The 144,179-nt window shown below is 40.8% G+C and overlaps 2 protein-coding genes across 2 annotated transcripts in view; both read right to left on the bottom strand.

Annotated features, from left to right (window-relative positions):
- Positions 1-32,588, bottom strand: part of LOC122560705 (3-phosphoinositide-dependent protein kinase 1-like) — an 80,816-nt gene extending 48,228 nt beyond the window's left edge. Inside the window, exon 1 of the mRNA XM_043711644.2 lies at positions 32,447-32,588. Coding sequence (XP_043567579.1) covers positions 32,447-32,476 — 30 coding nt within the window. The 5' untranslated portion in view covers positions 32,477-32,588. The remainder of the gene's footprint in view (positions 1-32,446) is intronic.
- A 40,608-nt stretch (positions 32,589-73,196) lies between these two features.
- Positions 73,197-120,489, bottom strand: il21r.2 (interleukin 21 receptor, tandem duplicate 2). Its single transcript, XM_087997796.1, has 9 exons — positions 120,347-120,489; positions 102,001-102,083; positions 96,662-96,755; positions 93,421-93,638; positions 92,754-92,899; positions 89,235-89,409; positions 83,715-83,820; positions 81,996-82,080; positions 73,197-74,319 (listed from the first exon to the last, which is right to left on the bottom strand). Exons 2-9 carry the CDS (start codon positions 102,068-102,070, stop codon positions 73,699-73,701), a joined length of 1,515 nt encoding a protein of 504 aa, XP_087853922.1. The 5' UTR covers positions 102,071-102,083; positions 120,347-120,489; the 3' UTR covers positions 73,197-73,698.
- Between the last annotated feature and the right edge of the window lie 23,690 nt (positions 120,490-144,179).

Below are 144,179 nucleotides of genomic sequence, written 5' to 3'. Positions count from 1 at the left end.
AATGAACAAAAGGTTTTGCTAAAATATAGGTAGGCCTTTGCTGTAATTCATCCATTCGTGGTTTCATCTTCTCAGAAGGTTGATTTCCATGGATCTCTCCCTCTGTCAATCCTGAACTGCCCTTACACATTTAACACAAGTCTATCGCATCCAGTCCATTATGTCTGTCAACTACTTTTTCTTCTGCTTCTTTTAATATATAAATGTCTATAATAAGCTGATGTCTACCATCTGCTCTCATGATATAGCTGAAATGTTTACCTTTCTCTCTTTGATACTGTTTCTTTTTTCTAGCATTTTGTTTATTTTTATGTAATAAACATCGTATGTTTCCACATGTATGCGTACATCTCATTAATTGCTTGTTTGTTGTCTATGGCACTTAGGGAAAAACACACAATCAAATGTAGAACCTCAGCATCCTTTTCTCAAGATGCAATTTCTTTAATGTTAACACATCCTTCATTTCAGCAAAACGGATGTTGGCTATCTCAATTTTTGATTTGATCCCATATTCTCACAATCTGTTACATTTACCCATGAAATGGGAACATTTTTGCTTATTCCAGAAGTTTTTCACTTGCTTTAATTTTCCCTTTGAGGGTGAAGTCTCTTTTGGTCTTCTTCACATTCATTCTAAAGTATTGTCCACAATCCTTGATTCTATTTTATTTACCAGATCTCCTAGTGGCCCTTTTAACTCTGGAATTATTGCCCTGTCATCTCAAATTTCTGACGTTCAAGTCATCAATATTGTAATCTTGCAGATCTGTCTCTGAAGACAGCTATAGTGTCCGGGTTGGGACAGAGTTCTCACTCAACGCACTCCTTTTTTGAGTGAAAAGCTGACTGATAAGCCCTACCAAGTCTCATCACTCATGATTTATTAATATAGGTTCTGAACTACTCTTATTATTTGTCAATTTCTAGGCATTTTAGGCATTCCATTTTCTGGTAGTAGATGCCATCAAATACCTTTATGTTGTCTAAAAGGCATACAGGATTTTGCACTTCCAGATATCTTTAAATGACTTTCAAGTGAAAGATGCCCTCGCTTTCCCTTCTTTGGTCTACATCCTGACTACTGTCCACTTCTACTTGTGTGGACCGGCCATTTCTTTCCAAAACAGTTGCCAAGATTATTTTCATCACATGCCTCATTATTCTTTACCCTCAACACTTTAGGCTTTTTGTTTTCTTTGGAAATTCAACAGACACTGACTACATAAAGTCCTCAAGTAAGAATCCTGATCTGTAAAATTTTTAGTAGAGGAATAGCATATTCAACATTAACATTCACAACTCTTAGATATTCTGCTGGCCATTCAATTTACAGGTGTTTTTCTTGCTTTAACTTTTTTTCCCTCTGAATGGACTTCTGCCTCTATTACATCTGGACCTTCACTTCCCTCACAGGATATCAATTCAATTCAGTTTATCACCATACAGCTCGCTGATGTATTCCATCCATTGTTTCTCTACACTTTTTTTGGGCAGGGTAAAGGACAGCTGTGCATTTCCAGAAATTTACCTGTACTTCCACAATGGCATATACTGTATCCGTTGCACCCAATATGGTCTCCTCTACATCGGGGAGACAGGACACCAACCAACTTGCAGATCATTTCAGAGAATATCTCTGGTTTACCCACACCAACAAACCCCACTGCCCTGTCGCTGAACCCTAACTCCCCCTCCCACTCCACCATGGACATGCAGGTGCTGGACCTCCTCCATCGCCAAATCCCAACGCCTCAAGGAAGAATGCCTCATCTTCCACCTTCGGATACTACAACCACACGGAATTAATGCGGATTTCACCAGTTTCCCTATTTCCCGTCCCTCATACCTTATGCCAGTCCCAACCTTCCAACTCAGCACGGACTGGTTGAACTGAAGGATCTGTTTCCGTGCTGTATGACTCAAGTGTTTCTTCTATATACATCAATGTTAAAGTCAGAGTAAGGTTCCAGAGAACAATTTTTGCCAGAGAAACCAACGTAAAATTTGAAATACTCTATTATGCTTGTACAGCAGTGCATATTCCTAGTTGAAGTAACTTGTAAAGCAAAAAAAATGAAGACAACAGGTTTTTGCTAAAAGTCTTTATAGAGATTTTTAAAATTCGTTGACAGGATGTGGATGTCACTGGCCAGGACAGTATTCATTGCCCACTCCTAATTTGCCAGAGGGCATTGAAAGTCAACCACATTGACAGAACTAAATTTACAGTAAAGGTACAGAACAGGTTCCCTAACTAATGTACTTGTATAGGCACAGTGCAGTACAGCAGAGAATTATTTTAAAAGACACAGCGGTTCTACTAGTATGGGTACAGACAGAAATTTTAAGAAAAATGTAAAATGAAGTTTATTTCAGTACCTGAGCAGAGAACTGTTTTATTCCTTCAAAGAACTCAAATTGGATAATAGGATTTCTTTTTCATGAACCATATTAACTTTTCCTAATTTTTTTTTAAAAACAGCCCAGCTACGTTTAAGGATTAATTGAACTACTTCCCATGACAGATTTAAAGCTAACTGGCTTATAGTTTCACGCTTTCTATTTTTCTTCACCCCAAATGTAAATAGAGGGGTTATTTACATTTGTTACTTTCCATCTGATGAACTTCTTAAATCTAGGGAATTTTAGAAAATGATTATTAGTGCATCTATTAATTCATTAATCCTCGCATTCAAGATCCGAAGATGGAGACTTGACACTCTGTAGTTCCATCAGTTTGCTTTGAACTGCTTTCCAGTGATTTGTAATTTCACTACACTCTATCCCTTTCACCTCCTGACGTAGAGATACTTCACTGTTACATTTTGGGTCACTAGCAAAAGAATTGTATTTTACCATAATCTGCACCTTCTTGACCTAGCATATTCAGCATATATCCCTCAAACTAGTGAGCCAGATTTGGTTCATTAAGAGTGGAGAAGAGCATAACAAACCTACTTAAAAATGAGGCACTGACCTAGTGAGAAAATAGAGAATGAACACATGGCCAAACAGTGGAAACAAAGTGCTTTGGACAGCTAAATGATCTACAATCAAACAGCTCAAAGTTCGGCAAGCCTGCCACATCCAGTTATGAAAGGTGTTATACTATGTAAAAAATTAAACCAAGATTAATGACTTCTTTAGAGACATGTTAGTTTCACTGTTTAGCAAGTGTTCACTCTTCATATAGTGAAGCAATCCACATATACGTCAGGGAAGACATGTATAATGTTAAGGCTTGTGCTAATAAAGGGTGAGTAATGTACCAGCCACAAACCTGTCAAGCAATAATCAACTCCAACAACACTCCAATGACTGATATTCAGGGACAATAAAATGGTCAAACACCTCACTATTAACAATGACGAGTCACCACTGATTAGAAAATTAACTGAATCAGCCACACAGACAGACATCGGGGAGACAGGAATGGCAAATGTGAATGAGAGGGACACACGCCAAACAGTAACAGTTGATCTGAAATTGAGAGAAATTTTGAAATTAAACATTTGAAAGCAATTCTAATTAATTTCAAAACGCTCTTGTCTTGCCTAGTGACATTGAGACTATATACAGCACGTCTAGACAGCCTGAAGTTCATTCACAAACAGATCCCACCAACTTGCTGGTTAGACTTTTTTTCCCTAATCAACTTTTACAGAGCTGTTGTTACATACTACTGGTGTAGGTGGGATTTGAACCCAGGACTCCTGGTCCAGAGATAATGACGCTACTATTGCTCCACAAGACAGCACATCTTTCTCAAGTTTCACCACCCATCATGGTGGGATTTGAACACTTTCAAACATTTCTCTGGAGTTTGGGATTACTAGCCTAGTGGAGTTATCATGATGCCAATGCCTTTTTATCAACATGGCTGAGCTCCTTGCTCCCATAACTCTACAGATCTATTGTTGATCCCATTACATTCAGCAATGCACAAAGGCATTTTTAAAGATGTGTAACTAGAATTGTGACTTTTCATATTTGCTGCTTTGTTATTGAGCAATTAAACATTCCAAAAACAAACCCATCCAGTTGAAACCTGTTGTATGTTTTGTAATCAATGAAACAACTTGATTGACTTGACTGAGCAATTTAAATGAATATGGGACAGGCAATGAGGTATGATCAGAATGAAGGGAAATTGAGGAACACCTTCATGTTTCTTATGTTGATTAGTATTTCAAATTCTCCTGTGTCCTCTAAAAACTGAAAAAAGCTTTCTTGACAAATAACTGGTAGCTTTGCTCCGAATCTTTGGAATTTTCACAAGTTGCTTTGTATAATTATTAAATAAATTGTAATAATCTACAACAGCTTAGTTCTCCATCGCTAGACAGGAAATTATAAGTAGACAGCTTTATGTACGTACTTTTTGGATGCCTCTAGAATCCTGTATGGGGCGTCCTTGTTTTAAGGCTCCCTTTCTATAATGGATTTTTCACTTAAAATGGTTTACGTACTCCTTACTTGTCTAAAGTACTATTTCCTTTTTTAACATCCCTTATGTCCTGGTCATGTTTTGCATCATTGCATCTTTCAAGTCATTGTGCCTCTTGCATCATGAGGAAACTGCCATTAAGTCAGCGAGACCCTACTATTTAAGTTAGTATCCTTGTGTCTGTGTGCTGCAGTCAAATATAAACTCACTTGTACAGATTAAAATATTGGTTATAACTAACCACTGACAATCACCTTAAAAAAGAAAATAGTAGACCACAGCTACTCAAGGTCACCGACATTCAATAACACCTCAGCTGATCTTCTCAATTGCAATGTGAAAAATGCAATTCCAAAGACTTGACCTTGAACAACTTTTTCACGGTTCACAGCCCTAAAATGTAGAATTCCTAAATTTCAGGCTGTAAAATATCAATTTTGTTCAAATTGTACAATGCTAGTTTTATAATGAAATCCTGAGAATAACCTAAACAATATTTCACCATATTTACTGTAATACTGGAAATCTTCTTACAGGATTAGATTAGATTACTTAGTGTGGAAACAGGCCCTTTGGCCCAATAAGTTCACACAGACCCTCCAAAGAACAACCCACCCAGATCCAATCCCCAACATTTAGCCCTTCATCTAACACTACAGGCAATTTAGCATGGCCAATTCACCTAACCTGCACATTTTTGGACTGTGGGAGGAAACCGGAGCACCCGGAGGAAACCCACGCAGACACGGGGAGAATGTGAAAACTCCACACAGACAGTTACCTGAAACGGGAATTGAATCCAGGTCTCTGGCTGTGAGGCAGCAGTGCTAACCACTGTGCCGCCCAGGATTGAACAGACTCAAACTTCAAAAATGACCACTCGTACGAGAAGAGTCAGAACTTAAAAGAAACTCTTTACATAAAAGATTGCAAGTGCACAGAATGATTCATCACTGAGAGTAGATACAGTAAGGGTAAACGTATATTTTAAGAGGAATTTAAAGCTTTGGAATGAGGGACGACCCTTGAAGAAAGACAACAGGGTAGGCCTGTAGTCTCTGGATTTTAGAAGAGTCAGAGGTGATTTAATTGAAATGTAAAACGATCCTGTGGGGCTTAACTGATGGATATTGAAAGTGTGTTCCCTCTTGTAGGAGAATCTAGGACTAGGAGTAATAGTTTCAAAACAAGAGTGCCCATTTAAAACAGATAAGCATTTTTTCTCCTAGATGGTCAAGTGCCTTTGGAATTCCCTTCCTCAAAATGCAGAACATTTAAATATTTTTAAGGCTGAAGTATATAGATTCTTGATTATCAATGAGATGTAAAGTTATCAGGGATATGCAGTATTGTACAGTTGAGGTTAATATAAATCAGCTACTGAATGACAAATTATGCTCAAAGGACTGAGAGGCCATTCTTGTTCCTTGTTTGTACGTAAGTTCAGAGGCAAAGAGTTAATGGAGCAAACAGTAAAATTAGTTTTCAATACTGTTACCATAGTGATCAGACATGATTAGCCAAATGACCTTCTGAACTTCGAACCTCAATGGATCAATGTGAACTATTTTTAATCTGAATATTGGAGGAGGACTGAGTGGTGCAGTGGTATGGATATGGCAATGTTTATGTAGGTGTCTTCAAGCAAATCAGGATAATGAAGAATATTCCTAGATGTTGGTCTAGTGAGACCAGCAGGTTTACAATGAAGTAACCAAACTTTCAGACCTGACCCTTCCCAAGCTAGCAGTTGAGGGCAGAAAAAGGTCCTGGCTGTTATTTTTCAACTTACAATTGAATGACTAATCAACACATTTTATATACAAAGAACAATATAGCACAGGAACAGGCCCTTCAACCTTCCAAGCCTATGTTGACACATTTTGCCCTTCCATACAAAACAGTCTTCACTTACAGGATCCATATACCTCTATTCCCTTCTTGTTCATGTATTTGTCCAGGTACTTCTTGAATGCTGCTATTGTATCCGATGCCAGAGGAGATGTTGGAAGCATATTCCAGGTACTGACAGTGTATGAAAAACGTACTTAGGACATCTTTTAAAAATGCCACCCTCACCCCCCGCACATTTTGAATCTGTGTCCAATAGTAATTGACCTCTCCATTCTGGGTAAAAGCGTTATACTTTCCACTCTATCCATACCATTCACAATCTTATAAACTTTTATCAGGTCACCTCTCAATTCCTCATAACAGGTAACATCCTGGTAAACCTTTTCTGTATCTTATCCGAAGCATCCACACACTGCTGGTAGTATGGTGACCAGAACTATATGCAAAATTCCAGTGTGGCCTGGCTAAAGTTCTATAAAGTTGCAGCATAACCTGTATAATCCTTATACTCAATGCCCCTTTCAATGAAGGCAAGCATGCCATAGGCCTTTTTTCACTACCTTATCTACCTGCGCTGCCACCTTCAGTAATCTGTGGACCTGCACACTCAAGTCGCTCTCCATATCAATACTCCTAAGGGTTCTGCTATTCACTGTATAATTTCCACCTGCACTTGACCTTCCAAAAATGCATCACCTCACATTTGTCCAGATTAAACTCCAACTGTCATTTTTCTGTCCATGCCTCCAACTGATCTAGACCCTGCTGTACCCTCTGACAATCCGCCTAACTATCCATGACTCCACCAAATGTCATATCGTTTGCAAGCTTACTAATTAGACCAGCCACACTTTCCTCCAAATCATTTCTGTAGAACACGAACAGAAGTCCCAGCACTGATCCCTGTGGAATACCACTAGTCACAAACCTCCAATCTGAAAAGCATCCTTCCACCGCTACCCTCCGTCTCCTATGATTAAACCAGTTCTGTATCCAAGTTGCCAGCTCACCCCATTACCATGTAACTTCACATTTTGTACCAGTCTGCCACGAAGGACAACATCAACCACTTTTCCATCAATCATCTTCATCACCTCCTCAAAAAACTTGAGCGAATTAGTGAAGCGTGACCACCCCACACTAAAACATACTGTCTATTGCTAATAGGATCATTTGCTTCTAAATGCACATAGATCTTGTCCCTGAGAATCTTTTCCAATAATTTCCCTACTACTGACTTCAGGCTCACAGGCTTGTAAATTTCCTGGATTGTCCCTGTTATCCTTCTTAAACAAAGGGACAACACTGGTTATTCTCCAGTCCTCGGGGACCTTACCTGAGGATATAAAGATGTCTGTCAATGCTCCAGCAATTTGTTCTCTTGCCTCCCTCAATATTCTGGGATGGATCCCATCAGGACCCACGGATTTATCTACCTTAATATTTTTTAAGATGCGCAATATCTTTTCCTTTTCAATATTAACTTGGCTTAGAAATTCAACATTCCCTTCCCTGAGATCAACCTCCACCAATTCCTTCTCTTTGATGAATACTTACGCAAAATATTCATTCTGTACGTTGGATAGGGTGGCATGGTGGCTGAGTGGTTAGCACTGCTGCCTCACAGCACCAGGGACCCAGGTTCGATTCCAACCTCGGGCGACTGTCTATGTGAAGTTTGCACATTCTCCACATGTCTGCATGGATTTCCTATGGGTGCTCTCATTTCCTCCCACAGTCCAATAATGTGCAGGTTAGGTGATTTGACCATGCTAAATTGTCCATAGTGTTCAGGGATGTGTAGGTTAAGTGCATTAGTCGTGGGAAATGTAGAGTAAAAGGGTAGGGGAATGGGTCTGGGTGGGATATTCTTCAGAGGGTCGGTGTGGACTTGGGCCGAATGGCCTGTTTCCACATATTAGGGATTCTATGATCTTTGAAGTGGGGAGAAGAAAAGAGGGATGTACAGGTAGATGGAGATATTTCCAAAGCTTAGAGCTAAATCAGCTAAAGGCAGGGTCACCAATGAAAGAGGGATTGAAATCAGAGAACTTCAACAAATCAAAGGAACACAGATGTCTCAGAATTGCAAGACTGGAAGAAATTAAAAAGATAGACAGGCAAATATATGGAAGAATTTGAAAACCAGAACAATAATTTATTTTGAAAAGACATTGTGCAAATGGGAACAAATGTAGAACAGCAGGCACATTGGTGATAAGTGCACATGTATTGGTGCAAGTTAGGACACGAGGAGCTGAGTTTTGGATGGTCTTAAGTTACAAATGGTAGCATGTGGGAGGCTGGTCATTAAATTCTAGACCTATAATGCACATGCTTGATTAGAGCTAAATGTTTTTCTCTAACAGTGCCACTTAACAGCAAATTGGAAGTAAACAAGCTTCAACAGCTTTGAACTCGATAGACAATACTTAGTGTGGAAATAAGTACAGTATTTATTTCATACCCAAGGAAGTCACGAGCTCTCAATCTTCCTGATGAGTCACAGTCTGAGTTCCAGTTCCTCAAGTGTTTTATTTATACACCAAAAGCGAAACAAAAAACATATTTGAAAGGAGTAATTTTTAAAAATATAGAAGACAATTCAAAACTCCTTTGTAGATCATAATACAAGGCCCCCTCAGCAGAAACAAATGTTTGTCATTGCAAAAATCTCAGAGCAGCAAAAAGTAGAAATATTCTGACCAAAACTTTTAAATATATTGAAGGTTAATTTCACGTGCCCTTTGATCACTTCCTTAACCATATAACTACTACAAATTAAGAAAAAATTCAATCTTTGATCTGAAGTGATCTGACTGAACTAGAATTGGCTTTGATACCTCCAAGCTCCTGCTCATTACCTTAACTATTCAAACCCAAAACTTTTTAACAATGTGCCAACTCAATGCTGAAGAACCACCACTTGAGGGCAAGCACCATCTGTGCAACCACAGCCAGAGGGAATGAACATCTTCAAAACTGCTTGTTTTCCAACATTGATTCTGCTTTACTTTAAGTTGCTTAATTTGGTAGATTTTTATATCACTTACATGGTTTGATTTTATTTTTGATTTTTGCTTAAGAAAAATTCTGTACTGCCATTCAACAATTAAAACAGTCCCATATGTCAAGTTTCTTTAAACAATTAGATTTTCACAAATTTTCCAAATTGGAGTTGTACAAAACCTAGGCCCTATAATGTTATTATAAAACTCTCTGTAAACAGACATTCAAAAACCCCATATAATTGGAGAATAAACTCCTGTCAGGAACCTTGCATAAGAAAGTTCCCGATTAGAAATGCCCTTCCTGCAACACTAATAATGCCAGGTTCATAAATATATTGCACAAGTAAAACTCAGTTGCCACAGTAGTGTTGGCACTAGTTTATTCACATAACAGCTCCCATGCAAGTGTTCAAATGATACACCATCTTAAGCATGTGAATGTTATCTACACCTGTGAATTATGTGGTATGTAGTCCTTTAAAGCCGCAAATCTGATCACCAAACAGAACTTCATAACACCACTAATTAATTCAAGTAATGCACCAAGTAGAAAATGCTTTGAAATTTTAGGATTTAGATTAGAAGCACCTGGGAAATCACCAACCGACTCTCCTTTTAAAGATTGCATATATCACTGTTATAAATCCAAAGCAATATGGACTTGATAGCATACATCACTATATAAAAGTAATACATTGTTAATTTCAGACCAAAACATACACACTTGTCGTCAAATTCAGTTGATTCAACAGCTGCATGTGCTCCCACCATTCAAAATGGATCTGCAAGTGTCTTGGTATACAGGACAAACTGCTCTCCAAGGACAAAGCACTGACGGAATTGCATTGTTGAGATCAACAGTACAAAAAAAATATATTGTTGCAATTTACTGAAAGAGTGGAAAAGGTTACATTTAATTCTGAATGGTCTTGACAATATGAATGTGGAAGGGATGTTTGCTCTTCTGGTTGAATTCAAAATGGTAAAACATACCTAGAAATTAGCAATACATTTTTAGGATAAACAAAAAAGTCACCATTCCTGGCACCATCTCAGGTACCCAGGTCCAAAATCATGGGTACAAAAATGTCTGGGTTAGGTGAATTGGCCATGCTAAATTGCCTGTAGTGTTAGGTGAAGGGGTAAATGTTGGGGAATGGGTCTGGGTGGGTTGCGCTTTGGCGGGTCAGTGTGGAATTGTTGGCCGAAGGGCCTGTTTCCACACTATAAGTAATCTAATCTAAAATTGAAAAAATCAAGAAATAAGTTAGAAGTTCAACATTACAGTCCTTTTTTAGCCATGGGCATGCAGATGCTCCACGCTTGGCTTTACTTATGAGGGCTTGCACGCCCTGGGCATGCACTCATCTATGTTGCCAACACCTCACTGACTGCTAGAATCCCATCTGGGCTCACCAGCCACCTCACTGCCAACTGAGAGAGTTCATTATTTAAGGCAGAGATAGATAGATACCTTTGCCTAACAAGAATTTAAGGTTATCGAGCATAGATGGGAATGTAGAATTCAAAACACAAACAGATCAGTCATGATCTTATTGACTAGCGGAACAGGGTTTTTGCTTCAATGGCCTTTTTTGTTTCTAATTTGTACACTTGTGAAAATCTCAAATTCACTCAACCAGTCTGTTCATGGGGTCTCATTTACCAGAATAGACAAGCCATTATTTGGCCATCTTGCCCATGTCAACAAATGCATCAAATTCCACAGTTTCAAGTTTCTATATCCCAACTCAGTATAAAAATCCCATTTTCCAACCACAGGAATGCCAAAGGACTAACATCATTCCCCGAGATGAAATGATAGATGAAGATACAGTAGATGGAGAATGCAGTGAATCTGATCAGAAAGTGTGTCAATGTATCATGTAGAAAACTACTGGACAAAATGAAGAGACAGAATTAGGAGAGAAGCAAACTGAATTAAACATTGGTTGGAAAAGAGATAATTATCAAGGGAAATGTGTCAAAGATTGGAGTAGGTAGTGGGATCCCATAGGATTTCTGCTCAATGAAACACCTACTGGCTGAGAAAAGCAAAACAAAAAGCCATTTTCTTAGCTGCCAATGTAGAAAGCAACCAAAACATCCCATTCATAGCTAAAACTAAAAGAAACTTTAAACAGTTACTGCTAGAGAAAAAAAAAGTGTTAAGTAAACTAATGGGATTAAACGTTGGCAAGTGGCTACAGAAAAATAATAGATGCACTGGCTGTAATGTTCTTAAAAATTTCCAGATTCTGGAAAGGATCCAAGGGATTGAAATACCACAAATTTCATGCTTCGTCACAAATGGAGAAAAAGCAGGAAAGCTAACAACTGCCACTGGAAAATTAGCAATAGGACATTTAGACAATCAAAGTATGACAGATTTAACATTATTTCACAAAAGAAAAGTTTGAAAAATTTTAGATTTCAAGTACAGGATGTTGGTTAGGCCACATTTGGAATATTGCGTGCAATTCTGGTCTCCTTTCTTAATGAAGGACGTTGTAAAACTTGGAAGGGTTCAGAAATGATTTACAAGAATGTTGCCAAGGTTGGAGGATTTGATCTATAGGGAGAGGTTGAATAGGCAGGGCTGTTTTCCCCTAGAGCGTTGGAGGCTGAGGGGTGACCTTAGAGGTTTACAAAATCATAAGAGGCATGGATAGGATAAATTGACAAAGTCTTTTCCCTGGGGTGGGGAGTCCAGAACTAGAGAGCATAGGTTTAGGGTGAGAGGGGAAAGATATAAAAGAGACCGAAGGGGCAACTTTTTCACGCAGAGGGTGGAGCTTGTATGGAGTTTAGAATGAGAAGTGATCATATTGAAGTACGAGATTCTGACAGGACTTGGCACACTAGATCTGAGAGAATATTTTCTTTTTGGGGCAACCTATAACTGGAGGGCATAAATGGTCTCTCAATTTAAGATAGAAAGGAGGAGGAATTGGAGAGTCATAAATATTCAGAATGCTCTACCACAGACAGCTGTGAAATTAATGAATATAGGCATGAATTATAGATTTTTGAACTACAGCGGAGTTGAAGGTTATGGAGATCAGGCCGAAAAAGTGGAGTTGAAGCCAAGATAAGCTTAGCCACCACGTTGCTGAATGGCAGAACAGTTTGCAGATGCGTTACTACCTACTCCCACTCTTGTTTCTCACCTTTCTACACAGGCCAGATATACCACAGCCAAATAGAATGCAATTCCTCCAGTTCTGCATCAGCACAGACAACAGAACCACCAACATCTTGTCAAACAACTCCCTGCTACCTATTGCAACAGTGACACTTTATCCTATTTCCCACACCAGCAACCTTAGCATCATCTGCACTACACTTCAATTTACACTGCAAGTGCACACCACTATAACAGGCTTGTCTATAGAACCTTTTAACCAATGGATAGAGAAGATTGTCAACCCATCAACATGGTCTGGATTTGAATTTCCTTTAGTTTGTGATCAGAGTCTTCAATGGTAATATCAAAGAACTGATAACACACATACAAAAATATCATATCAAGTATGAACACTGAACTTTCACCTTTAGAGCCAGGGATGAATTGGAAGCTTGTCAAATAATGAAAGTTCCTTGCTATAGGAAGTTTACACATACAAAACACTAGCAACACACAACATAACTAAAACATTGGCCAAGTTTAGCTACTGGCAGTTTCAAAGTCTTTAACGATGGGTCACAAATGTCAGAGCACAGCCTCAGCAACAGTTAGGCAGATCAAGTTAAGAAAAGGATAAGCGACCTTGAATCCAAGAAATTTTAACCCACAAGTTGCAATCTCCCTCTCAAAATTGTATTAGTGTGGCCAGTTGCCAATGTTGTTCATCAGGCAACCTCAGCTGGGGACTGAAGAAAGGCATGAGGATAGTTTTGGAGTCAGGTCTCAGTGCAAATATTGACACAATTCCAGGACAGGGAAGGCCTTAACTTTGTACATGGGGAGCATAGCAATACAAACATGCAAAAAAAAACCCTTTATGTCTTCAGGACATTCGGCCTACACTGACCTTCTCATTTAAAGAACCGCCTATCCAAACCCAAATCCAAACGGGGAATCCTTACTTAAAGTTAAAATCAGAATTTATGTGGGTTCTGACAGCAGGATTTTAATCCATTATCAGGATAGCAGGTTATGGATGGAGGTGGATTAGAATTTCAAAGCAAACGAATGTAATTGAATATTAGGAAGTCTGCAAGGCCATAAATATAATGGTATAAATTCATTTATAGGCATTAAAAACTATTTCTCAGCTTCAATCTGATAGACAGGGCCATAATGGTTGCATATTAAAGAGATGGAAATATGCATAACCTCTAAAGCAGACTGATCGCAAATTTACTAGTTATGTAAAGTGGTTTTCGCAAGACATGAAAATGCCAAAAAAAAACCCACCACCCAGCTTTACCCTTATAGAAATACCAAAAATCAATTCCACTTCTCAGATCAAGGGCAGTTGCATGTGCACAATGAATGCTGGCCCAGCCAGTGATGCTTACATCCCAATAAAAAAACAACTCTGGCCCACCCAGTTTACAGCAAATTTAACACCACTTCCCTATTGTTAAATTAGAGCTAAAAGAATCAAAAGGGTATGGAGTAGGATGATTGGCCAGGTTTGGAGGGCCAAATGGTCTACGCCTGTTCCTTTTTCTATGTTAGCACGTGTTATCTAACAAAAAAAATGGAATAACTTAAGCAACTGAAGTGTGAAATTAATTGGCATAATTTACAACTCACCAGGCGCACAGAAAATTATAACCAGGTTGCCACTGCTGTGTACAAACCTGCATGTCTTAAAGATGTAGCTCTCTTTACTGATAAGAATTCATAAAAGAAGTGCTACGGAGTACTATCAGTGGAGAAAATTTGCTCAAATCAAGGTAAACATTTTATTTTCAGTTTAGAAATTCAACTTAAAACCTAGAAAGTGAAAACTTATTAATGTAACTTATTTCAAGTATGGTTATGTTTTATTAAAATGAACAATCCATACAAATTCTGAATTATTAGCAAGTAATTGAGCTAGTAAAGACAGTCAGAGTGGACAAAAAGGGGCAGTCTCCATTCCTTGGCTGTGCAAGATTAGCTAACTCATACAATATGAAAATTAGGTTGTGATAAATGTGCAGGAATGCCAAAGACTAAGAAACATTGGCAGGTCTTACCCCTTTCTACTCTGTAATGTCTCAATGAATAGCAAATGCGGTTGTCCTGTCAAATAGATCAACATGATGGATGACTTTGCAAGGCACTCATGAAATTGTATGTTGCATAAATATAATGAATAGATGGTTGGGGGAGGGTACATGGTAAACAATATGACATTTATGTGACTAATATGTAAAATAGAAGCAGACAGATTGCAAGCATAAGACAGACAAACACTTTAAATGAAGCTTAAGCTAGTTAATACCAAGCTCAAAACAACAAAGCCCAGCTCCAATAAACAGCAGCAGCTAAGGTTCTAGCATACTTACGTTACCAAGCAGATTAGGCAGAGTGTGGTTTCCTGTAGTAGTAACTAATACCTCTTAGAACTTTAAGAATGGAGAAGTGGGTTCATTCACATATTTCATCTTTACTGCAGCTATTTTAACCACAGGGACCTCCAGCTTCGGTCACATGTAAAACACTAGCTATACATTACTTCTTTCTGGAACTTTTAAAAATTAATTTTAAAAATGGCTTTGTAATAATTAGATTGCACTTGCATTAGTAGATACACTGCAATCTTACTTGATACTCACACTGAGTGCTTAAGCCAAATTAACTTGTCTGACCAAAAAGCTTCCTGTTGTCTGTGTTTCCTCCTCTGACTTTATTCACTTTCCTCTGCTTATACCATTGTTTAATTATTAAACGATTTTCAGCAAGTTGCTTTTAAAATTCTGACAAGTGAATGAGGAATAATCACTATCTTACAAACTAGTACCTTTGCTCATCTCTAAATCGATTCCAGTACAGCCAGAAGTTCAAAACAACTTCTTTGATCTTTCCAAGTTACACAAAATATTCTCCAACCCATTCTTTCTCCTCCTTGTACCCTCAGTCTTGTCATTCAGACTTCAAAACAATGCTGCCCAATACACTCACTACATGTGGTGAATTGGCCACAAGTATATAATGAAGCAATAGTCTTCACCAGGTGAGAGATTTCAACCAGATGGACATTAGCCCATTTCACCGAGGATGTGATTTCAGACTGTGACACAGTCTGTTGCCATGTAAGAAAAAAAACAAGAAAATCTTGCAGGAAAAATACTGAACATTTAAAAACTGGGCCCTAGCTCTGTTTTAGGTTTGCAACAAAGAGCCCTCAATGAAGGAAGTGAAAGCGTGTGGAAATATTTTAGTTACTGCACAACATGAAGCTATATAATAAGTGGCTACTGTGACAAAATTGTTGCTGCCACAGTACAATACACACTGACCAGCTTTAATGGTATTCCACAATCCCAGTGCATCTCTAGGAGATTGTTTGCAAGATTTACCCCATCCTTTGCATACGTTACGTATCACATGGCAAACATAGTGACCAGATTAACAAGATGCTAACATAAAATACTGCTCTAAACCACTCTTGTCCTGTGAAGCCACAGCAGTTTTACATTTCTCTTAAAATGTTCAGAACTTTAAAAATCTAAATTTAACAAACCTAAATACCCTATCCACACAAGCACATCACCATACATATGAGTGCTTGAAGGTAGCACAGGATGCAAAAAGCAGGAAAACCAAAGATATGAGGAATTCTGGCCTCCACACACATCTCGGGGCATTTTGATAATGACATAAAAATAAAGTGCCAAATGCTTCAAGATGCCAATATTACTCGCAAAAGCAAGAAAGTTGGGAACATACACAACATGGCCGAAGAAAATTTATTAATGGGTGACAAAGAAAAAGAGACCTTTCTGAAGTTTAAAACTCTATTACTGAAAACAAACTGAATTTCAATCAATTGTTTTGAAATAACTGCAAGCACAAAGGAGAAAAGATGAATATATTGTATCAAATGGCTCATTGACAGTGCTAAAGGTGTGGAACAGATGTGCATTTGAAATTGGTTGGCAAATTAGAGGATTGAACATGAAAGATTTTCAGTGAAAGCAGTAAATCAAGACACAAGTGGTTATAGGTCAGCAATGTATATAGTCTGCATGGATTATAATATTCAAAGTCAGAAACTGCTGGAAAATTTTGTTTCTGATTTCCACAGTTCTTTGGTTTTTCATTTGTAACATTCAACTTTTTCATCTGATTTGGTGTGTTTGACAAGATGAAGAGGTGAACATTGAGAGGGCCTTAAAAGATAGGAGCTAATCAGTGAAAACAATTTTTAAAAAATTTTTATTTTAACATACAGCTGTTACAGTTAACTAAGCTTTAATTTAAGTGTATCAAGATGAAGGGGCCTATTCCAAAGATTTTTTTCCGAGTATTACCTACTGCCCTGAATGAGGGAGAGGATGTCTAGTACAAAAAGGAAGAGAAAAGCAAATGCAATTTTAAAGTCCTCAAGCTGCAAAAGTAAATCGTGAGTCACTAGCTGTTTTCTTGCTTCCTTATTAGTAGGAAATTTGTACAATCCAAAGTTCTTGGCAAATATTGGCTTTCCCAGTTGCTTAACCATGAGAAAAATCTTTTGACAAATAAGACACAGGAAGAGAGATGGGAAAGAGAACAAACCTTCCCAGATCTATTATGAAGAATTTATATTCTTCACTTTGCTAAGTAGGGTCCATTTGTGTAGTCCAGAGTCTGTCATCATTGCCTGTAAAGTATTCAGCTTGGAAGAGAAATGTTGCATCTCCCAATATTCAAATTTATGAAAAGTATAAATTAAACAGGATTCAGATTTCATGTCTTCTGGATTTCACAGTTTTTGAATGAAATTGTAATTTCAATGCAGCCAGTTTAATGCACTCTCTGGATTTATTCAATCTTGGTTCAGGTCTTCATAGCTGCCATTTTAGATCAATATCATTTTAAAACACTTTAGTTCATCATGGTGGTGTCTGGCATTAAAATCAGATTAAAAGGTTGAATGTTACAATTGAAAAACCAAAGAACTGCGGAAATCAGAAACAAAATTTCCCAGAAACTCCTGACCTTGAATTTTATAATCTATGTTGAACTCTATCATGACAACTTCCCACCTCTAACCTGGGATACAAACAATATTGGTCCTGTCTGTTTACAGTCAGTCTAAGTCAATACTAGATCAATATGAAAGAACACAAAAATTGAAGTGACAACACACATATTCTGCACTGTCTTCATCCTAACATGGGTGACCAGCTCACTGAACTGTGCCATTTTACCCAACACTTAATGTTGAAGTGTGTGTGTTTAGATATCAACTGAACACCAAGTTATGATTTGCCCATCTCCAAGCTAAGCTGTTCAGTTTTGAAGATAGTTCATATGGTACCAAGAGGGTGCTGCAGCATATGAAGTCAAGCCCACAGGTTTTTAGCAGTGCAAGTGATAAAGCAGCAGAAAAACCTGATTTGTTCTGAAAAACAAATAAATGCAATTTTACGCCAAAGCACAATTCTATCTGCTCAGAACTGTCAAAAAGAGCCTGAAGGAATTTTAAAAAGGGGTAAAAAAAATTGAATGCTTATCCCAGCCAACTCTGCTTACCCAAGCTTAGGAAGTTGGTGCAGTGAAGACAAACAAGGCTTCCGCTCTTGATGGGCACATGCATACCTAGGTAAACGGCAAATGGAAAAGGATCCATGCTCACCATTCATTATACAATAGCTTATTGTGGCCACAGATACATGAGCAGGGAAATTTTATTGACTGTACCTCAAGAAACAGGTTCAGAATCCAGAGTGATGGGAATATAACAACACCTTAAGCAAAGCCAACTGTAAAACATTTTAAAAATAACATGAGGACACAGCTCATCACAACAATTTCACAACAGGACATCCTGCTTTCTCAAGTTTCAGATGAACTGATCTTTCATAGCATGACAATAACATTTTCAGTAGAAAACCTTTACTGATCGTTAAAATGTGACCAAACATAAATGTCTACTATTTCATAATTCTCTCGAATATGCATGATTTGGGAAAGTAGCAAAGATTGTTATTTTATCATTAATAATTTAAAAGTCTTCTGCAAGAGTTTCAGAAATTGAAGTCACCCCAGCCGCAGACCTTGCAGTTTAATATTTAAAAAGGTGCTGGATGTTATAAAGGCACTTGCACATAAGATTCATAAAAGCACTCAGGTAGTGAACAAAACCAGCATACCTGATGCTAACATAACATGCAGTTGTGAACTTTTCTATAGACACTACACAAACTGAATAACTTTAGGTGCCCATTCAGTCTTTTGCAAATATGCACATTTTTCCATGGCAATTTGCTACCCTGCGTATAATTATCTTAAACGCAATTTCCATATGATCCTGCAATAGTAAATACAATTGGTTCTGATATAATGTGATAGCTTGGTCCTTGTGCAGTCTTGCGTTATAAGAAAATTCTGCAGTAGCTGCACCATTTAAACTAACAGGGCCGGAATCATGCTATCTTCGAGGAGAAAGTGAGGTCTGCAGATGCTGGAGATCAAAGTTGAAACTTTATTGCTGGAACAGCACAGCAGGTCAGGCAGCATCCAGGGAACAGGAGATTCGACGTTTCGGGCACAGGCCCTTCTTCAGGAATCAGGAATCCTGAAGAAGGGCCTGTGCCCGAAACGTCGAATCTCCTGTTCCCTGGATGCTGCCTGACCTGCTGTGCTGTTCCAGCAATAAAGTTTCAACAACGGAATCATGCTATAGCCAGTGCAGGTAAGGAAAGTTCACATTCTGCAAATAATGGTCTAAATTTTTCAATCACATTAAAGCACATTCGCGTTAAAGAAACACTTTATAGCAGAATCAATCGTAGGCTCATATTCTCTGGGTCTAAAGGCAATGCCAGCTGCAGATCAAAAGCCCATTGTCATGATCTCAGCTGATGTTACTAATTGATAAGTCAGATCCAAAAACAAAATCTAATCAGATTTCATCATAGGTCATTAAAATCTTGCTCATTCTAGACTCCCAAGTTACTGGTTTCATGTTTTCTCTGTGGTTGTGAACCCCCAGAGTATAAACAAGCTTCTTTAATATTCAAGAAGCCATACACTGGTTTACAGTCATGGCTTTGGAAACAGTGACATAGTTTATTATTAAATCTCTTCAATGGAATAATGTGCACAATTCTGGTCTCCCTCCTATAGGAAGGATGTTGTGAAACTTGAAAGGGTTCAGAAAAGATTTACAAGGATAATGCCAGGGTTGGAGGGTTTGAGCCATTGGGAGAGGCTGAATAGGCTGGGGCTGTTTTCCCTGGAGTATCGGAGGCTGAGGGGTGATCTTATAGGCGTTTATAAAATCATGAGGGACATGACTATGGTAAATAGGGTAAATTTCCTTGGGTGGTGGAGTCCAGAACTAGAGGTCACAGGTTTAGGTAAAAAATGTGAAAGTGCCAGAAGGGGCAACATTTTTCACACAGAGGGCGGTGTGTGCACAGAATAAACTGCCAGAGGAAGTGGAGGAGGCTGTTACAATTACAACATTTAAAAGGCATCTGGATGGGTATATGAATAGGAAAGATTTAGATGAATATGGGGCAACTGTTGGCAAACAGGACTAGATTAGTTTAGGATATCTGGTCGGCATGGACGAGTTGGACCAAAGGGTCTGTTTCCATGCTGTATGACTCTATGACAAAGAGAGACCAACACCTATATGATTCCAAATTAAAATCCCAACTCAAAAAAAACACATACGCACCTAAAATCTCATTCTCATGTTAGTTTGCTCAAATGATTTCACGCAAGTCAAATGGTCAAGTTCACACCTCACCCCCAGAATTTGAGCACAAAACACACTAAGTGTAGTGTTGAGAGGGTGCCGAGCTGGCTTAAAAATGGTACCAAGATGTTAGTAGAGTATTGGTTGAGCAATTACGATGAAGTATGAGGTGTATCATGCTACAAATATAAAATGCCTTTAATATAATGAAATATCCCAAGGAATTTAAGAGGAGTTATTAGCAAAGCAAACTATGACATCAACCATCTGAGGAAAATCAGCCTGTGTACCCAGTCCTGATTGCTTTTGATTCTAGAAGGTGCACATTTCTGGAATAATTTATCATTTAAGATAGTGACTCCAAATCTCATCACTTTCAAAAAGAGGGCACAGGATACCGATCGAGTGTTTTCACAATATCAGAACCATGAAAACAGACTAATCAGCTATTATCTTCTAAGTACACTGGCAGCCAGTTTTCAGACAGGAAGACTGTACCTACATTATATACATGATCTAGTAATCCATTTTGGAGATGTAAACTGATAGATGGAGTGTTGGCAAGGAACTGAGAGGACTCCCTGATGGAGTACCTTCAGATCTTTTACGTATATCTGAACAGACAAATTGAGGCTCTCTCCATCAACTTGTGAAAGAAAGCACTCCTGACAGCTCTGCACCCTCTCAATGCTGCACTTAGTTTGTTTTGTGCTCAAGTTCTGGGGGTGAGGTGTGAACTTGGCCATTTGACTCTAGTGAAATCATTTGAGCAAACTAATATGAGAATGAGATTTTGATTTATTTTTTCCTCTCCCCAATTTGGGATGTTCTGCTGTGCCAACTTAACTTACTTTGGGCACCTCAGGTGCAAAATCATTTGCAAGACCATGAGAAATAGAAACAGGAATAGGCTGTCTGGCCACTTGAGTGTGCTCCACGATTCAACATTCTCACATCCACTTTCATATCTTCTGCTCATAATTCTCTTTTCCCTGTCTGATCAAGAATCTATCTCAGCCTTAAACACATACATAGACTCTGTCTCCACAGCTCCCTGTACCAAGGAGCTCCAAAGATACTCTACCCTCTGTGGGAAGATATTACTCCTTGTCAGTCTTAAATTGGCATTCCTTTATTCTGAGACTATACCATCAGATCCTAGTCTCCCACGAGTGGTACCACCCTCTCAGCATTTACCCTGTTGAGCCCCTTAAGAATCCTATAAAGTAAACAGTTGCGGTCCCAGCATTGATTCTTGTGGAACTCAGCAGGTTAGGTTACCAGCCTGAGGAAGAATCCTTACCTCATTTGCAGTTTCTTGCCCATTAGCTAATTCTCTATGTAAATATACTCCCTGCAAGACCATGGGCTCTTATCTAATGACTTAACCTTTTGGGAGTCACTTTATCCAACACCTACTGCAAGTCCAATGCAACACATTTACTGGTCCCTTGCTATTCAATTTGGTTGAAGTTTCCTTGTAAAACTCTAATTACATGATTTCCCTTTCATGAAGCCATGCTGACTCTGCTTGATTTGAGCTTTTGAAAAGATTTGTAGCTTAGGTTGTGGGCGAGGTGATGAAATGTCTGCAAAAAAAAAAACACACCAACTCGGTGAATGAATCTATGACAGAGATTATGATTTTCCAAAAATTCAGTCATTACTTCCTTAATAACTTATTCCAACAATAGATATAGGGGTGTCATGCTGGAAATTTTCCAATCCTCCATTACTTTTCCAGAATCCAAGAAATTTTGGAAAATTACATTAATTAATCCATAGGCTTTGTGGCTATTTCTTTTGGGATCCTCAATGCATGCCATCAGGGCCAGGGATATTATCTGACCTCAGCCCTACTAATTTGTCTCAAGCTTCTTCTAGAGAATTAATTGTGATCTGTATAAATCTTCACTTTAGGCATCGAGAGAGAAGTGGGGCAAAGAGGTGACAAGAAACACATGAGGAGGAGATATGGTGGCTCAGTGGTTAGCACTGCTACCCTACAGCACCAGGGACCCGGGTTCGATTCCACCTTGGGTGACTGTCTGTGTGGAGTTTGCATATTTCCCCACGTCTGTATGGGTTTCTGCTGGGTGCTCCAGCTTGCAGGTTTTGCAGGTTAGGTGGACTGGCCATGCTAAATTGCCCATAGTGTTCAGGGATGTGCAGGCTAGATGGGTTAGCCAGGGGAAATATAGGGTAGGGGGATAGGCCTAGGTGGGATGCTGTTCAGAGGGTCACTGTGGACCAGTTGGGCTGAATGTCCTGTTTCCACACTGTTTGGATTCTATGATTCTATTCTAGGACATACAGAAGTATGTATAAAGGTCAGGGCTGGGAGATTTTAATGCTCCTGACCAAATTGTTGTGTGATTGAATTGTCCATTAACACCCTCAGGATCCAACTACATTGGCTTCTGAAAAATATGAATATCAGTGACAGCATTGAACGACTGGCTGCTTAGACAATTTTATTTGAGAGTACACTTGATTGAAGTGATTCTGTACATGTGAATCAGCTGTTTGGGAGAAAATTAATTGTCAAACATTGAAGATTGTTTTTACTGGGACCAGGGAGAAACCTTAGCTAAAGGGATTTGCTCTATGCTTCTTGGCAGTTGCTTAGGGAGTGTTATTGACACAAAAAAAATTGAAAAACAAAAAACATCTCTGACTCAACCAACCGTATATGGGCATTAGCTTGGAATAGATTGCACTCTGTATTTAGTCCACTGAGCACATTATTGTTTAAAATATTTGATTCTAAAGCCAACAGAAATTGGAATTATGACAAACTTCAGTTGAACTAGTAGACGGCAGATTGGTTGTCACCTGATGACAACCACCCGATGAAGGAGCAGCACTCCAAAATCCAGTGCTTCCAAATAAACCTATTGGACTATAACCTGGTGTGTGATTTTTAACTTTGTTTACCCCAGTCCAACACCAGTTTCTTTTTGATTTGGAAATGCTGAGTATCAATTTATGAGATTAAACGTAAAATAAAGTGTCAATCAACATGCTCGGTTTTGTGCTGATGACTGCAATATAAGCAAAGTATACATGGCCTTCAACTCACCAGAGCCCTGAAGTACATCAGAATTAGGTGGTTACAAATGTGTATTCCATTTGAAAAAAAGTTTAACAGATTACGAGTTTACAGAACTATGAAATGAAAACTAAATGACATTGAAATGCAAAACCATGCTTCTTCCAACTGCTTTGTTCTTAAATAATTTCCATTTCATCTGGTGTTTTCTGTAGTCTAGGAATGACCATAATTCTGTTTAAGCACTGTTATACTTTAAAATGGTCATAAAGAAAAAATTAAAATGATTATATGAAAATGGTTGAATGTTCTCCTTTTATTATAGCCTCAGGATAAAAATATTCTAGATGTGATCATTGCTTTGCAATAATCTCCAACCTATATCTTCACGGCTGTGAAATCTGTGCAAGTTGGTTCAAAAGACAGTGCTCTCACAGCTGGTCACAAATGGACAGAAAACCTGTCAAATTCACTAGGACAGCCAACAGGAAGAGCAGGTGGAAAATTACATTAAAAAAAAACCTTGAACAACACAGCATTTCTCTTTTGGTAGCTGTTTTATTTGCAGTTTCTGTCCAGCTCCCCTGTGCCTCGTGCATTCTCAAAATTAAACACAGAAGAGGAAAGGGCCATATCCGGATGTCCTGTATCATTAGAAAAATACTTTGCCAATATCATCACAATAAGCTTGCATCATACAACTCAAACTCTTCTGCTTCCCCAAGCATGCGTACTGGTGGGTAATTGTAGCTTTCACTGACAACCTGCATTATTAAAGTACTTACAAGAGAGTAAAGTGTTTCACAGGAGAGTTTTCAAACAAACATTTCACAAACTATGAGGAAAAACGTCCAAAAACATGGTGACAGAAATAGGTTTTAAGTAGCATCACGAAAAAGGGCGAGTCGTTTAGTTCAGGAACTCCAGCTTTAACAGCCTAGACAACCGAAGAAACAACTAGGAAAAGTAGACTCACATTAGGGATGTGCAAAATTGCACTGTCAGGCTGAGAGTCAATGACCGAACGGAGTGAGAGGTAAATACAACTTTGCGAATATTAGGATACAGAGTTTGGCTGAGTGGCTACCAATTCCTGAATACATGCAGGAATGAGTCCTCACCTGCCACATTGCACACATCCTCCATTTTACTGTCACAGTTTTTGTTCTTTCTCTGTTAGCTTCCCTTAAAAATCTCAACCATGCTCCTAACTGACACATCTCCACTACAAGTAATTTGCACTTACATTCTATATTCAACAAGGCTTTCTATTTCTGTAGCTTTGTCATCCCTCCTCTAAGCTCAGCTGTTACTTCTATTACAAATACAAAGTCTGGCGAAAAATGACGTGCTTCTCTGACAAAGGAATAATAGCACAGCAGTAAATGATTAAAGCACTCTTAAATTTAGTCCTCTTTAAATCAATATAGAATCTCTGAGGACAACATCCTCTGATAATTAGTGGCCTTTGAGCAAGTTATCAGACTACAAAGTGTGACCAGTGGGAGGATAGGGAGGTTTCCACTAAAGCCGCACAATTGCCACCAAATATCAACACAAACATCTTCACAGAACGTTGTTCAACAGTCAGGTTTGGAAACTTGATCCACTTTGCTCCTTGTGCTCCACTTTCAACACAGATACTGAGGAAACCAGGAACATTCAAATCAACCCCAGTCTGCTTTCCTTCCTTTCTCATCACCCACCCTGAACAGGTTGATTAGAAAAATAGGTTAAATAAAAGCCAAAGTTCCAGTTTCCTTAATTACTTGCTCCACCTGCATGTCAATTCATTGCACATAGAACAGAAGAACATAGTAAGGTTTGATCACATGAGATCTCGGGAGAGATAGCCAATTAGATACATAATTGGCTTGACAGTAGGAGATTGTGATGGTAGAGTTTTGTCTTCCGGGCTTGTGCCGCAAGGATCAGTACTGGGTCCACTGCCGTTTATTATTAACATAAACAATTTGGATCAGAAAATAGGAGGCATGTTAGTAAGTTTGGGGATGACACCAAAATTGGTGGCATAGTGGACAGTTAAGGTTATCTAAGAGTACAATGGGATCTTGATCAACTAGGCCAGTGGACTTCGGAATGGCAAATGAAGTTTAATTCAGATAAATGTGAGATGTTGCATTTTGGTCAGAGAAACCAAAACAGGACGTACACAGTTAATGGTAGGGCCCAAAGAAGTGTTGAGAGAGAACTGGGAGTGCAGGTACATAGCTCCTTGAAAGTGGTGGCAAAGGTAGACAGGTTGGTGAAGAAAGCTTTTGGCCTTCATTGATCACGACACTGAGTACAGGGGTTGAGACATCATATTATGGCTGTACAAGGCATTGGTAAGGCCACATTTGGAATACGGTGTACAATTCTGGTCACCTTGCTACAGGACAAAAAAGATTTACAAGGAATTTAGCATGATTAGACGGTTTGAGTTATTAGGACACACTAGATAAGCTGGGACTTTTTCCCCTGGAGCACAAGAGGTGAGGGCTGACCTTACAGAGAATTATAAAATTATGAGGAGAATAAAGAAGGTGAAGGGCAAATATCTTTTCCCCAGGATAAGGGAATCTAAAACTAGAGGGCATAAGTTTAAGGTGAGGGGGAAAGAGTTCAAAGGCACCTGAGGGACAATGTTTGTCCACACAGAGGATGGTGCATATATGGAACAAGCTGTCAAAGGAAGTGGTAGAGGTAAATACAATTACAATATTGAAAAGACATTTGGACGGGAACATGGATAAGAAAGGTTTAGAGGGGTATGGGCCAAACAACGGCAAATGGGACTAGTTCAACTTAGGTAACTTGGTCGGCATGGAGGAGTTGAGCTGAAGGGCCTGTTTCTGTGCTGTATTATTCTTGAAACATAAGGTCCAGAGTATAAAAGCTGGCGTTTCAGCTATTCACTGAGACTGTAAAAAGCTCTGGTTGTAACCAGAACCAGAACATTGTATTCAGTCTGGGCCATCATATTCTAGAAGGATGAAAGAATCCTTAACAGAATTATCATAATGATTCCAGGGATGAGAGATTTTAGCTATAAGACTATGTTGAAGAAACAGGATTTGTTCTCTTTGGAGCAAAGGTGAATGAAAATATATTTGATAGAAGTGTACAAGCTTATGACAGATTCAGATAAGGTAGAAAAAGAAAAGCTGTTCTTATTGCTGATGGCACAAGAACTAGCAGCATAGATTCAAGGTTTTGGTCAAGAAGTGCAGTGGGACTAAGAAGAAAAACTTTCATGCAACCAGTGATAATGGCAGCACGCAGAACACGCAGCCTATAGAGATGGTGGAAGCAGAAATGATTTTAAAACATCTGTGTGCTAACAGGGGGAGGGACAGCGGGTAAATTTGTCAACATTACAAAATGCTTATAAACAGGCAGTAAATGTTAGGCTATTTATCCGCACAGGCTATCACAGCTAACTGTGAGCTTAATTTCTTTCCATATGCCCTTCCCATAAATTATTCAATACTGATCTCAAGTGGATATTCTTTGCCTTTCCACTTCCACTCCTTCCCCCATCATCCCCTTAATCTTATTGGGACTGAAGCAAATTGTGGTGCTATAGGTGTACATGAACTACATAGCGTTATGTCTGTCTGTATGCGTGCTATTTTAGTGATATAGATTATTGCCAAGCCTGCATTTGGTTCTTAGTTGGTTGCAGTAATAATGTTGATTAGTTTGTAGTGCAGCGGTGTGGAAAAATGTTGACTAATTTGTAAGCCTGATTTTAATAAACACAGTAGTCTTTAATATTCACCTTGTGATCAAACAAACCCTTTTGGAAGGAAATTTGCTGTCTAATGACAGCTTGCTGTCCTGCCCGTTTATCTTTTTCTTTCAGCTTGTAACTTGTATCATCGAAATTGGACTTAATTTGGGAATTAAAGCATAGGGACCTGCTGTTTATTTGTGTGTTCCTGAGTAGCATGTCAGTAACTTGTTAAAATGTTTTATTGGCTCATTTGTGGATCAGTGGAGTATATAAACAGCTTTTTAAATAACTTCTTCTAAAGGAAAGGGTTTTTAAAAAGAAATCACCAGTTTGGTAGCTCTTCTGTGTTTCTGCAGCTGTCACAGATTTGAGTCCTGACAAAAAGCACCTGTCGTAATTGTTGGCTGACATGAATAAACACTTTACACAAGAGGAACTAAAAATAATTCAATTGGAACCTGAAGTAACAAAATTTTAGAAAACACCAGGCCATTCAACTCCTAAAAAAATGGGTCAATCACTGCTTTAGACTCGGTAACACCTATTTCAGACCTCCCTTTTCTTTTAGATGTTGATAGAATGTCTGTTCTAAGATCATCAAATGTGCTTTTTTATTTAATAGTGTACTTTGCTGGAATTACATTCTGACAGTCAAAATCAACAACTTCTCGTCAATCCTGCAGAACTACAACTAAGTGATACCTCCCTAGATACTTGATTCAATCATTCGATGCCCGTGACTTGTATTTAATCGAGTATCCCTTGACCTAAAATGAGATATCGTACTGGTTATGACATTGGGCAGCAATCCAGAGGTTAAGAGTTCAAATCTTAGCTGTGAAATTGAATACAATAAATCTGCAATTTGTGAACTGTTAGCTGTAAAATGACCTTGAGAGCTGTTAAACTGTGGGAAATCAAGAAATCATAGATTAACACAATTTAGGAGAAGTCCATTCAGTCCATCCTAATTGTATCAGCCCTATGTAACAGCTACAATTACTTTCACTTCCTGATATAACTCAAACTGGCTCATTGATATCATTACGAAAAGAATATCCCCATTCTGGCTTCCATGGGACATCCAATATATGGTTAACTCAAAACGTCACACATTCAGGGCTACTAGGGAGAGAGATTACATATCTTGTTCCAAAATGATTTAAATTTAGAAATACATATTCAAATATATATTACAGCTTAGTCAACATTCAAATATTAAATGAGAACATACAAATTCACAAAGAACCAAACCTTACTGGTACATTGGCGGAATAAACAAACAAAACAGAGCTATCCTTGAACACAAGTGAGAGAGTAGAGCTTTACAAAAGTAAACCTGCTATGTTTTTGCACCCTAAGGGGAATTTTGTTTTTCTCTTTCCCCTGTTAGTTCTCCAGTATGCAACCGTTCAAGTGTTCTCTGGCTTAAACTCAAACCACAATACTAGTGGCAATTCCCTGTCATCCCCATGCTGTGGAACTTGGGTTGTTTTGACAATTTTAAACAGCCTTTTCACTACTGATTTGGGTAGCTCTCTTTCCTGTCAGCACCAAGGGGTAATTACAGCAGTACCACAACAGAGACAAACAACTGTGAGGAAAAAGCAAGTCATGTGACCAGCTTCAGCCCATTTTCTTCTATCTCTTACTTCAAAATACTCAATCACATTGTTTAGGAACTATGCCAGGAAAAAAAAATTGTAATCAGCTAAAATATTTGGGTATATCTACCGTGCGCACATTAATTAACCCCAATCTCCAACAGGATTTGTAAAAATAAAAGCCTAATAACAGATTTTCCAGTGAAATTTATGCAATAAACCTTTGGACATTTCAAAAAAAAGGACTGGGTTTTGATCAATGATCCCCATGAGTCCCATTTCTACCATGAGCCAGGACATGGATACAATCATAGCGAGAGGATTCAAGTACAGGAAGGAGGATGTTTTGCTGCAATTATACAAAGTATTGATGAAGAAACACCTGGAATATTGTGTACAGTTTTAGTTTCATCTAAGGATGGATATTCTTTCTGTACAGCAAACACAGTGAAAGTTTATCAAATTGATTTCTGGCAAATTGACGTATGAGACGAGATTAAGTTGGTTTAGGATTGTATTCTCTGGAGTTTAGAAGAATGGAGAGGATCTCATAGTAACCTAGAAAATTCTAACAGGATTACACAGGTTAGGTGAAGGATGAATGTTCCCAATGATGGGTGGAGTCCAGAACCATGGATCATAGTTTGAGGATAAGGGGTAAACTCTTTAGAACTGAGACGAGGAGAAATTTCTTCACTCAGAGAATGGTCAGCCTATGGAATTTACTGAGGAAGTGGTTGAGGCCAAAACCTGTGTTTTCAAGAAGGAGAACCTATAGATCACATGGTAAATGGATATGGTGGGAGGACAGGATTAAGGTATTGAGCTCAATATTCAGCCTTGATCATACTGAATGGCAGAGTAGGTTCGAGGGGTTGAATGGTTTACTCTTGTTCCAATCTTCTATGTTTCGATCTACAAATAGTGGCATCTATGGAATGTCCAATGCACCAATAGATTCCATGTGTGAAAGGAACAAAATTGTTGTTTGTGTTTAAACTAAAACGTCAAGTACTAATATGCCATCATTTAGCTGATCAGAAGATTGAAGTCTTGTGAGCTGAAAACTACAAGATACCTGATGTCTCTTTATAGATGTTGCCAGATCTGCTCGACTTTTCCAGCAACTTCTGCTTTTATACCTGATCTGTAGCTCAGGTCTGAAATTCTTCTCCAGATACTTTATGCCATCTGCTATTTTCTCTACTTAATACACCACCACAACATGTAGGGTAATCAGCACTGGCATCATTTTGTACCTCAACAAACAGTCAGTCATTCTTTTTTCTGTGCATGACTAAATTCACTTGGTCACACACATTTTCCCACAGAAAAGATGGATTCGGGAACTAAAGGAAGAACTAAGTTTGACATTGTCTCATTAGCCTCAAGTTTTCAGAACAATCGCAATACACTATATAACACTTCTGCAAATTTATAAAGGTTGAAAATTGAATTAGGGATATTAGTTGGCATGTATGATTTTGTGCCACACCATGCAGTTGGCTGACTACCTTGAGAGCTTGATATTGTTTATCACTGGCTTAAGAAAAAAAAATCACCAGTTTATCTACAGGCAACACAATCTCTAGAGTACAATCCTTTCTGCAAGTGCATAGACAGTCCACTTTTACATCATACAATACAAAATAGACCTTTTGGATTGCTGTTGACTGTTCGTTATAACTAAACAGAAAAGAAGCTGATCAGTAGAATATAACTGGAAACAAATATATGGCAAACAGGACTTGAAAAACAAAAGGGGCGTATTTTATCACTTATAAAGACCATTTCAGCTTAATTACTGAAAAATGAAGGTCACTATAAAAGATTCAAGTCAGTTTACGATTCACTGATTTCAGACATCTATTTTCTAAGACAAATGGCAAATTCTAGGACAGGCATTATTAAATGCAAAAATCCCACTTTCATTCAAACAGAGAGCCATGAAAGAGTGAACAGGTAGTAACCAATCCAAAGATGCATTTCCTCAGCCACAGTGAACGATAAATCAGTGATAACAGTGCAAGACAGAACCATATCCATCAACCATCACTGTACACTAGCACCAGAACTTTTAATCAACATCTTGAACACTGATAAAAGTAAAGACCTGTAATATATTTGATTAGTGCTTTCAAAATTTAGTAGAGGACATTGGAATAAAATCTACACAAAACTATGTTTCACAGGGACATTGCCTGTAATGACACAGAAGTCAATCATAACCACAGAAAGCAAGCCTTGTTGTTTAGTCGGTTTAAGTTTTTTTCATTACGCATGATATAAAAGAACAGCAAATTATTTACACTACTTCAAAAGCAATGGCCTACTTCAATTAAGTCCTTCTGTAGTTGAATCCTGTATCGTTTAATAAATAATTTATTCTGAGAAGTCAAACTGATCCTACTTCCATCCCATTCCAGAAGAATATTCTACAAAGTCTGGTAGCCACAGAATGAATAGACATATTGCACATAAGAACTAAAGACAACATTCAGAAACCAATCCAACTTATTATCTTGCATGCTTGTGTATAAACTTTAAGCACACAACTCTGTGCTGGTGCGCAGATATCCCATGTCTGCAAACACAAACACACGTGCATCATAGCCCCTGGCATGCATTAACGTCTGCACCCCGCAATTATGCACACATCCTCCCTCACGTTAAATGCTGTATATCATTCGCAAGAAGGTTGGAGATAGCGAGGACTGCAGATGCTGGAAAGTTGGAGTTGATAAAGTGTGGAGCTAGAGAAAACGCAACAGTCAAACAGCAGAGAAGCAGAGGGGTCGATACCTTAAGCCCTGATGAAAGGTTCTGAGCTGAAACGTCAGCTCCCCTACTCCTGCTTGACCTGCTGTGCTTTTTCTAACTCCACATTTTAGCAACCTCCCATTTGTAAGCACACATGCATGGCTTCATTAGCAATACATGTTGACATCGTCACTCCCAAGCACCCACTCAGTCCCAACCTGCAAATATCCAATGCTCTCATCTCGATCTTCCCAACATAGGCACATACCATGTACCCATGTGTACATGCTTTTCCCCTCTCCCCCACTTCCACATGACATGCACTCTCTCCCCACCCCTCCACATGGACATCCATTCTCTATCTCCCAAAAATGGACCTGCACTCCAAACCACTTCCTCTCCTTTCCACAACTTACAACGTTCACCTAATTTGCCTTCCTAAATCAGATGAACACACACACTTCTCCCCCTCCACACCACATACACTGACAAGCATGCAAATCGCTGTCCCAATACAAATCACCTTGGAGATGCATATACATCCATTTCAATCCTTCACAGATGTATGCATCTCGATCCCCAGACATACACACACAAATTCCCACTCACCCTCCAAAAGACAGGTGGGCCTGTGCACCCATACTCCCCCGCTCTCAACCATCCCATTCCCTCCACATCCTCGCTCTCAACCACCCCATTCCAGTCGCTGCCAATTGTCGCCCATACCAGACCTTTCCCATCCTCATTCTTCCCCCACAACGCTCACTCTTTTTCTCTTCACCTTCCTCTTCCAGCAACTCCGCATCCACACAGCCTGACAAGGTTATGGAATGGGATTAACGAACAAACCAAGGCCTTCCGTGCCCCTCCCAGCCAGCGGCAATGCCTGCGCCCGACCTGCAACAGTGCCATTCCGTCTTGTGTTATGTGAGAGGCGCCCTCCCCTGATATGGTGACAAGCGACAGTCTCTCCTCGCCCCCTTAGCTTGGCCCCTGTAGACGGGCCTGCTTCAAGGCCTGCCGTCTCGTAGATGTTCTCTGAAGGGAAGGGAGTATGTGTCAATTTCACGACTTCCCCAAACCGACCCATTAGGACCTGCGTTTTCACCAGGCCAATACCTACCATTTGGCTGGTGGTTCTCGCCATGGACATGGACACGGTCCCCACCCAGCCTTTCTCCGGCCTATGGCCTGTCCCTGGTACCGGGCCCCGGCGCTGATCACTGCCCCCGCTTGGCGGCTGCTACCTCCGCCATTTTCCCTCTCCTTACGTCATAGCACAACAATGCGCCTCGGCCCAATAGGAAGTCCCACCTCCTCGTTCTGGTTTGACAGCACGGCGGAGCCCGGCTTCCCGCGGTGTAGAACCGCACCTCGATTGGCTAGTGCAGTGACAATCAAGGTGTAAAATGACCTATCGTATTGACGAATCGCCCCAGGCCGTGAATTAAAATTGCGCATGTGCATGACAGGACACCTGATAAAGTGTTAACTGTTACTGTGGCAGGTAGCAAAGGCTTTGTAATTGTTGAGTGGCTTTTGCTACCACTGAACATCTTAACAAAGCTATTTCCCTCCGTTGAACTAAAAGCAAAACACTATAGCTGTTGGAAGTCTGAAACAAACAAAGAAAGAATGGTTGAGAAATTCAGCAGACCTGGCAGCATCCGTGTAAAGTGTTTATTATATTTGATTTGTTATAGTCACGTATACTGAGGTACAGTGAAAAGTGTTGTCTTACGTGCTTTGCAGGTGGATTGTACTATATAAGTGCATCAGGCTCACTGAACAGAGTTCAGGATACAATGTTACTGAAGGTGCAGAGAGAAATCAACATTTTAAAGAAGTCAATTCAAAAATCTGATAACAGTGGGGAAGAAACTGTTCTTGAATCTGAATGTATGTGTATACAAACTCTTATATTTTATGCAGGGAAGCATAACTGGGGTTGGAGGGTTCTTTGATTATGTTGGTTGCTTTCCTGATGCAGTAGGAACCACGGATGAAGTCTGGATGGGATGTTGATGGACAGGGCTGTGTTCACAACACTCTGTAATTTCTTTTGGATATGGAAGGAGCAGTTGCCATACTACACTGTGATGCATCCAGATAGGATGCTCTCTATGGTGCATCTGTAAAAAAATGGCAAGAATCTTTAAGGACATGCTGAATTTCCTTAATCTCAATGCTGTGTTTTCTTGAACATACTGTCAACAGGGTGGACCAGGGCAGATTGGTGATTGTCATTCTTAGGATCTTGACTCTGTCCACCATTTGATGCAGACCGGGGTATGTCCTCCACTCTGCTTCCTGAAGTCAATGATCAGCTCCTTCATTTTGCTGATGTGAATGGAAAGATTGTTGTCTTTACACCATGCCATTAAGCACTCTGTCTCCATTTCATTGTCTGAAATCCAAACTAAGATGGTGTTGTCAGCAAACCTTTCTGTGGAGTTGGTGCAGAATTTGGTCACACAGTTGTGTGTGCATGTATAAGGACTATATTGGGGGCTGAGTATGCAGCCTTGCAGGGCATTGGTGTTGAGAGTTATTATGATGGAGATGTTGTCACCTATCCTTATTGCGGTGTCTTGGTCAGGAAATTGAGAATCCAATTATAGAGGGGGGGAGCAGAGACTCCAGTCCCAAAGTTTGGAGACTAGATTGTTTGGAATTATGGTGTTGAAGGTTGAGCTGTAGTTAATAAGTAGAAGCCTGATGTAGGTAGCCTTGTTATCCAGAGTTTCCAAGGATGATTATAGGGCCAGGGAGATGGCATCAGCTATGGATCTGTTGTACTGGTAGGTGAGATACAAGGGATCAAGACAATCTGGAAGGCTGGAGTTGATGTGATCCATGACCAACCTCTAAAAGTGCTTCATAATTCTGGATGTCATAATTACTTGGTGGTAGTCATTGAGGCATGCTGCATGATTTTTCTTTGGCACTGGGATGATGGTGGTTTTCTTGAAGCAGGTGGGGCTTTAAATTGTAATAAGGAGAGGTTGAAGATGTCTGGGAATACTCTCCCCTGCTGGCCTGCACAGGATCTGAGTGCATGGCTGGGGATTCCATCCAGGCCAGTCACTTTCTGTGGGTTCACCCTTAAGGCTGATCTAAAGTCTGTGGTGGTGACAGAGGGTACAGGTGCATTCGAGGCTGCTGGAACAGGTAATATCGGTTCACTGCCCTTCTGTTCAAAACAAGCTTAGAGTGCATTTGAGTTCATCAGTTAGGAATGTACTGTTGCCTATGATTCTGTTCAACTTTGCTTTGTAGACCATGGAAAGAACGTCTATGGAGAGAAAATAACTTTTGAGAACTTCAGTATTCGAGTTGTATCAGACGCTGAATGTTGACTATTTCTCCCTCCACAGCTGCTGCTAGACCTGCTGAGTTTCTTCACCACTGTCTACATTTGTCTTTTGTTTTTGAAAATATATTCTCTGTTTATCTTGTAGGAAATAGAGCAGATAATTTATTTTAATGGATGAGTGATAAATATTGACCAGGAGACTCTCAAATCTTTGCTGTCCTTCAAAATAGTGCCATTATTTTCCATCTACGTGAATGAACCAACAAGACTTTGATTTAATATTACATTGAAAAGACAGCATTATTGAGAGTGCAACATTTCCTAAGTACTTAATTGCCTCCATGTTTATGCTCAGATCTTCAAAATGGGCTACAGCTCACAACTCTGACTCAGAAGTGAGCGACATGCATTTGGAGCAAGAGTAGGCCATTCAGTTCCTTCAGCCATTTTCCCCCCATTCACTAGGTAATGTTTGATCTAATTCTAACAACAAATTCCCACTTACCCCAGATAATCTTGCATCCCCTTGCTTCACAATAATCTACTTCTGTCTTGAAAATATTCATGCACTTTTGACCTGAAAATGTGGTGGCAGCAGATTCCCAAAGATTTAGGACCCTCTGAAAAGGCTTTTATCTCATCTTTGTTTAAAAACTAGGCGTCATCCATTTAAAACAATGATACCTAGTTCTGGATTCTTCCATATGAGGAAATATCCTCTCTATATCTAACCTGTCAAGACTTTTCAAGATCTTACATATTTCAATCAAGTCACCTCTTACTCTTCTAAGCTCCATTGTATGTATGACTACCCTACCCAACCTTTCCTTGTATGATAATCTTCCTTTCCAGGCATCAGTATATTAAACTTTGTGAACAACCTCCAACGCACTTACATCCTTTATTAAGTAAAATGGCAAAAACTATGCACAATACACCAGATGTAGTCTCAGCAGTGACTTGTATAACTGAAACATGACCTCCAGCTATGTTATTTGTTATGAAAACAACAAATGCTAGAGATCACAGTAGGTCAGACAGCATCCATGAAAAGAGGGCTAGCTTACATTTCGAGTCTAGATGACTCCTCATCAGACCTAATTCTATTTGTTATATTAGCTTTGTAAATTACTTGCTGTACCTGCATGCTAACCTTTTTAAGATTCATACACCAGGAGACCCAGATCCCTCTGCAATTTCTCACTAGTTCTTTTATTCAATGTGTTCTTTTATTCCTCCTGCCAAAATGAATAATTTTACATTTCACATTATACTCTTTTTCCTCTATCTTTGTCCACTCATTTAACCTATCAATATCCTTTTAAGGCTATTCACAACTTACTTTCCCACCTGTCTTTATCGTTAGCAAGTTTGGCAACCATACCAGCTGTCCCTTCATATAAGTCATTTATATAAATTGTCAATAGTTGAGGTCCCATCACCAATCCCTGTTGCACACCACACTTTGGAGGTCAGCCAGGTAGACCTCATAGAATATGAATTCCCTGATTGGACCAGGTTAACTGTCACAATCAGGGAGGCCTGGCTGACAGATATAAACAAGAGTATCTGAGGTTTTGCTCAATCTGAGAGCTGGTTCTAAGGAAGCTGAAACAGTGTCAAATACTATGCATGTGTAAATAATGGGTGATGTGGTGATGGGATACCGGTCTCTGGAGTTATTTTGCTCACTAGTCTTGCCAATCTGAAAAAGACTCATTTAAGAGTGGCACGGTGATTCAGTGGTTAGCACTGCTGCCTCAGTGCCAGAGACCCAGGCTCAATTCCACCCTCTGCCGACTGACTATGGAGTTTGTACCTTCTCCCAGTGTCTGCATTGGTTACCTCCAGGTGCTCTGGCTTCCTCCCACAGTCCAGAGATGTGCAGGTTGGGTGGATTGTCCAGGCTAAATTGTCCAGAGTATTTAGGGATGTGCAGGATAGATTGATTAGCCTTGGGAAATGTGGGACTATGAGAATTAGGTGGGATGCTCTTTGAAGGGGCAGTGCAGACTTCTTGGGCCAAATGACCTCTTTCCGCAATGCAGGCATTCTCTATGATTCTGTATGTTTACTCTCCTTCCTGTGAGCCAGCTGATCTTCTATCCATACCAACATACTATACCCGACACCATAAGATTTTATTTTCTGCAATAACCTTTGTAAAGTAAGAGTATTTACAAGTGCCAATAAGTTTTTGTGGTCACTTTAACAAAATAGTTACATTACATTCAGTTCTTGTTTATGTCAAATATTTAAGCCTTTCATTATCTTATTACCTAAAAATTGTTTAACCAAAAAATGTAATTTCCTTCACAACATTATTGGAACAGACATTTTGTAATTCATGCACCATAACACTCAGCTTGCTCTGTACCACATAATTTCTCTCTATTTAAATAATATGCATCATTTCTATTCCTCAGCCAAAGTGAACAAGTTCTTCTACATTATACTGCATCTGCCATATTTCATCTGATCATTTAACTTGTCCCTTATCACTCTGTAATCTTATGTCCTCTTTGCAACTTACTTCCCGACTCATCCTTGTGTAATCAATACATAACATGTTTAGCAACCATACATTCAGATCCTTCATTCAATTTATTGATATAGATTCTAAACTGCTGAGTCCTCAGCAGGTTCCTATAACATTCATTTATAAGATCTTGCCAAACAAAAATGATCCATTTTTGCCAACTGTCTGTTAGCCTATTAGCCAACTCATCCTCTATCTATATTAATGTTGTCCTGTAATGTAATCCTCTTTTGTGTAAGCTTTGGGGCACAATATCAAATGCTTTCTGGAAATCCAATTCATAGAACACATCTACAGAATCCCCTTTATCATGTTGCATTTTACTTCCTTAAATAACTGCAACAATTTCCGTTTCACAAAGCCATGTTGACTCTGCCTGATTGCATTGAAATCTTTGAAATATTTTGCTATAATCTACGTAGAAATAAATTCTACCATTTTCCCCTTTACAGAAATGAATCTCACTGGCCAGTTGTTTCTGTATAGAAAAGTTGTATTCACTTTTTTTCCCAATCTGATGGGGCCTTTCCAGAGTCTAGCTAACATTGTAAAATTAATATAAAACATGCACTATCTCACTTCTTTCAAGACACTTCTTTCTAGAATGAAGTCCAGGAGGACTTAGGGACTTACCAACTTTAAGTTCTAATAACTTTCTTATTACCCATTCTGTGGTGATTTCAATTGTATTAAGTTACAGGTGTTACTGAGATGATATTTGTATACCCTTTAGTAAAGATAAATGAAAAATATCTGTTCAATTCTTCTGCTATTTTCTTATTTTCTGTTAGATGCTCTCCAAAAGACCAATGCCCATTCTTTCCCTTTTGAAATACCTGGAGAAACTCTTACCAATTTTGTTTTTATAGTTCTAGCTGGTTTTCTCTCATATTCTAATTTCTCCCTAGTTATTTTGTAAATTTACTGTTTTTATATTCTGTACAATCTTCTGAGTGGGTCACCAAATACCATTAAAACTTAAAAAATGATTATGGTTCTTTACTTTCAAAAGACCTGGATTTGAAAACTCCCTTTAAAAGCCATTTAACCACCGACTGCCTTAATGACTGCCGTGCTACCATTACCCACAAGCTTGCAACTTTGAAGCTGTGCATTTTTAAAAAAAATAGTGGGAGTGGGCTTTGCCAGCATTTATTGATCATCCCTAAATATATTTGAATTGAGAGGCTTGCTAGAACATTCAGAGGGCAATTACGGATCAGTGTTATCAGATCATTGTGGATCTGGAGTCACTTTGTGGTGAGATTAAGTAAGGGTACAGAATTCCTTTCTTAAAGGGCACTAGTCAACAATAGAGGATGAACGATTGGTTATGGATACTGAGGCTAACTTTATATCCCAGATTTATTAATTGACTCTAAATTTAGCTGCCATTTGAAACTTGTCTTCAGAACATTAGCCTGGGCCTCTGGATTACTAGTCCAATGGCATTACCATTATACTGCCATCTTCCCCTTTCAACAAATATGAAAATAAGGGCAAAAGCCCAACAAAAAACAGGGAAATGAATGCCAAGGTTCTCTACAAGAAGGGAAATAATTAAAAATAGTCTAATAACAATGGGAGTGATTAGGGCTCTTTGAGATCACAAGGACCCTGTCTCTGTACAGTGCTGCTTGTTGTCTTGGCTAAATTCATATTTGTAAGTATATAATGGGCATTTGATCTGTCCATTACACAATAACACCAGATAGTTAACCGGAATAGCCTGCTATAATAAAATTGTAAATAAGTTTCAATATAATTACTGAGTCACACGCACCAGGAAAGTTGCAAGTTTGATTCAGTCATGCAGAATCCCCAGGTTATTAGGCGGAAAAATCTATTGGCATTCTGGTGCCTAACTGTTCAGTGAAAACCCTCAACCTTTTCTGAAAACTAAGTGTCAGTAAGCTGGGGAAGAATACAATCATGATTTCTAATCCAGTGACCTTTGATGCCTATTATTGGCACAGGCTAATAAAGGAGACTTCTTTCTTTTTTTGGGAGAGGAGGGATAGGTAAAATGGCTGCAATGTTGACATACTACCAAGAGGTGTCACTGATACACTGAACACTGACTAAATAAGTGTATTTCTGTCAAAAATTTGGGATACCCACAGCTCTGAAAACAAATAGTGGATTTTCACAAGTACAGATACATGAAGGTGCCGTTTATCAATGCCCTAACCTCCTGTTTCTGCATTTCTCTCCTGAATACTCACTGTTAATCTGGCTCTGGAGATCAGTGGCAAATGGCAGAAAAAGCAACTGCTACTTGTAGGAGGTAAGTTCTCTTCGTGGTTTGTGATCAGCTTCACTTCTTTTTTATAGGGGGTTGTTTAGGGTTAAAGAGGACCCAAAGAGCACTCATTGTTAACTCTATTTCTCTCTCCACAGATGCTGCTAGACTCAGAGTTACTGCAGCACTTTGTTTTTATTTCAGATTGTCAGAATCTAAAGTTGTTAGCTTTTGTTTTAAGGCTATCAGGATTAATGCTAAGATTAGGGTATTGTGATTATAGTTAGTGATTAAGGTTATGATGTTGGTATTGACCTTAGATTTAGGTTAGCTTATTAACATTGATGTTAAGCTTACAGTTAGGTTTGCGTTTTGGACTGTGTTTCATTTAAATTTTAAAGTAATTAGGTTATGGTTAGGTTCCTAGGGTTTTGGTGTTTGTTAGACTCTGAGTTGGGGCAAGAACAATGTTTAGGGTTAGGTTTAAACGTGAGGTTAAGAAAGGGAAGCAGCAGGTGAACTATATCCCTTAATTGCATTGTTCTTCTAGGTACCTTTTACAAAAAGCTATTGGAGTTGTTTGAAAAACAATGGAAATTAAAAATCAAAATATAAAAAGAAAACGTTAAAAGATTGTTATCACGGGTGTCAGAAATTAGACTGACAGCGGGTGGTTTCCTGAGGGTTTTCTGTAAGAAAAGTAGAAGTATTTTGAGGGTCCCAAGGGAGTGAGGGTTTTTTCAGTTTGCAAATGAGGACAGAGGGGATTTTGGGGAAGATTGCCAGGGTGGGGCAATCTATAACAAAGTCAGGGATGATGGGGATAATATGGTTTAATCTGGACGGGGATCAGAGTTGGGATTTTTCTTCTTCCCTTTGCGTTTGGATACATTTAAGTCGGTCTCTTGTTATGTGACTTGCAGGGAAATCAGTCAGGTTAACTGAAATGCCTGTTAATAGTTTTATGTTCCTTGATTGTTCTAATTCCTCAGTCTCTCCAATGCCCTGTATAGTCGTAGCAAGGCATTTATACTCCATCCACCTTGCAATTAAGGGCAATTCCATTTGCCTTCCTAATTAATTGTTATGCCTGCTGACGTTCTCTGGTTTCTGTTTATGTCAGGCTGCCCTGACTAAGTTCTGTCTCTGTATGATGAATTGTATAATATCAGTTTACCGTCCTGGAGCTACTGATTCAGTCATCTTATTTTCTCTCTGTCAATTTTCTCTCACATCTCACCCACAGTCAGTATCTAATCTGCAATGGTTAGTGGTGCTGGAAAAGCACAGCAGGTCAGGCAGCATGCGAGGAGCAGGAAAATTGACATTTCGGGCAGGATCCCGAAACATTGATTTTCCTGCTCCTCGGATGCTGCCTGACCTGCTGTGCTTTTCCAGACCACTCTAATTTGACTCTGATCTCCAGCATCTGCAGTCCTCACTTTTGCCTACATAATCTACAATAGCATTTCTTCCTTGTCCACAAAGATCTATTGTCTGTTCCCTCCTACTCTTCAGGTACATATTGCTCCTCTGCCATATGGAATGAACAAAATGTTTGGAGAAATGTAGTTGTACTAAGTGTATTGACTGACTTGCTATTGTCAATTGATCTCTATCTCTGTGCAGCCCAATACACATCACATGAAACATGCTGTCAGATTGGTGCTGAAAATGTGTTGCTGGAAAAGCACAGCAGGTCAGGCAGCATCCAAGGAACAGGAGAATCGACATTTCGGGCATAAGCCCTTCTTCAGGAATGAGGAAAGTGTGTCCAGCAGGCTAAGATAAAAGGTAGGGAGGAGGGACTTGGGGGAGGGGCTTTGGAAATGCGATAGGTGGAGGGAGGTCAAGGTGAGGGTGATAGGCCGGAGTGGGGTGGGGGCGGAGAGGTCAGGAAGATGATTGCAGGTTAGGAAGGCGGTGCTGAGTTCGAGGGATTTGACTGAGACAAGGTGGGGGGAGGGGAAATGAGGAAACTGGAGAAACTGGAGCCACAGGCAAGTATAATCATGGTTTAAAAGTACAAGACAAGGGACAGGATTGGCAAAATGAAATAAAGATGTGGAACACTAGAAAATGCAGCATGAGTTCTGAAAAAGTGGACCTGGAAGTGCCTCCATTTTCTAGTCGCAAGTGCATAAGCAGTGCCAATTAAACTGAAGAATATCTCTAACAGTTTTCCGCCTACTTGCGGAACGTTTCAGAGAACACCTCTGGGACACCCGGACCAACCAACCCAACCACCTCGTAGCCCAACACTTTAACTCCCCCTCCCACTCCACCAAGGACATGCAGGTCCTTGGACTCCTCCATCGCCAGACCATGGCAACACGACGGTTGGAGGAAGAGCGCCTCATCTTCTGCCTGGGAACCCTTCAACCACAAGGGATGAACTCAGAATTCTCCAGTTTCCTCATTTCCCCTCCCCCCACCTTGTCTCAGTCAAATCCCTCGAACTCAGCACCGCCTTCCTAACCTGCTATCATCTTCCTGACCTCTCCGCCCCCACCCTACTCCGGCCTATCACCCTCACCTTGACCTCCCTCCACCTATCGCATTTCCAAAGCCCCTCCCCCAAGTCCCTCCTCCCTACCTTTTATCTTAGCCTGCTGGACACACTTTCCTCATTCCTGAAGAAGGGCTTATGCCCGAAACATCGATTCTCCTGTTCCTTGGATGCTGCCTGACCTGCTGCGCTTTTCCAGCAACATATTTTCAGTTCTGATCTCCAGCATCTGCAGCCCTCACTTTCTCTGTCAGATTGGTGCAGCTGAAAACGTGGATTTTCAGAGGTATAAAACATACAGTTTCTTAAAGAAATAGCAAGGAAGAACAAAAATAAAGTCTGCAGCTTTGAATTCTGAATTAGTCAAAATGGCTGTGTATTTTCTACTTCCTGCAGTTGTGGAAATGAAATGTGATAAGATTCAGAATTGGAATTTCCACTGGCAGGGGCAGAACTATGAAATAGCTACAGAATAGTTGTAGAATTAATTTAAAAAACTAAAACATTAACAGTTTCAACCCAGTTATCCATGCTAGCTGCTAAAAGCTGTTTTACTGTCTGGATCATACTTTGAGGAATGAAGAAACCAGACAGGAGAGATTTTGCAGGCTTTGAAAGTATAGGTTGAACCCCATATTATTGTTACTTTATGATCGTATTTATTCAACAGAGCTCAATGAGAGAGGCTATTGACCACACTGATGCTGATAGCTGAAACCCCTGTTTGGACAGCCTAAAAATGATGCAAGAGATAGGATCATCTTAGACATGAGGTCCTTCACCCACAATACATCTGCCATGAGAGGAAGAACTTAGTCTCAAGAAAGCTATTGATATATGCAGAATCTCTGAAATTATCAATCATCTGCTATAATATGTTACTGGGAGAACAGAAGAGCCTTTGCATTATGCTGAGAGACATTCCACACTGAACATGAACAACATATGGAGCGGGGTGGGGAAACAAAGAAATATTTGAAGAACAGCACAGCAGAAAGACCAAGAATAGAGACATCGTACAAAAAAAAGGAAAGCATGTCCAGTGTATATGGTGGTGGGAGTGGGGGATGTATTGCTCTAACTGGGAGAAACTGAATCATTTTGCATCCAAATGCTCAGCTGGAAAGAAGCAAAACTATGAAGATGGCTGCTTGATTGATGTCAGGCGATGATTCTGGCAAATCACTTGAAGCCATTCAAAAGATTAGATGCACAAGATATTAAAGGTAATAAATGGTTTGTGCTGGTCAGAACAATAAGTACAGAAGGAGAGCACCAAGTCAATGTGATGTGTCAGATAGATTACTGCAATTCATGCAACATAGTGGTTTGCAGGTCTGTCCAACATCATTCAAGGTAGTAACTGAAAAATGAAACCCTCAAAAGGTAAGTGTGAGGTTATATAATAGATTGATATTCGTGCCAAGATGAGAAACCATGCTAAGGACCCAATGCAATGGGAAAAATGAAAAACTGGAATTCCAGATGGTAGATATTAAGCAAAATTAATTCATCTCAGCTGAAGCCAATCTAAAGCTTGGACCAATAGCCCTAAATATGTCAGAAACAATTTGCAGTGTTTTGCAGGCGATTAAGCCTTTGACTGCCAAACAGATCCTAAAAGATTAAAAGAGATGTTTTTACAAGTCTTTGATGTCTTCCCAAAGAATGTCTTGATTATGGGTGAGTGTGAGAGACCCAACTTAGCCAAAGAGAATTCCAGCTGCCCTTAAGACCAGCCTGAAAGATAACATAGAAGATCTAGTAAAGGATCTGATAATTTAGCAAGTTAAAGCTCCGATAGACTGGCTTAGCAATGAGATAACTGTGAAATAAAAGGCTCTGAAACTGACAGTATATATAAATCTGTAGGATCTGATAAAACTTTGAAGAGAGCTCTTTACTCCATGTTAACTATTGAAGAAGCCTTGCCACAACTTGTTGAAATAAAGCTCTTTACTCCCCTTGCTACAAAGGGTGATTACTGACACAAGATATTGTATTATGATTTGATTTACCAACTCACAAGTGCACTATGTTTACTATACCATGTTTCCATTTATTCATAAAACTGTGTCTTTGTAGCACTTTTTTAATATTTCAAGATAAACTAAAACATCTCTTAGAACCCATTACTACTTCGCACCTTTCAATTCTTACTGACCCCATGCTGCAAGCAGTGTTTAGACCTGTCTCTGTATCAAAGGCTACACCTGAAGAAGTGTTAATACTGTAGCCAACTAGGAACAATGCCAACCCACCATTGTGTCTCCATAACTCATTCAACACTATGGAAACATTATAATATATTAATCATCCCTTAATAATCATCTCTTGGGACCTGAATAGATTGGAGAACATCAAACCTTTGCTCTACTAGGATGTACCTTTTAAATACCTATTAAATAGGGCTGCTATCCCCTTTAAGAAACTTATTGTCAAAACTGCAATTCCATGAAAATGCACGAATGAAAGTAAGAATTGTTAAAACTGGCAATTATAAATGAAATCTCACAACCCAGCTGCAGAAGATTAGTTTAATATCCAAATACTTTTATTTAGTATATGTAATTTCTCATCTATTTTGATCACATAGGTGTAATATTTCTACTAACAATACTAACTTTAAAGACAAAAGAAGTAACACCTCTTAATTATGCAAGCTCAGACTGGACATTATAATTCCATGAGCATTCAACAAGTGCTTGAACCACCTCCTGTTTCCCCAGGACAGATGTCACATATATGTCAACTTTTGTGTATTGTAAGTACAACTATGTAACACAGTGCTAAAATTTATATGTATGTAAGAACTGTGTATAAAAAGGCTCCTGTGAAAACTGTACTTTGGATTCCATTGCCACCTTGAACTGTGCTACTGTAGATGCTCAATAAAGAGACTATTTTACCACGCACCGATCTCAGTCATTATTGAACACGATCCTACACTGACAAAAGAAACTGGATGAAAGCAGCAGTTTTCTAACAACATTTTTGGGTGCCATTTAGAAGTTACAGTTAGAGACTCATACCATTTAAAAATTTCACTGCTCTGAAATAATGTCAATGAGACAAGGACAAAAAAATTGTTTTTCTAGGCATAGCAACTAGATATAGTGAATCTAAAATAACATATCGCAAAGAGAAAAAAATTATGGTGGAGACGGTAATGGAGAAATGGATAGGGACTTGACTGAGGATGCTGGCTGCCGTTGTCCCTGACAATGGGGAAGATTTTGGGGAAGAATGTGTGTAAAAATAAATGTTAACATTGTGGACATGAGCACAACGGCAAAGTGCTGCTTTGGTTCCGTAGAATGTGAAAGAAATTACATGGTAATTGCTGAGATACTTCAAAAAACTCTAGTGACAAACCATCTGTCTTGGTTTGGGCAATCCAAGTAAAGAAATCATTACAAATGGTAGGGGTGTACAGACCATATAAATTGGTTTTTGGGAGAAATCTAAAAAGAAACTGCTAATAAATGGTAATATCCTGGCTTAGGAAGGGACTACAGTTAACCCCACTTTTGTTTTGAGCATTCAAGCAGGGAGAAGGACATTTATTAAGGATAACATTTCAGAGAAAAATAGCAAGCCTTACAGCATCATGCAGTAATCTGAAATATACTTTAATCCAGGGAACATGGTATATTGGAAAAGAGTGGAAAGCTGTTGGGAAGGTAGTGAAGGAAACAGTATGTTTATACAGTGTGGTAAACAAAACTGTTAGAGATATTCTTCAAGTTTAATTGGCACTGCTTATGCACTTGCGATTAGAAAATGGAGGCACCATGAACTTTTTTTATATATATATATATATACATATGTACACGTTGGACAGTTATAAGGACGAGATTATAGCACGTGAATATAGACAAAACAAAGCTATTTGACCCAGAGATCAACAACTGATAGTTGGTTTTAAATAACATATATGCCACAGTGAATGGGATAATCTTCCCCCTTACAGGGAGAGCAGAGAAAGCCACACGCAAGTATAATCGTGGTTTAAAAGTACAAGACAAGGAACAGGATTGGCAAAATGAAATAAAGATGTGGAACACTAGAAAATGCAGCATGAGTTCTGAAAAAGTGGACCTGGAAGTAAACCTAGCCCCAAGAAAACATGCAAACTTGCGCAAGGATTTTGCTCATAGGAAATCTTGTAGTCGTTCAGCGTGAGATAGGAGAGTAAGTAGAGGACGTGTTTTGTCCAGGATATTGACAATAGGACAGGCTAGGAATACCACGAGAAGTAAAATTTTCAATGATTGAATGTTCAGTTGCTGCAAACAAGAACATAAATTGATGAAGTATGCCAAACAAAAGGAAAGAATTTGGTATGTACACCAGATAGTGGATACCCGGTCTTATTTACAGAAGGAATACTGTCTGATAGCAAATGTGAGGAATAACGTCAGACCAGTGACTCAGGATTTTGAAAGAATCTTTGTGATCAGGATGTTTAGTGCAGATTTCCCTCTGGAGGGAAGTAGTGGCCGGGAAGATCTTTGCTCTTTTAGCAACATTCTTCTGGGAACATGAGTTACTCAATTTTAAAAAAAGGTGCATTTCTTGCAGAGTGAAAAATTTCAAAGGGAATTTTTTTACTAAATATTTTAATTGAAAAAATTTTAGGTTTTTTACAAAATTACAAAACCAGTACAAAATAATATGACAACTTTATAATATAATAGCAATAATAGAGAATAAACTACTACTCTACTCCACAGGCTACAAAAAAAATACAAAAAAGCCCTATAAAAACTACAGTTCAATAAATAACCAAGGAGAAAGAAGAAAAATAAATAAAGATGAAATAAAATTAAACCAAGTTATAACAAGGTAATTTAAATGATACTCAATTAAATTACTGCGCACAGCGCAATTTCATCATAGCTTCCTACCACTGGGACCAATAGTAAGTAGACCTTGTTCGGGATTCTTCCTCCCAGGGGCCCCCAAACCAATGGACACAGTCCTCATGGCTAAACAAAGGCCCTGAATAACATAGCTGATACATCTACGTCAATATAATTCAAAAAGGGCCGCCATGTGCTGTAAAACAATTAAATTTTCTGGTGCACTATACTCATAAGGAAGTCGAGGGGTATGTGTTCCATGATTATCCTGCGTCAATTCTCCGACACCCAGCTCATTAGAATGTTCTTCCTCGCGCAAAAGGAAAGAATATTAAACAATTTCTTTCCATGCACATCCAGGGAGGGAAGATTTAGGATACCCAAAAGGAGGGATACAGGACCCAAGCTAACCTCAGTTCCCAAAACCTTTACCAAAGCACTCGCTATTTCATTCCAATGCCTGTGGATCTTGTGGCATGACCACAAGCAGTGAGTAAGAGTACCAACCTCCATTTTGCACTTGGGACACATTGAGGACACTCCTGCCTTGAATTTCACAAGCTGTTCTGGTGCCAGGTGAACCCTATGAAGTACCTTCAGTTGAATAGCCTGGGTCCTCTTACAATTCGAGATCTTCCTAACATTTTCCCAGATATCCTCCCACATCTCTAAGGAGATTTCCACCCCTAATTCTTGAGTCCAGGTTTTATATAGCCATTCAATGTCCTTCGAAACATTACTACCTAACAAGTATGGAGGCTGCTAACCGAGAGGGCGCCCGTAGACCAGAGCACTCTCCATGTCTGACTTGTAGGGATTAACCATCAATGTAGTCATTTTTTGTATCAAGTCTCTAACCTGGAAGTAATGAAAGAAATCCTTCAAAGGGAATTTTTGAAACCACCTAAGGAAATAGATGATTTGGATGGGTAGCAAGTTAAGCAAGTGTATATTTATGGGTTGGATGATACAGCAAGGGTATGGTATTTCTCTTTTAGTCCATTTTGCTGAAAGACTGTAGGACTTTTAGACAATTTCGGATCAACAGACTTACTTGGAAAGTACTACTTGCATCCTGATGAATAAAGTCAGGTCCTCACAGATGATGATTTTGCATCCTGGGAAGAAACTGAGCAGTTAAGAAGTTTCATCAGGCAATTAAACTGATTGTGCACTCAACCTAAACCTGATGTCAGTTACAATATATTGGAATCTAGAGCTTTGGTGGAACATACTACTATTGAGGAAGGCTTCAGAGCAGATAATCATTAAAGAAATTCAATTCAGAAGAATGTACATTCAATTTTCCAGCCTTGGGTGATCCAAAAGAAATGAAGCTAGTCCTTTATAGTGATGTCTTGTATGCCATTTTCTGGATGGCTCTTTGAATGCAGCAGAGCTTTTCATTTCTTTTCATGAGAGAGAAAATAAATGTCCGTTGACCTGGGAAGCCAAAAAATGAAAGAAGTAGAAAGTAGTAGCTTAGCTACTGAAACATTGTCACTACTATAAGCCAGGTATAAGGATGTATGGAGTCTGAGATATGTTTGCCCATAGAGTGTTGTGGATAATGGCTCACTTTGGAACATAGAGGGTGTTAACTGAGAAAATATTGCGGATTGACCTTGCGATCAAAGGAAATATTAGAAAGAAGGCATTTCCAAAAGAGAGCGACATCTGGTGGTTAGACGAACTTTAAAAGAAATAAAATCACTTTTTGATTTAATGTTACAAATTATCTTGTGCAGCAAATGAAAAAAGAATGTGGAAAGTTGGTTGATTGTATAGACAATGAAAAAATATAGGTAAAAATAATGACTGCAGATGCTGGAAACCAGATTCTGGTAGTTTTGTCACTGAAAAAAGGTAAGATGACTAATGTGGAAAAAACAAATTTTTGGTTACTTTTTAAAAATGTTATTCCTTGATTGTACATAGAGTCATAGAGATGTACAGCATGGAAACAGACCCTTCGGTCCAACCTGTCCATGCCGACCAGATAACCCAACCCAATCTAGTCCCACCTGCCAGCACCTGGACCATATCCCTCCAAACCCTTCCTATTCATATACCCATCCAAATGCCTCTTAAATGTTGCAATTGTACCAGCCTCCACCACTTCCTCTGGCGGTTCAATCCATACACGTACCACCCTCTGTGTGAAAAAGTTGCCCCTTAGGTCCCCTTTATATCTTTCCCCTCTCACCCTAAACCTATGCCCTCTTGTTCTGGACTCCCTGACCCCAGGGAAAAGACTTTGCCTATTTATCCTATCCATGCCCCTCATAATTTTGTACACCTCTATAAGGTCACCCCTCAGCCTCCAATGCTTTAGGGAAAACAGCCCCAGCCTGTTCAGCCTCTCCTTATAGCTCATATCCTTCAACCTTGGCAACATCCTTGTAAATCTTTTCTGAACACTTTCAAGTTTCACAACATCTTTCCGATAGGAAGAAGACCAGAATTGCATGCAATATTCCAACAGTGGCCTAACCAATGTCCTGTACAGCTGCAACATGACCTCCCAACTCCTGGACTCAATACTCTGACCAATAAAGGAAAGCATACCAAACGCCTTCTTCATTATCCTATCTACCTAGCTCCCTATCCTATGGGCGGCACGGTGGCACAGTGGTTAGCACTGCTGCCTCACAGCGCCAGAGATCCGGGTTCAATTCCTGCCTCAGGCAACTCTCTGTGTGGAGTTCGCACATTCTCCCCGTGTCTGCGTGGGATTCCTCCGGGTGCTCCGGTTTTCTCCCACTGTCCAAAAATGTGCAGGTTAGGTGAATTGGCCATGTTAAATTGCCCGTAGTGTTAGGTGCAGGGGTAAGTGTAGGGGAATGGGTCTGGGTGGGTTGCGCTTTGGTGGGTCGGTGTGAACTTGTTGGGCCGAAGGGCCTGTTTCCACACTGTGGAATCTAAATCTACCTGTGACTCCACTTTCAAGGAGCTATGAACCTGCACTCCAAGGTCTCTTTGTTCAGCAACACTCCCTAGGACCTTACCATTAAGTGTATAACTCCTGTTAAGATTTGCTTTCCCAAAATGCAGCACCTTGCATTTATCTGAATTAAACTCCATCTGCTACTACTCAGCCCATTGGCCCATCTGGTTCAGATCCTGTTGTAATCTGAGGTAACCCTCTTCGATGTCCACTCCACCTCCAATTTTGGTGTTATCTGCAAACTTACTAACTGTACCTCTTATGCTCACATCCAAATCATTTATGTAAATGACAAAACGTAGAGGACCCAGCACTGATCCTTGTGGCACTCCACTGGTCATAGGCCTCCAGTCTGAAAAACAACCCTCCACCACCACCCTGTCTTCTACCTTTGAGCCAGTTCTGTATCCAAATGGCTAGTTCTCCCTGTATTCCATGAGATCTAACCTTGCTAATCAGTTACCCATGGGGAACCTTATCGAACGCCTTACTGAAGTCCATATAGATCACATCTACTCCTCTGCCCTCATCAATCCTCTTTGTTACCTCTTCAAAAAACTCAATCAAGTTTGTGAGACATGATTTCCCACACACAAAGCCATGTTGACTATCCCTAATCAGTCCTTGCCTTTCCAAATACATGTACATCCTGTCCCTCAGGATTCCCTCCAACAACTTGCCCACCACCGAGGTCAGGCTCACCGTCTATAGTTCCCTGGCTTGTCTTTACCGCCCTTCTTAAACAGTGGCACCATGTTTGCCAACCTCCAGTTTTCCGGCACCTCATCTGTGACTATCGATGATACAAATATCTCAGCAAGAGGCCCAGCAGTCACTTCTCTAGCTTCCCTCAGAGTTCTCGGGTACACCTGATCAGGTCCTGGGGATTTATCCACCTTTACTCGTTTCAAGACATCCATCATTTCCTCTTCTGTAATCTGGACAAATCTGAATATCTTCAAAAGTTTTTATTAAAAGTACTGAGGGAAAGTTGGTTACTATCACATGTTGTTATTCAGGTGACCGGGTTAATTGACTAATGAATTGACTGGGTAGCTGTAAAGGGGGGAGCATTGTCCTTTCTGGCTTTGCATGTACATTGATTAATTAGAAACATGGATGATTTAGTGATGATGGGTAATAGATAAAATGTACCATGGATGGTGGGGAGTAAGAAACCATATTCTGGATTAGTGGTGCTGGAAGAGCACAGCAGTTCAGGCAGCATCCAAGGACCTTCGAAATCGATGTTTCGGGCAAAAGCCCTTCATCGGGAATAAAGGCAGTGAGCCTGAAGCGTGGAGAGATAAGCTAGAGGAGGGTGGGGGTGGGGAGAAAGTAGCATAGAGTACAATGGGTGAGTGGGGAAGGGGATGAAGGTGATAGGTCAAGGAGGAGAGCGTGGAGTGGGTAGGTGGAAAAGGAGGTAGGCAGGTAGGACAAGTCCGGACAAGTCATGGGGACAGTGCTGAGCTGGAAGTTTGGAACTAGGGTGAGGTGGGGGAAGGAGAAATGAGGAAACTGTTGAAGTCCACATTGATGCCCTGGGGTTGAAGTGTTCCGAGGCGGAAGATGAGGCGTTCTTCCTCCTGGCATCTGGTGGTGAGGGAGCGGCGGTGAAGAAGGCACAGGACCTCCATGTCCTCGGCAGAGTGGGAGGGGGAGTTGAAATGTTGGGCCATGGGGCGGTGTGGTTGATTGGAACCGTTGTTGGGTGCAGTAATATTTTTGGATATAAAAAGAAAAAAAAGATAAAAGGGGAAACAGATGGGACATATATGGAGGGAGCTATATGACTGAATAGTGCATTGCTTTATTTCCTCCTCTAAATCCATTTTAATTTAGTTCCCTCCTTCTCTCTCACGCAAATCTTCCTTATTTTGATGTTCCAGTATCCCTGATGGTCAATGTTTGTAAATGTTTTGTTTAATTAGAGACTGTGGGTGATTTGGTGATTGGGGGGAAAAAAGAAGTTCAGAAGGTATATTAAAGCTTTTCTGGATGAGGAGAAACAAAGTGATTGCATCGTTAATGAACCTGATCTAGAAAGAAAGGTGCTTTGATTTCTGTCTTACCGACTGACTTGGATCCAAAATGGCGTGCAGTGCTTGTGCAGAGGCTAAGATTAGAACTGACTGGAGTTAATACAGTTTCGTTAATGAATAATAATTTTCTTTATTGACCATTTATATTTGTTAATGTATTGATTGCAATGAGGTCAGCCAGTTGGACCTCATAGAGTATGAGTTCCCTGTTAATCTGGACCAATCAGAGAGCCCTGACTGACATATAAAAATGAATGTCAGAAATACTGAAACCCTGGTGCCTGACTCTGCAAGAGGCAGTACTATAGTCAAGAACTGTTCATGTGTAAATAAAGGATGACTTGGTTACGGGATACCAGCCATAGTGGAGTTATTTCAGTTAACTTGAGTAATTTGTAAGTGGAAATAGTTTGTGCATTTTTTTATATTTTTATGAAAAGAGGAATGTTCCGAAAAATGCAGTTGTACTGATGTACTCTCTGGTCTGCTGTAGTTATTTGACTTCTTTTTCTGCAATATGTCCTTTGTGTCCAGTCAGTGTAACCCATAAACACACATCACTTGTAATAACGACAGGTACCCAGCTTTACTTCTCCATTATTAAACCTTAATTCAGAATTGTTGCAGTGCTGCTGGTTGCTTCCATAATACTAAATCGCAGATGAAATAAAACTTTGATTCTAAACCAACAAGTTCAAAATAATTGTGTTCACCTATTGTACCTGATTTGATCTCCTGGCCTTGATTCCCTAACTCATTGCTATCTCAAGCTAAAATCGAAAAGCATTCAACCTCAAATTCCTGTTTCACCTCCCAGAGTGGAGCTTTAAAGCCCCTATTTTGGTTCATTGACAGATCTCATTCCCTCTCCAGGCTATTGGCTATCACATTCATATTTTTGCCACTTCAAGATTCACTTTTTTTCAATTATAAAAGCAGAAAATTTCTTGAGAATCCTCAACAGGTTTGGCAGCATCTGTAAAGAGAGCAGAGTTAGTGTTACAAAGCCTATAAGAGTGTAATTTGGAGCCAAAGTATTTTTCAATGCCTTTCCTACCAAGTTGTCAACCTCCAAATCATTTAGTTCTTTACCAGCCACATGCTATGCTCCAAGAAGATCCTTTCTCCCCACTGTGATTGAATTCTGTTCTATGATGCTGTAGCTTCCTCAATGTCTTTTGGCTCCTTGTTGCCTTTCTTGACCTTTACACTCTTTTCCGGAACTGAATAAAGTACATTACATGGAGCAAAGAATAAGGAGGAGATCTCATGCTAAATTAACTTCGGCCTTCACTACCTGATCTTACAGTGCTTACAGCGTTTCCTATACTTGTTTCTGAATAAAATGAAATAGATACTTAATTCCTTTTACCACAGAAACAGTAACAAAGAAGAGGATTTTTAAAAAAAAGTTAGAGATTTCCTGGTGCAGCCCTTTTAACCAGGCCTGTTCTTTGTCTGTTAGTTTGAGATGGCAGTAAATTGTTTTACAATGCCTCATAAAGGATTTGAGTTTGCAAATATTTGTAGCCATAAAGACGTTCAGATAAGATCTTGAAGATATGGTGTAAACAGAAGAAGACTTGACACAGCAAAGAACTAGGTGAAGGGCCAAGGCCTATGCTGCCACATCAGCAGAGTTGGAAAAGATAGGCAGTGTTACAAATAAAAAAGAAATCATGATGCAACGTGAAGCTTGCTTTTGGAAAATAGAACTTACAGGGAAAAAGTAAACTTAACTCTGAAACCCTTATAGAATAAATTTATGAAGTAAATTTGGGGATTAAATTAATTTTTATTTTCCTTTTTGGATATTCATACTGCAAATTGATACAATGACTTGAGTCAAAACTGAATGCTGTGGGATAAGTATTATTCTTACAGTCATAGAAGCAGAGAGATGTACAGGATGGAAACAGACCCTTCAGTCTAACTCGTCCAGGCCGAACCAGATATCCCAACCTAATCTAGTCCCACCTGCCAGCACCTGGCCCATATCCCTCCAAACTCTTCCTATTCATATATCCATGCAAATGCCTTTTAAATATTGCGATTGTACCCACCTCCACCACTTCCTCTGGCAGCTCATTCCATACACGTACCACCCTCTGCATGAAAACGTTCCTCCTTAGGTCTCTTTTATATCTTTCCCCTCTCACCCTAAGCCTGTGCCCTCTAGTTCTGGACTCCCCCACCCCAGGGAAGAGACTTTGTCTATATGTCCTATCCATGCCCCCCATGATTTTATAAACCTCAAAAAGATCACTCCTCAGCCTCCGATGCTCCAGGTAAAACAGCCCCAGCCTATTCAACCTCTCCCTACAGCTCAAATCCTCTAACCTTGGCAATATCCTTGTAAATCTTTTCTGAACACTTTCAAGTTTCACAACATCCTTCTGATAGGAAGGAGACCAGAATCGCACACAACATTCCAAAAGTGGCCTAACCAATGTCCTGCACAACTGCAACATGACCTCCCAACTCCTGTATTCAATACTCTGACCAATAAAGGAAAGCGTAGCAAAAATGTCTTCTTCACTATCCTATCTACCTGTGACTCCACTTTCAAGGAGCTATGAACCTGCACTTCAAGGTCTCTTTGTTCAGCAACACTCTCCAGGACCTTACCATTAAGTGAATAAGTCCTGCTAAGATTTTCTTCTCAAACCACAATTTGAGTGACAACTTTGAGTGACAATTGTCTGTCAGTGTAATGTTCTAGATGGGTCTCTTGAACACCCTGTGTCTGACTGAGGAAATATGTTGAGAAAAGTTTTGCACCATAGTGCATTAACCATTATTCAGCTTCAGTCTAGCTATCAATGATATTAGTGGCTCCGCAACATAGTCTAGCAGATTACTCCAAGCGCCTATGCTCTTTGACAGAGAACAATAAATGTGGTGCTGGAAAAGCACAGCCAATCAGGCAGCATCCGAGGAGCAGGAGAATCAATGTTTCAAGCATAAACTCTTAATCAGGAGTGTGACACATTCCTAATGAAGAGCCTATACTCTCCTGCTCCTCAGATGCTGCCTGACTGGCTGTGCTTTTCCAGCACCACATTTTTTGACTCTGATCTCTAGCATCTGCAGTCCTCACTTCCTCCTCTTTGACAGAGAACAACAGAATTGCATTTCTTTGATTTTCATGACTCTTGGGTGTCCCCAGGACTTTACAGTCAATTAACTACTTCTAAATATAGGGCTGAATGTTGTTTTTTTCTAGCTGAGTGTTAGTTTTGTAGATTTCACAGAGCTTTACTCTATGACATCTATCAAGATTTCTCACTGCATCCTAGCAAACCCATCTCATTAACTACCTACCTGGAGTCTATAGTACCTTTCTTGTTCAAATCTAGCCTCATTCTACCACTCACTGCACTCAAAAGAAAATGTCACTGCTATGATATCCCAGAATAGACTGGTATTCCTGGGTCTGGCACCATTTTTAAAAGTCTTGGTTTAGTTAGTCTGAAGCTGTCTTGTACATTTCTTGAAATTTTTCCCAGACACAATAAACAAAGAAAGATTGGTGCCCTGCTTTATGGGAAAAGGGCTTAGAGGTGTTCATGGATGGAATGCTGCAGAGACAGGGTGTTGTCTTCCCTCTGTGCCAGCAGGGCAGACCAGTAACCAAAGGGATTGCTGAGGGCAGACTGATAGACGTTGTTTACTTGGACTTTAGTAAAGCCCTTGACAGGGTTCCCACATGGAAAACTAATTAGTAAAGTTAGATCACATAAGATTCAGGGTGAGCTTGCCAATTGGATATAAAATTGTCTTCGTGGTAGGAGATAGAGGGTGGTGATGGCGGGTTGTTTTTCAGACTGGAGGCCTGTGACCAGCGGTGTTCATCAGGGATTGGTACTGAGTCCACTTTTGTTTATCATTTATATAAATGGTGAGAATATAGGAGGCATGGTTAGTAAGTTTCCAGATGACACCAAAATTGATGGTACAGTGGATAGTGTAGAAGGTTATCTAAGATTACAAAGAGTTCTTGATCAAATGGGTCAATGGGCTGAGGAGTGGCAGATGGAGTTTAATTTGGATAAATGTGAGGTGTTGCATTTGGGTAATACAAACAAGACAGGACTTATACCATTAATGGTAAGGGCCTTGGGTAGTGATGTAGAAGAGAAACCTAGGGGCTCAGTACAAAATTCTTTGAAATTTGCATCATTGGTAGGCAGGATAGATAAAAAGGCATTTAGCATGCTTGCCTTCATCACTCAGACCTTTGAGTATAAAAGTTGGGACGTCAATTTTGAGGTTGTACAGGACATTGGTTAGGTGTCTTCTGGAGTACTGGTCGTTGTGTTATCAGAAGGATATTATTAAATTGGAGAAGGTTTAGAAAAGATTTACCAGGATGTTGACGGGAGTGGAGGGTTTGAGATATTAAAATAGACTGAAAAGACATGGACTTTTCCCTTGAGTGGGGGGTGCTCAAAATTAGGGGCATATATTTAAGGTGAGAAGAGAAAGATTTAAAAAGGTCATGAGTGGCAACTATTTTACACAGCATGGTTTGTGTGTAGAATGAATTGCTCAGGGTACAATTGCAATGTTTAAAAAACGTTTGGCTAAGTTCATGAATAGGAAAGAATATGGTGAAGTACAGGCAGGTGGGACTAGTTTAGTTTGGGAACAAGGTCAGCATGGACTGATTGGACAGAAGGAGCTGTTTCTGTCTATGACTCTATGTCAGCCTGGTCTGAGATTGCTATCTAAGTCTGGGCAGTCTCAGCTGTCTGGAGGAATACATAGCAATGTGTGATGAAGATCAAATGAACCTCTCCACTTCACCAGCGTGAGTGCCACCATCTTCTGTCAAAGACCTCTCATTCACACCATCTATGCTACTATGTACAAACTCCCTTGAAGGCTCATATCCTATCACTTTCACTATTGCCTGAAACATCATCACTCACTTGCTGTCACCCATAAAAACCCTGACACGACTACCCTTGCATGCCCTCTGGGCTGCCTACTCATTCACGTGGGACGCCTTCTAACAGCAAATGTAACAAGAATGTCATCTACTTTCATCTCTCCCTTCTGTCACATTTCAGGAGGAAATGATAGAAATAATCAAGACATATGATATGCTGCCTGACATTTGGCTCCTAAATCTTCATGAGGAGAGGATCCTGACTGACAGCCCTGAGTGTCTGACTGACCTTGTCCAAGCTTCTGGACTGGTAGTAGAGACTGCCCTTGTTTTTCTGTGCTGGGGCGCTGACTGAAAGCTGTCTCCCTTGAATTGACTGAGGACTACTGATAATCATGACAGGGTTTAGGCATCACAACCAGTTCTCAACCTGTCCTTGCCCAAGAAGAGATAGACATGTCCAGGTTCTGGAAGGAGGATACTGTTTCTTATTTCTTAAACTAAACAAAAGTACAGTAAAAGAACTGACATTATGTGTTGTATATTTAATGTTAACTTAGGGCAGATAAGGTTTTAAATCTTGAGACTGATGCTGTTTTCAAATGATATTTCTCAGGATAGAATGTACTGTACCTGAGCAATACTAGAGGGGTAAAGATAAATAGAGGACATAAGGGGTCACAGTTCAGCACATCAAGTTCTCATATGCAACATTTACGAACATATGATAAGGAACAAGAGGTGTGCCATTCAGCCCTTTAAGCATGCTCCCCCCTTCAATAAGATCATGGCTGATCTGATTTTAACCTTAATTCTACTTTCCTACATATCCCCTGATAATCAAGAAGCTATCTACCTCTGACTTAAACATATTTTAAAGGCTCTGCATCCACTGCCCTTTGAAAATGGAATTCTGAAGACTGTCAAAGAGAATTTTGTTGTCTTCATCTGTCTTAAATGGGGACCCGCTTATTTTTAAATTATAGCCCCTAGTTCTTAATTATTCCACATTCACCTGGTCAACTCCCCTCAGGATGTTATATGGTTCAATTAAGTAATTTCTGTCTTTTCTGAACTCCAGGGTGTACTGGCCTAAGCTGGCGAGCCTTTCTGCATGAGGTAAACCACTTATTCCAGATCTAGTGAACCTTCTCTGAAATGTTTCCAAAGCATTAATGCCTTTCCGTAAGTATGGTGACCAATAGTAATTCAGAGGTTCCAGGCGCACACAGTACTCCAGATGCAGTCTCACCAATGCCCTGTATAACAGAAGCACAACCACCCTACTCTTGCACTCCGTTCCCCTCACACTAAAACGTAACACAAAATAAAAAATAACAGCTTTTCTGATTACTTGTTATATCAGTAATTCATGCACTAGCACACCCTGACCTATCTGCATCTCAGAACTCTGCAACCTCTCACCATTTAGATAACACACCTCTTTATTCTTTCTGCCTAAATGGACAATTTCACACTTTTCCACATTAAACTCTATTTACTAGATCTTTGCTCGATCACTTAACCATCAATAACGCTTTTTAGCTCAAGTCCTCTTCACAACTTGCTTCCATATTTATCTTTGTCTCATCACCAACACCAGGAGCTTTTATTTTCTGTAATAATCTTTGATGTGAAACTTTATCAAATGCCTTCTGGAAATCTGCGTACATCCATTGGTACACAAAGTTGTGATTGCAATGAGAAAGACTGAGAAAGACAACAGCAGCACAGTACTTGAGAATAATGTTCATTTCTAATGACAACAGTTTCCCTCAGTGACAGTCCACCCTGGTAGCCCATGAATTAGCCAGCCTGGATGTCCTGAGCAAAGTCAGCCTGATAAGCCACAACATTGACTATACATTGACATCTATTGGTCAGGTTGACCTCAAGTTGAAACTGAAAATGTGTTGCTGGAAAAGTGCAGCAGGTCAGGCAGCATCCAGGGAACAGGAGAATCGACGTTTCGGGCATAAGCCCTTCTTCAGGAATGAGGAAAGTTTGTCCAGCAGGCTAAGATAAAAGGTAGGGAGGAGGGACTTGGGGGAGGGGCGTCGGAAATGTGATAGGTGGAAAGAGGTCAAGGTGAGGGTGATAGGTCAGACTGGGGTGGGGGCGGAGAGGTCGGGAAGAAGATTGCAGGTTAGGAAGGCGGTGCTGAATTCGATGGATTTGACTGAGACAAGGTGGGGGGAGGGGAAATGAGGAAACTGGTGAAATCCGAGTTCATCCCTTGTGGTTGGAGGGTTCCTAGGCGGAAGATGAGGCGCTCTTCCTCCAACCGTCGTTTTGTTGTGGTCTGGCGATGGAGGAGTCCAAAGACCTGCATATCCTTGGTGGAGTGGGAGGGGGAATTGAAATGTCGAGCCACAGGGTGGTTGGGTTGGTTTTTCAAGTTGGCTCAAGTTGAAACTGCCTCCCTAAGAACACCTGGGGCTTCCTACATCAAGTGACCTGCAGCAGTTGAAGATTTGGATACAGAACTGGCTCAAAGATAGAAGACAGAGTGCGGTGTGGAGGATTGTTTTTCAGACTAGAGGCCTATGACCAGTGCAGTGCCATAAGAATCAGTGCTGGATCCTCTACTTTTTGTCATTTACATAAATGATTTGGATGCAAGCATAAGAGGTACAGTTAGTAAGTTTGCAGATGACACCAAAATTGGAGGTGCAGTGGACAGCGAAGAAGGTTACCTTAAATTAGAACAGGATCTTGATCAGATGGACCAATGGGCCAAGAAGTGGCAGATAGAGTTTAATTCAGAAAAATACGAGGTGCTTAATTTTGGGAAAGCAAATCTTAGCAGGACTTATACACTTAATGGTAAGGTCCTAGAGAGTGTTGCTGAACAAAAAGACCTTGGAGTGCAGGTTCATAGCTCCTTGAAAGTGGAGTCACAGGTAGATAAGGTAGTGAAGAAGGAGTTTGGTATGCTTTCTTTTATAGGTCAGAGTATTGAATGCAGGATTTGGGAGGTCATGTTGTGGCTGTACAGGACATTGGTTAGGCCATTGTTGGAATATTACATGCAATTCTGGTCTGCTTCCTATTGGAAACATGTTGTGAAACTTGAAAGGATTCAGAAAAAGATTTACAAGGATGTTGCCAGGGTTGGAGGATTTGAGCTATGGGGACAGGCTGAACAGGCTGGAGCTGTTTTCCCTGGAGTGTTGGAGGTTGAGGGATGACCTTATAGGTTTACAAAATTATGAGGACAGCTTCCTGCCAGCTGTTATGAGACTACTGAATGGACTCTCTTGCCTCAAATAATGCTAACTTTGATTGATCTCTCTTGTATGCCCTGTGCAATGTTACCTGTATGTGTCCGTCTAAATCTTTTGGTCTGTACATCATTGCTTACTACGATCTGCCTGTTCTGCTCGTAAACCAAGCTTTTCACTGTACTTCAGTACCACGTGACAATGAATGAATGAATCAATCAATATTGTTGCAGTAAGCAGGTTGCAGCTTATTAAGCTGTGTGCTTAATTGAATTGGATATTTTCCTCCCCAGTTTTCAAAGGTTCTCCCAACTTCCTGTTTGTAGAAATTGTGCACAGCGAGAGTATGGGAAGAAGAGTCTGAACATGTAGACTCGCTAATGTAGAGACACTGTCTTTTGATCTTATAGTCACCAGTTCAGATACTGAAACTGCAAATTTTGTGGAATATTAAAAATAAGAGCTTTATGCACTGCTCAGTCTTTTGATTCTGCTTTGCTGAATGTAAAGCAACTAAGTCTTTGTTGTGCTGCTACCATGGCAAATAGTGTAACTGAACCAACGTGTTACACATTACTCCTATTGTGGTCTACTCAAGATTCTACATAATTCCAGTAAAGTTTGTTTGTTCTTACATTTTGAATCATTTATATGGAGGCAAATTTACTACTTTTTTTCCTAATTGTTTTCAATACTTGCATATTAACTTTTGGTGATTTACGTACAAGTACACTCACCCAAGTTTCTGGGACTACCAGCATTCCACAATCGCTTACCATTTCAATATATGTTCCATTTCGATTTATGGCTGCCAACAACAACTTAAGGTTTACACAGCACATATAAAATAATAAAACTCCCCAATGTACTTCACAGGAGCAATATGGAACAAAATTTAACATCTTAAAACTAACAATTGGAAAAAGAAATAGATGTTGAAGAGTGTATTAAATGGGGAATAGTAATGAAATATGGTACAGAGGTATTAGGAGGGAATAGAGTCTTTGAGATGTACAGCACGGAAAGAGACCCTGCGGTTCAATTTGTCCATGCTGATCAGATATCTTATATAAATCTAATCCCATTTGCCAATATTTGGCCCAATTCCCTCCATTCAAATACTCATCCAGATGCATTTTAAATGTTGTAGTTGTAACAGCCTCCACCACTTCCTCTGGCAGCTCGTTCCATGCACGCAGCACTCTCTGCCTGAAAAGGTTGCCCCTTAGGTCCCTTTTAAATCTTTCCCCTCACACCTTAAACCTATGCACTATAGTTTGAACTCCCCTACCATTGGGAAAAGACCAAACCTATTTACTCGAAGGGCCAGTTGGTGTACTCCTGTTCCTATTTCTGATGTTCTTATGTTTTAATGTATCCTATCTATGCCCCTCAAGATTTTATAAACCTCTATAAAGGTCACTCCTCAGCCTCCAATGCTCCAGAGAAAATAGCCCCAGCCTATTCAGCCTCTCCCTGTAGCTCCAACCCTCCAACCCTGTCAACATCCTTATAAATCTTTTCTGAATCTTTTCAAGTTTTATAACATCTTTCCTATAGCAGGGAGACTAGAATTGCATACAGTACTCCAAAAGTGGCCTAACCAATGTCCTGTACACCTGCAACATGATCTCCCAACTCCTCAACTCAATGCACTGACCAATAAAGGAAAGCATACTAAATTCCTTCTTCACTGTCCTATCTACCTGCGACTCCATGTTCAAGGAACTATGAAACTGCACTCCAAAGTCTTTTTGTTCAGCAACACTCCTCAGGACCTTACTATTAAGTGTCTAAGTCCTGGCCTGATTTGCCTTTCCAAAATGCAGCACCTCACATTTATCTAAATTAAACGCCATCGACTACTCCTCAGCTCATTGGCCCATCTGATCAAGATTCTGTTGTACTCTGGGGTAACCTTTTTTTGCTGTCCACTACACCTCCAATTTTGGTGTCATCTGCAAACTTACCAATCATATCTCCTATCTTCACATCCAAATTATTTATATTAATGATGAAAAGCAGTGGACCCAGCACCAATCTTGTGGCACACCAGTAGTCACAGGCCTCTAGTCTGAACAGCAACCCTCCATTACCACCCTCTGTCTTGTACCTTTGAATCAGTTCTGAGTTCACTTGGCTAGTTCTCCCTGTGTTCCATGTGATCTAACCTTGTTAATCAGTTTACCATGAGGCAGCTTGACAAATGTCTTACTGAAGTCCCTATAGATCATGTCCACTGCTTTGCCCTCATCAATCCTCTTCATTACTTCTACCTAGGCACTGGACTGTGCTGAATTCTCCTAAGTCAGTCCAGCAAGTGGGCTATGATTATAGAATCCCTACAGTGTGGAAACTGACTATTTGGCCCATGTAGTCTGTTTCCCCCTAAAGAACATCACACTCAGATCTTACCCTACCCTATAACCCTGCATTTCCCACGGTTACTCTACCTAACCTAGACATCGCTGGATACAATGGGCAATTTAGCATGGCCAATCTACCTCACCTGCACATGTTTGGATATAAATACTAGGTTGTTCACCGGGGGATGGACTGTGCATTGTTCAGGAAGAAGGGTTGGTCAAGTCTGAGGTTGGTGGTCATAGTGACTAAAAAAACGAGGGAATGAAAGCTGTAGAGGTGTGTGGGGATTAGACAATTTATTGTCATCTTACCCTCAAGAGGAGGAAAGTTTCCAACAAGAGCATGGAATTAATCTTAACAGCTATACAACAAGGCTGAACAGAAATGGGGAGGCTGAAAGAGCTTCAGGAATGGAGGAATGATAGCATAAAAGTGAGTTTTTTGTTGAGATAACTGAAAGGAATATGAAGCGTGAGTGGAATTGTTGTTAGTGTTAGTTGGAGACTGCAACTTACTTGTGAGAACATAATGCTAAAACCTTGCAATTTCTTTTCCCCAAACTCAACTGGCAATTAGGAGGCAAAATACAGTGCATGTCTGTAATACATGAAGTCAATTAAATGCAGTGTCAGGTGAGTAAGTTACTGCTTTTCTCTTCAGGAATATGTCATTTGCATATGAGACCCTTCTAGGGTCATATATTACTCATGCATGTACTGATACTGTAATGGTACCCATCTGTCATCAAGTTGTCGACCTTTTATTGAAAAGCCATTACAAGGTTTCGATGCCTGGACTACTCCATCGGTACCTTGCAATATAACCAGAAAGAACCTGCTGATCATTAAGGCCTGCATGCCCTTCATAATTTGATCCAACAAAGTGGGCGATGTCCTGGATGTAGATAAAATTGCAGATTGAGAGCTGCCCTCTGCAGTTGGGGATGAGGACCTTGACCTGGAGGGACATTCAAGAGGCCATGAAAGAGTTATGTACCATTGAGCTTGAGAAACCAAACAGAACCACACTGAAACCAGCTTCCAGGAAGGATGCACTGTGTTAGGATTTCCTGTCGGTGGGTTACTTCCTGTTGTTTACAAAGCAATCAACCCCTGGTCAGTTTATGTCGACCTGTTAATTTCTGCATGTCTTGAACTTTTTGATTGATGAATACTGTAAATGTTTCTTTTTTGATATGGTTGTATATATGGGATCTTCAGCTGATTCCACATGAAGAATCTGCATTTGTAGGGTCTTCCTTTCCTGCTAGGGAGACTGCGGCAGCTAATGAGACAGAGCAGTAACATGGCACAGTGCTGAGATTCAGTGGCTTTTGATGCTTTACTTGTTATGTGGAATCTGAATGTTGCACTCCCTTATGATAGGCAGCAAATTGGAAGCAATCATGAGGCACCTCCTTTATACACTTCTATTATTGGTTGGCCTTCAACATTTGAGAGTATGCATAGGGTAGAAAATTGTGCTGAAATACTTGAGCAACCTATCGGGCAGTTTTTCACCTGAGAAAGAAGAGCTTTTTGGACCTTCTGTCAACAGAGGGAGCTATGAGGGAAAATGTAGATAGGTTCCACCTCCCTGTCTTGAATAGTGTAATGCACTGTCATACACTAGAAATAACCGTTTTTAAACTGAATTCAAGTCCACAATCATCTCCTTTATGTGAGAGCTTTATTTCAGTTAGTCACACTCAATAAAATTCACACTCTGTATTGATTACTAGCTGTATTAATACAAACAATTATCTCTTAACATATCCATCACAGTTTCATCATTCCATTAAAAGATAACACACACTCTTTGAAAGCTCTTAGGTAGAATGCAATGTTGCCTGCAGAGATGTGTGGAATCATCACTGATCAGGTGGTGTAAGTATGGATGACCTCTGCAGGTCCTGCGACAATTCCAGCACGTTGCTTCAGTGTTGTATACATAAAAATTCAATGCCAAGCTACAGTTAGCAATATGATGGTTCAATGATCCCTGGTGTCTTATGTTTTCGATAGTTAAGGAGTCAGTTGATTGTGAGAGATGAGCAATGCTTATCCATTACAACTTCTTTTATCCTTTGAATGTCTGAAGAGGATCCTCATATGTCAAATAATTATGATTTCACTAGGTCCGATAGCTACAAAGGGCATTAGCAGATATTTCAAAAGTGTCACTGAATATATATTTGCCTAAGTGCAGGCTTGTTTGCAATGAAATGTGCTTTCAGCACAGTTTTTCATCCTTTCTTTCCCACTATATTTATTTGCCGTTCTGATATCATAACTGGACTGAGGGAGCCCACTTCGTAATTGTCCCAGTTTGTTTGGAAGACTTGGTTGTTCATCTCTACAAAATGATTCAACTCCAACATCAGCAGTCACAAAGTGTCTAGACACTGAGCAGAGAGGAATGGAAAAACTGTACAAGAGAGTTGTAATCAATATCATATATTATTAGAATGTAGAGAAGGAGTTTATTGAACTCCTGGAAGTCAGACAGGCATTCTGGGATAAGGTAAAGAGAGGGATGGAGCAGACTCAAAGTAAGGACTGATAGATGTGGCAAAACCCTCATAACTATCATTATGCTATAATTTTAGATACAGCTTTGCTGGCATGATATCTGTTGTATTTTTCCTCCACTCGAACTATCTGAGACATCTTGATAAATTACTTGCTACCAACCCTTTCTCTTGGCATTTGTCTAAATTAGTGTACCAACTGGGGAAGAATGCCACACAATGTCTCAGGCAGAAGGAGGGCTTAACATTGATAAACAGGTTTGTTACATGTTGATAATGTTTGGCACTGGAAGAAGCACAGCGATTTAGGCAGCATCTGAGGAGCAAGAGAATTGATGTTTTGGCTTAACCCTTCATCAGGATTGGAGAGGGGGAAGGAGGTTGAGAAATAAATAGGGGGAGGGGTGAGGCTGGGGAAAGGTAGTTGGGATGGCAATAGGTGGGTGAAGGTAGGAGATGATTGTGATAAGTCAGTGGGAAGTGTGAAGTGGGAAGGTAAATGGACAGGTTATTCAGGTAGGTCAGGTCAAGAGGGTGGAGTCAAGTCAGGGGTTGGATCTGGGATAGAGTGGGGGGGGGGGGTGTGGAGATTTGGAAACTGGTGAATTCAATGTTGAGGCAGTGTGGTTGTAGGCTCCTGAGGTGGAAGATGAGATGTTCCTCCATCGGTTTGAGGGTGGCTTTGTTTAGGCAGTGAAGGAGGCCCAGAATGGACATGTCATTGGGAGAATGGGAAGGGTAGTTAAAATGGATGGCCACAGGAAGGTGGGGTTGGTTGTTTGGTGGTTATGGACCAGAGGTGTTCCCTGAACCATTCCGCAAAATTTGAGCTCTGTCTCTCCAATGTAGAGGAGACCACATCGAGAGCAACGGATGCAATAAATGAGGTTCAAGGATATGCAAGTACATAATAGAACATAGAACATTACAGCACAGTACAGGCCCTTCGGCCCTCGATGTTGCGCCGACCTGTCATGCCAATCTGAAGCCCATCTAACCTACACTATTCCATGTACATCCATATGCTTGTTCAATGACAACTTAAATGTACTTAAAGTTGATGAATCTACTACCGTTGTGGGCAAAGCATTCCATACCCTTCCTACTCTCTGAGTAAAAAAAATACCTCTGACATCTGTCCTATATCTATCACCCCTCAATTTAAAGCTATGCCCCCTCATGCTTGCCGTCACCATACTTGGAAAAAGGCTCTCCCTCTCCACCCTATCTAACCCTCTGATTATCTTATATGTCTCTATTAAGTTACCTCTCAACCTTCTTCTTTCTAACGGAAACAGCCTCAAGTCCCTCCGCCTTTCCTCATAAGATCTTCCCTCCATACCAGGCAACATCCTAGTAAATCTCCTCTGCACCCTTTCCAAAGCTTCCACATCCCTCTTATAATGCAGTGACCAGAACTGTACACAATACTTCAAGTGCAGCCGCACCAAAGTTTTGTACAGTTGGAGCATAACCTCATGGGGTTCTGGAACTCGATCCATAAGACCATAAGACCATAAGACATAGGAGCGGAAGTAAGGCCATTCGGCCCATCGAGTCCATTCCGCCATTCAATCATGGCTGATGGGCATTTCAACTCCACTTATCCGCATTCTCCCCGTAGCCCTTAATTCCTTGTGACATCAAGAATTTATCAATTTCTGCCTTGAAGACATTTAGCGTCCCAGCCTCCACTGCACTCTGTGGCAATGAATTCCACAGGCCCACCACTCTCTGGCTGAAGAAATGTCTCTGCATTTCTGTTCTGAATTTAACCCCTCTAATTCTAAGGCTGTGTCCCTCTATTAATAAAAGCTAAAACACTGCATGCCTTCTTAAAAACCCTGTCAACCTGGGTGGCAACTTTCAAGGATCTACGTACATGGACACTGAGATCTCTCTGCTCATCTACATTACCAAGAATCTTACCATTAGCCCAGTACTTTGCATTCCGGTTACTCCGACCAAAGTGAATCACCTCACACTTGTCCACATTAAACTCCATTTGTCACCTCTCAGCCCAGCTCTGCAGCTTATCGAAATAATCTTCTGGGGTCTTGCACAGAGGTGAAGGGGGAGGTGTGAGCACAGGCTTTGCACCTCTTATGGCATTAGGTGTGGAGAGCGATTGGTGGGGTGTGTGGACCTAATGAGGGGGTCACGGAGGGAATGGTCCCTACAGAATGCAGATAAGAGTGGGGAGGGAAATATATTTTTGATAGTGGGGTCTGACTGTGGGTGATGAAAATGGCAAAGGATGGTACACTGGATTTGGAGATTAGTGGGGTGGAATATGAGCACCAGAAGGATTCTATCCTTGTTCTGGTTGGGGGTGGGGGGTGGGGTGGGGTTCAAGGGCAGAGGTGTTGGAAAAGGAGGAGATAATAGCGTGATATCTGAGATACTGAGAGTCTTTAGTAAGACTTCAGGTAATACTGAAGAGTAAATATACATTTACTGAAACATTCTGGTACACATCTTAGAAAAGTCTAAACAACAATTGGTTAGCTCTTCCCAGGATCAGTCTTTTATAACCTGATGGGTGTAACTAATATTATGTCAGTTAACCCTCTGAGGTTCTAATTGCTTTATACATCAGGGACAGTTTAGTCAGCTAGTGCAGCCTCAACACTGCAGTTCAGCCACCCAATGCCCAGACCCCATGATAAGCGGAATACATGAGTGCACAATAACATAGGGTTGAGTCCAAGGAAGCAGCTCACTACATGGAGACAGCAGCCATAGCACAATCCCTATCATCCCCAAGTCTGTATCAGACAGTTGGCTGAGTGTTCTATTTCAGCAGGCCATTCAACATGCATTCTTCTCCTGCCACGTTTAAATCTGTTAAGTAAACCAACAATTCAGCTTTGTAAAATAAATGTCCTGAGAATACATCAAAGATCTTCACTGCATCTTCAACTAGGATCTCCTTTTGCCCTTTATTCAGCTGACTGCTGCTTTTCCTTGGCAGCTTATTCAAGAGCTAAGCATGGCACAAGCTGCTGATCATATCTGTCATTGCTGCTAGGAGATCATGATGACTTTCAGGGCATTATTCATGAGTAGTGTGGACATCCATGAAAGCTTTTACAGTGGAAACAAGCTTCAGCTTGGGTATTGTTGTGGAGTATTTGACAGATAATGATCGTTTATTTTGTGCTCGCATACAGAGAATCTTTAACACAGGTGTCAAAGCCCCCTGTGCCAATTTACAGAATTTCTTCAAGCTTTATACAGATTACAGCATGCAGATTACAATTCCTGTATTCACTATCCATGTGTTCTATAATATCTTTGCTTCCCACAGTCTTAGTAGGCATTGTCTGTTCCTCACCCTTTGACAGCTATTAGTTTGGATGCCTTGTTCATCATTTCTAGCTTTGTTTCTTACTAACTATATGGCTTAAGACTTAACCCTTGCCAGTTTAACCCCTTCACATTGCAATAACTAGAGCATGGGAGATTATTTGAATCCATCAATCTATCTTTATATTTGTTCCTCAATTCCACAGTTCCTCTCACCAGGTAGTAGAATCTAGACATTCAATGTTGTCTGCTAAGGCTTGATCCTATTGCTGGAGTGTATAGTATATCTTATCTGCTCATTATGCTTTGGATGAGGGTGAGATATTTGATTACTGGTGGGATAGCATAGAATTGTTTGGGTGTTTCATCAGGCCATTTTCATGATTCTCTTAGCTTGCCTCTATATATTTCAACTAGTTCTGCCTTTCCCACTCTTGCTGCCACCTGTAGCTGTAGGCACAAAATGGTTGGAGTTGGGGCATGAGTGACTGTTCCTATATTAAAACTGCTGCTGCCCTGTGATAATACAGTATCTCCCATCACCAGTGTATGTGACAGGTGTTGGTTTCTTGATGCCCATGCGTTTCCATTAAATACACATCTTGCCTCTTCTGATATGTATATTGGATGAGTATATACAGGACTTCTACAGGAAATCTTTGTAAACTTTTCATTATATTTCCCCTATCTATTACATATTATGGTATATTGTTGTACACATATTATGATCCTTCTTAATTATTCCAGCACTCTCTAGCCTAAAAAATGTCTTACATGGCTGTTGACTTCTGGTATAACTGAAATTGCCAGAATAATGCCAATTAACATTTTATAATGTATGACACATTCCACATTGTACACATGTAAAACAGTTGAGCTGGCAGCTGGTATAGAAGTACCTCACCCTTATGAATTTTTCTCAGATCTTCTGTCATCTGCTTGAGTATCCATGATCTAATATCATTTCTGATCCCATAATTTGAGAGATTATCCTGCATCTTGATTGATTTATTAATGGACCAGACATGAATGTCCAGGACTGCGGCTGAGCTTTCAATTACCCAGGTCAGGACTTGGTCCATACTGAGCTGTCTATCCTGGATCTTTGTCCCTTTTCCTAGATTTCTATAAGTTGAGAACTTACAGTCTAAACCTATTGGTCTGTTGTCGCCAAATCAATTGAATTTATCACTGAGACTCTTTGTTTAATGCTATAGCAATATCTTTGACAGAACTGTATTTCAGCTGGTCCTTTCCCAGGACTGGGGTTACAGAAACTTTTCACCTCCACCATTAAGTCAAGCTGCCTGTGCTTTTATTTGTTTATCCAAAGCTGTATACAGTGCTTGGGTTTGATCCAAACACCACTCAAGGAGATAAATATCAGAGATGCTTTGAATATTCGTTCTAGCTTCACTTATTACTAACTATTTGACTGAAGCGTTGATCCTAACTAATTTAACACTGTCCATTTGTATCAACCATGGTGATCTATCAGATTTCCTCTCAATGAAGCTTGCTGCTAGCTTTTGCTGTGTTATAGGAGTCAGACTTAAAAACATAGCTATGTTTTGTGACAGGGAAATCCATGGAAATATTGTAACTCTGCAAGGATCCCAAAAGCAAATAGGTTGAGAAACCCTGGTCCAGTGCATTATTGTTAAATAATAATCCATACAAGGACAACAGCGTTTATTCTGTGATGTGCAGTATAATTAGAGCTTTATATCTAACCTGTAATGTCACTGGTTTGGCAGTATTTGATGGAACAGTATAGAGTCAATTTTATTCTGGGACATTACCTGTTCTATTAATTTCGAAGCTCCTTGGATGCTGCCTGAACTGCTGTGCTCTTCCAGCGCCACTAATCCAGAACCTGGTTTCCAGCATCTGCAGTCATTGTTTTTACCTCTTTTACATCATCTGTTCTATACCCACCCTTCGACATGGGTGAAATTGTAGCAAAAAATTATGTTTGTTTCAACATTGAATCTTTGCACGAAAGGTACAAAATTTACAAATTAGCACTTCATTCTAATAGTATAATTTTGCTATGCCCCCAATATAAAATAATTGTTAATAACCCACGGAAGAAACGAATGGCTGTATATATATCAATGTCTTCATTTGTATGACAAGGCGCAAATTAGCAGCAACATATATTTTGTAAATATAATTCTTAATGTAGAAACTATACTTCAATAGGAAGCTCAGCTAAATATAGTAAAATGTAAATTAAATATCAGGAAAACCATCAATAATAATGGTCCATTTAACAGGTGCACTTACTCCTAGGTAACGCTTATAAAATTGTCCCATGGGAACCATGTACATGGACTCCCTTTCAGAATAATTAGATTGGGTGCTCCTCCTTCATTGTTCACTGGAAACAGCCATGTCAGACATTACAGCTAAGTAGTGATGACATCAGCTAAATAGGTGGGGCCGATTCACACCAGACTGAGTAAGTGGCAGAACTCTGGAGTCAGACTGTCTTTCCTGCAGTATGAGAGGAATTGGAGATTCGGTTTGGTAGGGGTTGCAAACAGTTTCTTTGGTGAAGTAGCTTAGCAGGGTTTGTTGGGGTGGGGGGCGGGGAGGTGTTGGAGGTGGGCAGGATGGCTTCTGTGTTGTGATCAGGTTTTGGAGTCAGAACCCATTGTTTACTTTCTGCTTAAGATATTGTTGGGAATCTGATTGATGAAAAACAATGCCAATTTGCATTTATAAATGTCGATCCCACTTTCAGACAGGCTTCTCAAGACCTTGAAAATCACAACAGACTGTAAATGGAACAGGAAATCCACCCACTCCCTTTTGACACATCTGTTTTTTGCCAAGTAGCAGGTGTGAAGGAGTGGGTGTGGGGTAAGTTCAAATTTCCACTCTGTTAATTCTGTTATTACCAGCACAACTAGAACGCCAACCTTATTGACATCCAGAATTTTTCAGTTCAGGAATCTCTGTGGAGAGTATAGTGGGTCACAATGTATTTGGTCTCACATCCTGATAAAACCATTTAGTCCTGAGAGATGACACCACGCTCCCCCAGCCTCCCTAGTCATTCCTACCATCAGATTGTTAAGAAAGGGAGTACAACCCACTTTACAGTCTTAAAGTAAACACCACCCAAATCCCACACCCTCACCCTGATAACAGGTGGGTATCATGTTAGTTGGCCTGATTTGATAGTATATTCGGGGGACAGCATTCAATTTGCAGTATATGGTCATCAGATGGACACTCTACACGTACAGAATTACATTGACACTGGAGTGAACTAATTTTAGAATGTAGTGAGTGCAGGCCAATGAGAGGACAAGTGGAAAAGAAGAGGCAGTAACAGAACTCAGAAATGCAAACAGAAAGTGCTGGAATTATCAGCAGGTCAGACAACACCCTGAGAGATAAAACCCTCCTGTCATTCCTACCATCAGATTGTTAAGAAATAGAGTGCAACACTCTTTATATTGGGGAGAAGGAAACAGAATTAAAGGACAGGATTTTCATATTAGCGTTAATCATGTTAATCATGGTAGAGAAAACAAGAGCTGGGAACTTTCCTGGCTCACTGTACCCTCTCTGGGAGAAGGTGCCATGAAGGATGCAATTTTTGATCCAGGGCAGGGTGGAGGTTGGGCTGTATGAATATGTCAAAAGTGTGGTGCTGGAAAAGCACAGCAGGTCAGGCAGCAGGCAGCATCTGAGGAGCAGGAGAGTCGATGTTTTGAATATAAGCCCTTCATCAGGAATGGAAGGGCTTATGCTTGAAACATCAACTCTACTACTCCTTGGATGCTGCCTGACGTATTATGCTTTTCCAGCACCACACGTTTGACTCTGATCTCCAGCATTTGCAGTCCTCACTTTCTCCTGCATGAATATTGTACTGGTTTTAGTTGTGGTGCTTCTACAAGCAGTTCAATGGCAGAGGATGCTGTGTGTCAAGACAGGCTAGTTAAAATGCCTATTTCAATTCTCTGGGACTGATCCCAATTATTTTGTTCATTACTCGCCCATTTAGGACTCACCTCATATCCCTTCATCTGCTTCCACACACTTCCTATGCCTCATGCCACCCCATGGTTCTGCCAATCTTCAATGGTAACTTATACCCTCTTTGCCAAATTATTGGTCTACCCCAATCCCCAATGGTCCCCCATACCCTCCGTTACAATTCATGGCACTCTCATGGTCATTTCTGCAATTTACTTTCTGTATAGAACTAATGAACCCCAAGTAAAAATGGCACATATGAAAAAGCTTTTAAAACCCTTCCATTCATAACTTGCTTTAAAAAAATCTGGTGTTAGTGTAATCCTATTAAGAATGCCTATCAAACAGATATTTAAAGTAACAATGGCAGAAATGATTTGATATTATATAAAAAATGTAACTTTTTCTCCATCTATTTTGTCAATGCTATCAATCGAACATTATTTTGCTTATATCCACTTTGTATCCAAATAATAAATATCTAGGATCTCAACCAAGCGTACTTAATCAGGCTTGGTCCAGAATCCAGAATTCCATTTATTTATAGAAACACGTGCAATAAAAGTGCATTCATTGCTTGATTGGTGGCTTTTTTTTTAACTAAGACCCATTTTGTCATTGGCTTAATTTTTATTTAGACAAGATAAGGAGATGTCAAATATTTAAAAGTTTCTGCTATTGACATTTGGTTGTTGCAGAGGATATGAGAGGTGTTTGAGGTTGCAAACAGGGCATGGGCATGGGCTTTTAAATTATCCAGACTTTGATTCAGTATGTTTCTGAGCCCTTGAGAAGCTAGTCTGACTCGGTGACTCAGAAGGATAGGAAATGACAAATTCTACAATGAGCCAGCCAGGTAAAGAATACGGGGTACAGATTCACTGCCAGCCCCTTCTCCTGTGCTAGTGAAAATTGAGTGTAATGGGAATGGAGGCAGGAATCTCAGAATTGGTCCTGCCTGCCATTTTCAAAAGCCTAGGAGAAAGTGAAGACTGCAGATGCTGGAAATCAGAGCTGAAAAATGTGTTGCTGGAAAAGCGCAGCAGGTCAGGCAGCTTCCTGAAGAAGGGCTTATGCCCGAATCGTCAATTCTCCTGCTCCTTGGATGCTGCCTGACCTGTTGCGCTTTTCCAGCAACACATTTTTCAGCTCATTTTCAAAAGTCTGCATAGTTTCTGTGACTCTACAAAAAATCCCAATCAACATTTTAGGTTATTGATCTTTCACCAGAACTGGGCAAGTTAGAGATGTAGTATGGTTTGAGCAAGATGTGGGTGTAGCAGGGATAAATGGAAGGTCTGTGGTTGTGAGCAAGAAAGGAAAGAATAAGTGACAGAAGTGTCAGAGCTATAATGTCAAAGTAAATGGTATGGAGCAAGAAAAGAAACAGAAATTACAGACTGATATTGTTGAACTCCATGTTGAATTATGAAGTGTATAATGTGCCCTAAGAGGTAAGATACTGTCAAGCTTGAGGAACTGCACCTCATCATTTAATTAGGCGCTTTTCAGCATTTCAGATTTAGCATTGGTTAAATCTCATTATACAGTGAGTACATTGACTTCAATACAGAGTCACAGAATAGAAGCTGCTACTGCTGTGTTGATGTTGTACAAATGGAGGGCAATTTGTCACTGTCGATTGCCTCCAAACTCATAGGCACATCTCTTTTCTCTGCCTGGCATCCATCGCAGTTGAGTTGGAGGCCAATCTTAGTGGGCACCAGGCCATGACTGGTATCAGAGTGAGAGAGGGTGCAGTAGTCATCGCTGTAGTTATATTCACCGTTTGGATCCTGAGGCATCATGGACAACAGGGTGGCATTAGCCAGGTCCTCAAACAGCAACCAGCTTTCAACCTGCTGACCTTCAGTAGGTACAATGGACTGGTTTCCACTTAAACCACAAATGCTATTACTATATTCCAGCACTGAGTTGGAATAAAATCTATTCCTTGGATCAATGAGACAGTTCTTTTTGACGTACATGGAATCTGCATCATTATTGTGTTTGAGGCTGTTTGGATCAAGTGCTGATGTGTAGTGTATTGGGATTGGTTTTATGTAGGTAATATTAGAAACAGCTTCAATTCTGGGAGTTATGATTACTGTGTCAGCTTCATCTTCCAAGGACCTCTTCATCTTCGTTATCTCATGGACTGAACTTCTGCGAGATCTTTTCTGAATAGTTGATTGGTCATTGCGAACCCATTCCTAAAAGACATAGTCATAATTACAATGAATTTCTCCACCTAAGTTGTGTTGCAATATTTTATGGGTCTTTTCTTCATTATTTACCTGTTATTGTAGCTATTAAGTAACAATAGATTGTTGATGTTAGGCTTTCCATCCGATGGGAAAATTGCTGTTTACTGTGCGATAAAGGTGTTCTTATTTCAGAAGTGGCATTTTACAAATAAAGGAAGATAAGTTTTAGTTTTAGTTCTGTGAAGATAATTCTTTTAAAAAGAAGCCAGTATTCAGTTTGCAAAAGTGGTCTAAATATATCATTTCGAAGAAAATGTGTGACTAGTAGTGTCCAGTTCAAAAACTGTGGTGTTAACTGATGAAATGATTACACCGTACAACACAACATATTAAAAACAAGTGACTGGGGGCACTGCTGTTTTAGTTTGAATTCAGTTTTGAAGAATCAAATTTCAATTTTGTGCTAGCAGGAGAACAATTTCATCTCAGCAGAAAAAGAAAGTTTTCAGTTCAAGACAGTAGTTTCATTCTAGCAACAGGGCAGTTTGCTAGGTCTATAGAGATTAAAATTGTGATAGGTTTTAGAAAACTTTTGTCAGTCAGAATTATGTGGAGGTTCAGGCCATTAGAATTGGAATGAAGCCTTAAAAATGTTTGAACAGTCCAAGAAGCAAAACTGGAGAGAGTCTGTTAAGTAAGAAATTAAATAATTAAGATAGGAGTGATATTTCTCTGGGTTTAAGTATCTGAGAGATACTGAGTATCTGAGAGAGAGGTCTGAGAGAAAAATGCCATCCTGTATTCCCAATTCCTCTGCCTCCGCTGTATCTGCTCCCAGGAGGACCAGTTCCACCACAGAACACACCAGATGGCCTCCTTCTTTAGAGACCGCAATTTCCCTTCCCACGTGGTTAAAGATGCCCTCCAACGCATCTCGTCCACATCCCGCACCTCTGCCCTTAGACCCCACCCCTCCAACTGTAACAAGGACAGAACGCCCCTAGTGCTCACCTTCCACCCTACCAACCTTCGCATAAACCAAATCATCCGCTGACATTTCCGCCACCTTCAAACAGACCCCACCACCAGGAATATATTTCCCTCCCCACCCCTTTCCCCCTTCCGCAAAGACCGTTCCCTCCGTGACTACCTGGTCAGGTCCACGCCCCCCTACAACCCACCCTCCCATCCTGGCACTTTCCTCTGCCACCGCAGGAAATGTAAAACCTGCGCCCACACCTCCTCCCTCACCTCTATCGAAAGCCCTAAAGGAGCCTTCCACATCCATCAAAGTTTTACTTGCACATCCACTAATATCATTTATTGTATCTGTTGCTCTCGATGCGGTCTCCTCTAAATTGGGGAGACTGGGCGCCTCCTAGCAGAGCGCTTTAGGGAACATCTCCGGGACACCCGCACCAATCAACCACACCACCCCGTGGCCCAACATTTCAACTCCCCCTCCCACTCTGCCGAGGACATGGAGGTCCTGGGCCTCCTTCACCGCCGCTCCTTCACCACCAGACACCTGGAGGAAGAACACCTCATTTTCCACCTCGGAACACTTCAACCCCAGGGCATCAATGTGGACTTCAAGAGTTTCCTCATTTCCCCTTCCCCCACCTCACCCTAGTTCCAAACTTCCAGCTCAGCACTGTCCCCATGACTTGTCTGGACTTGTCCTACCTGCCTATCTCCTTTTCCACCTACCCACTCCACCCTCTCCTCCCTGACCTATCACCTTCATCCCCCCCCCCACTCACCCATTGTACTCTATGCTACTTTCTCCCCACCCCCACCCTCCTCTAGCTTATCTCTCCATGCTTCAGGCACACTGCCTTTATTCCTGATGAAGGGCTTTTGCCCGAAACGTCGATTTCGAAGCTCCTTGGATGCTGCCTGAACTGCTATGCTCTTCCAGCACCCACTAATCCAGTATCTGAGAGATATGTTGCAGAGAAACAGTTCATAGGAACATAGGAACAGGAGTAGACCTTTCAGCCTACTCCACAATTTAATGAGACTTTGATTGATGTGTGGCCTAACTTCATCAACCTGTCTTTGGCCCATATCCCTTATAACCTTTGCTTAATAGTTCAAAACTTTGTTTTATATGGGCAAAATACTGTGGATGCTGCAAATCTAAATCAAACAGAGAAAATACTGGAGAAACTCAGTAAATCTGGCAGCATTTGTGGAGAGAAAGACAGAGTTAACATTTTGAGTCAGTTCTTAAACCAGACTCGATACATTAATTCTGCTTCTCTCTCCACATGCTGCCAGACCTAATGGGTTTCCCCAGTATTCTGTGTTCATTTTAAACTTTGTTTGGCTGTCTATGTAAAGATTTTTCTAAACTGTCGTATAAACAGCTTTATTTTATTTTTCTGTTGTAGAAGAAACTTACTTTTTTTGGTGAAAAGTATTGGCAGCCTCATTGAATATGTTTAGTGATGAACAACACTAGTTAAGGGACAACACTACCCTTATAGGGCAAGCCAAACAAAGAACAGCCAGGGAATTCCTAGAAGCATGGCACTCATCAACAAAGCTGAAAATGTGTTGCTGGAAAAGCGCAGCAGGTCAGGCAGCATCCAGGGAACAGGAGAATCGACGTTTCGGGCATAAGCCCTGAAGCCCTGAAGAAGGGCTTATGCCCGAAACGTTGATTCTCCTGTTCCCTGGATGCTGCCTGACCTGCTGCGCTTTTCCAGCAACACATTTTCAGCTCTGATCTCCAGCATCTGCAGACCTCACTTTCTACTCATCAACAAACTCCATCAACAAACACATCGACCTGGAACCAATATACCGGCCACTACGGCGGACAGCTGAAACTGACAACCGGAAGCGGCAGGGACAGGCCACTATAGATGCCGGAGGAAACACCACAGAAGCGCTTCACAGGAGGCTCCCAAGCACTGAGGATGTCACCTAGACAGGGGACGAAACGTTTGCAACAAAAATTTCCAGCTCGGCGAACAGAACCACAACAACGAGCACCCGAGCTACAAATCTTCACCCAAACAGTGATGAACTATCACTGTCGTCTAGTGCAGAAGTTAAACTTATGACCTATCCAGCCAAATTTCACTTTAGAATCTGATTTATCCAGTGTTATCATTAACTGCGATCGTACTCCTGTGTCCCACTACTGCCCTGCCCCCTGTAAAGATGGAGATCAGGATTTTTTTGTTCATGTGAACTGATGAACAGCAGCATAATTATGTAGCACCAGGGTACCAACACTCAGCTCTTCACTTTTAGTCGATAGGAGATTAACCACCTGTAGGAGTTTAACTATCTTTCACAGATCCTTGCCATTCTTACTATCCTAAATTTTAAAATCATCTTTGATTTTGAAGCTCTCAGTGGCTTATTTTTTCCTTATCACCATTACTTCTTTCTCCCTGACACCTTCTCCAGTTCTGCCCTCTTGTGTACAGTCCACAAATGGCTGCATGTTTTGCTGTCCTAACCTTCACCACTGAAATTCCCTACTTAAAACTTTTCTGCTTCTTGGGCCTCTTTTAAAACCTACATGTGGAATCATATACAGAATTGGTATGGATTATGGCAATAAATCTGGACGAATCTTGTTAGAAGGCCTTTCTTAATGTCAGAAGCAACCCATTACATTTTCACCAGAATTTTGGGCATTGAGACAAGACTCATAGAGGAAACTTGAGATAGAACATAGAACAATACAACACAGGAATAGGCCCTTTGGCCCATGATATTGTGCTGAACAATATTACAGGGATTATTTCTTGTTAACAGTCTCATTAATACTGATTTTCTGTTTCAATAGTGCTTCAGCCAGAGCCTGAATGCTCACTGTTCTGTCATATCAACTTGCTAGTAAAAATCATTCTTACATCTATAGCATGTGTTAGCGGCCTGTGCGACACTCACACTACATGATATTTGAAGCAAATGGCCATATCTGATGTATGTGAGGGTAAGGGTGTTTTGCTACATAGGAGAAGGTGATGGCCCACTAGGTTACTAATATAGGAAACTCAGCTAGTGTTCTGGGGACCAGGGTTCAAATTCTGCTACAGCAGATGGTGCAATTTGATTTCAATAATAAATATCTGGAATTAAGTATCTACAGATGACCATGAAACCATTGTAGATTGTCAGAAAAATCCATCTGGCTCACTAATGTCCTTCAGGGAAGGAAATCTGCCTGTTCTGGCTTACATGTGACTCCAGACTAACAGAAGTGTGGTTGAGTCTCAGCTGCTCTCTGAATTAGCCTAGCAAGCCAATCAGTTGTATCAATCAATATGAAGCTCAGCACCGTCCTCATGACCTGTCCTACCTGCCAATCTTCCTTCCCACCTATCCACTCCACCCTCCCCTCTAACCTATCACCCTCATCCTCACCCCCATCCACCTATTGTACTCTTTGCTACCTTCCGCCACCCTCCTCTCTGACCTATCACCTCCATCCCCACCCCCATTCATCTATTGTACTCTTTGCTATCTTCTCCCCAGCCGCTCCCCCCCTCTCCATTTATCTCTCCACCCTGGAGGCTCCCTGCCTCCATTCCTGATGAAGGGCTTTTGCCCAAACGTCGATTTTCCTGCTCCTCAGATGCTGTCTGACCTGCTGTGCTTTTCCAGCACCACTTTAACCTAGACTCTGGTTTCCAGCATCTGCAGTCCTCACTTTTCCCTCAATCAATATGAAGTCTCAACAAACAACTGAAACCAGACAGACCACCTGGCCTTGACCCAGGCATTGAAAAAGACAATAGCAGAAACAGTCCTGTCGACACTGTAAAGTCCTCTTTACTAGCATATGGGGCCTAGTGCCAAAATTTGGAGAACTGTCTCACAGACGAGTAAAGCAACAGCCTGACTTTTCACACTCACAGAATTAGAGCTTACAATGTCCAGGCACCAGTCCAAACAGAGGTTGCCACAGAGTGGTATGCAATTAGGGGGGAGTTGCCTTGGGAGTGCTCATCATTGACTCCAACAATGTTATAGCTTCAGTTTAAACTGTATGATTCTGGTTCTAATATTCAGAAAGGAGCCCAGGAAGATGGAGGGCATATCAGCAGGAAACAATTTGGAGATAGTGACGATAACTTGGTTAGGTTTAGTGTTGTTATGGACAGGGATGAGGATGGGCCAAGAATAAAAGTTCTAAAGTGAGGAAAGGCTAATTTTACAATGAGAACATACAAATTAGCCCAAGTGGACTGGGAGCACTTAAAACTATGTCAGAACAGTGAGAGGCATTTGAGGAAAAAACAGCAAGAGTACACGGCAAATATATTCCCATAATGACAAAAGAGTGGGACCAAGACTGGAGAACCCTGAATGTCAAGGATAATGAAAATTAGGGTTAAGATAAAAAGAGAAACTCATGTGGATATTAAAGTTTCAATACCACAGGGTCCTTAGACGAATTTCAATAATGCAGTGGGAAACCGACAAAGGAAATTATGAAGCAAAGAGTGTACATTAGAAAGCATTTGGAGGTAAAATAAAAGAAATCTTAGAGGGTTTTTAAAATTACTTAATGAACAGGACCCTAACTAGCGAAAGAGTAGAGTCATGGAGATAATATGTGTCTGGACCTAGAAGATGTGGGCACGGTTCTCAATGAATACCTTACATCAGTCTTCACAATGGAAAAGGATGACACAGGAACAGATATCAGGGTGGAGGACTGTGAAATGCTAGAAGAAATTAACACCGAAAGTGAAGAGATGCCAGTAGCCTTAAAAGTGGATAAATCTGCAGGCCTGGATATGTTGTATCCCAGGATATTAAGGAAGCAAAGGAGGCTTTTGCCGAAACATCGATTTCGAAGCTTCTTGGATGCTGCCTGAACTGCTGTGCTCTTCCAGCACCACTGATCCAGAATCTGGTTTCCAGCATCTGCAGTCATTGTTTTTACCTAGGAGATATCAGGGGCCTAGGCAGTTCTTTTCTGGCCACAGATGAGGTACCAGAGGCCTGGAGGACTACTAACATTGCCCAATTTTTAACAAAAGAAGAAAGTGATAGGCCCGAAAACTACACGCCAGTCAGTCAAACCTTGGTGATGGGAAAGTTATTGGGAAAGAATTCAGAGGAACAGTTACATCTGCTCTCGGAGAGACATGGATTAATCAAGAATAGTCAGCTTGGATTGTTAAGGGATGTTCTGTTTGACAAGTTGGATCACTTTTTTTGTAGAGGTAACCATGAGTGTCGGTGAGGGTAATACATCTGATTTGGTCTATATGGGCTTTAGCAAGGTGTTTGACAAGGTTTGTCATGGCAGACTCATCAAGAGTTTAAGAAACCATGGAAACTGAGGCAAAGTGGCACATTGGAACCAAAATTGGCTGGAAGCCAAGAATCTGAGTGTGATGATAGAGAGATATTTCTGTGTCTGGAAGTTGGTTTCCTGTGGGGTTCCAAAGGACTCAGTGTTGGGTCCCTTACTGTTTGTCATGTACATATTCATGATTTAGACTTAAAACAACATGGGTTATGATCAAGAGTTTTCAGATGACACGATAATTATCTAGCCCTAAACTGAAGGAGGATATCAATGGACTGTCTGCATGCTTGCCTGTCTGTCATGGTCTCCCATTGGACAATGACAGGATGCTGATCTGCAGTGGGCTCTGAGGACAGAGCAGCAGGGACTTAGAGAGTTGGTTAATGAGATGTGTCTCTAGACAGATAAGCGGTCTGGCCTGTTGGTTTGATAGCGACTGGGGAAAAGAAGTGACTGGGGCTGCTTGTGGCGGGTAGTGTCAGCCATGCCAGCTATGTGCCATAAACTGTGTGAATTTGGGATTGATGTGCCATTACCTTGTTGGTAAAGAGCAATTCCATAATGCCAATTCTTGGCTAGGTGCTCAGCTGAGATTTAACAATGGTGTTGATGCCAGCAGTGATGGCCTATTCTGTGATATCCTGTGAGTGGTAGCTATGGTAAGTGGTCAAATCATGCTAGGATTAGACAAGAACGGAGGTAGTTAATGAGGAGAGTTTGGGAAAATTGGGCAAGAAATTGCGCAAGGCCTCATAAATACAAACTGTCCGTGAAACTTGACAAAATTGAAGCAGACAAAATATAAATTCAGCCCAACTTCTTTCACTTTAGCTTTGAATAAGGTCTTCTGCCCTAACACATTCCTTACAAAAGCCAGTGTCACATTCTTTCTTGATCATGGGGTGCAAGAGTGTCTGGTATGGTCCACATATTAATGCCCATCTACAATTGCCATTTTGAATCACTACGGACCTATGCTGGAACACACACAATGCTGTCAGGGAAGAAATTTCTGCATTTTGGTAAAGCCCTAGTTAAATGATTTGGAATGTTTAGCAATGTTAAAGAGGCTACATAATGAAGTTGTTTTTGTTGTTATTGTCCTTGCCTGTGTAAGCATGTGGGTTGCCTGACTCTTTCATGGTCTGTGATCCTGCATGTATAGGAAATACCAGGCAGTAATCAGAAATGGAAATCTGAGGTGATCCTGCTTTCCTTTTTGCAACTTGAGAAAATGCAGAGCCCCTTACCAATCCTCAAGCAGGCAGGTCCAGTGTGAACAGATGCCTGGAACTTCCACTCCCAGACAACACTATTCAATAAGCTATGGCATTTAAGAGAAAGTAATCTCAGGTATGAGCATAATTACATAGAGTATTACTGTATTTACCTTGAAGTTTCCATTGTGTTCACTGTAGAGTGGCTGGAAAAAGTTGCCTGGGTTTGGAATATGAATCCATACCTTATTCACAATACTTGAAATGGACAAAAAATTAAAACAGAAATTAATGCATTCAATTTACATCATTTGGATAAAAAAAAATGTATATTTATTATTGGAAGATGCAGAAAAAAATATTCCTCTAAGAAACATGCAAGTGAGAGAAAACATCAAGTCATCAAAACAGAAAGAGAGAATGAGAAACAATGTTGTGCACAAAGTGACTGGAATATGGGATCCTTTCCCACTGAGCGTGATGGAAGTTGAGTCATTTGTTGAGAAAGTTAGAGAATAACTTTCAAAGGAAAAAAAGCAAAGAGAAAGAGCAAGAAAGCAAGACAAGATGGTTGATATGGGGAGGTTAAGGCAGTGGGATTACTTTTCCCCTTTCTCACCTTTCAGTTGCTTGCAACAAGCTATATTTTAGAAGAAATATTTGAAATGTGTGTTGTGATTTTCAGTTCTAAATGTGAAGGAAGCTTTCAGGTAAGTTTAAATCAAAAGGAAGAGTAATGTATATTTCTTCAACACCTGGAACCATAATGAAACATCTGACTATCTCATCGACACAGAAATATATAGGCAAAGATAGATTCTAGAGGCAAAGTTTTACGCTATTGACAAAATAAAGTACAAGGAGTAAACCACTTGTTCAAATCTCACGTGTTTAAAAATGTACATGTATGGATCAAGCCTGGATAGGTGTTGTTTTGTGGTTCTTTGGATGAATGAAAGTTGTAAGCCTCTAAGTTCTTGATGAAGTTATGGCCAGGTTTCACTGGGATAGCTGATTGCTGGCAGTGTTCTATGTGTCTTGCTGCAGGAAAGTCAAATCCTTTAATTTAAAAATTGATCTATCCCTTTCAATTTCTGGAAGCAAGAGAATTTGACATCTGGTGTTGGTATTGGTCAAGTAATTTCTACAATGCTATATCTCCACTTGCTGTACAGCTGGTTTGATGTTAGAAGCCACTGCTGCACAACAGGATTTTAATGTTGGTCACTGGGGTGTGTGCTATCATTGAATATATTTAGAACAGAGATAGAAAGAATAAGAAATATGGGGAGAGGATGGAAAAGAGAAACTGAAACCTATAATCTGACATGATCATATTGAGTGGCAGAGAAGGCTCAGTGAACCATATGGTCTGCTGCTCCTATTCCTGATGTTCTTATGGGACCAAAGTAAACAGCTGTCATGTGACAGAAGCTCTAAAACTAACATGTAGTGCTGAATAGTCTCTGTTGTGCTGTGATTTGTGCATTTACAAACATACTGACCCTAACAATGTGAGGGTCTGATATTGACTCCAAAAGCATTGGAAAAACTGTCAGTGGTTCCAGTGACACTGGGATAGATTGTTATCAGTTATAGTGACACTGGAAAAACTGTTATTGACTCTAGTGATAACAGGGAAGAACTGTTGCTTGCTCCAATGATATTGGGATGAACTGTTACCATTTACAATGAATACTGGGAAAACTGCTACCAGTTAAAATAAGAACCGGGATAGACTTTCTGGCACCAATAGCATGAAGAGAGACAGTTACTAGCTCCATTGACAATGGAATGGTCTATTTCTGGCTACAGATAGCTTTGGAATTGTCTATTATTAGCTGCAGTCAATAGCTGGAGAGATGGATACGGGTTAAATTATATAGACTTACCGTATGTGAATCCTGAAGTACAGAAGTATGGAAATAATGATAGCCAATGAGATTGGAAGCAGCACAACAATCAACAAGCTGCTCTGTTTGGAAGGACTGTCCGTAGCTTTAAAAGGAAAGAACAGAAATAAAGTTTATTATTGGGGTAGATCATGGGCCAGCTTCACAAGGTAGAATATTTTAAATTGGGCTTCGAGGGAAGTTGCAATGAGAAGTGAAATTGTGGATTTTCTTGAGACACTCTGTAAATGGGTAATCTGCCCCATATTTCATTTGTGACTTGGGCTGCTACTGTGATGGTTTTGAGAAATTTCAGATTTCCAAGAAACATTCATTAATTTTAGACCTCCACGTGTCAACATTCAAGTGTGGCCTGAAGCATCTAATAAAACGTCCTTAACATTGTCTCATCAAGTACTTTCAGGACAGAAGCATCAAAAAGTACATAGTGAAAAATTCTATCACTACCCATTCAATCTTCCAAAGGCAGGAATACTACGGGTTAGATAAAGAGTAAAACTATCCCTACATTATTCCAGCATGAATTAGATACAGAATAAAGTTACCTCTGCATTGAATTTTGAAGATTACCTAGGTTTAGAAAGGAAGGTGAGGAATATGTTAACTACAAGGTAAAATTCATACAAACATACAAACCTAATCAGGAGCAGGCCAACTCGCCCCTCAAGCTTGCACTGCCTTTCAATAAGATTACAGCTGATCTGATTGTAACCTCAAATCCACATTCTCACCTATTGCCAAAAATCTTTCTACCTCTGCCCTAAAAATATACAAGGGCTTTGCTTCCAACACTTTTCCAGGTAGAGAGTTCCAAAGACTCATGAGCCTTAGAAAAAAATTAACCTAATGTGTTTTTAAAAAGAGGAATCCCTGATTTTTTTTAAACAGTGATCATAGTTCAACATTCTCATATAAGAGAAAATGTCTTCTCCATATCTACCATGTCAAGTCAGCTTTAATGTGCCCCTCATTGATAAATTATGTGTTTTACAATATCATGACCTCATTTAATTTATTTAATTGCCTTTTGCAGTCTTGATTACTTGTACCCCGCCGAAGCGCAACCCACCCATACCCCTACATTTACCCCTTACCTAACACTGCGGGCAATTTAGCATGGCCAATTCACCTGACCTGCACATCTTTGGACTGTGGGAGGAAACCGGAGCACCCGGAGGAAACCCACGCAGATATGGGGAGAATGTGCAAACTCCACACAGTCAAGTCGCCTGAGGCGGGAATTGAACCCGGGTCTCTGGCGCTGTGAGGCAGCAGTGCTAACCACTGTGCCACCGTGCCACCCATATTGTTAATCATAATGTGTGGTTGGGGGAAATTCCAAGATTTTAATCAAGTGACAGTGAAGGAACAGTGATATATTTCCAAGGTGGGATGGTTTGTACCTTGGAGGGAACCTTGCAGGTGGTGGTATTCAGATTGTTGTGGACTAGGCCAGACCACTCAAAACATTCTTAAGCAGGCAGTCCAGACCATAACTTTGCAATTTGTTTCAGTAAGTGTACAGTGAAAATTACCTGGAGTAAGTTAGCTAGGTTTTAAAACAGACAAAAATTGATTCACAAAATTACAGAATGGAACACAAAGAACAGAATAAAGAACACCTACAGAACTCGGTCTATCCAAACTAGACTTAATTATGATGTTCCAAATATGCACAACAGTCCCAATAAACAAACCCCTTAAACACGGAGCAAAAAATAAAACAAAGGCTTCTAGGTCAAAGTTAGAAGGACAGAAGGAGAGAGAGTCTAGCAGCCTGTTTCCATCCATTTCCACAGGTGAACTTCTCTAACTGAAATTCTGAACTGAACGGCTCAGCTAGACAGCTCGCCACGCCCCCTTGACTTATACAGGTTACTTTTAAAGACTTAAGCTTTGGCCTAAAGTCTCATCTGTTTACGTATAAACCAAAACGCCTTTCATCTCTGTACAAAACCCAGCCGATTTGGGGCCCAGCCTGTTTATGATCCCTCTGAAGAAAACCAAGGACACAGTACCCTTGATAAAAGGAACAGCTTTTAGAAAAAAGGACCAGCTTTGTGACAAGATGCAGTTGCTGCCTTTGTCCTTCTAGGTGGAATGGGTACCAGGTTTGGAAAGTGCTGTTGAGGTAGTCTTGATGAGTTGCTGCATCATGTAGATGGTACACACTGTTGGCAATATGTTGGTGGTGAAGGGAGGATGAATGTTTAAGATGGTTGATATAGTGTCAATCAAGTGAGGTACTTGGTCCTGTTCTGTGTTCCTTACTGTTGTTGGAGCTGCATTCATCCAAGCAATTGGAGAATCTTCAACTGTGCAGACTTCTATGTTTGCATATTTCTATCCACACAACATGCTGTATTCTGTTAAATGTTGATTCACCAACCCACTGAAAAGCTCTGACATATTTAAACAGATTTTCAGTGTGTAACTAAATGTATGCCTGCCAGAATTTGCTAATGCTGTATAAAAGAGGGCATGACTTGTCCTCCCATTGATGATTCAGTACTGTATAAAAGCTCTCTATTGGTATACTGCTCTACATTTTTGAAGAAACTGGCATTGGAAGGCCCCAGAAATGTAAATGCTGTAGGTTACAGAGAGACATAGATAAGCTGCAGAGCTGGGCTGTGAGGTGGCAAATGGAGATTCATGCGGAAAAGTGTGAGGTGATTCACTTTGGAAGGAGCAACAGGAATGCAGAGTACTAGGCTAATAGTAAGATTTTTGGTAGTGTAGATAAGCAGAGAGATCTCAGTGTCCAGGTATGTAGATCCTTGAAAGTTGCCACCCAGGTTGGTAGGGTTGTTAAGAAGCTGAAAATGTGTTGATGGAAAAGCGCAGCAGGTCAGGCAGCATCCAGGGAACAGGAGAATCGATGTTTCGGGCATAAGCCCTTCTTCAGGAAGGGCTTATGCCCGAAACGTCGATTCTCCTGTTCCCTGGATGCTGCCTGACCTGCTGCGCTTTTCCAGCAACACATTTTCAGCTCTGATCTCCAGCATCTGCAGTCCTCACTTTCTCCTCAGGGTTGTTAAGAAGGCATGTGGTGTGTTAGCTTTTATTGGTAGAGGGATTGAGTTTTGGAACCATGAGATCATGCTGCAGTTGTACAAAACACTGCTACGGCAACATTTGAAGTTTTGGTCACCGCATTGTAGGAAGGATGTGGAAGCTTTGAAAAGGTTTCAGAGGAGATTTACTAGGATGTTGCCTGGTATGGAGAGAAAGTCTTATGAAGAACTTGAGGCTGTTTTCATTAGAGAGAGGTGACTTAATTAAGACATAGAAGATAATCAGAGAGTTAGACAGGTGGGACAGTGAGAGCCTTTTTCCTCAGATGGTGATGGCTAGCATGAGAGGACACAGGTTTAAATTGAGGGGTGATAGATATAGGACTAATGTCAGAGGTAGTTTCTTTACTCAGAGAGTAGTAAGAGGTGTAGAACGCTCTGCCTACAACAGTAGTAGACTTGTCAACTTTAAGGACATTTAAACGGTTATTAGATAGGCATATGGATGAGAATGGAATAGTGTAGATTCGATGGGCTTCAGATTGGTTTCACAGGTGAGTGCAACATAGAAGGCTGAAGTGCTTGTACTGCATTGTAATGTTCTAGGTTCTATAACATCTTCCTCTCAAGGTAATTAGAAAACATTGTCTATCAAAGGTACCTTTTCATGTGAAACATACTCGCAGTAAAAAGAAAGAAGACAACCCAGGGAAATCAGCAGCTGAAAAAGTGAAGACACAGAAGAAGACAGAGACTGTGTAGTTTTGAAATTAAGTTAATGTGCACCCATGGGATGTCCGCTATTAGGATTCATAGCAGAAACGGTAATGCAAAAGCTAGAACAAACAGTCCTACCAATCATCAAACCAAAAATCTGGGTTCGCTACGTAGATGACACCTTTGTCATCGCAAAACGAAACAAGATAGAAGAGACATTTAACATCATCAACAACACCCTCACAGGCATAAAGTTCACCAAGGAGGAAGAAACCAACAACAAACTCGCATTTCTGGACGTCACAGTCGAAAGAAAGGACAAGGGAGAATTACAAACCTGCGTACAGAAAACCTACGAACACTGACCAAATACTCAACTACACCAGCAACCATCCGAACACACACAAATGAGGCTGTATAAGAACACTATTCCAACAAGCCACCACACACTGCAGCACAGATGAACTTCGAAAAACAGAGGAGAACCACCTATACGACGTATTCAAGAAGAAAGGATACTCAAAAAACACAGTGCGTAGATTCCTCAAGAACAAACCATGACAAGCAGACCAAACACAGCCAGAAACCCTAACCACCTTACCATACATCAAAGAAGTTTCAGAAATGACAGCCAGACTACTGAGACCCCTCGGAATCTTAGTAGCACACAAACCCACCAACACTCTCAAACAAAAACTAACAAACTTAAAAGACCCAGTGCAACCCATGGACAAAACCAACGTCATCTACAAAATTCCATGCAAGGACTGCCACAAACACTACGTAGGACAAACTGGAAGAAAGTTAGCCACCAGGATACATGAACACCAGCTAGCCACAAAAAGACACGACCCTCTCTCCCTCGTAGCCCTATGCACGGATGAAAAAAAATACCATTTCGACTGGGACAACACATCTATCCTGGGACAGGCGAAGCAAAGACATGCCAGAGAATTCCTAGAGGCCTGGCACTCCAACCACAATGCCATAAACAAACACATAGATCTAGATGCCATCTATCAACCCCTCAGAAAACGAACAGGAAATGACATCACCACAAACCCCAGGAACCCCATCCAGGAAAAAGATATAAGTAGAAAGCAGGAGACAACAGCTTCGCTTCACTTGGAGGTCGCCACTGATGATGTTACCTAGCCAGGTAATGAAACGTCTGGATATCAAACCTACAGCTCAGCGAGCAAGCCTACACCCCACCCATAATTTTAATAAGTGTCTTATTGGAACAGCATATTATTTTTATCAAGTTGGAATCAAATAGTAAGTGGAAAAGAGAAGGAGGGCTTGGATTTGTGAAGTTTTTTTGTTGTTTAATGCTCTCTATTAGAGTTAGAAAAACAAATTGTTCTTCTTTTCTTTAAATAGTGAAATTTAGGAGTTCTCTGTCACTCATATTTTAACAGATAGCGAGGTGAACTTTTCTAGGTGTTTGGTTTAATTGACAAAGGGGTTCAATCACCACTTGTAACCATGGGAAAAGTCTGAAATTGTGCTTTTTTTGGTTCGGAGTAGTATGTTTCTTCCATCAAAAATGTGTAAGGATTAGGTTCCACTTCTATATTTTTCACCACCTGGCTATCTGTGATAGAAAAGAGAGAGTGAATTAAAATGACAGATAAACCAAGTAAAAGACAAAGAAGCAGAAAGCGAGAAATAGACATAGCTAAAGTGAGGGAGACAAATTCAGAAAGAGTGAGGGATCAGTCAGATAGTATTCTAAACATAATTTCAGCAGCAGTATACTTGCCAGAGTTTGTCTTCCATTTTATTTCTGAACTCCACTTGCTCCATCTGCCGTTATAATCTGTACGCCTTGAAGGTATACTGCGAACTCTTGCTTTATAATCTGTTACTGGTTTCAATTCTGACTCCTCAATAGCCAGATGCTGGATATCATTAACTATTTTTTTCACCTTCACATCCTGCTAAGGAGAAAAGAGTTTCATGTAGGATGTATGATGGAACATAGCATAACAAGATTTTCTAAACAGAAAATGTGGATATCATAAGTTATACTTTTTCAGAGCAGTGCTGGGAGGTTTATTCCATGTGAAAAATTTACAGAGGGTAAAATTGAATTTAAAGGTCAAACAAAGCTGTAAAGCATATTGACAAGGTGGGGAATGGTCTAATAAGTGGCAGGTGGATTTCTATACCTTTTAGTCTGAGGCAATAAATTTACACTGTAAAAAATAACTCAGTAATGATGTCCCTAGGATGTTAAAGTTTTAACGTATATTTACCAGGATACTGCTTGGTATGAAGGGACACAAATAACTCTTGAAAATTGTTCCTGTTTGTGTTTTGCAAATTAAAGGGCAACATAGCAGAATTTATAAAATTATGACATGGTGTTCCCACCTAACTGTAAAGAATGCAACAATAATTGTGTCCACTGTTTCGCAGGCATCCCAAAGTGTACAAAATCCCAAATAGCCCATCAAAATGACCAGTTTGCCTGACTGACTGCTATTCAAGACTCAGTAACAGAAAAATAAGTATTTACTGTAACATACTTCACTTTCCCAAACAGCAGAAAAGAGGATTCCTAAACTATGACTATGAAACTTTAATTATACCCCTTCAAAAACCCTAAATACATACATAGGATCAATCATGAAGATGGTCAAAAGACAAATGTTTTACCGTATGTACTTTGGGTGGTAAAAGAATATAGATCAGGTAAAAATTATTCAAATTCAAAAATCCACATCGCAAGGTGGAAATTTATTTTTATCACAGTCCTTTTAATTTTATCAATGATACATTGCTATCTGGAACATGACAGTCACTGTTGGATTCAATAGTTGATCAGGTGAACCTAGTTTTTTTTTGTTTTAGAATTCTTTTCTTTTAAACTTTCTTGGTTTTTCTGACCTTTCCACATGAGACAGCGAGAAAGAGAGAGATGAATAAATGCATGCTTTCTGTTTGCAGGTTCTGAAGGTCCTTTCTTTGCTACCCCAGCAATTACAGTTTTAACATTCTGCAGCTCACTGAGAGGCAGAATTTCTTAACTCAAAAGACTCTTCAATGCTGCTTAATTCCAAATTTTCCCTCTCTCTGCTTCCAAAAGCAATATTATAGTGCTCAGCGCAAAAAAAATCACTTGATTTTGCAAATATCTCATGGTACTTGGGCGTAGTGGTTAGCACTGCTGCCTCACAGCGCCAAAGACCCAGGTTCAACTCCCACCACAGGCAACTGTATGTGTGGAGTTTGCACATTCTCCCCGTGTCTGCGTGGGTTTCCTCTGGGTGCTCCGGTTTCCTCCCGCAGTCCAAAAATGTGCAGGTTAGGTGAATTGGCCATGCTAAATTGCCCGTAGTGTTAGGTGAAGGGGTAAATGTAGGGGAATGAATCTGGGTGGGTTTCTGTTCGGAGGGTCGGTGTGGACTTATTGGGCCGAAGGGCCTGTTTCCACACTGTAAGTAATCTAATCTAATCTAAACAAGTACTTCAGTTATTAAGTCACAGTCTAATCTCCAGTTCAGTTTATAGTCTTAAAATTGAAAATATATGGTCTCTTATGTTTTCAGCGGTTGAGAGGGACCTGACTGAAGCATGCAAATCCCAAGCTCCAAAGTAAAGTGTTGACGGGCTGAAGTGGTGTTTGAATTGGTCCAAAAGTAGCATGATAATATGGTGATTTGTCAATACCAACTTATGTCGATGAAAAGTCAAGGAGGGTGATGGCTATGCAGCATGGAGGGACATTGTGCTGAGGTCACAGTTGGATGATGACCAGGACATCCCAGATCCAACCCTCCAACTCGACACCACCCTCTTGAGTTATCCTACCTCTCCATCTTCCTTTACATCTCTCTGCCCCAACCTCCCCTCTGATCTATCACCACCCCTCCAACCTGTGTCCACCTATCACCTTCCCAGCAGCCTTCCCCCAGCCCCACCCCTACCCTCCTATTTATCTCTCAGTCCCCTTTATCCCCCACATTCCTGCTCCCAGATGCTGCCTCATCTACTGTGCTTTTCCAACGCCACACTATTCAACTCTGATCTCCAGCATCTGCAATCCTCACTTTCTCCATGTTGACCAGGACATGCAATTGGAAGACTGCAGCCACCAGGTATCTGCTCTGACTGGTGTGTCAAAGTAATTTGCACTGTCTCGTTTCTCAGGGAAGGAGAGGAGAATTGGGAATGGCATATAACTGAGACAAGTTGGGGTGTTGATGAGATACAAATACTTGGAAATAAGCTGGTTGTGCTTTAATAATGATATTCTGAAGTTGTCAGTTAAAGAAAAATTCAAAATATTTTCTTGATGATGTTTAGATTCTGATTTTTTTCATTTTTGTCATATTACCCCAACCTTTTCACTATTGTTTGCGCTATTCCAGGGGAGGAAAACTTTACCCCAGGGTGACATCAAAAAAGTAGAGCAGATGAAGAAAGACAATATAACCAGTTTCAGAAAGACGAACAACACTTAAAATATCAGGTAAATAAGCAGCAGATTCATGGATACAAAAATGTAGAAATTTCTATGAGCTGCCAGGGAAAGTAGTGGAGGCTGGTACAATTGCAACAGTTAAGAGGCATTTGGATGGGTATATGAATAGAAAGGGTTTGGAGGGATATGGGCTGGGTACTGGCAGGTGGGACTAGATTGGGTTGGGATATCTGGTCGGCATGAACGGATTGGACCGAAGGGTCTGTTTCCATGCTGTACATCTCTATGACTATGACTCCATAAGTTCACTTGATATAAATACTCTAGTCAGGGCAGGGGATGACTTTTTTGTGCAAATCTTTCTCTTTTTCCCAACAATTATGTTGGATAATTTGTCATGTGTAATGAATCAGAATGTGGGATTTTATTTATTGAGTTGTGAGCATCATTGACAAGGCTAAAATTTATTACCTCCTCTTAGCTGCAGATAACATGACAAAAGTGCTCCCGCAGCGTTTTTATTCAGGAAATTCTTGGATTTAGACCCAGCAACAATGAAAGAATAGTAATATATGTCCAAATTACATTAGTGTATCTTGAAGAGGAGTATGAAGGTAATAAAGTGCCATGCGTCTCATGTTTTGTTCTTTTAGGTGATGCACGTTGTGGGTTTGGGAGGGGCTGCTGAAAAAGTCTTGGCAGGTTGTTATAATGTATTCTGTTTACAGTTGAAACTGCATTGTGTTGATGCTGGATGGAAGGAATGTTGAAATGTCTCGGGCTACAGGATGGAATCTCTGGGGTACTTTGTGGGATGGTAATTGGCACAGGGTAGAAGCCAGAGTCATTCACCTCTTTTGTTTCTCTGCTCCAAAATTCGACTTCATGCTCCAGACAGTTTTTCAAATACTGGCTTGCATGGTTCTGCCATGTGATGATAACCTTCCGTGTTGTTGAATTAACTGTCACAGACAGTTGCTGAGGTGCTTTCAAATGTACTACAAGATAAGAGTTATCCAAGAGTTACACAATGAGATATCACATTGTTATAAGAAGATGATAATATCCTGTTCAGAATGAAATGGAGAAAAATTAACTTGTATATTGTGGGAATAATTGATAACAGTTGAAACTCTTCCCCTTTCAGTCAGACACCTCCAGAGAGCACTTTACACTCAGAAGTGTGGTGTATCTCTAAAGCTATGATTCCCTTCAAATATACACCTACGGTTACATTACACCCATATAAATACAAAGTTATGGAGATAGTACTACTGTGCTATACACAATACCCTTTTGAGCACATATTTACTCATATGGAGGGATTGCCATTTTAAATGTACAATGTTTTGGAAGGAGTACCCTTTAAATATTTGCCATTATGGAAACAGTGCCCCTTTAATTACACAGTGTTATGGAGGGAATATCTATTACAATACACATTTATGGATCTGGCCCTTTAAATACACATTTACAGTTATGGAGAGAATGCCTCTTTAAATACACAATTAACACTTACTGTTCTGAGATGGTATGAATTCCTCAATGATGCAAGTTTGCGATGTGTTAGCTGGGCTGTTTGACTTAAGGGTGATTTTAAATTTATCGATATTCATGAACATCTGAAAGTGCATGATACAAGTGTAGTAGTGAATCCATCTCTCGTCCTCCATTGGCAGCATGGAATGTCTTGTGAAAGTACAATTATTCTCATGAGAAAAGCGGTTTGACACAACCCTGTTTGGAAATGGATTGATTAAAAAGTCAATTAATGCTTATAATAAGGTCCAGGCCATTTTCAGCCACCCATCCACTGACTTCCATCACTGCCTCCACTGTGGAGCATTTTAGCTGAAGTGTGTGCTATCTATAGGATGCATTGCAGGAACTCACCAAGACGTTTTAATCACATTGCACAAACCTCTACCACTTAGCAGGACAAATTCTGCATGCATTGAGTAGGTCAACTGCTTTATGTCCTTCTAAGATTTGTTCATTTCCTCTGTGGCTGTGCCGTTTGACCAGATGATTCACTTCAGTCTCCTACTCTTGTTCTCCAGTAAAAGATAAAATTATAGCATTGGATGCAGGGTTCACTTCATGTACAACATGTGATCAGGTACCATTAAATCCAATTACTGTACTGTTTTGGCCTGACTACTGGGAAATTGCAGAACTAATAAGACAACAAGGGATTGGATAGAGAATAAAGGTTCTCTACTTTGTCCCATGAAACGTTCCCAGGTCATGGTCAGCACAGGTTAGATACAGTGTAAAGCTTCCTCTATACTGTTCCATTCAATATTCCCAGCATGTGTCCAGTACAAGTTAGAAACAGTTTAATGTTCTGTCTGCACTGTAGCATCAAATACTTCCAGTGTTAGACAGAATGCATTAAATACAGAATAAAACTCTCTTCATGTTTCGGGAAAGTGAGGAGGACCATACATTGGCTCCTGAAACATGGCACAGCAGCAGCAAAGAGGTTAATGGCCTGGGAGAAAACAAAATTGCAGAATGACTTCACAGTACAAAGAAGTACATAATACTTGAAGCTAGTATGTAACATTAAATCCTAAGGTAAGTTGACTTAAAATTGTGTGCCAGTGTTCTTCCATTCAAATGTATGTTAAGTTCTTGCTTTGCATTTCAATTTCTAAAATGGAAGAAATGGATCTGTGCCATTTCTGTTTTGACCCAGAGTTGATTAATCATATAGTGGCTAGTTAGCTCAGCTAGTGCATGACTAAGGACCTTCTCTACTGTATCAAAGGATTGGTCCTTGGATGTTATGTAGATAACATCAGCACAGAGGAAACTTTCAGTTTGTGAATAAATGGGCTAGCCTTTGATTCAAATATTGAACAAGAAGGGCATGTGAACATTACCTTGAGCTAAGCCACCTTTCTGTCTGGATCAATAGTTTTGCTGGTTATTGCTGTCAACAAAACAAAATCTGTTGGCCACCAATTTACTTTATCAATCTGGTATGATTGCACAATGTTCAACATCATTTGCAATGTCTCAGATACTGAAACCATCTATGTCCAAGTTCAGCAAAACATGATAATATTCGGGCTTGAGCTGACAAGTGGCAAGTAATATTTGTGCAATAGAAATGCCAAGCAATTACTCTCTCCAACAAGGGAGAGTCTAACCATCGCCCCTGAAATTCAATGACACTGTCAATACTGAATCGCCCATTATCAACATCTAGGGGTCACCATTGCCCAGAAACTGAACTGGATAAGCCATATAAACACAGTAGCTGTAAGAGCAGGTCAGAGGTTAGGAACCCTGTAGCGAATATCTCACCTTCTGACTCCCCAAACCGTAGCTATACAATCTACAAGGCAGAAGTCTGGAGAATGATGGAATACTCCCCAGTTGCCTGGATTTCTAAACCCCCAACAACACTAAAGAAGCTTGACACCTCCTTGTTGGCACCACATCCACAAACATCCACTCGGTCCACTACTGCAGCTCAGGAGCTGCAGTGTATACCAAGCACAATATGCACTGCAGATTTTTATCAAGGTTTCTTAGACGGGCCTGCTAAACACACAATAACTGCCATATCAAAGGATAAGTGCATCAGATATATGGGAACATCGTCACTTGCAGATTCTTTTCCAGGCCATCCACCATCCTAACTTGGAAATATATTACTGTTCCTTCAAAGTTTCTGGGTCAAAATATTGCAGCTTCCTTTCTGGAAGTATCCTGGCCCTCCAAGTAAGACAGGAGAAAGTGAGGACTGCAGATGCTGGAGATCAGAGCTGAAAATGTGTTGCTGGAAAAGCGCAACAGGTCAGGCAGCATCCAAGGAACAGGAGAATCGACGTTTCGGGCATAAGCCCTTCTTCAGGAAAGGGCTTATGCCCAAAACGTCGATTCTCCTGTTCCTTGGATGCTGCCTGACCTGCTGCGCTTTTCCAGCAACACATTTTCAACTCTGATCTCCAGCATCTGCAGTCCTCACTTTCTCCTCGAAGATTTTAACCTACTGCGAATCCTCTTACAAGGATGCCTTCCTTGAAGAAGCTCTCTTCCTCCCTCTACAAGGATTTCAGTGAGTCCCTCTCTCACTGCACACCCCAGGTCATCTCCTCTGCACAGAAGCTCTTCAGCCACGTTCTCAAACAGACTCGCTACCACAGCCACATCTCCTTCCTCAGCACCTGCCTACGGAACCAACTGATCCCACACGGACTACCGACTACGTTCAGACCAACAAAATTTGGACCCAACCAGGACAACCAGTACCTACAACAAATCCGAAGCCTCCAGCAACAGACCTCCCTCTGGATCCTCCGCTCCACGCTTGCAGCCATGCGCCGCTACCTACATTCCCTGCAATTAGACCTACCCCAGCTCAGGACAACACTCTCACAGACCTGCAAAGGACCTCTACTGTTCTTCATCCACAGAAGAACCCATACACTAAACAAACATTTCTTCCTAGCCATATCGGAAATTAAAGACAGTAAGTACCAAAAACTTTCATGTACTTACCCCCACACTCTGGGTTCCTCCAAGTAAGACACACAACTTCTCCTCTGCTCTGTTTGCACTTGAGAATGTGAATTGAAATAGCCTAAGCTCTTTTCACAATTCCTGATTAATACTATCTATATATTTGATTTGAACCCAGCTCTCCAAGGTGAAACTGGCTTATGACTAGCTATCAGTTTTCGGGGTAGTGAAACTAAATGCTATGGGATTGCACAAAAGCTGATTAGTCAGTGGAAAGTGCTTACCTAAAGACTTGCAGACTGATGTGGCTGTTGTTGTTTCTCTCTTTCCATGTGCAATCCATTGTCTGTATATAGTCAACATAACAGCTCAGCGGACCTACATAACAAAAGATATTCCCAGTAAATACAAAAAAATACGTTTGGGTGGTTAATACATTCAATATGCAAAGTCCAATGAAGAAAATATTTGTAATTAATCTATCTTCAATCAAAATTAATCTATCTTTAATTAATCTACCTTCAATCTAAGCTTTCTCTTGCTTAGCCCCAATCTGTGAAATGAATAGGTCACTTTAAAGTTTGCTTCAAAATTCAGTTGCAGACTGTATGGTGTAACACTCTGATTAACAGTATGTTGAAACTTCCTTTAGGCATTAAAGAGCCTTTAGTGGTATTTTTGGTTGTATAAGGTAATGGTTCTGAAAGGGTTAATGTTGGAGACTGGCATTAAGATCCACCAGAATTGATGATTTCATCAGGACAGGGAAAGGAAGAAAATCATAGGATCTTGTAAGGGGAAAATCTATATCCACAAATTTGTCAATAGCTTTAGTATTTGATTGCTATAATGTGATAAAATGCACTTGTTTTCTTCGACCATAAAAAAAAATCCTTCGACCAAATTGTCAAAAGAGGATGGTGGCAGCACAGTACCATGGGGATTAGTAGTAATGTCACCATACACATGGTATCTGAAGTGGGCATCATTGCTTATTCTACAATATAACAACAGAGGATCCAGGAGTAGAGAATTTCAGTGGACTCAGGAGCAATATTGGATATTTAAAAACAGGACTAAATTTAACTTTTTTTGACTATGTACAAGTTGCATTGAGTTTGTTGGAATGATTCTTGCAGCAAGACCAGGTAAATTTTCTCATTAAATCTTACCAAACTCACAGAACTAATTGCCATTCTTGCTCCTGCAGCATGTATCACGATTTCTGGCCCATCTTACTACATATTGTACCCAGTGCAACTTACTGCTCAGTGGACAACCCAGAACTGGCCAACCTCCCTGAAGCTAACACCACCTTTAAAGGACTATTGCACATTGAGACAAGCACTGTCAGTCCAGAACTACACGGTACGGTTTGCAACATTTGCTCCAGACATTGCAATTGAAGAAAATCAACGCCCTGCTTTTTGGGTAAAATCGATGAGCTCCGCTTAGACAGGGTAGTGCACACGGCCAACTAATGTCTAAAGATTCAGGACATGGTCAAAAGGAAATTGCCTGGTCTTAGAAATCCAGAATATTAGAAGAAAATACCTTTTGTAACAGAGCAGCTGTGTTCGTTGAAGGGAATTCATAAGATAAAAGAATGCCAGATGATGTTAGGGCACCTATCTAATTCAACAGGGAAGAGTTCCTCTGTAAAAGAAATTCAGGAGATTAAGGGGTCCTCCATGTATGGGATCCTGCATTAAACTCCATGCCAATGTTCTTTGATGACATCATAGAACATTGGCATGGAGAGGCAGAACAGCTCTGGATCTTGGTTATGTGAAGACCTATATCCACAGGACCCCAGTAGTCTTAGTAACCAAATTCACCTCAGTCATGTAACTGATATCTAATTGCTGCCATGCGTGAAATAACATCTTATGTAAGAAGATTGTCTTGTTCAGACTCAGTAGTGCTTTTCTAGCTACCACTGTCAACCATGTAGGCCCTTAGACTCAGTCAAGGAAAGAGGATGGTGGCAACAAAACACCCCAATCACGAGCTGGTGGTGGTTAGCATCACAACACAAATGACAAATACATTTGAACCTGTTGGGAACAGTAATATGATGGATCAGAACAATTACTGGCGATAGATATCAATAGGAATGAAATCAAGTATGTTCCGCCTGAGGGCTGGTACAGTGGCTCAGTGGTTAGCACTGCTGCCTCACTGTGTCAGGGACCCAGGTTCGATTCCTACCTCTGGTGACTGTCTATGTGGAGTTCGCATGTTCTCCCCGTATCTGCATGGGTTTTCTCTGGTTTCCTCCCAAGATCACAAAGATATACAGGTTAGGTGAATTGGCAATGCTAAATTGCCCATAGTCAGGGGTGAGGGGAATGGGTCTGGGTGGGTTACTCTTCAGAGGGTCGGTGTGGACTTGTTGGGCCGAAGGGCCAAAGGGCCTGTTTCCATACTGCAGGTAGTCTAATCTAATCAAAGTTATCCACTTCATCTGTTTGGCACTCAAGTGATGAGGGTGAAAATAATCCCCTCTTTGTGTCTGTATGAGGTGATTGATTTAGGAATAAGCTCTTTGTACCCAAATATAATATATTAATTTTCCTGGATCAATTAGTAAGAATCTTGACGCAATTTACATTCTGATTATTGTATTCTGAAACGGTGGGGAAAGAAGAAGAGATGGTTGTAGCACATAACTTTGGACACTTCTGGCCTCTCAGCAGTGGAAATGTGAAATTGACATTGATATAGACATCCAAAGGAACTCAATGTCACTTGCATAACCTTGCTTCTCTGCTCTCTCACCATTTAACTGCTTCCTTCTGTCCAGTTTTGTGGGTTATAGAGATGTCATCTATGCCAGGACAGACTGATTAGTTAATACTTAGAGCGACAAATTGTTGGAACATCTGTGGGTCAACTGATGGATTGATCTATGAATGGCAAATGGATCAATCGATACAAATACATGGACAGGCTGATCAATTGAAATGTAGAGAAGCAGTAGATGAATAATTTTCAGATCATTGTCAGGATGATTTTGATTTTGAGTGTATATCTGGCCCTTATACATGACTGAAGACTTCTGACTTACCTCAAATTTGGCCCCAAGATACTTTTTGAATGGCCCTGGTTCATTGTTCAGTTCATGCTGACTTAGCTGATCTTTGTGTTTGCAGAGGTGAATGATCTGCAGAAATGGTGCGACATTAGGACTTATTGTTCAGGGAGGAAAATGATAGTTGCCATTCCTGCTCCCTGCAGTGGCAGGATCAGAGAGTCAGCATGGCTTTATAAAAAGGAAATCATGGTCAACAAATCTCCTGGAATTCTTTGAAGATGTATCGAGCAAAGTTGATGAGGGGTGACAGTGGATGTAGACTTTCAGAAGGCTTTCAGCAAAGTTCCTCTTAAGAGATTATCTTATAAAATTAAATCATATGGGATTGGATAGTGTACTGATATGGACAGAAAATTAGTTGGAGGCAGTGACTAGTGGGCTAGGACCCCAGGCGTTCGCAATGTATATTATTGATTTAGATGAGAGACCTAAATAAAACATTTCCAAATTTGCAGATGATACAAAACTGGGTGGAAGGATGAGCTGCGAAGAGACTATAGAATGCTATTTGAACAAACTGAGTGAGTGGGCAAATGCATGGCAGATGCAGTGTAATGTAAATAATTGTGAGGTTATCCACTTTGGTGGCAAAAACAGTAAGATGTTATTATTTAAACAGCTATAAATTGAGAGAAGGAAGTGAGCAATGAAATCTGGATTCCTTGTGCAACAGTTACTGAAGGTAAACATGCAGATGCAGCAGATGGTGAAGAAGACAAATGGTATGTTGGCCTTCATAGTAAGAGGATTCAAGTAGAGGAGTAGAGATGTCTTCGGCAATTAGACTACACTTGGAATATTGTGGTGTTTTGGTCTCCTTATCTGAGGTAGGATGTTCTTGCTATAGAGGGAGTGCAGTGAAGGTTTACCAGACTAATTCCTGCGATAGCAGGACTGACATATGAGGAGTGGTTGACTTGATTGAGATTATATTAACTGCAGTTCAGAAGAATGGGGAGGAATCTCATTGAAACCTATAAATTATAACAAGTCTGGATAGGTAGATGTAGGAAGGATGTACCCATTGTCAGGGGAATCCAGAACCAGGGAAGACAGTCTAAGGATACAGGGTGAGGTATTTAAGTCTGAAATGAAGAAAAGTTTTTTCAGTCAGAGTGGCGATTCTGTGGGATTTGTTCTAACAGAAAGCAGTCGAAGTCAAAATATTGTATGATTTCAAGAAATAGTTGGATATAGCACTAGGGCTAAGGGGATCAAAGAGAATGGGGGAAAGCAGGAACAGTTTAGAGAGTTGGCTGGTCAACCGTGATCATAATGAATGGCAGAGCAGCCTTGACGGACAGAATGGTCTACTCCTGCTCATATTTTGCATGTTTCTATTTCCTGAATTATTGGGTCAGCTTTTCATATAAGTCAGGTCTAAATTTTGAGGTGTGTAGGTGTGCAAGTTCATGCTGGTGGCTAGTTCCGTGCTGTCATCTCAACCCCAAGCCATTTTCAAAAGGGTGACTTCGTGTTGGATTGCTTGTCTGCTGCTTCCCAGCAAGCAGCCAATTTAGGGTGCTTATTGTCAACTATAGACTACTATGGCCTCAGTTCTTTGCTGATTGAGATTTTCAGCTGGCAATGCAGGCCTGTGCATCTCACTTTCCATTACACAGCGGCAGCTCTCATTTGGCTGGTAGGGCTGCTGATAGGTCAGTGTGAGAGAGCCACCCATTTATCCTTAAGTGTTGGGAGCCTACCCTTTCATAGAGATTAGAGTCTTAGAGTCATAGAGATGTATAGCACGGAAACAGACCCTTCGGTCCAACTTGTCTATACCAACCCGATATCCTAACTTAATCTAGTCCCATTTGCCAGCATTTGGCCCATTTCCCTCCAAACCTTTCCTATTCATGTATGTATCCAGATACCTTTTAAATGCTGTAGTTGTACCAGCCCCCACCACTTCCTCTGGCAGCTCATTCCATAGATGCACCACCCTCTGTGTGAAAAAGTTGCCCCTTAGGTCCCTTTTATATCTTTCCCTTCTCACCTTAAACCTATGCCCTCTAGTTCTGGACTTGCCCACCCCAGGGAAAAGACCTTGTTGATTTATCTTATCCATGTCCCTCATGATTTTATAAGCCTCAATAAGGTCACCCCTCAGACTCCGACACTCCAGGGAAAACAGCTATCCTTCATTGGATGGCAAACCTGATCCCTCCCATTAACTTGGTAAAATTTCTGGTGATCATGTATGGAACACATCACGTGGGGTTGGGTTCCAGTCTGAATCACTGCCCAGGATCTCAATCTGGCATTGAGAATCCATGCCATGGACTCCCCTGGAAAACTGATATCTGGCACTGAGAAGAGGGCTTAGCTGTGAACATGTCACTAGCCAGCTACCATTTATAGCAGAGGTTCCAGAGGGTTGTCAGACTGAGAAACATAATTTGGCATAATTCAGTGGTTTCAGGGGAGATAGAGAGCTAAGTCAAGAAATAAGGGGAGGAAACTAGGAAAGAAACAGATAAGTTGAGGATGGATTCTGATGAAGGCAAAACACTGAATACCTACATTGTTTTTGAGCGTTGGCAATAAAACACAGAAGTGGAAGAAGGATTAGCTTCATTCTGATGGTTGCCATGGCAAAAGCAAATCTACGGAATAAAATTTAAAAATATCAATAAGCATAAGAACCTACAGAGTAGAACAGTCCATAATTAGAACAACAGTTAGCAATATCACTTCTAAATTCCACAGATCAAGAGCTGGGATTGTCACATGGGTTCAAACATTACTGTACCTGCCCTGAGTGTCCTTGATGGAAACAACATAGAGAGTGCTCTACACTGTACTGAACACACAATGTATCTGCCCTAAGATTGTTTGATACTTCAGTGCAGAGGGATATTTGTTCTGTATTTAACCTGTACTGTAGCTGTGCCAGGAGTGTTTCATTGAACAATTTTGGGTGATGAAAGCTGGTTTCTAATCCATGCTGTACCTGCCTTGAGAATGTTTGACAGGACAATGTGGATGAAGTATTACTCTAACTTGTTCTGTATTGGGTTGGCCAGCGGGCGGAGGTCATACGGTGGATCGGGGTGGCAGGGTTGGGGGTGGGTGGGGCACGGACGGGGGTGGCAGACGGGTGGCGGTGTTGGATGGGGGTGGGACAGATGGGAGGGGCGGGATGGGGCGGATGGGGACAGACGGGGGTAGATGGGCTTGGCTTTGGGCGGGGGCAGAGGCGGACAGGGTGAGGGGCGGGTTGGGGCTGAAGGGAGGCACAGGCAGAGGTTGGGGTGGGGGCTCACGCGTGGTGTGCTGCTTCCTAGCCTCCTGAACAGGGAGCAGACTTCACAGAAAACTCCGAGCCCCAGAGAAAAATCAATTAACCAAATAATAATTAAATATCCAAACGAAATAGTGCCCGCCCATAATTGAAGTTCCACTGTATATGTTGTAAGCACCTGTGGTATTTGTATTGACAAGGGATTAGAAAATGCTACCTTTAGTTGCAAATGTCTCCCACACCATAACCAGTTATGCAGAGCTTGAGTTTGATCTTATCTAGGAAGTGCTTGCATTTGAAACCAATGTGATAGTGATTAATAAGAATGCATGGAATGACTAAATCTGATTAATTATTATCAGCTATGAATCTCAGAACTGAGCTGAATGCTGTTGCTGCATATTGCAGCATACTGATCTATCTTTAGTCCATGGAGATTTTACTCTGTTTGTTCTGTCAAGGATTAATTATGAATTCAAGCTTCTCACTGAGGCATGACAGGTAATAAATAAATTCAATAACCTTTTTAGTTCTCTTGGAATGTGATTCTAATTTAAAGCTGCAGTTTTTACAATATCTTTTCTACCAGTGACAGTTGAAAGTAGAAGATGAGGGCAGATTGGCTGCACCCTTTTGCAATGCTGATGGGAGATATTCTATCTGATTTAGAAACTGCAACCTGCTGTTCAAATCTTGATAGTCAATTACGTGTGAAGGGAGGAAATAGATCTAAATACAGACACCCAGCACTCTCCTCTTTCCCTCTACTTCTGCCAACATCCTGCCAGAGTTGCATTATTATGTTTTAACACTTGTGCACGGACTTTGTCTTGTATTTAAAGAAGGAGGCCTCCACGACTTCCGCTGGCAGCTCAGTCCATACACACACCACCCTCTGCGTGAAAAAGTTGCCTCTTAGGTCCCTTTCAAATCTTTCCCCTCTCACCCTAAACCTATGCCCTCTAGTTCTGGACTCCCCCAACCAAGAGAAAAGAGCTTGTCTATTTACCCTATACATGCCCCTCATGATTTTATAAACCTCTGTAAGGTGTTCTGCTGGAGTTGTCTAAAATAGCAGAGAATGATCTTTTGAATATGGAGGCTGGTGGGGTGGAAAGTGAGGACAAGGGGGACCTGATTAAGCTGTTGAGAGTGATGGGAAGGGACAAGGTACTGTATGGCCTATGTATACCTAAATCATGTTATCTTATATGTTTGGACACTACTCAGTGGGTAAAGGGAAGTGTTAGATTCCCACCTGGTATTTTATAGCTCACATACAATGCTCCACAGCCACTAATAAACCTCAGCTTCTGACACGCCAGGAAAACAGCCCCAGCATATTCAGCCTCTCCCTACAGCTCAAACCCTCCAACCCTAGCAACATTCTTGTAAATCTTTTCTGAACCCTTTCAAATTTCACAATATCCTTACTATAGGAGGGAGACCAGAGTTCTTGGATATGTTCAAAGAAATCCTGACATCTTCAATATTATGCAATTTAAAAATTCAGGTTAACTCAAAAGATGCTTATTATATGAGGTTAAGTCATGCATATAAGAAATAAGGATTTGTGTTGGTTTTATATTCAGAGTTAATACAAGAGTGGTGTCCTTGGTATTGAGATTGGAATAGACTTGTGTGATGATGATGTATGTAACATGCATTTTTGCATGCATCTAGTCTGAAGCTATGCATTGAGAGAAGAAGCTCAAAATTCCTTTCCGCCACATGGCTGATAGAATCTCTCCTGCTCTTTCCACATCCTATTAGTGGGAGTTGGAGCAATTTGCATGTTGTTAATTACCCTGATTGATCCATCTTGAAAGAATAAGCACTACCGCTGTTAGGTGGTAGTGGGGGAAAATTAAAAAAAAAACACCCTCCTTGATTATCAAGTCCTTGGATTTGACTTCAACTGAAGTCTTTTACTCTGAGACAGGGATGCTGCCCACTGGCCATAGACTTGTACAAGACTGGCCATAGACTTGTATTTACTATAAATTTACTGCTCATGTTCAGGGTTATCCATAATGTTCAAATATATATGTAAGCAGAATGGGCAGACAAGTGGCAGATGGAAATTAATAAGAAGTGTGAGGTGATCATCACTGAATTGTTATGATGCAAAAGGAGGCTATTCAGTGCATCGTGCCTCTACTGGTTGTCCTATCATTTTGACCTACTGCCAGTCTCCTGCCACCCCCAACCCTGCACATGGGGTTTCTATTTAAACAATCCCTATGAATGTCCCTATGAATGTCTCAATTGACCTTGCCTCCACCAAACTTTTCAAGCAGTGCATTTCAAACTCTAACTACTCACCATGTGAGCAAGTTTCTTTCTCACTTAACATTTGCTTTTTTTAAAAATAAAATGCTTTAAAACCATACCCTCTAGTTGTCAATCCTTTTCTGAGTGGAAACAATGTTTCCCCATTTACTCTGTCTAGAAGATTACTCACCATGTTGAAAACTGCTATCAAATTTCCCCTCAGTCCTTTCCAAGGAAAATACGTCCAACATTTCCAATCTTTTCGCATAACTATCTCATCCCAAGAAACCTTCTGCTAAACATCTTCTGCACTCTCTGCAATGTAATCAGCTGCTTACTAAGATGTAGGTGGAAGTGGGTACCACAGATGCTAGAGATTAGAGTCAAGATTAGTGTGGTGCTGGAAAAGCACAGCAAGTCAGGCAGCATCCGAGGAGCAGGAAAATCGACATTTCAGGCCCTTCATAATTCCTGATTCCTGATCTCTGCTTACTAAGATGTGGCATTTTCCTAAATGGAATATTGTACCAAAAATACTTAATGATAAACTTCCAAAGAGTACAGGGTATTAGAAGGTTTGTGTGCACAAATTTTTGAAAGTGGCCAGACATATTGAGAGAATAATTAGAAAAGATTTCACAAATACAAGTATTGAGTACAAAAACAGTGATGTCCTGTCGCACCTTCATAAAGCTCTTGTTAGGCAACAACTAGAGTATTCCGATCACCACATTATTGAAAGGATGCAAAAGCCTCAGAGAATGTGCAGAGAGTTTTTAGAATTCATTTTTGATCTTTGGCTGGGCTAGCATTTATTGCCCATCCCTAGCTTCCCTTGAGAATGTGGTGGTGAGCTGCCTTCTTAAACCATTGCTGTCCATGTGCAATAGGTAGCCCCACGAGACATCAGGGAGTAAGTTCCAGGATGTTGACCTAATAGCAATGAAGAATGGCGATATATTTCCAAGTTAAGATGGTCATTGGCTTACAAGGGAACTTGTAGGTGGTGGTGGAGTTCCCATGTATATGCTGCCCACAGCAGGTGGGTTCAAGAAGGCAGCTCATCATCATCCAATCAAGAGTGTGCTGCTGGAAAAGCACAGCATGTCAGGCAGCATCCGAGGAGCAGGAAAATCGATGTTTCAGACAAAAGCCCTTTATCAGGAATGAGGCTGGGAGCCTCAGGGATGGAGAGATAAATGGGAGGGGGCTGGAGCTGGAGTCAGGTAGCTGAGTGTGCGATAAGTGCGTGAAGGTGGGGGTGGAAAGATAGGTGGGAAGGGAGATGGACAGGTAGGACAGGTCATGAGAGTGGTGCTGAGCTGGAAGTTTGGAACTGGGACAAGGTGGGGGAGGGAAATGAGGAAACTGGTGAAATCCACGTTGATGTCATGAGGAGGAGGGTCCCAAGGTGGAAGATGAGGCATTCTTCCTCCAGGCTTCAGGTGGTTAGGGAGTGGCAATGGAGGATGCCCAGGTCCTGCATGTCCTCGGTTAAGTGGGAGGGGAAGTTGAAATGTTCAGCAACCGGGCGGTGGGTTGGTTGGTACTGATGTCCCAGAGATGTTTTCTGAAGTGTTTTGCAAGTAGGTGTCCTGTCTCCCCAATGTAGAGGAGACTGCATTGGGAGCAACAGATATAGTACGTGACATGTGTGAAAGTGCAGGTAAAACTTTGATGAATGTGGAAGGCTCCTTTGGGGCCTTGGACGGAGGTGAGGGGAGAGGTGTGGGCTCAGGTTTTGCAATTCCTGTGGTAGCAGGGGAAGGTGCAGGGATGAGAGGGTGGGTTGTTGAGGGGGTTGTGGACTTGACCAGGTAGTCATGGATGGAACGGTCTTTGCAGAAAGCGGATGGGGTGGGGAGGGAAATATATTTTCCTGGCATCAATATGGATTTCACCAGTTTCCTCATTTCCCCACCCCCACCTTACCCAACTTCCAACCTTCCAGTTCAGCATCACCCTCATGACCTGTCCTACCTGTCCATCTTCCTTCCCATCTATCCGCTCCACCCTTCCCTCCAACCTATCACCATTACCCCACCTCCATCCACCTATCGCACTTTCAGCTGCCTTCTCCCCAGCACCACCCCCTCCCATTTATCTCTCCACCCCCGAGACTCCCAATCTCTTTCCTGATTCAGGGCTTTTGCTCGAAATGTTGATTTTCCTGCTCCTCGGATGCTGCTTGATCTACTGTGCTTTTCCAGCGCCACACTCTTGACTCTAATTTCCAGCATCTGCAGTCCTCACTTCTGCCTATCATCTTCTCAAGGGCAACTAGAGTTGGGCAAGAAATGTTGGCCTAGCCAATGACATCCACATCTCGTGAATGAATTATTAAAGTGATATGGCAATGGTTGGGATGGCAATATTGATCAAGGAATTAATTATAACAGTGAGGAACAATGATATCTTGGGAGGATCATCAAATGAAGGCCATATATGTTGAGGTTAAAAAACACAAATGCCAATAATGCTGCTGGGAGTGTGTTATAGGCCACCTAAGCTATCAGGGAGAGATAATGGATCCATCGGGGAGACTGATCAAGACAACAAAGAGCCTGTGGGATCCAAGGCAAAGTGGCACATTGGATCCAATACGGGCTAAGAGGCAGGAAATAGCGATGATAATTGAGGGATGTTTCTGTGACTGGAAATCTTTCTACTGTCATTCTACAGAGCTTGGTATTGGTAAGAGGATATCAATAGACTGGTCAGGTAGGGAGAGCAGTGGCAAATGGAATTTAACCCCGCAAATGTGTCAGGTAATACCTCAAGGACGGCTAACAAAGCAAGAAATTACAATATAACTGGTAGGAACCTGGAAAGTACTGAAAATCACAAGGGTCTTGATGTATATATATATATATATATATCTACAAGCGCCAAAAGTAAAATCCTTAAATTGCATCCAGAGAACCATTTTAGCTCGCATATAAAGAAGCTAACAAGGGAGGGGTCAGTTCTCAACTTAATATTTGAAAATGGACCTGGGCAAGTTGCGTGAAGATAGCACAACAGGTAGATACAGTTGTTAAGGCGGAATTTGGGATACTTGCCTTGATTAGTCGAGGCATAGAATACAAAAACAGGGAGGTTATGCTGCATCTGTATAAAATGTTATTTAGGTCACACCTGAAATACTGTGGGAGTTCTTGTTTCCACATTATCAGAAGAACATGATTGCACTCGAGCAGGTGCAGAGGAGATTTACTAGGATGCTGCCTGGACTGGAGGGTCTGAACTATCAGGAAAGGTTGAGTTGTTTTTCTTGGAGCAGGAAAGGTTGAGAGGGGACTCATCTGAGGTGTTTAAGATCATGAGGGGCATAGATAGGGTAGCTAGGAAAGCATTTTTTTCACAAGTAGAGGGGTCAATAACCAGAAACTATAGATTTAAGGTAAAACGTAGAACATTATAAAGGAGAGTTGAAAAGAAATGTTTTCACCCAAAGAGTGGTGAGATTCTGGAACTCACTACTTGAAAGGGTGGTTAATTCAAAATTCTTGTAGTATTGAAAAAGTAGTATTTAGATATTCACTTTCATTGCCAATATCTTGGAGGCTATGGTCCAAGCGCTGACAAATAGGCATAATGTAGTCAGATCTTTGTTGACTGGTGCAGATGTGATGGGCTGAATAGTGTCTTTTTTCTATTTTGCTATAAATATCTGAGTGTATGGCTACATCCATTTACAATCCCCTCACCATCCAACACTGGAGAGAAAGAATATCTATCCCTTTACACCCACTCTGAATAACTGCAAGTATACTAAAACGCGTTATTTACATCAGTGTTAGCCTACTCTGGCTTACTAAATAAAAATAAAGGGTTGGACAAACTCCACAGATACAAGAACATCTGTGAAGAGAAAGAGTCAGAGTTCACATTTTCAGTTCAGTGAACCTTAAGAAAATAATAATTCAATTATTTCTGATATACTTTGTGTTATTGTCTCCATGGACTGTGCTGCTCCCATGGACTCAAGCCTGCATTATTCTGCATTCCTGGATTCTAATTACCTTGGGGTCAGGGCTATGGGTGGCTGTACTTCTCGAGGCTGTCCTATATAACTAGACCATTCCTTCTGAGTCGGCTGCATTGCTGTTTGTAATTTATCAAAAAGTGATCATTAACTAACTCTCAGGAGATCCTGTAATCTCTGTTTATCTTGTGATACTGGTAAGAGCCCTCCGCAGTTTTTCTCTCTCTTCCACAGTTCATCTGCCTTAGAGTCTCAATAGAATATGACTGTTGAGATCAGAGTTACTTCATGTTTGTTAATATCAGCATATTCATTTCAATTATACACGGTTTTTAATGTGAATGAACCTCTCTGAAAACACAGATTTAGGCAAATCAGTGAAATGTTTCTGATGGGGGTGGAATATCTCAGTCAATATCCTGTTCATAAGGAGTGGAAACCTTGAAGAGTAAGATCTCTTAACAAGCCTTTTTGGTTTCACACACTCACTAATGAAAGTGACCAACCACAGGAAAGGCCCTAAATGAGAGAGAACTCTCAGATCCTGGATTACAAGAACAATGCAAGTTTGAGCAGCTTAAGTGAAGACTTTCTGTTCATCATGAAATGAACAATTATCTGAAGAAAGAAGGTTATGTATTGAGACTCACAAGATTACACGACACATTCTAGAAAAAAAGACCTCTGTTAAATTCACCTTACGGTCACTTCACAAAATCAAAGCTAGTTTTCAAACATGAGCCTTGTTCTGACTCCTCACACACAAACCATTTTATCTCAGTATTACAGAATTATTAAAGTGCAGAAGGAGGCTGTTCTGTCCATTGTGTTTGCAAGGACTCTCTGAAAGATTGTCATGATTTAGTGCCATTTTCTCACGCTTTCACCACAACCCTGCAGATTATTTCTATTTAAATAATCATTTAATGCTCTCTTTAAAGCCTCAATTGAACATACTCCAACGACAATTCCAGAACTGAACCACTCGTTGTGTGATAACATTTTTTCTAACATTGCCTTTACTCATTTTGCAAATCATGACAAATTATACCCTCTTATTCTTGAGTGGGATCAGTTTCTCTGTCTGCTCTGTCCGGAACTGTCAGCATTTCTATACAGCCTCCCCTTAGCCTTCTCTTCGGGAAAACAGTACCAACTGGGATTCAGATTTTTAGATCATTGGGGTCTTTTCTGGGGCAGAGGTGTCATGTTCAAGAGGGACGGGTTGAATCTGAACTGGAGGGGAACAAATATCTTGGCGGCCAGGTTTGCTTGTGCTGCAGGGGGGGGGTTTAAACTGGATTGACAGGCAGGTGGGATCCTTAACAGCAGGGAGGCAAGTGTGAGGATGGAAGGAGATACAGTAATCAGAAATAGTAAAATGAAAAGATAGGTCAGGCTGGAAAATTACAGGGAGCAAGGAATGCCTTTTTGATTAAATTGCATCTATTTCAATGCATGAGGGCTCACAGGTTAGGCCGATGAACTGAGGATGTGGATAGGTATGTGGGACTGGGATATTATAGCCATTACAGAAACTTGGCTAAGGGAGGAACAGGGCTGGCAGCTTTATGTGCCAGTGTACAGGTGCTTTAGGCAGGGCAGTGGTGGTGGGAGGGGAGTTGCATTTTTGATTAAGGCGAGTATCACAGTGGTAATCAGAGATGAAATAAGTGAAGAATCATCCAGTGAGGCTTTGTGGGTGGAGCTAAGAAATAAGGGGAGGTAACATTTTTGGAGTTGTACTATAGGCCCCCGAATGGTCAATGGGAATTAGAGGAACAAATACGCAGGGAGACTGGGGAGACTTGCAGGAGCAATAGAGCTGTCATAGTAGGGGATTTAAATTTTCATAACATTCAATGGGACTGCCATTGCGTTAAGGGCTTAGATGGGGTGGAATTTGTTAAGTTCATTCAGGCAAGTTTCCTCAAGCAGTATATAGAGGGTCCTATTTGGGAAGGGGTAAAACCCGACTTACTCTTGGGAAAAAGGGCAAGACAGGTGTTTGAGGTGACAGTGGGGGAGCAATTTGGGACCAGCGATCATAGTTCTATTAATTTTAAAATAGTTATGGAGAAGAAAAAACTGGTCCACATATTCAAGTTCTAAATTGGGGCAAGGTGAATTTTGATGGAATTAGACAGGAGCTTGCAGGGATTAATTGGAATAGTTTGTTTACAGGTAAAGGAACCTCCAGCAAGTGGGAGGCCTTTAAACGTGAGATAGTTAGAGTTGAACGTCTACATATTTCTGTGAGGGTGAAAGGCAAAGTTGACAGAGTCATAGAGTCATAGAGATGTACAGCATGGAAACAGACCCTTTGGTCCAATCTGTCCATGCCGACCAGATATCCCAACCCAATCTAGTCCCACCTGCCAGCACCCGGCCCATATCCCTCCAAACCCTTCCTATTCATATACCCATCCAGATGCTGTTGTAATCTGAGGTAACCCTCTTCGCTGTCCACTACACCTCCAATTTTGGTGTTATCTGCAAACTTACTAATTATACCTCTTATGCTTGCATCCAAATCATTTATGTAAATGACAAAAAGTAGAGGACCCAGCACCGATCTTGTGGCACTCCACTGGTCACAGGCCTCCAGTCTGAAAAACAACTTCTACCTTTGAGCCAGTATCCAAATGGCTAGTTCTCCCTGTATTCCATGAGATCTAACCTTGCTAATCAGTCTCCCATGGGGAACCTTGTTGAACACCTTACTGAAGTCCATATAGATCACATCTACTGCTTTGCCCTCATCAATCTCCTTTGTTACTTCTTCAAAAAACTCGATCAAGTTTGTGAGACATGATTTTCCACACACAAAGCCATGTTGACTATCCTGAATCAGACCTTGCCTTTCCAAATACATGTACATTTTGTCCGTCAGGATTCCCTCCAACAACTTGCCCACCACCGAGGTCAGGCTCACCAGTCTATAGTTCCCTGGCTTGTCTTTACCACCCTTCTTAAACAGTGGCACCACGTTTGCCAACCTCCAGTCTTCCGGCACCTCACCTGTGACTATCGATGATACAAATATCTCAGCAAGAGGCCCAGCAATCACTTCTCTAGCTTCCCACAGAGTTCTCGGGTACACCTGATCAGGTCCTGGGGATCTATCCACTTTTAACCATTTCAAGACATCCAGTACTTCTTCCTCTGTAATCTGGGCGTTTTGCAAGATGTCACCATCTATTTCCCTACAGTCTATATCTCCCATATCCTTTTCCACAGTAAACACTGATGCAAAATATTCATTTAGTATCTCCCCCATTTTATATGGCTCCACACAAAGGCCGCCTTGCTGATCTTTGAGGGGCCCTATTCTCTCCCTAGTTACCCTTTTGTCCTTAATATATTTGTAAAAACCCTTTGGATTCTCCTTAATTCTATTTGCCAAAGCTATCTCATGTCTCCGTTTTGCCCTCCTGATTTCCCTCTTAAGTATACTCCTACTTTCTTTATACTCTTCTAAGGATTCACTCGATCTATCCTGTCTGTACCTTACATGTACTTCCTTCTTTTTCTTAACCAAACCCTCAATTTCTTTAGTCATCCAGCAATCCCTATACCTACCAGTCTTCCCTTTCACCCTGACAGGAATATACTTTCTCTGGATTCTTGTTATCTCATTTCTGAAGGCTTCCCATTTTTCAGCTGTCCCTTTACCTGCGAACATCTGCCTCCAATAGTTCTTGCCTAATACCATCAAAATTGGCCTTTCTCCAATTTTTTAGATTACTTTACTTTACTTTCTTACAGTGTGGAAACAGGCCCTTTGGCCCAACAAGTCCACACTGATCCGCCGAAGCGCACCCACCCAGACCCATTCCCCTACATTTACCCCTGCACCTAACACTACAGGCAATTTAGCATGGCCAATTCACCTAACCTGCACATTTTTGGACTGTGGGAGGAAACCGGAGCACCCGGAGGAAACCCACGCAGACACGGGGAGAACGTGCAAACTCCATACAGTCAGTCGCCTGAGGCCGGAATTGAACCCGGGTCTCTGGCGCTGTGAGGCAGCAGTGCTAACCACTGTGCCGCCCACAATTTAGAGCTTCAACTTTTAGATCTGGGCTATCCTTTTCCATCACTATTTTAATACATATAGAATAATGATCGCTGGCCCCAAAGTGCTCCCCACTGACACCTCAGTCACCTGCCCTGCCTTATTTCCCAAGAGTAGGTCAAGTTTTGCATCTTCTCTAGTAGGTACATCCACATACTGAATCAGAAAATTTTCTTGTACACAATTCCTCTCCATCTAAATCTTTAACACTATGGCAGTCCCAGTTGATGTTTGGAAAGTTAAAATCCCCTACCATAACTACCCTATTATTCTTACAGATAGCTGAGATCTCCTTACAAGTTTGTTTCTCAATTTCCCTCTGACTATTGGGGGGGTCTATAATACAATCCCAATAAGGTGATCATCCCTTTCTTATTTCTCAGTTCCATCCAAATAACTTCCCTGGATGTATTTCCAGGAATATCCTCCCTCAGCACCGCTGTAATTCTATCCCTTATCAAAAATGCCACTCGCCCTCCTCTCTTGCCTCCCTTTCTATCCTTCCTATAGGAATAGAGAAGACTGGGTGACAAGAGATACGGAGGCTTTAACCAAAAAAAAGAGGAGGTTTGGCTCAGGTACAGGCAGCTGGGATCAGAGGAATCGCAGGAGGTATATAGGGGCTTACTGAAGAAGGAAATCAGGAGGGTGAATGAGGGGCATGAGATAGCCTTGGCTGAGAAAATCAGGTTGAAGCCAAAGAAGTTCGTTAAGTATATTAAAGAATGACTAGAGAGAGAATAGGACACCTCAAGGACCAAAGTGAACATGTATGCATGGAACCGCAGGAGATGGGTGAGGTCCTCAATGAATATTTCTCCTCTGTATTTACCTTGGAGAAAGACATGAAGACTTGGGAACTTGAGTAAGTTAGTGGTCATATCTTGATGACAACCCATATCACAGTAGAGGTGGTGTTGGATGTATTAAAATGGATGAAGGTGGATAAATCTCCTGGTCCTGACCAAATATATTCAAGAACAGTACAAGAGACTAGAGGAGAAATTGCGGGGGCTCTGGCAGATATTTTTGAATCATCCATAGCCACGGGGTGAGGTCCCAGAAGACTGGAGGGGAGTGAATGTTGTGTCATTATTCAAGAAGGGCTGCAAAGAAAAACCTGGGAACTATAGGCCAGTAAGCCTAACATCTGTGGTAGATAAGTTAAATGAGAAGATTCTGAGGGATAAGATATACACTTGTCCACTCCACCAACCTGTCAGGGGTTGGTGCTAGGCCCATTGCTGTTTGTTATCTATATCAATGATTTGGATGAGAATGTTCAAGGCATGATTTTTAAGTTTGCTGATGGCGCTATAATAGGCGGTATTGTGGACAGTGAGGAAGGTTATCAGAAATTGTAGCAGGATCTAGATCAGCTGGGGAGGTGGGCCGTGAAATGGCAAATGGAATTTAATATACAAAGGTGTGAGGTCTTGCATATTGGAAAGTCAAATCGAGGTAGGAGTTTCATGGTGAATGGTAGGGCCTCAGCGAGTGTAGTAGAACAGAGGGACCTTGGAGTTCAGGTTCGCGGTTCTCTAAAAATGAAGTCACAGGTAAACAGGGCAGTAAACAGGGATTTTGGCCTTCATTAGTCAGGACAGAGTATAGAAGTTGGGAAGTTATGTTGCAATTGTACAGGACGTTGGTGAGGCTGCACTTGGAGTATTGTGTTCAGTTTTGGTCACTTTGCTATAGGAAGAATGCTATTAAACTGGAAAGAGTGCAGAAAAAATTTAAAAGGATGTTGTCTTTTCCCCAGGCTAAGGGAGTCCAGAACTAAAGAGCATAGGTTTAAAGTGAGAGGGGAAAGATTTAAAAGGGACCTAAGGGGCAACTTTTTCCTGCAGGTGTGTGTATGGAATGAACTGTCAGAAGAAGTGGTGGACATGAGTACAATTACAAGGATCTGAGTTTTAGGGAAAGATTGGACAAGTTAGGACTTTTCTCTAGAGCATAGGCGACTGAGAGGAGATCTTACAGAGGTGCATTAAATCATGAGAGACATGGATCAGGTGAATGACTCAGTCTTTCCCAGAGTTGGGGAATCAAGGACTAGAGGGCATCAGTTCAGGGTTAGAGGGGAAAAAATAAAAGGGAACCTGAGGATGGTAGGCATATGGAATGAGCTGCCAGCAGAAGTGTTTGAGGCGGGTACATTAACAACATTTAAAAGGCATTTGGACAAATACATGGATAGGAAAGGTTTAGAACAATATAGGCCAAATGAAGGGAAATGTGGTGAGCGTGGATGGATATTTTGGTTGGTATGGACCAGTTTGGGCCAAAGGGCCTGTCTCCTTGCTGTAGGACTGTATGACTCTATAACTTATCCAATCTATTTTCAAAACTGAATCTAAACTCTGAAGCTATTCTCTTAAATCTGCATTCTCTCCAAAGTGTTAACATCATTCCTGAAGTGTGGCATTCAGAACTGTACAAAACATTCTAATTGAGGTTTAACTGGTATATTGTATATGTACAGCATAACCTCCCTGTCATTGTACTCTATGTCCCTATTAAAGAAGATATACTACACTTTCTTATCTTCCGCCTGTCCAATCAGCTTTATTGTACATATATACCCAAGTCTGTGTGCTCTTGTCCTAACTTTAGAATATTACCTTTATTTTATGCTGTATTTCATGTTCTAACTAAATGTATATCACCTCAAAACTTCTTTACACTGGACTTCATCTGCCACGTAATTGACTAGTCCACCAACCTGTCAAAGTTCTATACAGCCCTCCTCATCATTTACAATGCTTTCTAGTTTTGGACCACTTACAAACTTTGAAATTGTCCCCTCCACTCAAAGACCTAGATCATCAATTAAAAACAAAATCAGTAAAGGCAAAAGATCTTAACATCAACCTTTGGGGAACTCGATTAAACCTTCCTCTAGCTTGCAAAATGTCCATAAACAATTATACTTTGATTCCTTTCACTAAGCCAAGTTTGTATTCATGTTGCAACTCTCCCTATGATTCCATGAATTACAACATGCTTCCAAGTCTGTTGTGTGGCATAATATTGAATGCCTTCTTTAAGTCAGTGAACACCATATTAACAGCATTATCTTAAGACCATACTGTGTAGGAGCAAAAGTAGGCCTTTCAGCCCCTCAAGTCTCTATCACCATTCAATTAGATCATAGCTGATCCAATAATCCTCAACTTCACATTTCCTCACATGCTTTGATTCCGTTACTGCTATTGGAAAGATGTTGTTAAACTTGAAATGGTTCAGGAAAAATTTACAATGATGTCACCGGGATTGAAGGGTTTGAGCTCTGGAGAGATGAGTAGGCTAGGGCTATTTTCCCTGCAGCAGCAGAGACTGAGGAGTGATCTTATAGAGGTTTTTAAAATCATGAAGGGCACGGATAGGGTGAATAGTCAAGGTCTTTTCCCCAGGCTGGGGAGTCCAAAACTAGAGAGGATAGGTTTAAGGTGAGAGGGGAAAGATTTAAAAGGGCCATAAGGGGCAACTTTTTCATGCAGAGGGTGATGCGTGTATGGAATGAACTGCCAGAAGAAGTGGTGGGCACTGGTACAATTACAACATTTAAAAAATATCTGAATGGGTATATGAATAAGAATGGTTTAGAATGATATGGGCCAAATGCTGGCAAATGGGACTAGATTAATTTAGGATATCTGGTTGGGATGGATGAGTTGCACTGAAGGGTCTGTTTCCATGCTGTGCATCTCTATGACTTGATTGATTAATAATGTGTCTATGTCTACCTTGAATTGACGCAGCCTCAACAGCTCTCTGTATTAAAGGATTCCACAAGTTCATTACCCTCTGACTAAATTCCTTCTCATCTGTTTTATACAGGCAACTCCTATTAGGAGATTTTGCTCTCCAGTCCTAGATTCTCTCACAAGAGGAAGCAACTGTTTTTAACCTCAGCGCACTCATCAATTCTGTTATATCTTTTAAAAACTGCGGCAAGTTAGTATAAAATGATTTTCCCTCTAGAAATCCACACTGGCTGTCCCCAGTTAATTTACATTTGTCCATGTGACTATTAATTCTGCCCCATTGTTTTTAGAGGTTTCCTCACTATTAAAAGTTGAACTGACTAAGTTGGACTTAACCTTACAACCTGTTTGAACAATGACATAATGTTTGCAATTCTCCAGTCCTCTGCCCTTCAACCTCCTCCAAATCCAGGGAAGACAAAATTGATAGTCAGCGCCTCTGCAATTTTCACTGAATTCCTGGTACATCTTGACTGGTTCTGAACTGAATCTTTTCAACTCAAATAACTAGCAGCTTATCTAAACCCTCCTAGTCTTGGAGTTTCTTCCTTTGTCAACGTGGCCTTGGTAGCATCTGCTTCCTTGATTAAGACATGTAAAGTATTCCTTTAGTACTTCAGCCATTTCTCCTGCCTCTGTATGTTAAAATCTTTTTTGGTCCCTCATCAGTTCTACTCTTCCTTTTACTATTTATGTGCCTATAGAAGAGTTTTTGGAATCTCCTTTAGGTCCGCTATCAGATCTTATCCCTAATTCCTCATAGCAAAATGTTCACCAAAGAGGTGGAAGAAATGAATGATTAAAGCATTCAGCTTGGTCTAAATTGTATTTTCTCCCTGAAACAAGAAAACCTTTTCTTGTTTATCTTAATATGTATCTCCTCTTTCATCCAGGAAGGTCTGGGTGTGTTTGCCCTATCTTTCTCTTTCAGGTGTATGCAGTATACCTTATTTGTACCTGAACCATCCATTCTTTGAAGGTAGCCCATTGTTCAATTACAGTTTTCCAGCCAACCCTTTGCTGCAGCTTATTCAGCTGGGCTCTATTCTTAGCCTATTGAAGATTACCTTTCCCCGGTTAATTAATCTTGTGGTGGATTGTCCATTGCCCTTGTCCACCTTCACACGAATCCTCATGATACAATGATCAGCTTCTCCTATATGTTCTCCACTGCCACTTGGTCTACCTCATTCACATGAACCAGGTCTAGAAGTGCCTCCTTTCTTTTTGGACTTGATACATAACTGCTATAGCAAACTGTTGTATATATTCCACAATCTAGCCTCTCTCTCTCTTAACATTACCACTATTCTAGTCTATATTTGAGTATCAATGTCCCCATTATAATTGCTTGCATCTGCAATTTGCTTACAGAATTGTTCCTCTGCATTCTTCCCAGTAGTTGATAGACCAGGCCAAACAATATGGTTCCATCCTTCTTGTTCTTTAGCTGTAGCCAAAGTGATTCTGTCCTTAAACCTTTCGAGACATCATCTTTCTCCAGTAATTTGATGCTGCCAGTGCAGGAGACTTCCCTCCTGCATATCAGTCACCTATTACCTAACTGCCTGTATTTCCTTAACCTGACTATCTCCCTGAAAGTGTTATCCCTGTAACCTGCAGCTTCACAGATACATCAGCGACCCCAGTGAAACCCAAAGCTTTAGTTTCCACTGCCACTGACAGTTCCTGAATGTGTTCATCCAGGTCACGTGAAGAGCCCATGTTTTGCCACATGCTACAGAACGGATTCTGCGCATTGCCAAGCTGCATTAAGCTTACTTTTGTACTATTAAACAAACTAACGATTAAATGTAAACAAAAACAAATAGTTCTGTGATGTCATTTTTATTTTCCCTATTTTGCAACTTTTCAATTCCTGATCTTTTGGAGACTAACAAATGCTGAATAAAGGAAAACAGAAAGAACCCTGCTCACCAAGATTTCATTCTGTTTCGCTGACCTAAAGCTGTCTTATTTATAGAACTGAACTTTAGATGTGTTTGCTATCTGGCATTATAAATCCAATTTGTAGTTTCTAATCAACCTGTTCAGAAATGTTTATGATACACCTCTGGAGCAGGGAAATCTTGAACACAGGCTCTTCTGGCTCAGAGATAGAGACATTACCACTGTGTCACAAGAGCTGTCAAGCTGTAAAATAATTTAATAAGCTGATTTCATTTCCTTGGTACATTTGCTCTAAGTTCCTCACATGCCTTTAATTGTTTTTAAATCAACCTGTTCAAGTAAGTTATGGCATGTCTTGAGAGAAGGTGGAACTTCAACCCAGATCCTTTTGGTCCAGAAGTAGGGACACTACCAATACACCACAAGACCCCTCCTTGTGCCTTTATCCAGCAAGACTACACTTTAATTAGACCCCTCAATAACCAACACCCTTTTAGTAAATGAGGTTTTACTTTAACTGACCCCTTAATTAATCAGACTTTTTACTCAGATCCCCCTCTAATGTGATCCATTTTAAACAGTCCCTTCATTCATCTGACAGCATTTTAATAAGCCCCTCCATGAACCAGATCCCTCTTTAATCAGACTTTTGAAGGGTGAAGCATCTCAGATTATTTTATTATGATCCAAGCTGTAACCTTATTGTTTTCTGTATAATATTTCAAGGCTGAAGTCTCTTGCAACAAACACAGTGCCCTGTCTGCGAGTTGCACAAGACATTGTCAGTGTTGTAAATACTAAGGGGTCCTTCTCTTCCCCCCTCAGGTTGAGAAAGTAGACACGCATCACACTCCACTAACACACCATGCACAGGACAAACACCCTTCATATCCCCTCAAGCAGAAGAGAAACTTTTCATATTCCACCACCCTTCATGCACAGACCATTCACCGTATTACTCCCAGAGTAGATTCCTGTTGCACTCCAGTATATCCTCACCCATCATACAAGAACACTTCATACAATATCAGCCACAGAACTGACATCCCTCATACCCAATCACCTCCTTATTTGGGAAGCAAACATCCCTCTCACCATCTCAGCACACAGCTCATAGAACAGGCACTCCTCTCAGCCCATTGTCACTCAACTAACAAATCCCTCTCAACCCCTCAGCACATTACCTACAAGGCACAAGGTGATGCAGTTCCCATAGCCTCTCACACGCCATTGATCCCCAATCATGAGAGTGCTGTGGGTAAACCTGAAACAAGCCCAGGTGCCTGTTTATATGGGGAGGTGGATGGACATCAAAGCAAAGAATAGGTTGTGTGCCTTGTCTCTTACTCCTCTTGGAGGACAGGCTGCTGAGCTGGAAGCAGGAAATCAGATCATTGCCTGCAAAGGGAAGGTGTGGGAGAGGTAGGTGGAAACATTAAAAAGAGTAGGTAGAAATATTCCCTTTTCAACTCAATGTCTCTTGTTGTTGTCAGCGAATAGCACAGATTACAAAGAAACTAGGGGAATATCATTTTCTGAGAAACTATGACCAATACCAAACAGTGAACCTTTTGTCCATCACGATCTGTCGGACATACCTGCTGTCGCTGGCTCCAGATTAAGACCTTCAGCCGACCCGCAGATCTGACAAGCTCTGATGTTGTACCGTGGGATACTTTCTATTGTAACTACGAATAGGTTCTACACACATTAAGCGAAAAACAACTGAGTTTTTGATAGTGAGCTATCTGCCAAACTTCTTTCATATCTCACTACCACTGTATATCTGATAAAAAATTGAGAAACCAATGAACACTGGAAGGTGTGGCCAGCTCATCCAGATATGGCTAGTAATGAACTGTTTTCTCTCTTCACCTCTTCTTTCTCTCAGTTTCATTGTACTTTAATTTTTGAAGGTTTATCACTCTATTTCTGCATATTTTTATTTATTTACTCTTAATTTTTGCATCTGTCTCCCTCAACCATTTTTCTTACTTTTTTTACTTCTTCCTTTTTCCAATTGCTCTTTGTTCTCTATTTTTATTATCTCTCAATTTTCTTGCAACTTCCTTCTTTACTTCTCTCTTTTTGACTTCACATGTTTCTTGTTTTCCACACCCCTTCATTTTCTTTCTTCCTCATTATTTTCTTACTTTGCTTTTTCTTCCTTCCTTTTCACAGGATGATTCTCCATCCCATCCTCCCCATGGTTTGAAGGAGAGCTGTGGATTTCTGGAAAAGATCACTGAACACTAGTTATGTATTTTTCCATGATACTGCTGGCTCTTTTGTTTACCAGGAACAAGAGGAAAACTGTGTGGTGAGAGATGCCCAATATCATTTTCCAGCATCAGAGGAGAATTTTTGGGTGTTGCTTTGTGCTCAGTCTCAAAACAAACTGTCCCATCAGTCCCAATCCCCACTCTTTTTCCAAATGGTACATTGCTTCTGGATTGTTTCTTTAAAAGAGCATCTATTGCCAATGCTTTCTTTATTCTCTCGCATTTGAAAGAAAGATGGTTACAATTATTGAAGGTAATAAGGTAAGACCCAGGACATCATGATCGGAGTTCTTCAGGGTAGATTCCCAGGCCCAATCAACTGAGATGTTTCACCAGCGACCTTATTTCAGTCATAAGTCCAGGAGGTGAATGATTGCTGATGATTACAATGTGTTTAATACCATTCACAATTCCTCAGATACTGAAGTATTCCTGTTCCATATGTAGCAGGAGCTGGATAACATTCAGACTTGGGCAGAAAATTACATTCATGGTGCACAAGTGCCATCTCAAACTAGAGAGAACCTAACCCTCTCCTCTTTACATTTAATGCCATTATCATCAATGAATCACTCACAATCAATGTCCTGGGGATTACTATTCACCAGAAACTGAATTGGAAGAGCCACAAATATACTGTGACTACAACAGCATTTTAGAGGCTGAAAATTTTGAATAGAGTAAATTGCCTCCAGACTCCCCAAAACCAATCTACCATCAAGACACAAATTAGGCTTGTGATGAATACTCTCCACTTGACTGGAAGAGTGTGGCTCCATCAACACTAAAGAAATCCGACTCCATCCAAGACAAAGCAGCTCACTTCATCCACTAAATGTTCACACTCTCCACAACCCAATGCATGCTGTGAAGAAGTGATATTATTTATAAAATGTGCAACAGCAATTCAGGAAAGATCCTTTGACAGCACCTTCAAATCCAGAACTTCTACCATCTGATAGGACACCGCTGCACACCTGGAAGATCCCTGTCCAAGCTATGCATTATACTGACTTGGAACTATAATCACAGTACCTTCACTGCGTGTGGATAAAAATGCTAGAACTCCTTTTAACAGCATGTACAGCTTGTGGAATCCAAAGATTAAAAATTTTCCACCTTGTCAAATGCAACTTGGAATGGCCAACAAATGCTGACCTGGCCAATGACACCTTCATCCCATGAAAGGATAAAAATTAATATCCCTTTCTCTGTGAAAAGAAATTTTGGAAACTGCCTCCCCCACTGCTTGTGATCAGCCATTCCATATCTTACAAACCATCAGTACGTATGAAAAAAAACTCCCCTAACCTCTTCCTTTGCTCTTCATGATGACCTTTATTTTGTGTTCTCTAGTTACTGACTCACCAGCTAATGGAAACAGTTTTTCCCTATTTACATCACTGTAGTTTCATATATTCTCAGCACCCTATCACATCTAATCTAAGTTCTCTGTTTGAATGAAGAGAGCCATTTTGTTTAATTTATCTTTAAAACTGAAGCCTGTCATTACTGGCATTACTTCAGTGAATCACCTTTGCACTTTCTTCATAACTTTGACAAAAGTTAGCTGCCCAAAATATTTTACCTTTGGTTTTAACCAGTGATATCTTTTTTTTTGTATTTATAACATGTTGACTCCCAGATGGTTTTATTTAATAGTGCCAAATTCACACAATAAGAACTTACGGATTTGTGGAGATGATCACTTTACTTTAAACGTGTGGGAAATAGACCATTTACTCACTAAGAACAAACAAAGGTTAAGTGGCAATTTTTCCCCTGTAGGATACATGGAACTACACGAACACTGGAGCAAGCTTTGCTGTCTGGAGAAGACATTAAAATGGAAACAAAAATTAAAAAAGGTATTAAATTTAAAAAAACTTTTCTTGTGGTTTAATGGCTTTCCTCATCTAAATGATTAAATAAATCTAGACTACAATCCAATTTGCAGAATTTTTTTTACTTTGGATTAGAATTCCAAAGAAAGCGAGAAAAAAATCCCATTCCAATTATATTTGGATAAGTGAAAGGCAGAACCTATTATATCAGTGGTCAAATTGCCAGGAATCATTTGCAATGACAAAGAACTAATGCATTGCTCACATGATCAAAACCAGGGGTGGGATTGAAATAACTGCGGAGGCCAGTATTCCACCCCTGTACAATACATGGACTCTGACCAGCTAGCTCAAAGCCAGTTTCTAGAATGAGGAGACTTTTTGAATCTCCTGTTTATATATTTCTTTTCCTTTTTTTTAATAACCCAGCACTACTGCCTCTAGTGCTTATTTTTCCCCAGCACCCATACGGTGTAGGACACAGTAAATGAACAAGTGCATAAAACTTTATTCATGTTCCACCACCAGGAAGAAAGGAAACACTCGAGTTGCCAGTGACAAGCAGTGCCCTTCTCAGTAAAGGGCAATACTGAGTCATCAAAAAGTGAAAGGGGAGGGCAAGGACTAAATCAAAATAGAGTCAGAGGGAGAACTAAAACATTCCACACTCCGTGGTGCCCACCTCTCCCTGAAAACCTCGAGGGTGTTGGTAGACACTGCATGTTCCTTCTCCAGGGACACCCGGGCACAGACATAACCATTGAAGAGGGGCAGGCAATCAGCCATAATGACCCCCTCCATGGTCCACTGCCTGGACCTGTTTACGGACATCCTGGCCAGGCCCAGAGGCAGACCTATGAGGACATCTTCTGACCTGCCCTCACCCCTCCGCATTGGGTTCTCCTGTTATTTTTTAATTTTCTCAGCTCTCAGAATGTCAGGATGTCTGACAGTCCTGTTTAGTTGGGGTGGCATTGTGGCTCAGTGGTTAGCACTGCTACTTCACAATGCCAGGAACCTGGGTTCAATTCCTGCCTTGGGTGACTATCTGTGTGGAGTTTGCCCATTCTCCCTGTGTGTGTGTGTTTCCTCTGGGTGCTCTGGTTTTCTCTCACCGTTCAAAGATGTGCGGTCTGGTGAATTGGCAATGCTAAATTGCCCATAGTGTTAAGTGCATTAAGTCAGGGGTAAATATAGGGTAGGGAAATGGGTCTGGGTGGGTTACTCATTGGAGGGCCAGTGTGGATTTGTTGGGCCAAATGGCCTGTTCCCATACCGTAGGTCATCTACTCTAATCTAATCTCTTTTTTTCCTCCCCCCACACTAACGTCTAACAGCGGTGGTGCTTATTTTTGTGTGTGCAAGTGTAGGACACAGTGAAGAACAATAGGTTTATAAATCTTTATTTATATTCCACAACCAGGAAGAAAGGAAACACCCGAGTTACCAGTGACAAGCAATGCCCTACTCATCAAAGGGCAATGCTGCGTGATCAAAAGTGAAGGGGAGGGCAGGGATTAAATCAAAATAGAGTTGGAGGGGAAATAATACACTCCACTCCCTGCGGTGTCCACCTCTCCCCGAATATCTCAAGCATGTTGGTGGACACAGCGTGCTCTTTCTCCAGGGGCACCCGGGCTCGAACATAACCGCGAAAGAGGGGCAGGCAATCGGCTCTAACAGCCCCCTCCACGGCACGCTGCCTGGATCTGTTTATGGCCACTTTGGCCAGGCCCAGGAGCTGACCCACGAGGAGATCCTCTAACTACCTTTCTCCCCTCTGCACCAAGTGTCTCCTGTTTATTTATTTATTTTCTTTTGAAAAATGTTTTCTACCTTTTTTCTCTCTTTTTCCCCGCTGTCCCCATCCTACTGCCTAACAGTGGTAGTGCTTATTTTTCCCCAGTGCCCATGTCATGTGTGTGCAGGTGTCAGACAGTGTGTAAATCTTTATTCAATTTCCATCACCAGGAAGAAAGGAAACACCCGAGTGGCCAGTGACAAGCAATGCTCTTTTCAACAAAGGGCAATGTTGCGTAATCAAACAGTGAAGGGGAGGGCAGGGTTTAAATCAAAATAGAGTTGGAGGGGATATAATACACTCCACTCCCTGCGGTGCCCACCTCTCCCGGAACAGTTCAAGGGTGTTGGACACCACGTGCTCCTTCTCCAGAGATACCCAGGCTCTGACGTTACCGCGGAAGAGGGGCAGGCAATCGGCCCTAATGACCCCCTCCACAGCCTACTACCTAGACCTGTTTATGGCCAGTTTGGCCAGGCCCAGGAGCAGATCCATGAGGAGATCCTCTGACCTGCCCTTTCCTCCTCCACACCAGGTGTCTCCTTTTTATTTTTTTTAACTGCGGTAGAGCCTATTTTCCCCCAGCACCCATGTTGTGTGTGTGCAAGTGTGATACACAGTGAAAGACACATGGTGTAGAAATCTTTATTCAATGTCCACCACCAGGAAAAAAAGAAACATCTAAGTGGCCAATGACAAGCAGTGTTCTTCACATCAAAGGGCAATGCTATGTGATCAAACAGTGAAGGGGAGGGCAGGGATTAAATCCAAATAGAATTGGAGGGGGAAATAATGCACTCCACTCCCTGTGGCGCCCACCTCTCCCTGAACAGCTCAAGGGTGTTGGATACCACGTACTCCTTCTCCAGAGATACCCGGGCTCTAACATAACTGCGGAAGAGGGGCAGGAAATCGGCCCTACTGACTCTGTCCATGGTCTGCTGCCTGGACCTGTTTATGGCCAGTTTAGCCAGGCCCAGGAGCAGACCCATGAGGATATCCTCTGACCTGCCCTTTCCTCCTCCACACCAGGTGTCTTCTTTTTATATCTGTCAGCCAGGGCTGCCTGGTTAACAATCGCAATCAAGGATCTCATTTACCTGGCCCTCACTTCAGTGATTTTCCAAACTTTTTCTAAGTGTGGGAGCATGTGTGTTAGCCAGTAATTAAAGAGCCACCACTACAGCCAAGACAACGCTCTCAATTGTCTATCAATCAGTTCATTAAGAGCTGGTAGGCAGATCAAGGGTGAGTATCTTACCCTCTCTCAGGTTTTGATTCTGGTGACAAGCTGCCAGCCATTCAACGGTTGTCTACTTCTGGGTCCTAAAGTGGGCTGGTCAAGGCCTACTCCCCAGAGGATCCAAAGGCAAGAAGGTTCATCATTTTTAGCTCATTGTTGTGAAGTGGGAGTAATGGGGAGAAGTGTGTGTCAGGGAATCAGAGAAATGGGCAGGGGAGGAACCATCTATGACTTGACCATCTCCAGATTGGGACAATTGGAGGCAACCCCCAGTCCAGTGGACAATTTGCATGGATTTCTTGTCCAGTGTATTGCCACCTTTCTTGTCTGTTGGGATGCAGGTGACTAGGAAGGTTGTGAATTGAGGCCTTAACATTGTTGTTGATTGACCACTTAAGGAACTGAGTTGCTGGTGAGCTGAGGTGGTGAGAAGGGGCTGTGTTTCTCTCCAGGCCCAATGCATCCTTCTCACCACAAAATAAGGAACCTTATTTTCCCCTTGCTGGAAAAGGGTCAAAAGGTGTCAAGAAGGGGAAATAATGGAATAGTTGGTCCTGGACAGAAAATTGACTCCTTCTTGCTATGTCTTTCGCAACCTCCAGGGAGGGGAAAGTTGTTGGGTATTTAGCTGCTAGATCTGTACTTGGCTGTTTCTTTTAAGTAACTTACAGTCCATTCCCAAGTTAACCATGCTGCCTATTTGTGTGTAACATGTAAATGTTATTGTGTCTCTAAATCCAAACCTATCTCATTTATCTCCAGTGCAAAGAGTAATAATCCCAAAACTGATCCATTGACACTTCAATGTTTAAAACCCTCCATTCTGAGAAATGTCCTATTCTAGGATCCAAATTATTCTTTGTTGTATTCGTTCTTACTGCCTATTCCCCATGCTGACCTTTATATTCGGAGACTTGTTTTTATCAGCAAGCTCATGGCATCTTATTAAAAGATCTTTGGAAAACCGTATACATACCATTCACAGTAGTTCCTTCAGCTTAGAATTTAGCAGGCTTTATATTGCCAATATTTTTTCTGCTATTTGTAAACTTCCTTTCAGCTCTCCTCTTCATAGCCTCTCATCTTTCTTCTGTCTCAGGTTTATTTTTCCTATTCTTTCCCTGTTTTATGTTCTTTCCATTACTTTTCCTATGGTTTTCTACCCACATCTTCCTTGTCCGCTCCTTTCTGGGTATCTTTATCTATTTTTTTATTGTTATCGTCTTATTCCTGCCATCTTTCTTTGTTCAACTTGTTTTCATTTTTCTTGGGTCAGCTCTCTATGATATTGCTCATTCCAACAGTAAAAGTGCTTAAAGTGAGTAAGTTCAATCCTGGCTCATTGGTGATGCTTTCATATTTTAATCAGTGGTAAGAAATGGAGAGAATATCTCCAGAACACTTGATGCTTGCTTATTTGAAGTTAAATTGTGTGGTTCCTTCTAAATTTACCTAAACCATTGAGAATGAAGAGCTGGTATTTCCTCAGAAGCTGTAAGATCGCAATGATTAATTCCCAGTGAAAAGGAGATACAAAAACCCCTTTGGGGCAGTGAGGAATGGAAACGGGCTGATCAGTTCTTAAAACCTGATGTGCATTCTTTGAGATCACAGAATCCTAACACCATTCATCCATTTTGGCCCCATATCCCTTTATTCCCTAAGCTAAAAAAAAGTCTATTAATCAAAGATTGAAATTAAAAATCGCACAACACCAGGTTATATCCAACAGGTTTATTTGGAAACACTAGCTTTCAGAATGCCGTTTCTTCGTCAGGTGATGAAGGAGCAGCGCTCTAACAGCTAGTGCTTCCAAAAAAACCTGTTGGACTATAACCTGGTGTTGTGTGATTTTTAACTTTGTTCACCTTGTCCAACACCGATACCTCCAAGTCAAAGGTTTGAATTAGAAATTCAGTCAACAGCTGCTACTTTTAATGGATTGGAGTTTCATGTTGTGAGAAGTGTTTTCCAACTTCCTTCCAAAATGACCTCGATATGATTTCATACTTATGATTCATGGTCCTAGATTCCCTGACCAGGGGAGAGCAGTTTCTCCTTCGACACCAGGTTATAGACCAAGAGATTTATTTGGAATTATAAGCTTTCGGAGGGTGGATCCTTTGGCAGCTAGCTACCTGACGAAGAAATAGTGCTCTGAAAGCTTGCATTTCCAAATAAACCTCTTGGACTATAACCTGGTGTTGTGTGATTTTTAACTTGGTCCACCCCAGTCCAACACCAGCACCTCCACATCATCCTTAACTCTTGCATCAGGTCCTTTCAAAATCCTAAAAAACTCATATTAAATAATGCCTCAACCTTTTATAGAAAAGAAAGACTTGCACTTCTATACTATGCCTGAGGCATTTTACAGTCAAACAGCATGTTGGTAATGACTATAAATGACTATTAGTTACATTGAAGGCAGACACCAGGGGTAACTCCTTTGATCTTCCTTGAAATAGTGTCATGGGATATTTTGCATTTACCGGAGAGAATACACAAGGCCTTGATTTAACACCCTACCCAAGAGATGACATCTCCAATTGTTCAGCAATCCAGCAGAATTCCTGATGAAAGGCTTATGCCCGAAACGTCAATTCTCCTGCTCCTCAGATGCTGCCTAACCTGCTGTGCTTTTCCAGCACCACACTCTCAACTGTGACCTCCAGCATCTGCAGTCCTCACTTCCTCTGGGAGACCTCAGTCTGACTGCTCTCGCTGTCACTGCAGGTGGCCTCCTTCACTGGGTTCACATTTCCTGCATTTCCCGTAGGACATGATATCCGACCATCAAAGTCCCAATCCAGGCCTGCAGCTGCTGCCAAGTTCAGGACGGCAATGCCGTCAAAATGATTTGTTAGTGATTCAGTTGTGTCGACTCTTTGTGGAGTTTTGTTGTTCCGAGTCATTGTACTGGAATTTATCCGTTTTTGATTCAAAATAGACAAGCTCACACTTGTCTACCTGAAATCCATCTGCTACTATCTGTCCTACATTTCATCAAGTCAATGAAGGGATTACTGGGATTCTCTTGGGAGAAAAGGTGGTTAAGGCATACCTCTTGCACTCTTCATTAAACAGGATCAATCCCTCAGCTGGTTCAGAGACCTTTTATTCCGAAGAACATTGGGATAGGTGTTACCTTGAAAGGCTTAGACTAATCAGGGATAGTCAGCATGATTTTGTTAAGGGAATTTCATGCCTTACTTAACTTGCCTAACTTAGAGTCATAGAGTTATACAGCACAGAAACAGACCTTTTGGTCCAACTCATCCATGCCAACTGGATATCCTAAATAAATCTAGTCCCATTTGCCAACCCTTGGCCCATATCCTTCTAAACCTTTACTATTCCTATACCCATCCAGATGCCTTTTAAATGTTATATTTGTACCAGTATCCACCATTTCCTTTAGCACCTCATTCCATATACGCATCACCCCCTGTGTGAAACAGTTTCCCCTTCGATCCCCTTAAATCTTTTCCCTCTCATCTTAAACCTATGCCCTATAGTTTTGGAATTCCCCCACAGCAGGGAAAATCCTTGTCTATTTACCATATCCATGCCCCTCATGATTTTATAAACCTGTAAAAGGTCACACCTCAGCCTCTGAAGCTCCAGGGAAAATAGCCCCAGCCTTTTCAGCCTGTCCATATAGCTCAAGCCTACAAACCTGCAATATCCTTATAAATCATTTTTTAAACCCTTTCAAGTTTCACATCATCCTTCCTATAGCAGAACTATAGAACTATGGAGACCAGAACTCCAATATTCCAATAGTGGCCTAACTGATGTCCTGTACAGCCACAATATGATCTCCAAATTACTATACTCAATGCACTGACCAATAAAGGCATATGGACTTCAGTTAGATGTTCAACAAGATTCCTCATGGTCTCCTGGTTAGCAAGGTTAGATCATATCAAATAGAAGGAGAACTAGCTAATTAGATACAGAACTGGCTCAAAGGTAGAAGACAGAGGCTGGTGGTGGAGGGTCACTTTTCAGACTGGAGTCTGAAAAGTGACAGTAATGTGCCACAAGGATCAGTGCTGGGTGCATTTTTTTTTTTGTCATTTATATAAATGATTTGGGTGTGAACATAGAAGGTATGGTTAGTAAGTTTGCAGACGACACCAAAATTGGAGGTGTCGTGGACAGCAAAGAAGGTTACTTCAGAATACAACAGAATCTTGATCAGATATGCCAATGAGCCACATAATGGCAGATGGAGTTTAATTTAGATAAATGTGAGTGCTGCATTTTGGAAAGGCAAATCAGGGCTGGACTTATACACTTTATGCTAATGTCCTGGGGAGTGTTGCTAAACAAAGAGACCTTGGAGTGCAGGTTCATAGTTCCTTGAAAGTGGAGTCGCAGGTAGATAGGATAGTGAAGAAAGCGTTTGGTATGCTTTCCTTTATTGGTCAATGCATTTAAGCATAGGAGTTTGAAGGTCATGTTAGGCAGTGGATGCTAGACCTGCCATCATTTCAGAGGTACAACAGGTCAGGCAGCATGATTAGATTAGATCCCCTAGCCCAGTAAGTCCACACTGTCCCTCCGAACAGTAACCCACCCAGACCCATTCCCCTATCCTCTATTTACTCTTGACTAATGCACCTAATACTATAGGCAATTTAGCTTGGCCAATTCACCTAACCTGCACATCTTTGGATTGTGGGAGGAAACTGGAGCAAACAGAGAAAACCTACAAAGACACAGGGAGAATGTGCAAACTCCACATAGACAGTTGCCCGAGGTGAGAACTGAACCCGGGTTCCTGGTACTGTGAGGTAGCAGTGCTAACCACTGAGCCACCGTGCTGCCCCTGTGAAGGAGGATCAGAGTTAACGTTTCGGGTCCAGTGATTCTTGCTCTGAAATGTTAACTTTGATTTCTCTGCACAGCTGCTGCCAGACTTGCTGAGCTTTACCAACAAATTCTGTCTTCGTTTCTGATTTACAGCATCCACAGTTCTTTTGGTTTTTACCATTTTAATGCAATTTGATTCAAAGCAAATCTATGAGTTCAAAACTTCGCATCAGCAGTATTATGCTCAACTGCAAAATGTCTCTTAATTGTTTGGCATATGCCTCATCTGAGACCGTCAAGGATTGTGCAGGTCAACAGCTTGCAGAATCTGAAGTTATTCATCAGTACACTGACTGGTCTATGGTGGCCACCAAGGTCAATGCAGTCTCAGCCTTGGAAACTACTATCCAAAATATCAGTTGAACTTTACCCTTTGTTTCCTATGTCGTAATCCTATCACTAACTATTGATTTGAGTAATTTGCCCACAACTGAGGTCAGACAGATTTGCCTCTAAGTATTTGGATAACTATTTTATCTTCCTGATTCTCTTTTTGAATTGTGGTACAATGTCCACGGACCTTCAACCCTCTGGTAGCTTACCTGTATTTATTGGAAAATCATCCTCAGAACGTCTGCCATTTCCTTCCTGGGTTCCTTTAACAGCTTAGGGTGCAATTCATTGAGCCCTAGTTATCCACCTTTAAGGGGATCAGTCCCTCGTGTACTTCCCTTCTCATTATATTGATTTTCTATAACATTTTGTTTTGATTAGAAAGATGAGATCTCCTTCGTGAAGTCAGAGACACAATACTCATCTAGAACCCTGCCCACATTGCATCCACATGCCAGTTCCATGTGTATGTCTAATAGGCACAACCTTTTCATTAATAATCTTCTTGTTCTTAATGTATCAATAAGACATCTTTAGATTTAATTTTACTCGTCAATTCTTTTTATATCTGAGATACCATATTTATAATAGTAAAGTCATAACTGTATCCTGCTCTTGCTTTCATTTCAGTTCTGTGTCCTTTATCATCATCCCACTAAATGGTTCCCCAAAAACTGGGTTGTGAATTTGAGGTGCCAGTTTGATTGCAGGTTGCTATTTCCCAGACTTTGTCACATTTGATTCATTTTACAAAGCTGCAGCACTTCCTTGTGAAGTCTTAGCCAGTAACAATGGTGACTAATAAGTGCACTGGCCTTCTAAACCCCTACACATTGTCTTTAATATTTCTTGAGGATATGTAAGTGGAGTCATTCTTTGGTGAACAATGGTCCAGTCTTCTTTTATAGGTCACTGAGAAGGTTTCCACTGCTGACCAGAATCTCATTTTTAACATGATAGCATTTCAGAGCTACAAATCTTCTTAAAAATCGCAAGCATTCCAGAATTCCTTCTGTTTCAAGTTTGGGTTGAGCTGATTGTGCAATTTCACTTAACTCTGGACTGGCTTTGTGAGCCATAATCAGAGGAGATTTGTTGAGCAATTCTTTCAGGTTATATAAATCCTCACAAAATGGTCCAGATAGCTAGATGTCAGTGTTGCCCATTTGATATCCATCTTTGTCCAACCATTGCTGTGGCGTCTGCACATGAAGAAAGAATTCCTGGAATCTTTTCCTACAAATGCTCTATCTCCTTGACTGTACTTGATCTTTCTATGACTATTAGAGAAACTATTACTGTTGCTGTGACCAACTCATACCCCAAGATTAGGCCAACTCTATCTACAGGTAAACTACAAAAACTGTGGCTAACAAAAGAAATCAAGTATTGCTTTAGATCAAGGAAGAGGTGTTTAAAATTGCCAAAAAGAAGGTAAACCTGAGAAGCACTTTAGAATTTTGTGAAAGAGGTCCAAGGAAAACATCTAAGAAACGGAGAATAGGATGTGAGAGCAAACTAGTGAGAAGCACAAAGAACAGGCTGTAGAACATTTTGTGGATGTTTAAAAATAAAAGTAGAAAGGAAAATGAGTTCACCATAAGAAGGGACAGGAGAGTTTATGATGGGGATAAGGAAATGACAAAGAAAGCAATATATCTAAGGAAAATACTAAAATCCTTCCAGAGCTAATAGAAAATAAAGAAACTAGTGTAAATGAAGAACTGCAAGATATAAATATTCATAAAAAACTACTAGAGAAATGAATGGGATCTTGCATAAATCAATTACTACATTATCTACTTCCCATATTGTTGAAAGAGGTGGGTGTAGAAGTAGTGGATGCATTGGTGATCATCATCCAAAATGCTATGGACTCTGGAATTGTTCCTGCAGATTATAAGGGGACAAATACAAGTCCACAATTTAAGAGAGGATGGAGACAGAAAACAGGGAACTGCAGACCTATTATGTTAACATCACTTGCAGGGAAGATGCTAAAAACCCTAATAATGACTGCGATAACAGAACACTTCGAAAATTATGGTAGAATTGGGCAGAGTCAACATTAATGAACGAAAGGGGAATCATGTTTATCTACTGGAGTTTTTGAGAATCAGCAGAATAGATAAAGTGTGACTTATTTTGAAGAAGTTTTTGATTAGCTCCCATACCAACGATTAATAAACAAAATAAATGAAATGGGGAGGCATATATTGATATGGATTGAGGACTAGTTAATGGTTATCAAAAAGATAGAGAATAAATGAGTCACATTCAGGTTGGCAGGTTTTTACTAGAGGGGAACACAAGAATTAGTGCTTACCCCCAAACTATTCACAATCTATTTCAGTGATGTAGGATTAAATATCTTTCCAACCTCACAAAGGACAAGAAACTAGGGAACAAATGTGAGTTGTGTAGAGGATGAAATTAGCCTTCAAGGGCATTTGGATAAGCTAGGTGAATATTTGGCACATGGAATACAATATACAGTGAAATGAATTATTCACTGATAGAGAACACCAAAGTACAAGGTGGGATTTTCCCATTTTCTGTTATTTTGTTGAGTGAGATTCATGTCACCCTGTCTACCATGGATTGTTGTAACGTTTCTCATACAATTTTCCACTCTACACATTAATGTTCCTGGACTGCTGGGCACATTCTTGGGTGGCACGGTGGCACAGTGGTTAGCACTGTTGCCTCACAGCGCCAGAGACCTGGGTTCAATTCCCGCCTCAGGCGACTGACTGTGTGGAGTTTGCACGTTCTCCCCGTGTCTGCGTGGGTTTCCTCCGGGTGCTCCGGTTTCCTCCCACAGTCCAAAGATGTGCAGGGTCAGGTGAATTGGCCATGCCAAATTGCCCGTAGTGTTAGGTAAGGGGTAAGTGTAGGGGTATGGGTGGGTTGCGCTTCGGCGGGTCGGTGTGGACTTGTTGGGCCGAAGGGCCTGTTTCCACATTGTAATGTAATCTAATCTAATCACTTGTGTTGTAGGAAAGATGGACCTTCTGGCAACCATACCAATGGTGCATATTTAAAGCCCAGCTGCACAGCATCTCAAATGCTGCAAACCAGCAACTGCCCCTCACAATGTGGCACTCCACCACTTTAGCCCAGATAAAAGTAAAGCTTTCCACCACATTGTGGACAAGAACCTGGAGGTGCTAGTGTTTCGGGTCGGTTGGAAGGCAGGCAATGCCTTTTCCTGCTGACTATCACAGGAAGACACATTATCTGACCAAGCCAACCTGGTCAGAAATAGCAGCCTAGGTCAGTGCTGTGCCCTAAATCAAGTGGGCCTTACTGAAGTGTAGAAACAAAATTGTGATCTACAGCAGTCTGCAAAGGATAAGTATCACCACCACTTGTAGGGAAATAAGTAAGTAAATTACTACATTATCTACTTCCCAGATTTTTGAAAGAGCTGGCTGTTGAGATAATGGATACATTGGTGATCACCATTCAAAAGGCTGTAGACTCTGCAATTGTTCCTGCTGATTATAAGATGGCAGTGTTAACTCACTCACAGAGCTATCATTCACTCTCAATCTGTCACTGCATTTGTCTCTCACCAAAGCTCATGGACTACAAACTACAACTCTTAGTATTGCATGCATCATGATTGCTCAACCACTTTCAACAACCTCATCCTTCCAAACCACATATCTTCTAGCCCTCTCTTTCCTCCTCACTCACTGGGGACATGGTTACAATCTGTCCTACCCTGTGCATCACCACTAACAGCTCTTTCATCCACTTCACTCTTTTTCCTTTGAATTACTGCGGGAAAAAGATTGCCCACCCATTGGGCTGATGTTTCCACAGCACTCAAACTGAACTACCTGGAATCCCCAACCTAGTTGCATTTGACTCTCTGAGCTAAGAAAGCAATTTGAGAGTCCCTGGCACAGAGGCTGTCAGCCCATAGTCAGCGCTGGACCCAGTGAGTTTAGCTAAGAAAGTGATGTAAAATATAGACAGGCTGGCAGTCTCTAAGTTAATGGTAATGTAATTGAGTATTGAGAAAGTAAGCAACAAAGCCATAAGACGCACCATGTATAGATGTATGAGACGAGTGTGTGAAGGGATGAAGTCTCTCAGTTGGCCCAAGAGCAGACATGATGATGTAGCGATGTTGATGGTTTGATAATGCTGACTTGTGAGGATGAAGCGTTGAGGATGTTGTCAATGAGAGTACACTGAAACATTGTTGTGAGCAGGGAATGATGCTGGGACCTGCATTCAGAAGCCTGCAGCCACCAGGCACCTCCTCTGTCTTGTTTCTTGGGGAAGGAGAGGAGAATTGAAAGTGGCATATAAATCAGATGAGATAGGGTTTTAATGAGGTACAAATGCATAGAAACAAAGTGCTCGCTGCTCAACAACATTTACAATTTGGAGGGAAAATAAGAAACATTTTTCTCGTTGTTGACAATCTGATATGTTTCATTTTCTCCTCATTTTCCCTTCTTTCTCAGCACTGAAGGAAGTGGCTAACTCCAACTCTCTTTCTTAAATCCTTACTTACTTAGATCTTTTGGGCTGAATTTTATTAAACATTGGTCGTCCATTTCAGAGAGCTCCATGGGGGGGGTTTCTTTCTGTGAGCTCCAGCAACTTATCTCATACAATTTTCCATTATTCACCTCATTATGTATGTACCATTCCTCTGCAGTGCCACTCAAGCACTTTCCTGCACTCATCAGCAACTGAAGTACTTGCCTCTGCTCAGGCCTTTGGGGATTTGTGCCACTGTTACCATATTTAAATCCCAGCTAAGCACCAGGTCAAATTCTGCCAGCCAGAAACTGCTGTTGTGTACAGGACCTGAGAGAACCACGGCACTGGACCCTGTCAACCTGGTCTGAATTTGCCACCTAGATCAGTATAGTGTCTATGGTCTAAAGGAATCCCACCAATGCAAGAAGATTAATGACTTGCTGTATTATTCAAGGGTGAGGGCCACTATTTGCTGCCTCACTCTCATTCTAGTTCTGCCATTATACAGATCCATTGAGGTCTGCTCTCTCACAATTGCATACAGCACCATCCCTTTATCGCTCTCACTCACCCATCCCGCCCATCACCAAACAATTAACCCTGTATTCCTTTTGTACTCCCCACTCAGGACATCTCATTACCTTTCCCTAATCTGCACTAACACTAACAGCAATGCCAGTTTTTTCACCACACTCAGTCCTCCCTTTGTTTCATTTCAGGAGAAAACAATAGGGAGGAGTGAACCAAGCCGGGTATTGGAGTGCCTGGCAGTCATCTCTTCACCTCGTTTGAGGACAGAATGCTTACCAGGAGAGGTCTATGACTGCTCATGGTGAAAATGCCGACACCTCCATGCCTCAGCTACCAAATAAGATTCATTATAAAGTTCTGTGCTGCTCTCCTGTTACTATCCCTGTGAATCTATTCTTATAATGCCCAAGTTTCTACCTATACTTTACAACTTATTCCATCTTTTGTCTCCTGTGGACATGGGGGGCATCCGACAATCCCCGCTATGAGAAGAGCAGCTTCTCTCTGGACATCAGCTCCTTCTCCATCTTGGGTAAAGAAGACACAGATCCTTCTTAGGATTCACCAGCAAGTCTCTGCCAGCACGAATACTGATATCTGGGTAATGTGACTCGATCAGAATCAGGAACATGTCACTGCCGCATCTCCATAGCTGGCCAAGGAAGAAATGCCCCAGAGGACTGACAGAGACCAGAATTCTGCCCATCCCTGGGCAGGAGAAGATCCCATGCTGTCAGCCATTACTAACTTCATAGAAATGCACAAACAGATCAGGATCAGCAGTCAGGTTTGTCGGAAACACTCAAGAAACTGGGTGCAAGTTGAGGAGCATCATCTTCACCACTGGGCTACTAAATAAGGTAAGAGCCCATGGTGTTAGGAATAGTACAGTTGCATGTACAGAGGTTTGGCTAATGAACAGAAGACAGAACATTGCAATAAATGGGGCATTTTCATAATGGCAACTTGTAACTAGGGAACAGTATTGAAGCCACGATTATTTGGCATATATGTTATTGACCTTGATGATGGAGGTTAACGTACAAATGCCAATTTTGCAGATGGCGCAAACCTATGAAGGGGAGAAAGTGGCAGCGAGGTGAAAGTCACTGATCTATTAATCCAGTAACCCCAGGCTAATGTACTGGCAACACAAGCTTGAATCCCACCATGGCAAACAGTAAAATCCAATTCACCTCCACTCTGCATGCCCCACTTCAACACTTGGAAGGTCAGGCACCCCAGAAGTGTCAACATGCATCTAACAAGACCATTGGTGTGTTCGGCTTATCCAGACCCCAAAAACCCCTGGGGGCTACCTGACCAAGCTTCCAGAGCTAGTCTCCACTTCAGAGTAAGCTCCCTCCACCTCAACTACAGAACAAGCTAACTCAGTGCAGTGCAGTGGGAGAGAGAGGAGAAAGAAATTGTACTGAGGCACATGGGAGACATGACTGACACTTGCGTAAGTAGTTTGTTTTGTGCATAAATGCTTGTTCTTCAAACCATTCATGTCATGGTCTATGTCTCTGCGTAAGGCCTAGATGATTCATTGTTCCCTATAGCATCACTCCTTGGGCAGTATTGACCCAGCATGATAAAAGCAAATTACTGAGGATGCTGGAATCTGAAACCAAAAGAGAAAATGCTGGAAAATCGCAGCAGGTCTGGCAGCATCTGTCAAAGCTTTGACAAAGGGTCAGTTAGACTCGAAACATCAGCTCTTTTCTCTCCTTACAGATGCTACCAGACCTGCTGAGATTTTCCAGCATTTTCTCTTTTGGTTACTGAGCCAGCATGGTTGGGGAGTACTAATTACAGGGTAGAAATGCGTGTAAGTGTTATTGACTCACTCAGTTACCTTAGGTCCCCCCATCCCTTCAACATTGTCGACTGTTCATCTGGCTGTGCGTGCAGGAGTGTATAAATCATGTAATTTCCTAATAGTGTCAGTGCCAAGCAAATACAATACACAGAGAAGGTCAATGCTGCAGGATGGCCAGGGAGTAGAGACCTACCATGCATGAGTCACAAATGTATGTGTTTCCAACCAATATTCTTTTGCACCCCCATTCCCTCACTTACCTCATCCATTACAAAGAAGTTCTTGCCCATTCTCCTAACATTGTGCACTTTTCATGTGCTTCACAACTGAGATGATAGTGAATGGTCCTCTGTCACTCATTTCTGTCATCAATGTTAACATGCCGCTAAGTCACCTAACGTCACCATGTCCTTCCTAGATGTCTATACGCGACCTCATAGGCTACATACCTCCCCAGGTCAACTCCCAAGCCATATACATGTACGTGATTACCAGGCTACCTGTCACCCACTTCCTTGAGTGAATTGACCTACCAGCACTGGCCCAGACCCCTGACTGGTGGTCACACATGTCTGGTGCTCATTGAGCATGCCTGTACCATAGTTTGACTGTGGGAAAGATAGAGGCCATTTGGAGGAGGTGACAAGATACATCCACCAAACAGTGCTCTGTTTTCCATTCCATTTTTTCCCAGCAGCTAATTTGTTTGGCGAGATTGGCAATCGGAATATTAATGAGGTGAGTTGGGCTGTCAACAAGGAGCTTAACAATCCTCAATCTTATCAATTGGCAACTGGCTGAGAATCTCGTATGCTGCCTGTGAAAAGCATAAGAGATGGAGCGAGATGATCTCAATGTTGAGTTAGGCCTGCCTTCACTTCTTATCTGACTTGGCCACACATCTGACCATAGGCCACGCTGCTCAAACTTTATAAAATTCTGCCCAAAGTCTCCGCAGAGGAATATAGATAAGTTAAGTGAGCTGGCCAAAACTTAACATATGGAATGTAATGTGGGAAAATGCAAGGTTTTGTTCTGTGATTCTTAAAATTTCAAATATATACTTTATTCATAAAAATATCTTTATATTTGATATGTGAATGTCTAAGGGTGGAAATCTGTCTTGAAAGGAAGGGTGGAAGGTTGACTGGGGAGGGATGACAGGTTGACTGGGGAAGGTTAGAAGAATATTTAGTTGATAGTGCCCACTCCAAGACTCCAATACTGGTGTGCAAGGAATAAATATCTGGCTAAGTGCATTTTAAATATTGCACCATGACCTTCACACTTTCAGGGGCGTTGACCTCTCATCGCCCCTGTCACATCATTTGCAGTACTCCTTTGCAAGTGTAGAGCGAAAAGAAAAGCACAATTGTACGGGAAATGCTAACTTGTCCAGAACAGATGTGACTTCCACTTCCATGCCACTACCAAATGTGGACTACATCTTGGAAGATACTGTCCTGTGTGGCGGTAACTGCAGATGACCTTGCAGAACAACCTTGAGCAAGTCTGGACCTTGAAACCCAACTTTGGACTGCCTACATTTCAGAGTGAATAACAATTAGTGTTAGCTGGCCCGAAGGCAAGAGTGAGAGCATTAGCAGAGCTTCTGTGCTGTCATCCGAGAGATCTCTCAGCCAAAATACATGTTTTTAAGATCTGCAATACCCCAGAGGATTGGTACAGGTAAACATAAAATTACCCTTTATACAGATGATGTTCTTCTATTCCTCAGTAATCCTCTGATGTCTGTACCTCACTTAATCCAAGTTATTAATACATTTAGCACATTCTCAGGTTATAAAATTAATTTCTCAAAATCGGAGGCTATGCCAATGGGTGGCCTTGCTATGATACCCCACTTAATGGACGGATCCCATTTTCCCTTTCGTTGGTCCCTGGAGAGTTTCTTATATTTAGGTATTTTTATTACCCCAGTATTTGGTCAGTTATACAAGGCTAACTTTGTGCATTTACTGGAAAGGATAAGGCAGGACCTCCAGCGATGGGGAGACCTTCCAATTTCCTGGCTGGGTAGAATAGCACTAATTAAAATGAATGTCCTGCCCCGTCTCCTATATCCTATGAGAATGCTTCCAGTGATGCTGCCGAGGCTGGCACTACGTAAATAATATGGCTGGTTGGGTTTCTTTATCTGGAATCATAGACCGCCCCTCATTAAGCTTAAGAAGCTCCAGCTGCCACAGGCAAGGGGTGGATTGGACTTCCCAGATTTTAGGAAATATCAGTTAAGTTCCTTATTAAGTTACATAGCTGATTGGGTCTTGTCTGATCCACAATCAATCTGGCTGGACATCGAGACTTCTCAAGTAAAATGCCCACTTATTAACCTTTTATTTTCAGACAAGAGGAAAATCATTACGGATCACTGTAAAAACCCTATAGTACTAAACACAATTGAAGCTTGGAATATAATGCGGCAAAATAAGGGCAACTGACATAAAACATCCCCCTATGGTAAACTGGGTGGCTGAGGGCCCCCCTGGACTTTCAAATTGGCACAGATTAATTATGGAATGTATTCCCCTTGACTTCCTTACAAATATGGTGCACCGAAAGACCGAATTATTTTATAAAATATGGCAGCCTTTCTTGAATTATATGAATACAGATATTTCGGCCATCCTAACAAGGGCTTTTATTTAATTGAGATTACGAACCTGGCTGGTCCGGGGCCCCTTGGGAGAGGAATCCCACACGAATACGGGTTTTGTTACATTTGATGTTAACACATTCCGAGCATGTATCTCACTATCCAATTTCTGTGTTATCCGCTGTTTTTTTTTCTCTTTCTCTTATTTGAATAATGTAAGAGACTTAAATATACACTCTGGTTAGGTGTAGGTTAGATTAGTAGTTAGTTGAGTTTTGTTTTTTTTTCTCGGTATTTTTCTTTTGTTAAATTTTGGTGATTATGTATTTAAGATTTAATTGTATATCAATGTTTGTACTTGAGAATTTTGTTTATTTTTGTAAACTTGTAAAAATGTTAAATTTCTAATAAAAATATCTAAAAAAAATCTGCAATACTGTTATTCAAATTCCAATGATAATGATAAAGAAAACAGAGTCCTTTGTGAATTTCAATGCAATTTTTTTCTCTGACACATTTCAAATGCAAAGTAATCTAAAAATGTCTGTCAGCCTTAACATTCTGCACAATTCTAATGAAGAATGTCACAAACCTCTGTTTCCTGCAATAAATCCCTTTGGAGCAAAACAACACCAAAACAAAGGCCAGTACTAGTTTTTTTTATTGATATGTAAATGTATATATATGAGTGACATGCATGATCTGCCAGTGTGTGATATATAAACCAGTTACACGGTGCCACATCATTTCATTTTACTTGGCAACATTGTATATGTAATCTGCACGGTGGCACAGTGGTTAGCACTGCTGCCTCACAGCGCCAGAGACCTGGGTTCAATTCCCACCTCAGACAACTGTCTGTGCGGAGTTTGCACATTATCTATGTGGGTTTGCTCCAGTTTCCTCCCACAGTCCAAAGATGTGCAGGTTAGGTGAATTGGCCATGCTAAATTGCCCATAGTGTTAGGTGAAAGGGTAAATGTAGGGAATGGGTCTGGGTGGGTTGGTCTTCAGAGGGTCGGTGTGGACTTGTTGGGCTGAAGGGCCTGTTTCCACACTATAAGTAATCTAATCTTGTTCTGAACTTTGACCTAAGCAAGCCTTTGATAGAATTTCATATTTTTGTGACTAAGTATTTGCCAAGTTCCAGCTATCATCAGTTAAAATATCCACCACCAGGGAAATTTTTAGATATCTAAGATTCTTTTAAATTAGAAACACATGTTTTCTGAAGAAGCAATGATGTGAGAAAATGGGTTTGATACTTCAAGATCAGAAAAATGTACATCAGTCAGTAATGACTAATATATAACACCAAAACCAACGTTTGCTGATCCTTGAGTTAAGAGAATAGTGGGGTCTGACTTTGTGATAGAGGGCATCATGAGCGTGGAGCACATTCTTTCTGCTGTAGAAGTGGTAGTCACTGCCATAGCAGCACTATCAGACTTAACCACGATGGAGTTCCACTACAGCAAAAATTGATGCCCTGATTATTTCAGTCGTGCGGCAAAGTTCAAATAGAAACCACAGAGACTGAGTTCAGGTAGAATGTTGGTATTGTGGATTTCAATCCCAGTGCTCGTTGGTAATGCAGCTCTCTCAGTATTCAGGTAGGTAAAAACAAGGACTGCAGATGCTGGAAACCAGAGTCTAGATTAGAGTGGTGCTAGACTCTCTCTCAGCATTCAATTCCCCAGTAGATTAAAAGGATGCTATCTCATGGGAATGTCCAGTCGGAACCTGCTATTTTTTTCCCTGATCAACAGCACTTATGCTCCAACAACTGTCAATTCATCAGAGCCTTTGTCCTTACCTCTCAATTGTCAGCCTAAACTAAAGCAATCCATGTTGAGTTTCAATGCCATCCCTCTAGACCCAGGGCTGCCTCCTACTTATACTGCATTGAGTAGAGTGCAAGAGAGCATGAGAAATTTGAGCAGGACTAGATCACACAGTCCCTTGAATCTGCTCTCTTGTTCAATAGGATCATAATAATCTATTTATCCCAGCTTTAAACATATTCAATAGTTTAGCCAATACAGTACAGAAACGATGCTTTCTGGTCCTACATTCTACAATGAGAGGAAACATTACCTCAGTCTCAACTCTGTCAAACTTGGAGAAGTACTTATCTGCTTCAATAAGACCACCTTTAATTTTTCTGAACCCCAATAAGCATAGTTCAACATTCTTAACATATCCTCTTAAAGCAATCCTTTCAACCCAAGAATCATCCCAGTAAACCTTGTCAAAATACATGCAATGCAAGTATACTCCTCCTTAAATAAGGTGACTAAAACTTTAGGTGTAGTCTCATTAATGCCCTGTGCAACTTGCAGTAAATATTCCTTCTATACTTCATCTCCTTTATAGTAAATGCCAACATTCCATTTGCTACCTCAATTACTTGCTATATTTTCATGCTAACATTTTAAGTATGAGGGTCCCAAATCCTTCTGTGCCATAATTTTCTGTAGTCTGAGTACCAAAGTAGATAACTTCACATTTTCCCACATTATACTCCATGTGCTAAATTTTTGTCCACTTACTTAACCGACATATATTGCTTTAGAAACTTGGTGTGTCCTGCTCATAACCTGTTTTCATAGTTAACGCTGTGCCCTCAACAAATGTGATTAGATCACACTTGATCACTTCAACTAAGTCAGTAATATGAATTAGAAATAATCGAAGCTCCAGCACTGCTTCTTGCGCTGTCCACTAGATGATGTTTACTAACTTGAAAAAGACACATTAATCCTAATTCACTGTTTTCTGTTTCTATGCTAATTTAAGATCTTGTTCAGTAATCTCATATGTAGCACCCTATTCAACACATTTTGGGAAATTCAAATATCTATATCTACTGATTCTCATTTATCTGTGTACTCACTAAAGAAATCTGCTAAAGTTGTATTGTTTTGTATTTGTAAATAGTAATAAATGAAATATTTCGCTTTCATAAACCATATTGTCTGTCCTTGATTATAGTTTCTTTAAATAATTGGCTAGTATTTATTTATGTATTTTTCAATGACATGTATTAAGCTGAATGTCCTCTAGTTTCCTGTGTTCCTCCTTTCCTGATAGGTTAATTAAATTTTTTGTTTTGTACTCCATTGGACCCTTTTCATAACTTAGGTTATTTTGGAAGAAATAAACTCTATTACAATAAACTCATCTACTATGTCTGCAGCCACTTCTTGTGGCTGCAAGCTATCAGGTTCCTGGCACTCAGCGAGCTTTAGACCCATGAGATTTTGCAGTACTTTTTCTCTAGTTGGAATAATTGATTTAAGATCTTCCATCCCATTGTATTAATTATCAGGATGATTTTGCTGTCTTCTAACATGAAACAAATATGAAATCTATCTTAAATATCTTTTTTTTGCATGTTCTCGATCATTAATTTCCCAATCTCTTGTCTAAGCAACCAATGTTTACGTTAGCTCTCTTTTATATACCTATAGAAATTTTTATTGTCTGTTTTTATATTTCTTTCTGGTTCAGTCTCATAAACTATTTTATCTCTCTTTCCAAGCATCCAAAATACCAAGTACTTTTC

This window comes from Chiloscyllium plagiosum, unplaced genomic scaffold (assembly GCF_037043375.1).
Source record: "Chiloscyllium plagiosum isolate Xiang-an unplaced genomic scaffold, Cpla_swu_hap1 HiC_scaffold_20, whole genome shotgun sequence".
In the NCBI taxonomy this organism is placed as follows: Eukaryota; Metazoa; Chordata; class Chondrichthyes; order Orectolobiformes; family Hemiscylliidae; genus Chiloscyllium; species Chiloscyllium plagiosum.
The sequence above is the reverse complement of the archived record's forward strand: the minus strand, read 5'-3'. Positions and strand labels throughout refer to the sequence as shown.

Excerpts from the sequence above, each read along its gene's own strand:
- il21r.2 (XM_087997796.1), bottom strand. The coding sequence starts at position 102,070 with ATGGCAACCATCAGAATGAAGCTAATCCTTCTTCCACTTCTGTGTTTT. Across the intron at positions 96,756-102,000 it reads TGCCAACGCTCAAAAACAAT|GTCCGCTGAGCTGTTATGTT; the intron begins GTAGGTATTCAG and ends TTTGTTATGTAG. Across the intron at positions 83,821-89,234 it reads AAAATGGAAGACAAACTCTG|CTACGGACAGTCCTTCCAAA; the intron begins GCAAGTATACTG and ends TTCCTTTTAAAG.